Source organism: Prinia subflava, chromosome Z (genome assembly GCF_021018805.1).
Source record: "Prinia subflava isolate CZ2003 ecotype Zambia chromosome Z, Cam_Psub_1.2, whole genome shotgun sequence".
In the NCBI taxonomy this organism is placed as follows: Eukaryota; Metazoa; Chordata; class Aves; order Passeriformes; family Cisticolidae; genus Prinia; species Prinia subflava.
In genome coordinates, this window is record NC_086283.1 from 85,842,406 (window position 1) to 85,960,057 (window position 117,652).

General features: G+C 41.9%; 1 protein-coding gene, 1 long non-coding RNA gene and 1 pseudogene across 4 annotated transcripts; 2 read left to right on the top strand and 1 right to left on the bottom strand.

The window, feature by feature from the left end:
• Positions 1-24,730: 24,730 nt before the first annotated feature.
• On the bottom strand, positions 24,731-38,221 carry LOC134563993 (uncharacterized). Of its 2 annotated transcripts, XR_010083448.1 has the most exons (4): positions 37,968-38,221; positions 36,828-36,887; positions 29,942-30,089; positions 24,731-25,115 (listed from the first exon to the last, which is right to left on the bottom strand). It is a non-coding gene; the product is annotated as an uncharacterized LOC134563993 (long non-coding RNA). The 2 variants fall into 2 exon arrangements; XR_010083447.1 differs by lacking the exon at positions 37,968-38,221 and having other exon boundaries at positions 36,828-36,958.
• Positions 37,203-112,601, top strand: EGFLAM (EGF like, fibronectin type III and laminin G domains). Of its 2 annotated transcripts, none has more exons than XM_063422482.1 (23): positions 37,203-37,545; positions 54,052-54,161; positions 56,099-56,182; positions 57,302-57,328; positions 61,561-61,678; positions 61,909-62,044; positions 68,458-68,624; positions 80,005-80,120; positions 80,368-80,704; positions 83,820-83,920; positions 85,147-85,247; positions 86,332-86,476; positions 88,313-88,502; positions 92,192-92,317; positions 93,070-93,313; positions 97,542-97,653; positions 99,210-99,326; positions 101,520-101,700; positions 106,155-106,233; positions 107,117-107,260; positions 109,785-109,868; positions 110,907-111,010; positions 111,509-112,600. In XM_063422482.1, the coding sequence occupies exons 1-23, from the start codon at positions 37,437-37,439 to the stop codon at positions 111,661-111,663; spliced, it is 3,087 nt and encodes a 1,028-aa protein (XP_063278552.1). In that variant the 5' UTR covers positions 37,203-37,436; the 3' UTR covers positions 111,664-112,600. The 2 variants fall into 2 exon arrangements, with proteins under 2 accessions (XP_063278552.1, XP_063278553.1); XM_063422483.1 differs by having other exon boundaries at positions 37,239-37,545; positions 54,049-54,161; positions 111,509-112,601.
• LOC134563992 (small ribosomal subunit protein eS6-like) lies at positions 75,620-76,330 on the top strand (annotated as a pseudogene).
• Positions 112,602-117,652: the final 5,051 nt, after the last annotated feature.

A 117,652-nucleotide genomic window follows, 5' to 3' on the forward strand; every position in this document is an offset into this window, starting at 1 on the left:
GACCACGTGAAAAGCAGGCATGCTGCTATCTAAATATTCATGGTTAATAGCAGCAGAAATGCATGTGATGCATAGAAACCTGTTAGTAATGTCCTGTATTGCAAGAGTTTCAAAGGCTTTCAGGATTCCTCAGAGCCAGCAAATGTGAAGTGTCTCAAGACTATAAATTATGGCTCTTTTCCTCGATTTATTGTATATGCAGAAGGACAAATTCAGAACTGATCCAACTTTTCTGATTTTTTTGGGATGTGGCCGAGACAAACTTTGCCCTTTTAACTCTTGTTTTTCTTTACAAGCTGTGTTTAAATACTTTGGATCCGTGTAGTTTTTTATTACAAAGAAAACATACTTGCTCTGCGCCTCCTCGTGTCACTATTTTGACATACCACCCCTTCTTTTCTCTCTGGACAGTCTCTGGAGAGCCTGGAAGAGTGTAACAGCTCATTGACTTGCAATGTGATTAATCCTTGGATTAGTCAAAATATGATGCAAACAGATCCTGACCCAGTGCTGAATGCTGTTCTTGCCTGTGCATGCAGTGTTAGGTACCTTACAACTGTCTCGAATTGATCAGGACATCCGGATTTTGTAACCTCATTTTATAACTGTTCCTCTCTCTCAAATTCCATCCTGTGAAGTTCTGAGGATATGTAACAAGAAGCCACCCAGTTACTATTCCTTGCAGCTATCTGCCCGTGTCACCTGCTTCTCTGGCATCATCATGCAAGCATGCACTGTCACACTCCCCGCTGGAATCTCAGCTCGCGAGTTGAGATTCACACCATCACTCAGCCTGACAAGAGTGTTGACTCCTGGAGCCAGAGCTGTGCTTGGGAGCACATAAAAGCACCAGAGTCCCCTACATCTTGGCAGGACTTCAAGGACTATCCCAACGAAGAGATCTTGACAGCATAGTTGTAAACTCCGCAGGCCCCAAGGGCTCAAACACCATGATATTTATGCTGCAGACTGGATTGCCAAGATAGTATCACTGTTATGCAGACATCAGTCCCTGGGTAAGAAGCAGCATTTCTTACACCTGTTAATTGGCATTTGAAAAAATTGAGGCTGACTGGAGTGGGCAGTGAGGCTGAGAAAGACAATGCATGCAAAGGCTGTATCCAGTATTTCTTCTGTTCAGAAAGACTTCAGCTGCATGGGTACCACAAATAATTGCAAAAGCCAGTATTAACTGAAGGAATTGCATACTGAATTATTGACATTCCTGGTATATTTAAAACTGTTGTTTTACAGCCTTTCCAGTCCTTATTACAACCTTAATCTCTGCAAAAATGTAAGAAGTCCAGAGCTGTTAAATCCAAAACATGCGTAGGAAGCATCTAATAGTATGAACAACTACTTAAGATTACATGCAGGCTTTCAAATGAAGGACAATCTTCATACTTTGCTCAGCTCTATAAATACTGTGTCTAAAGTAGGTCCTTCAAAAGTTTCACTAGACTGGTCTGACTGCTGAATTAAGCCCAGGTGTTTTTGTATTAGTAGGTAGTAATTAGAACATTAAAGAGGAGAGAGGAAGCTGGAAACCTTTGGCAGGTAGTGTTTCTGGCACTTCAGGCAGTGCAAGGTAAGTGCAGCAAGTTGAGTGTTGACAGCAGATTTCAGACACTACCTGCTGAAGTAAATGGGGCAATTAACACATTTGAAAACTAGTTTTTAAGTCCGTGTGGGGGGGAAAACCTTGACAAATTCCAAAGATGTAACTACATTACTCAGCTCTAATCCTCAGTAATTTTTCCTGAGAATTGCAAGGATTATATAATAGCATAATGTTTAAAAAGGAATCGAACCATAAAAAGCATAATTATGTGACTCAGACAGATTTCTTCATAAGCAAAACAACAGAACAGAATATTCAAACTTCTCCTAATAACTCTGTACTCTATTTTGTTGGTCTAAAGACAAAGTTTCTGAAAAAACTAATTTTAACTTGGAACAATTCCATTCCTTTCAAAAAATTTATAGTGAAAAGAAGATCCATCTCAGTAATATGAGAATCTCAACCAAGGGAAGTCAAACCCCAAGCCATCTTGAAATTATTCAGCCTCATGTAAAATACCTGGAAAGTGCTCCCATCTGGTAGCAGGAATTCATCAGATTGTTAAGAAAAATCTCTCCTCAATGAATGTAAGAAAAATGAGAACCGTAAAATTTTTACAAGTAGCTGAAAATAGGCATTCTAAAACTTAATTTAGAGCATGGCTTTGTTAAAGATCATCTAGTTGCAACCTAGCTTCTTTCCATGGGTGGGGATGCCGCTCACCAGTTCCAGATTGCTCAAAGCCAAATCCAGCCTGGCCTTGCACACTTCCCAGGGTGGAGCATCCACAGCTTCTCTGTGCCAGTACCTCACTGCCTGCTGAGCATCAGTGTGCTTCTAATATCTAATCCAAATCTCTCCTCTTGTAGTTTGACCATTGCCTCTTGTTGTATCATTATCTGCTGTAAAAAGTCACTCCCCATCTTTTTTATAATCTCCGTTTAAATACAAAGAAACCCCAGTAAGGTCTCTCTGGAACCTCGAGTGCCTCAGGCTGACTATCCTCCAATATCCCTCTCAGTCTATCCTCAAAGCAGAGGAGCTCCAGCCCCTGATCAGCTTTATGGTCTCCTCTAGACCACTCTCCAACAGGTTAATGTCTTTTTCATGCTAGAGACCTGAGAGCTAGATGCAGCTCCCCTCCAGGTGGGGTCCCACAAGCACAGAGTAGAGGGGCAGAATCACATCCCTTGACCTGCTTGTCTCATCTACAAAAATTCTGTAATAATACTCCTGCTCCGATTTTCTCCTAGTCGTTTCTCTATTTCTAATAAGAGTGGAGAAAACAACACTCTATGCCAGCTACTGCTGTTCTTTTTTCACCTCCTCCCTTTCTCTCCCCTCACCTCCCATTCTTTATGTGCCCTTAGACTTGTTGCTCTTTTTGACTATTTTATTTCAGGTAAATTTATTTATTTTAGACTTTTAGACTGTTTATTTCAACCTTTGTACTTTTCTCCTATTGAATCTTTTTGTTCTTTTTGGATTTTTTTAGTTGGTTGTGGGGTTTTTTTTTTTTTTGGGGGGGGGAGGGCCTTGTTGTTGTTGCTTTAATGTATTTCCCACCTCATGTAACCACTGGTCTTCCGAAGGAACGTCTCTAGCACTTGACAGCAGCGCAAACAGATCCTCGCTGTGAGGTGGAAGCGCGCAGGAACGGGACAAGCGCAGGAGCGGGAGGGCGGAGATGGGGCGGGCGGAGGCCGGGCGGGCTCCGGGGTCCCTCTGGCGGCCCCAGCCCGCCCCGCTGGGGCCGCGCAGCCCCGCCGCCGGCATCGACCCGGTCCTCGTCACCCCGCGCTTTGAACCTGTCCCCCTGTCTCTTTTTACTGCTTTGGAGTGGCAACTTTCAGCTGTCAAACTCGTTCTCCTTTTCTTTGCTAAGTCTGGTACTTATCCTGCATTATATAAGTGGTTTGAAAAAATGTTGGCCGTGTCAACTGCCAAAAGCTTGACATCAGAATTTAAAGTGCAAAAACGTTTACATGATGCTAGCCTACTATTTCAGCTGGTGCTATTTTAAACTTACAAATCCCCTTTTATTGACTGAATATTCTTGTCATAGCATACTTGTGTACACTTTTACAGAGAGAGGAAGCACCAAGAGAATCCCTGGCCCGAGCTGCACACTGTGCAAATCAAATTCAGAATACTGCTGTGAATTTTTTCAAATGGCAGTTCATGGCTTTAGAACTCACTGCAAGTTTGTGTTAAAATTTGGATACCCATTAATAAAAACATTGACCTTGTCCTGTATTTTTATTCCTGGAATGCTTTGTCTCATAATGTTAGCATGGGGGTTTCAGCTTTTTCTGACAAGTAGTACCTCTCACCCTAAACCCACTAGCAAGAAGTCTGTTTTCCTTAGTGGTCTTCCAATGAATTGAAAGTTTGAACTCCTGCACTTGCCGTGATTGAAATTATCATATTATGTTGTTTTTTCTGCAAATCATATATTTTGTGAATTTACAAGTTTTGATACTGTAGCACTGCATAAAATGGTTTCAGTTTCTTCCAAAGCATTATAAGGGAGCTCTTATTTTCCTTTCTTGATTAAGCTTTATTAGTGAGAAGAGTCCTCTACAACAGGAATTAGGCAAGGATCTCACCATAGTTATTTGAATTCATCCAGGCTGAACACAAAATACTAGAAGAGATTCCTTTAGCAGTGCTGAAATAGCATAAGAGAGCATATCTGATGCTGACCATGCATATGATATTCCCAGCAACTGACTGACATGCCTCCAAAAGATCAAATTCAGCCTTCCTTGCATGATGCAAGATAAAAATCTGGCCTAGGATTTAACTGTACCTGGTAATTAAGTTTAGAGAACAATAAGGCCTCACCAACCTCTCCAGGCCTACAGTAAGCATGCTGGAATCTTGGTTGCCATTTCTGCAAACTGTTTGCAATTCACGTACCTCTACAAATACAATCCTGATCTCAAATTGCTGCTCATAAACAACATAGCAGAGATTTGATGTATGAGGACATACTCTGAATTCCCTTTTGCTAGCAGTAGCATTGCTAACTTCTAGCATTAAAAACGCCTCTTATTACAAGCAATGCTCAATTAACTACTTGAATATAGCTCTCAGCCAATTTTTTTTCTTTTTTTTGTGACTAGTAGCAAAAAAGGCAGATACAACATGGTTTACTTTCCTCTTCTTTTGCTAGCTGCCTGTAAATGAGTATTTTTCACAACTGGAGTCAGGGCAGCCTCTTTAAACCATCCCAGAATTTCTGCAGCAGTCTATCAAAGCCAGATGTTTTCACCTTCAAAGCATGATAAAAAGGTGATCTTTCAGGCAGTGTTCTTCCTTAATCTAAACACATCAATGTTTATTAATGAACTTTGCTAGTGCAGTGATTGTGAAAAATGAGGCAAACTGTCCTGTTTCATGAAGTATACTTTTAAGAGGAAAGGAAGGTCTTTGCAGGACATAATGCTCAAATAAGAAGAAAGAAATCACACACCTGCATTTACTTGACTTTACAATATAAAAAAAATTAAGGGCTCTGTCTCCAATATTAGCTGTTTCACAAAGACAGGCAAGCATCCCAACACATATGTTACTCTGGAGAACTTGAGAAATTGTTGAGAAGTGAAGTTTGATCTAGTTCTAAAAGAATTGTGTTTGAAGAGAGATTTGAGAGCAGGAGAATTGGGAGAGGAGAACTGGGATGTACAAGACTGAAAGGAGAATTGTCCAAGATCCAAGTGAGGAACAGCTCTAACTCATTTCATCTTGCTCTTCTTTACCTGTGTTTAGCAGGTTAAGTTTATGTTTTATGAGATCACCTTAATTAGGGAAAAACATCATGTCCTGAGCTGGGATTATTCCCAGTTATCATTGGTGTAATGGTAAATTATTTCTAAGAGAAAAAGGGTGGCGATCTTAAAAGAACCAGTGACACCAAATATGCATTCAGACACGAATATCCACCATCCTAGTCTCAGGATGTATAAGCTGGTTGCAACTGAGCCTCTATTCTTGCAGTGTCGTACACTCAGGATGGGTTTGCTCTTGCCTGGGGCAGTCACTGGCCACAGAGACTTGATACAAAAGAATGTGACAAAAAAGGCAGCCCAGGGAAACTCAGTTCAGGCTCCATGGCACCACTGTGAATTTGATTTAGTAGAAACATGAATTGACATGCCATAGTAGAGAAGGGTTGGGTATGACTTTGCAGGAAGAAAGTAGCACCTCATGATGTGTTGTGGTTTTTTTATAAAGCTCTTGGTTTTGTGAGCATGTGCTTATCTTCAGGAAACTTTCAACAATGGGTAAAAAAAGTGTCAATCCCCCCGCCAACCTATAAAAGAAAGATTAAATGTTCCTCATAGATTGATGACTAGCTTCAGGTAGAAATATAGAGTAGGAATTCAAGTCTGTTTTCTCAGTCCTAGGGGATCTTAGGACCTGTGCTATCTGACATAGTCTTAAATGATGTAGGAAAAGGGAGTGAGAAGAAGGAAAATTTTGCATGTGGTAATAAACTACTCATGACAAGAAAGCCAAGAAAGAGCTACGCAGGAGAATGTGCCCTGCAGAAAGATTTAGTGCTATTGGTAGATTAGAGGATACAATACCTAGTGAAATCCAATGCTACCAAACATGCAGAAATGCATTTGAAGAAAAACAAACAAACAAACAAACCAACCCAAACCAGGTACTGTGAGAGCTCCAGCACTAGTTACTATCTCTGAGGGGGGAGATAGAACATATTTCTGTGAAAATGTCTGCCCACTTTGCAGTGACAGTTAAGCACACAATAGTAAGAGTTACTGGGAAAGGAAAAGTAAGTAAAAGGGATATACCACTATGCTCCTACAGAAATTGATGGTATGGGTGTATTCTGATGGCTGTTTTAATCTCAGAACTGCTGTCATTGAGAGAACGAAGTGGAAACAATTTTTAAAAAAGTTCTAAAGAGTGGCAAAGATGAGCCAAGATTAATAGCAGCATCAGCTCAAAGCTCAGCTGAACAGGCAAAGGTTCTGCCACCTACAAAGAAAGGTATGTGAGAGAGAGAAAAAGGAGACATGTCTAAACAGAACAATACAGAGAAGGTATGTGGAAAGACAGTCCAGTCTTTGGGGTTAAATTGTCTTTTGCATTAGGTCTACAGGCAATGGGGTTTCACTGCAGATGGTCTATTTAGATTAGACATAAGGAAGAAAGATTTTTTATAAGGAAGATGATGAGGCACTGTAAGAGAATGTGGTGGACTTCCCACCTCTGGAAACATTCAAGATCAGATTGGATGGGACTCTGACCTGTTGTGGAGGATTGTCCAGCTGTTGTCCCAGCTGATTGCAGGAGGGTTGGACAAGATGACCTTTAAAGGTCCCCTCTAACCCAAACTACTCAATGATTCAGTGATTCTTTTAAATAATGACATAGAACAGAGAGATGTCAAAAGGAATAAGGTAGTGTCAGACTTAATATCAAAATTATGTATTTCATAATAGGTTTTGAAGTGTGGAAAACACCTGCAGAAGTTTGTGAATGACAGATGGTAGTGTGGATTAAAAGATAGGATTTTTTCCTTGAATGGAAAAATTTCTGTTTCACACAAAGAGGAAGCCAGAGTCGTTTCTGTGCCAGAAATGTCTGGAGGCTGGGAAGGCACACTGCTGCCTGTGGGTCTTTAGGGGCTGTTTTGGGAGAGGAATGCTGAATTGGGTAAACCTGTAGGGTGACTCACTACATTGACTTATGGGTACGAGAAATAGCAGTGGGGGCATACGGGTTGTTCAGGATTCTGGTAACAGCGGGAGTTGTCGGCCCATGCCGATATCTGCGCTGCTCTACCTCCACCGCTGTTTTTACCACTTTACACGTGCACGATCACAGCCAGAAGAGGGAATGCCTGTCCCGTGTGCCTGACTGCCGGGGAAGGCAGAAAGCCCTTATGCCCTGGGAAACAGGCTCGGGTGTAGCGGATGCAGAGTAGAGAATGAGTTTTTTCCCAGGCGCTCAAGCGCAAGCATCCATATGTTTCTCACAATTCTGCTTGTTGTTGTGCTTGCAGGGTTATCTTCCTTCTCGAACAGCGTGTCTGAGTAGCTGCACATCCATGGCAGTATCATCTTTTTCCCACTAGATGTCCCACAAACCCAGCGATTGCAGTCATTCTGCTCTACTGGCACTTCTCTCAGCCACAAAAGTTTATCGTCTCTAAAATAAAAGTTTCTACTAAAGATAAATTCTTTATTCATCTGTATGCTGATGCTTGAGAAATACTGGAGAAGAAGCTTAATATTCCAAAACACATCGATTAAACTAGGTTTCAGTGGGAATGTATTTTTAGAAGCTGGACTTCCTTCAAGAATTCAAATCGAGCAAGTTGTGAAAGTCTAATTGGACCACAGGGGATAAGAATGAACAAACCAGTTTAGGACCTTTCTTGGGCTGCTAATTCGCAGCTGCCACACAACAGTTCTTTACAAAGCTGGTCCTAACTTGCTATTAATAGTGTTTGGGTTTTTTTTTTTTTTTTTGGGGGGGGGGGGGGTTACTGCCTTTCTAAATAAGGCTTTTTCTTTCTTTCTTTCTTTCAAAATTTCAACTCTTCTGTCTCTCAACATATATAAGACTCCCACAGATATACAAGTTGCTCCGCTTAGCATATAAAGATCCACTTAATAACTCTTCCACTGAGGATATGGATACTTAGCTGTATCTTTTTTGTTATTTGAACAAAAGCCAAGAGCTGCTGCTCCTGCTTTTAGGGTAAGAACACTGGATTTGTAAGCTAAAAACTAAAGCTCGGTGCAATTATTGTCTCTACAGCTATCACAGCGCTCTGGGATTTCTTTTCTGTCCTATCTAGTCAGCTGAATTTGGGAGACCCTGTTCTAAATGTTACTAAACTACATTTACAGTGAAAAGCTATTTTTTTTTCATTTGGTGGTAGGAATACTACTCAAAAATGTCTTAATAGGCTGGGTTTGCTTTTTTAAAATTTTATTTTATAAATGCAAAGAATTATAAGAACTCGTTTCCTGACATGCTTTTAGTACAGACCAGAGATACAGGCCATACAGTTGCTAGTGCAAGTATTTAGAAAGGTTTCAACGGTTGAAGTGTTTGCCCAGAGTAACACAGCTTCTAGAAAGATACCGAAACTGCAAGGAAGACTGTGAAATCCATTGTGATCCTAGGTGTGTTGTTCTGCTAACTAATTGCTCTCATTACTTAAAATGTGTAGATTTCTCCACATGGAATTTGCCCACGTTTACTCTGGCCCTTGGCCTGATTATGCCTTTCCATATTGGGCTAAAAACCACCAAGAGCCAGTATCGAAGCCTCTGTTTGTTCTAACTGATGAAACACTTTAAGACCCATCAGGGTATCTACATGGTGCCAGTTTAGAAGAGAGGAAGAGAAGAGTCCACAGAAACTAGACTTAGATTACTAGGAGGAAACTTAGTTGACTGTTATATCACTTGCTGTGATGTAACCACAGAAATGGTTCTCCCTTCCAGTACCTGCTCTGTTAGAGACTGAGAAAATAACAGAAAAATTGTTTAAGTGTGTGTGTGTTTTAGTGGGAAAGAAAACTTTGTGGTTCCTCAGCCCTGTCTGGTAGAGCCTTTAGTAAGGCTCAAATAAAGATGGAGGATTGTCTTCTCTAGTTAATGTTTCTTAAAAATCACAGTGTCTTTTTGGGAAGTGGGTGTCTTTGTAAACCCAGATAACCAGATAAACTAAGACAATACAAAATAATGGCCTAGGGCTTTTACAGCTATTTCAGTGTTAAAATAAAATAGATTAACAAAGCTTGTCTTCTTTGTTGGCAAAGAGAGTTTTAGTGCTTCCTATTTTTTCCCCCCTTCTTCTCAAGGCTATCACAAAGTTGTCTTCCCTTTGGAGAATGAAAACATTTTCATATTTTCAGCATGTTCTCAGCAGCTACTGCCAAAATCTGGGGTTCTTTGACTTCATATTTCTACTTATGTCATATCTCAGGGGAGACTTCCTAGCGTGCCTGGGGTGAAAAAGGCACTGGAGGCTCTGGCTGCACAATGCGTACTGAGGGGAAATTTGCTGTGTAGTGATAAGAGAGCAGTTGAGGAAATGGTTTAGATACTGAGCTTCAAGTTAGAAGGGAGCAAAATCTAGGACAGCAGAAAGAAATCTAGTAATATGAAGGAAACTGAGAGCTTGTGAAAGACGTTTGAGACAAGAATGGAAAGAAGATTCTCTTGAAGTTGAGAAGGTTTTGAACAGACCCAAGCTTTTCAAAAGCTAGGTTCAGCAGTATTTTGGGAAGGTGAAACAACAGTGGGAATAGAGGTTCATGGGCTGTTAAGTCTGGCTTTCTGTGGGACACTACCTCACCCAGACCCAGTCTAGCTACAAGTGGAAACATCTTTATTCTTGCTCCATGATTGGTCCTGTCAGAGGATTTACTCATACAATCCTTCTTTGCTGATCACTAATGTTCTTATTTTCAGATTAAATGTGCTCCAACACCATTTGCAAACATTTTTTATGTCATAGACTCTTGGGATATCCTGAGTTGAAAGGAACCCACAAGAGCCATCAAAGTCCAACTCCTGCCCCTTCACAGTCCCAAGAGTCACACAATGTTCCTGAGAGCATTGTCTAAACAATTCTTGGATTCTTGCAGGCTTGATGCTGTGACCAGTTTCCTGGAAAGTCCGTTTCAATGCCCAAGCATTCTCTGGGTGAAGAATCTTTTCTAATATCCGACCTGAACTGCTCCTGACACAGATTCAGGCCATTCCCTTGAGTCCTGTCACAGAGAAGATCAGTGTCTGCCCCTCCTCCTCCCCTCATGAGGAAGTTGTAACTGCAATGAGGTCTCCAGGCTGAACAGATAAAGTGACCTCAACCCCTCCTCAATGGCTTCCCCTCCAGACCTTTTATCTTCCTTGTGGCCCTTCTTTGGACACGTAATTCAATGCCTTCATTACACTGTGGCACCCAAACCTGCCCCCAGCACTGGCGGTGAGGCCGCCCCAGCTCAGAGCAGAGGGGACAATCCCCTCCCTTGCCCGGCTGGCCTTGCTGTCCCTGATGGCCCCAGGACAGGGTTGGCCCTCCTGGCTGCCAGGGCACTGCTGGCTCGTGTCCAACTCAGCACTGACCAGGAGCCCCAGGTCCCTTTCTGTGGCCCTGCTCTGCAGCATCTCCTTCCCCCGTCTGTAATCCAGGGCTGCCCTGGCCCAGGGGCAGAATCCAGCTCTGCCCTGGTTGAGCTCCATGCAGTTGGTGATTGCCCGGCCTTCCGATTTGTCCAGGCCTCTCTGCCCTCAAGGGAGTCAACAGCTCCTCCCAGTTTTGTATCATCTGTGAACTTGCTCAGCATCTGTTCCAGTCCTGTTTCCAAATCATTTATAAAGGTTTTGAAGAGCACAGAGCTGAGGCTGGAGCCCTGTGGAACCCCACCAGTGACAGGTCACCAGCCTGATGTCACCCCAGTCACTGTAACCCTTTGTGCCCCACCCATGAGCCAGTTGCTCCCACGTCACAGGATGTGTTTGTCCAGCTGTGAGCTGGACGTTTTGTCCAGAAGGACACTGGGACACACCGTGTCAAAAGATTTACCAGAATGCAAAAAGATTCTATCAATTGGTTTCCTTTTATCAGCCAGGTGGGTTGCCTTCCCATGAAAGGAAATCAGGTTTGATAAGCTGGACTTTCCCCTCATGAAGCTGTGCTGGCTGTAACTGATGACTGTGTTGGGCTTTAGATGTTTTTTCAGTATCTCCTAGAATAATTTTCTTCACAATTTTACTAGGAACTGAAGTGAGGCTGACAGGCCTGTAGTTTCTAGGGTAATCCTTCTTGCCCTTCTTGAAAACAAGCACAACTTGCTGTCTTTGGAAAACTTCCAGTCAACTAGGACCTCTCTAGATTCCCAAGACTGCTCAAAATCATCAAGACAGGCCTTGTGGTGACATCAGCCAGCTCTTTGAGTATTCTCATATGAATCCCAGCAGGCTCTATAGATTCATAAGGGTCCATCCAGAGCAGCTGATCCCTACTTCATGGTCAGCGGAGAACTGGTCATCCTCTCCTCCAGCTTAGGGCACTGAATGCCCTCAGTCTATCACCTATGTTGAAGACAGAGGCATAGGAAACATTAAGCACCTCTTCCTTGTCTCTGTCTCTGGTCTGTGAAGTGACTATCTTCATCCTGTAACAGGATTATTTCTGCACTGACTTCTCCCACTATGGTATTTGAAACACTTTTTGTTTTCCCCCACATTGCTGTCCAGCTTCTACTACAGCTGAGCTTTGGCTACATGAATTTTCTCTCTGCTGTGGTATATTTTTCCTGCACCACTTCACTTTCACTGGGAATGTACTTTTCCTTTTGCTTTAGCTCCTTATCCTCATTCCTTATCTCAGTGCTGCCCTTTATTTTAAATAACTTTTTACTTTCTGTCCTTTTTTTAGAATATAATCATAGAAAATTGTCTCAGCCATGATTTTTTAGAGTACCTAATCAACTCCAGTGGCATAGAATCTCTCTTTTTTTATATTAAAAAGTGCCTCTTGCTTGCACATCTTATATTTAAATCTGCTAGGTTCATAAATGTGTGAAAATCATTATTGATTATCTGTGAAATCAGATAATGTTTAAAAAGAAATGAGTCTATATTACTGTAATTTTTTTAAAGTACCTGTAAATATACTTGTTCTGTCAGACTGAAAACTGAGTTTGTCCTGAGCCTTTGTAAAGTAGATTTTGAAGCTGAAATATATTAGTTTAAGGACAGTATTTTAAATGCTTCTTTTTATTTTGCTCAGGTCTCTGTCTTGCAAATATTTTCTTTCTTGTTTTTCACTGTAATGAATTGAAGGCTTAAATGTTTGTATTAGCAAATATTTGCCTGATTGAAGTAATATTTCAATTATTCAGCTGCCTCAGGTACTGTGTTTTGTATTTCAGAAGAACATAGCAGTTTCCTTTTTGGCCCCACTAAGTTTATTTTGCAGTTTGAAAACACATTTTCTTCCAAGTACCTTGTGAAATGACACCCAAGTAAAAAGTGCCAGAAAGACATCAAGCTTGCAGAGTTAAAAGAGTTTTTATCTTCATTTGGTGATTTGTTGCCAGTCTTGAAAAAGTCCTTTTGGAGTTTCATTCTTTTGATGTAGAGATCTAGATTTTAAAAAAAAGGAGAGAGATGTATATTATTGCTTTAATATGTACACTCAAACCTGATCCGATACACAGAGAAAGCAAAAGCCTTCCATTAACTTTCATGGGCCTGATTCGATGCCCTTTAAACATTAGCATATCCTTCAGTGTAGCTGATAAATTGTGGCTGATTGTGGCCTTTGAAAAGGAATCATGCTGGGTTTTTTATCACTTCCAACAGGATACCATCAAGGTAATCACTATGTACATCGCTAAGTAAGAGAAACATTTGTTCTGTGGTATAATTATGTTTCTCCCCTTGTCTCCCAGTATCTCTTTCATTACACTCCCCTTTCCTATTTATTATCTCTGTAATCAGATTCTTAAGTATGCATAACTTGTTGGAATATAGTTGGTGTGCAGAAATAAGATTTTATTTCATAAAGAGTTGTTATTAAATATTTGCCATAGTGGTCATTGATTCCATTTTTATTGCACTATGAAATTATAAACCACTTGAACAGTAAACTCATATATCCTTCACAGCAAATAAGGAATGAAGTAATGAGTAACATTTTTTATTTATGTTGTTTCCTGCAAGTTCCATCTAAGCTAATTAGGGGAAGGTTTAATTTTCATTTCATTGTGCAGCTAGTAGTTGTCCATCCATAATCTGTCACAAAATAAGTATTTGTATTGTTGCATTTAAAAACAAAAGGAAAAGTGGGGAACAGTGGTCCTGTTGAATAAGGCCTTTTCACATCAGCTTTTACCTGGAGATCCTACTGTGGTGAGTGACAGCTATGGTGAATTTTATGTTTTATGTCAAGGTGGATAAAAGTAAATTGTATTTAGGCATCTAGGGAAATGGTTGTGGACAGGCTGTTAACTTCGGTATCCAAGTTAACTAGCTTTGGCAGTGAGGGTCAATGTGCCTGCTTTGCAGATGACACACAAGTGCTGGAGCAGCCTCTTGATTATTCCTACCTCAGACATTAGACATATCCACCACATAGGAGCCTTAGGAATTTGAGTTTCTTGCCAACACTCAGATGGTATCTTGATGTTTGTAAAACGAAGTATCATTCTCCAGCACCCTCCCTTTCCCATCCATCTTTCTCTTCCATGGCTCATTTCCTCCATTTTTGCTAGCAAAATGACCCAGGGTTAATCTGAGCTATTTTTGTTTTGTTTTATTTTGTTTCAACGGACAGCATCTTATCCTGCCTTTTTTGAAAAGCAGATTTGAGGGGTTATTATCAAAATAGCTACACAGTCAGTTCTAAAGGAATAAGACAGGAAAAGGCACATGCATAGGATCAGAAAAACCAACTGAACCACAGATGTGGCAGTTCTTCAGGTACTGGAATCTTTCCACTAAGCTACAGGCAAATGCTTGTTTTAACTCAAATGCTTATATTCAAAGTTTCCAGTGCCTGTTTTGCCTTCAGATCGCCTATGTTAAGGATGAGGAACTCTTTGTAACACAAGAAACATTCAGAAGTGGCCTTTGTGATGTCTTAAACCAGACACAGATGGAACAGAAGCACCTTCCAGTCCTAGAAAGACCCCAGAGATCTGGACTCTACTGAGTAGCTCTGACCCTGCCAAGGCTGAGAGGCCTCCAGAAGGTCACTCCTCCGCAGCTCAGTTCTCTTACCAGCTATGTGGGTGTAACCCCTTCCTAGTAAAACACTTCAGGCTCACAGGTGGTAGTCTGAGAGCTGGGGACTGTCAAACTATAATGTATGAGAGTGTGTCCAAAATATCCCAGTGACATTGCAGGTAGGCACTGAACATAAACCAGCTTTATGAAGGCAGTCAAAGACCCTCCCTAACTCACTCGTGAAACTGATATGAGGAAGTTTTCTTCTACTGCCAAATCAGAGCAAGTAGAAAGGTTCTTCTAAGCACAATATCATGAGTATAACAATTCCCTTTCTTTCAACAAACTGACCTTATATCTCTGATGCTGATAGGCAGAGCTAGGCTCTGGGTAGTCTGCTCTTTCTAGAACCCAAAGAACGTTGGTGTTACCACATTGAAGTTTTCTTTCATAATTGCCTTTAATACCCAGAAGAATGATACAGAAGGCCCCTCTCAGTCCTGTGAGCCTGTGCCAGGGGCCCTTTTGAACTCTTTTTTGTCCTACCATGGATGTTTTCCTGAGACACACAGTGGGCTGAAGTACGATTGTCACTGAAACACAGGGGTAGCTCTTAAGTTGTCATCACCACATATTCCAGCTACTTGTATCAGTCACCTTCATGTTTATAAGCCCTCCCTCTTGCTGCAAAGGCTAGGATCTTACTTATTTTCAGTGGAAGCTGCACTACTGAATTGATATTATGCCTCTGGAGCATGAGGCTCTCAATGTGGTATGGTAATATTTACAATATGGGTTGAATCAGGTACTTCTAAAGAAAAGAAGAACATCAGATTAGTTGTTAGTTTATCTTGGGGCAAGAACTCTCAGTGACACCCAGTTTTACTGGTATAGATCCTCCACTTGTGATCATTTGTTGCTAAGCTTAACTCCTTTTCTAAAGGTTCCTTCTTGTTTATCACTGTTTTCTATTTTAAATACCTAACTTCCACTTTGAAATAAGCTCAAAGCTCAGATCTTACTTCACAGCTTCTCTGTCTTTGTGCTTCTTTTGGCCTCTCAATGCCTTTCCCAGCCCATTGCTGTAATCAGCTGCTGTCTTTTTCTCATCTCCCACAGAAGACTGACTGTGACAGGCTCAATTAGCATTGAAGGGCATTAGGGGAGTGCCTCCTCAGCACCTGACATGATTTTTACAGAAAAGGAAATTAAAACTCCCAGTTCTTCTAAATATTCCTGTGTATCTTCTCCTTTGAAGAGGGTGAATTTTGCATCTTGTACATCTTGATTCTATTGCTCACCTGCTCTTAGGCCATTGAAGGTTTGTTGCCCAGGATCCCCTGCTGACACACACATTTTCCTTGAATATTGTAGCAGAAGTTAGGATGGAGCTTTGCTGATTAAGCAGTGGTATTGAGCAACAATAGCACTATACATGACCAGAAGTATTTTTCCAATCAGTAGCTCTTGGCAGCACAAAGCCCCCTCTCATCAGGCGATGCCTATGGATATGTGGAATACAAAGTCAGGCTGTGTGCTGGAGCTGTTTAACAGAACAGCACCGTGCACTTTAGCAGCCACAGGCAACAGTGGAAAGGGGACCAGGGCATGGAAACTCAGACCAAGAACAAAACTTAGCCTTTGGACACGGGGACCAAATCTTGTAACAGCCAAGCTTGTCATGCAAAGGCCTGTTCAGTACAAACAGTCCCCCTGAAAATGTATCACTGCAAGTGTTCTGCCACAGAAAGAATACATGTCTGTCCTATTTATCACATGGGAAGTTGGATACAACACAGCTTCCCATCCTTCTGCAGTAAGGAAGATCTGTGCTCTAGGAGAAAGGGTAATCCAGTAACATCTGTCCAGAGATTTCTGAGAAATCCGCTCTGGAGTAATGGAGGTTATAGGACTGCTCAGAAGTACCTTTCACGAAGAAAAATGATCCATGGGATGTGCAGGGGTGTACTATAATGCCCACATCTAATAACAGCAAGCTTCCCCACAGACCCCACAGAAATCTTTTGCCTCTACATCACTGCTATACAAGTGTAAGAAAGGAGATGGGAGTGTCCTTGTTTTTTTAATCTGAGCATGGGTCTGAGACTGAAGACTTCAGAGTTACCTTCAGAACAAATGCTACTAAATACCTCTTATTATTTGATGGTCACTTTTGACATGAGACTCAGTCATGCTTCACTTTTTTTTCTGCGAAAGCTGGACTAGGTGGCTGGGTGGGAGGTTGGGAGATGTCTTCTGGTTATGGTCTCAGCACATCCAGCTGAGTGTCACAGGGTTTCTTTGAGGTTACATTGCAGTGATGAGAGGATAACCTGCCAATGTGTTCTGTTTCCTCCACAGGGATTAATGAGATGAGCATCCACAGGAGAGTTAAAATGAGATAACAAAAATACTGCAATTCCCTCACCAGTCAGTGACCCTCCTGGCAGACAAGCCTTCTTCACACCATGATCTTAAACCAGTGTTGTGAAATGTGTGCTTAGCATTGCCTGGCTGTAAGCCATCTGCTGTCCCAGTAAATGAGGACTGCTTTAACTGCTCGTGTCACAAATGCCTACCTTTGGCTGAAACACCAGCATCCACAGAGAAATTTGTACAAACTTGGCTGAAAAGTGTCTGTGTGTGGACAAGTCTGAGCAGCAGGACCTCTTTAGAGTCCTGGTACAATGTGGCCATGCAGTATTTTTGCTCATCTATAACAGCTGGGCTCCTCTAGAAAAACCCACATCTCCTGTGTGTCCAAACCCCATCTGTACTCCTGATCTGTGAGAGAAATTTCCATTTCCATATGCAGGGTTTTACAGTCAGATTTTTCTTCATTGCTGATCATTGCAGCACAGAAACAGCTGCACACAGCAACATATTCATGATCCCTTCATCTGTGTACAGAAGGGCAGGAACCCTCTGCTGCAACACAGGGATGCAGCCCCAGAATCATGTCTGGCATCTTTAGGAGAGCAGCAGGTAGAGAAGAGAGAGATTTCCCCTCAAAGTGTTGAAGCTTCTTTTCACATTACCTTCTAGCTTAGTGTATTTCAATTCAGATAAATAGAAATTCAGAGAATATAACATTGCTGCACTGACAAAGACACTGACCAAAATAGGATCAGTCAGGTGTAGCCAGTACAGCTAATGCAAGAAAGTACTTCCATCTTTTATTGCTATCTCGTGCTGTTGTTTGTGTTTGAGACTGTTTGTGTGAGTCTGTATTTTTAGCAGCTTGGATGTAGAATAAAACTAACTTCATTCCCTTGACAAAAAATATTCAGCATCTGACAAAAAATATACTTTCAGCAATTGCATTCCACATCTATTTTCTTTGCCTTTTGAATTATTTATAAAATTGCATCTCCCTGCAGCTTTGTGGTGTTTTACACTCAATGAAAAAGTTCCTCTGTGGATAGGATTCACTCTATTGTCTTTGTCTTACCTGCTATATGAATTGGAGAATCTAACATATAAAATACAATGAAATAACAAAAGAAACGGCAATTGATTATATGAAAAAATTAGATTTTTATTACATGAATACCTCAAAGATAAAAAGAAAAGAGTTCAGTTCTGCAGAGGGAAAACAAAGAAGGAGAGAACAATAATATAAATACTGTGGCAAAACAAAGATCATACTCCTAGGCTTGCTCTTCTGATTAATTCCTAATAAAATACACAGGCTTTTCTGGATTTAATTCCAGACACAACATGAGTGCCTTTTCACTGATGAAGTCACAGTCTGATGGCCTGAATTTAAGAGAATGGTGGAATCTAAATATCCAGCATCAGCTTGTAAATCAGGTTATATGAAGTCAGACGAAGCACACTGGTAACGTAAAATTATAGAGGCAATGAACCTGAGGCTGCACCTTGTCCTTATCAGCTCTGATGACAAACTTCCCACTGGCTTTAATCTAAATCTTTCCTTGTTTGTGAGGTTGGACAAATTATTATTAACTTGAAGCTATGTCACAGAAATGTTAAGAAGGCAAAAAGAAATAATAAGAACACAAATTTTAACACAAAGACTATTCATTATATATTCCATTCCAATTTATGTTCTTGAACTGTAAATTATGCTTGGAGTTCACTCTTTTGCAGATTTCTCTAAAATCAAACATCAAGAGAAGATTTACATTTTCTCTCTAGCAAATTCCTTGTTGCATTAGAGAAAATTAAGTCTGAATTAAACAAATTAGAAACTAAGCACTGACATTTTGAAATAAGCACTTTGGTTAGTTTCAAAATGTTGTTTTGAAAAATGGAAATGTTTTTTCAAAATTTGTATTTTCCCAGGGGTGGATGGGACTCTTTAAATTAGGAAATACAGGAAACTTTTCTCCTCCACTAATTCATCTACTTGACTTTGTAATTTGAGAATGAGGCTGAGGCAGTTCTTTGAAGGAAAACTAAGTGTTTATAAAGAAGAATAAACACCAGTGCATCTCTCCATCTGCACAATATTATTTCATGTCCTATATTTTCTGCATTTTTCAAAACAGGAACAGAAACAGACTATATATCTGTGCTGTGCTTAACCTAAAGATATCTTGATTTTTGCAACAGTGTTGACAAGAACCAAAATGGGTTTGTCCAGTTCACTGTAATATTTGATAAGCCAGTGAATAGAACTTCTCCATATCTGGGGGAGGTAGAACACTCACCCTACTTTTTTTTCCTAAATATTCCTCAGGTGTGGGAAATGGATTTGTAGAGCATTCTCAAAGCCTGACAGAATGCTCACATAGCATGTATCTGTATGCAAACTTTGAGATAAAAAATAACGACTTAGAAATTCCATGGAATAGGACAGATGTTGTTGAGAGAGAAAGGGAACTGGAAAAAAGTTTCAAATGATGGCCTTGCAAATAAGACCTGATATTTTTGAGAAATAGAACTATGAGAGATGCATTGTACTAAGACCCATGGGGAGGAATTTTATATGATTTGCTTTAAGGCACTATCAGCATGGTGTGGCAAAAGCTGATAGGTCGAGAAATGCTTATAATGTATTGTAATTAGGAAATAGTTGGCTTCTGAGTGTGATGGCATGAATTGTAACATCTGTATTATCTCACCGTTCAATGAGACTGAAAATGGAATAAAAGTTTTTGAAACCCCTCCCAGCTGCCCCATCTCTGGGTCAGAAAAGGGTATAATCCTACATCAGGAAAGTACAGGGACCTTCAGCTGCTCTTCGGCATGTTCCAGGCTGCCTCATTTGTAGCAGTGTCACTCATGTGTTTCAGAGCTCTGATATCTAACACGTATGTGCTCTCTCATTTTTAAAGGCCATCACTTCCCTTCACTGAGTTTGATTTTCTGCATATTTTCCTGAGGTGAAAAGAACTTGTACTCCAGACAAACTTGTGCTGGATACAGAGCTGATACTAATCTTGCTAAGCCTAGAAGCTCAGCTCTAATGTCCAATACGATAAGTCGCTCTCATCCTGTTCCAGTTTCATAGCTAAAGATTTGGACTTAACCTTACATGATGGTTTTCATCCGAAGGAGCCACTTGTTTCAGTTGGGTGCAGTAAGGACATGCCTCAGATGATCAAAAGCAGCCAGACAAGGCTGGTGATAACTGTCTGCCAGAGATGTGCCATGTTTAAACTCACTGTCAGAAAGATACCGATATTACCAGTGGGCTGATTTTACATATATATATGTGTGTGTGTATATATATGTATGTATATATGTATGTACATGTATATATGTATGAATATATATATGTATGTATGTATATGTATGTATACAAAATAAAGAAATGACTGGCTAACTCAGTCCTTCACAAACTACACTATTCTGTGTTTCACCTCCTCCTAGTTTTGCCCTAGAAAAAGAGATGAGGTAGCCATCAATTCTGGCTTTTCAGCCTGCTCCATTGTTCTCTCCACCATGCTGTGCCAGGGTCTACACCAGGCTTAGGACACAGCACAGAGGATGAGCACACTTGCCCATCTCTCTGCTCTTTAACTCCCTGTCCCCTAAACTTGAACTTGCTAATAGAATATTACAATCTGTCTCCATATGTTCTACCCAGCTGTGCTTTACAGTCTGCTACAGACAAGAAGTCAGTACTGATTCTCTGGTGCACAGGAGAATCCAGATTTCCCCTGGGATAACATGTCATTTCCTTCAGGAATTAACTTGCAAGCTTTGCATTGTCACAGCATGAAATCAAAAGTCTGGACCTTATTTTTATTTTTTTATTAGTGGCTGATTGACACTGGTAGCCAAGTACAAAATAAGACTGATATTCTAGAATACAGTGAAAAGCAAATGGAATTGTCAGTTGCTGTAGATACCCCAGGCTGTCTTCTCATTTTGTCACAGAATGGGAGTAATTTTTCAGGGCTTTGCTGTCATTTGGCCATGTGATCAAAGCAGAGTCACTGCAGCCACAGCTGGCTGTACGGGTGCCAGACAGAGCATTCCGGCCCCAGAGCCACCTTGGATGAGCTCAGTACAGCCCTAGGGCATCCTGGTTTTCCATCACTCATTCTATTTTTTGGAATTATTTTATATATTATTGGAGGTGCTACACAAACAACCTCCTTGTGAAGATGTAAGGCCTCTTGTTGTTAAGTGCGAAGTTGTACTGCATAAGGGGAATCCCAACATTTGCACAGCCCTTCATTTCACATTCCCCTACTTCAAAGCCATGTGAGGGAGTATGGTTGTGTGTGTTCTGTTATAGCATCCCCTCTCCTCAAATGCAAAAACATATTCCTGGCATAACCCTAGGAATATGTTTGTACATGGATGTCTCCTTTGATGAGGATTTTTTTTCAAGTAGGACTGCATATAGAGATAGGAAAAGGGGTAATGGTTTTAAAATGGAAGAAGATTATTTTAGACTAAATATAAGGAGGGGTTTTTTTATGCTAAGAGGGGTGAAACACGGAAACATGTGGCTCAGAGTAGCTGTGGATGCCCTATCCATGGAAACAATCAAGGTCTGGTTGGGTAGTGCTCTAAGCAACATGGTCTAGCAGAAAATGTCCCTGCTGATGGAGGTTGGACAGATGACCTGTAAAGGTCCCTTCCAACCCAAATCATTCAGCGATTCTGTGTGTTTTTTTCAGGATATGTACTTTCTGGTTCCAATGTAAAACATCATAACACCTATGTCTGGCAAGTAGTCATCACTGTGAGGGGGTATGAGAAAGGACTTGAAAGGTTTATCCTGACTCCCCTGAACTTCTGTCCTCCAAGCGGGACTAGGGGAATAGGTAAGACTGTGAATGTTTAAAAATAATACTATTTGCTTTAAAATCATGTAAAAATACTACGATGAATAAATTTCCTTCCCACTGATTGCCTTTTGTTGTTGGATTTTTTTAGGATTTATGCAGAACACTTCTTTTTTCCTCCAATTTAAACTGCAACAACTAAGTTTTAAAATTAAATCTTTAATTCTCTATATTATCATGTAACTCCCAGAGTTCAAGTTTTATAATGCACAGCTTGTGACCCCAACTGTTTCCTCAAAAATTGAAGGATTCAGAGCTCCTATAGCTTTTCAGTATAACTGCAGTTCTGGGCTGGTTTTTTATCTTCATCTTTGACTTGCTATCTTTAGCACTCTTCCTAGACTTATTTCATGTCTCTGATCTTACATACCCTGCACGCTTACATACTTGGCTCTATTTTTTGCCCCTGGAGTTTGCACTTCACTGGTTCCTCTCCCTAGCACTCACTTTCTCTCTCTAGAAAGAGATATTTCTAGACTTATTTCATGTCTCTATCAAGACACATCCTCTTTTGGAGTGTGCATTTAAAATCTCCCTGTTTGTCATTATGCTAAATCCATTTCAGGCCTGTATCCGTGTGCTTTTATCTTTGCCTTGCAAACAAAGCAGATTTTATCTTCTCTTAGTTTTTTTTTTTTTTCTTTTCTTTTATCTTCTGTATTTGTACAGTTTATCTGTTTACAGTCAAGGCTGTGCTAAACATTCATGCACTCATCTCTGATGAAGCATTTTTTGACTCTGGATGATACAGCCATGTTATGGTGTTGTGAAGGCTAGTACCCTTTTCTTGCATACAAGCATCACAAATATTTTTGTTGTTGTTGTTCATTCCTCCTAGTGATTTATTACCTTGATTATGCATGGATGTAATTTACATACAAAATTTAGGGAACTGAACCATATTAATCTTGATTTGAAGTGGTGGCTCTCACTCTTTCATAGATTAACCCATTACACAGAAGATCCTGTCATTCACCTACTATAAGTTAGGCATTTCACTTCTCCAGCAAGAAATATATCCATTTTACCAAGGAGCAGCTACTGAGCTACACAGACTTCCAAGGGAAGAAATGAAGAGCTGGAGGAGGCCAGGGACATTTTAAAGACCTAATATCCTATTAGCAAGGAAAGGTTTACAAAAGCCTGTGTCTTTAAGTCATTGTTCTCCTTTGTTCATGGAGAAAGAGAGGAACAGCACAGCCACTGCTGGTGTAGAACTCTTTCTCCTCATGACTTTGTTCATTTCAAAGGGGAAAAATTTAGCTGTACTACCCCATCTTTGACCGTCCTTTCTCTGCCCAGTTGCATAGGAGGAACAGCAAGCATCATAAAAGTAGTTTTGCACCTCAGACTGGGCTGCTGCACTGCAGTGTGGAGGTCAGGAAGGACAGCATCAGCTGTACCTAACAGATAGAGCCAGGTATGGAGAACTGTAACCTCCCTTTAATTTATTTACACAGATAGAAGTTCGTTGAAAGTTTCATTCCCTTTGTTTCCAAGAAGTGCTCTGGAAAAGAAATGTCCCAGTTACCTGCAGCTGTCCTTCACTTTTCTAATGATCCACTCATTTTCCCTTTTTCTGCAAGTTTTTTCTTGAACGTATTTCACCAAAGTTTTCCTTTGTAAAATAGTCCTCTGTATCATGTCTAACATCTTCCAAGGCAGATCCTCACTCACAGAACCATAAAATTGCTGAAGTTAGAAAAGATCTTTAAGATCATAAAGTCCAACCTATCACCACCACGTTTGCCATTAACCCTGTCTTCAAGTGCATATTCACATGTGTCTTGAAGACTTCCAAGGATGGTGACTCCACCATCACCCTGAGCAGCTCATTCCAATGCTCAATACTGTTTCAGTGATGGAATTCTTCCTGATGTCTGATCTGAACATCCTTGGGAACAGCTTGAGGCCATTTCTTCTTCTTCTGTTGCTGGTTGCCTGGAAGCAGGGGCTGATCCCCACCAGGCTACAACCTCCTTTCAGGAGGCTGTAGAGAGTGGTAAGGTCTCCCCTGAGCCTCCTTTCCTCCAGACCAAACACACCCAGCTCCCTCAGTTACTTCTCAAAAGACTCATGGTCCAGACCCTTGCCCAGCCCCACTGCCCTTCTCTGGACACTCGCCAGCACCTCAACACCTTTCATTGTACCGAGGGGCCCAGAACTGGACATGGAATGTGATCTGCGGCCTCACCACTGCTGAGTACAGGAGAACAATTACTACTCTGGTCCTGCTGGCCACACTGTTGCTGATGCACACCAGGACTGGTCTTCTTGGCTGCCTGGCACACACTGGCTCACGTTCAGCTGCCACTGACCAGCACTCCCAGGTCCTTTTCCACCCAGCAGCTTTCCAGCCATCCTCACCCCAGCCTATAGCACTGCCTGGGGCCGTGGTTACCTGAGGGCAGCACCTGGTTTACTGAACCTCATACAATTGGCCTTGGGCCATGCACCTAGCCTGCCCACATCCCAACTGACCCACCAAATTTTTGACAAGAGAGCAATCCCTTAGGGCTGGTTTGTGAATTTCCAGTCTAAGCTGAAATGGATGGGAGGAGCACCATCACTCTGTGTGGGGATTAAAGTATAGGATTTATCCTTACCTCTTGCTCCCTCATTTATTTTGGAAAAGCTGATATCACTAGCCTACAGAACTGCACCACACTGTCCTCTGCCCTTTTACTGTCAGCCTCCAACGGTGGCTGGCTTCCACAAGAACAAGAAGCACTCATTTTTCTCTGTTCTACTGCTATACTTTTCCTAACTCATCACCTTGCTGGGGAGAATGAAGGTCTTTTTATTTCCTTCACTCACTAAGTTGGAGCAGTGTCAATTTAGTTCTCAGACAGCAGGTCACACCATCCAATAAACAAACCCCAATGATCCCCTACAGCTTTCAAAGGCCTGCACTTTGACATTTGATTTCTGAGACTCCCATTGCAGCTGAAAATGTCTGTTTACATTTTGTTTCTAAGAGCTCTGTATGACATTCAAACTGTCTTGTGTACATACAACATGGGTGGGGAATTTAATTGTTTATAACACGCGTAGGTGTTACAAGAGTCCCTAGGCCAAACCCGCAGTGCATGGTTGCATTTCCCATTAGTTTTTAAAATCCTTCTTGTTCATATGAAAAAACTAAGCAGTCTTTTTTACCACCTAAACAAATTTTTATTTTTGTTTTTCCAGCATTCACAAACAATGGGTTTGCAAATAGCAAGAGAAGTGGTCACAGCATGTGATTATAACCAGCAGCTGAGCAGGTCTGGATGGTTTGTCACAATCATAATGACACCAACTCTATTGCACTCAAAAGTGTCACCCCAGCAGGATTCAGATGTCTGTGCTGCCACAAGTGCTTCAAAGTCAGGGCCAACAGAACAGTGCAGAACAGTTTGTTATTTTTTGGTGTGGGTTCTAGACTCTGATAGTGAGTGGTGCTGCAGTGCAGTTGAGAGCCACATCCTGAAAGGCAGATGATCTCTGGGGAGATCAGAGACAGAGCACTGCAGACACTGTCTTCCTACTGTGCCTTTTTTGGCTGTGCTGGACAGAAAAAGTAGTAGTATTTAAGAATTAAATTCTGCATAAAGTCAGCATTAGATTACTAGTGAAAGGAAAGGTCACAGTACTGGTTTTCAGCAGTATGCATTAATATAGTATCTATCAAAATGAAGATGAAAACCTTTTAGGCTCTTAATTACATGCCACATGGGCATTACACAATAGATTTGGTTAACTGAGATCTTGACAAACTCACAGGCTACAGAATATGAAAATGTATAGAGTTTATTGGTCAGAGACGTTTAAAGAGTGAGCCACTTTAATAACTGCCATTCTACTGCATGTATAGAAGACAACATTAGATGGACCCACGCAGTGCTCTCTTAACAGAAAATAGCATGGCTTTCCTCTGGGATTGCAACAGGAATAGAAATAAATCAAAGAAAAATTACTCTAGGAAGATATAGAACAGGATTCTTGAGGAAAGACACCTAAATATGACACCAACAAAGCAGCACTCAATACATTTTAAATTGGCTTAATCTGAGAAACTGTGTGATGTCTCACAGATATGATACACCTGATGCAAGCTTCTATTATTCCTGTTAACAGAGTGCATCTGGAAGGCCCTAAAGATCTGAGAAGGTTTTATGGGCATAACTTGTTTATTTCATTTTTTGCTAATATTTTTTCCTGATGGTAGACAAAGGTAGAACAAACATACATATTCTTTCACCATGTAAAATAAAAAGTAAAAATAGTTTGTAATATTAAATATAATGTTAAAATGCTTTTAACTAATAGGAAAACTCAGTCATTGTCTTCCTCCTAGATAAGTGAGAAAAAGAAAGCCTTGATGACTTTGAAGAAATGTTTAGAAAACCCAAGCTACATAAACACTGGAATCTTATGTCATGAGCAGACTGTCCCTTCTCCCCATATTGCAGTAAGGTAATGTGCTAGGGTCAGACCCTTGGTCACTGCCAGAGGCAGTGTTTTTCTGAAGCTTATGGAGAATCCTAGGAGCTGTCCTGCCTTAAATCTACAAAGGATCTGACCTAATATATTACAAAATATAATATGGCTGATGTAAAGGGGACATACATCTATATCCTTATTGGTCATCTTTGTGTTTGGCAGCAGCAAAGTGACCTCAGGAAATGTGATTGCAAAGCAAAGATACAGTTGGCATTTGTTGCTATGGCAGTTTCAGATGAAACAATGAGCTGAGTTACATAGCAAAAAATTACTTGGTATCTCCTCTTAATAAAATCCCTGGACTTCCTGCAACAAATGTCTATGAGATTTGTCTCTTTTGTATAGAAGGTCCTTTAGCAACTAGAATGGAGAAACACAGCCTGGTTCATTCCACTTAATCTATATTATGTATATGCCCTTTATTACTGCTCTGTCTTGAGCCTGATCTGAAAGAGATCCTGAACTGAAAAATGGTACTATAAATCCAGAATAACTCCACAGATATGGGTAGAGATGGACAGATTACTCAGAATGTAAGCTGTTGTATTTTCACTTTCAAATTGTGTAAAAGTATTTACTTCCTTATACAAATAAGGTAGTTTATCTAATATTTGATAGAGTTCATTGCTTAACTAGAATCTAAACATGGCAGAGGCAGCTATCGAATGTAGTTAAAGTAACCATTTTTCTGGCTATTCTTGTTCTGTCTGGAAATTTTATCTGGACAGAATTTAAGAACTTTTGTACATTTTTAGGATCCCTCAGAATCAGGCCTAATGAAGCAGCAGACCTGATGTCACTTGTTAAGTATCCTTATCCCACCTAGTACACATGCTCCTCATACCAGCAGAGCACTAGACCATGCACACAGAGATGCATTTCTGAAAGGAAAACCTGGTCAAAACCACAGTAGTACCACTGAAATTATAATATTGCAGAGTACTGCAATTCAAAACAATTTTTAAAAGATGTGGCATATAGTAAGGAAGTCTCTCAAAAACATGAAGTTCTTAATTCCTATAGATTTTTTTTAAAAAACAACAACAAACAGTATTTTATTTTTCCCTTCAGCTCTTTATTTTCAATATTACAGCTGATTTAGTTCAGCCTTAGGTTTACCATCTTTGTTACATATCTGTGCAAATATTAAGACTGTTTTGGAAACGCTAATAATCTGTAGCACATGCACCTGAAAAAAAAGGGCAGTCTTTAGGGGGCTGGGTCAATGAGCTTCTTTTCTTATGTCTCGTAAGCCAAAGCATAATTTCTTGCTTCTTAACTTTTCTTAGAAAGTAAATTTGATGGGTTCTTACAGTGTCCACATCAGGTTTCTGGTCTCACTAAGACCACATAAGAGTTTTGCTCTTACACAAGAGCAATGTAGCTCAGAGACCTTCATACTGTTTGGAAGCTGGATACAAAGTCCTACATATGTGCATAGATCAGAATACAGAGTGGTGTTTCCCAGCTAGTGCCCTTTCGTGCCTTTAGTGGGAGCAGAGTGGATGCAGCTTCACATATCCCCATGCATAGAGGTATTAAAAATCATGCCTGAACACCTCAACATTCATCTGACAAACGCAAAATCCACTAAAAGGTTTTCAGTTGGCCTTACCAGTTTTGGTTCCAGTCCAGGAAGGCAATTGCATTAATAAGTTTTGCAGAACCATGTGGTCTAAGTTACAAACAAAGTGTCTTCTTTGTATAGTAAAAAAAGGTTAAATCAGATGGAGAACTCATATTTGAATTACAGGCTGAATATACCATTCTGTTCCCTGTCTCTGAGAAAAAATAAATTGGTATGTTCATTGGCAAGGTGACAGCTGGCCAAATTCATGTATAACTTCATGTCCAAAATCACTGCCTCACAGTGACTTTGCCTTTGCACTTGGGATGCCATATAGCTCAGCAGTGAGTTACAGAGAAGCAAATGGCAAGGTGTTCAGCACTGAAACTGGGGCGGTAATTTTAGGAGAACAAGCTCAAGATGGACATTAGGAAAGGAACACAGTATCGTAAACCCCACCCACTCTGCAATATCACAAGACTGTTGAGTGGAAATGCATGTCAAAACTGCCTTGGCATTAGAAAAATTTGCTGGAAAAATCTGGCCTTGAATTTCAAAGTCAAAGGAAATGGAGATGCATGAACAGGCCAGCAAGCAGAACAATTGACCAAGACCTGGGACAGTTTTACATACAATAGCATGAATATCACACGTGAAGTGAGTGTACAGCTGCCCTGCACAGAAGCCATCAGCCACCTGCAGAGTTGTGGTTACATCAATGGAATAGTAACCCCATCTCCTGAAACTGTGTCACAGATCAGCACCATTTTCCTTGTACTGCTTCCCAGCCCACCAAGACACTTGGAGCCTGAAATATGGATCCACAACATAGTCACCATAAACATAAATAAGATGTATGATGACATTTCCTACTCCATAAAATCTGCTGCTCTATGACTACTCTAGAGTTCATTTGGTTGTGTTCTCTTGGGGAAACAAAGAATCTCCCAGATCCCTTATGTTAACAGTCTGGGCAGTTCCTGTGCCAGTGACTGCTGCCAGTAGTAGCCAGAGCTGAACTTGCCCCTCTAGAATTGTGCAGAACCTAGATATTACCCTATGCAGGAAAAGAAAAAGGAAATTGTCTTGATTAAAACATCTTTCAGCCTAAAAATAAATGTCATGATTTTAGGATGAGTACCTCAGTAACCCACTGTTTTCGTATTTGCACAGGCAGGGGATTTTATAATGACAAAAAAGATGTAAGATCATGTCTGGTTAAGCTTGTGAAATAAATAACACATGTCATTTATTTTCTTAGTCAAAAACCAAAAAAGTTAAAAGGTTTCACAGCTTATTCACTTTGTAATCCTATGTTGGTGCTGTTGGTGCCTTTATGGTTTATTGGCTGGACCTTGCTACCAGCTATTTTTACATAAACATTACTACTCCCGCAAGGGCAAACACTTGGAACTGCTTTTAAAGATATCTTCAAAAAATGATGATTTTCAAAAGCTCCTTAGAGGTTTGTCAAGCTGCAAGACAGCTGGAATTGTCTCTATGGTATTTTCTCTGTGTTTCAAGACAGTGAATTTATGTGTGGCAAGTGAAGTTTTCAGTGATCTTTGGAAAGAAACAGAGGAGGAACATCTTAGATCAAAGAAACATCATCTATGATCAAAATTAGTTGCAGACCTCTTATCTTTTGTATTCATGTGAACTGGGAGACCATGTAATACCTACAAGATGGTTTCTTAATGTCAGGTTCAAGAGGTAAACTGGTATATGTTACATCCATGGCAATGTGTTAGAACAGTCAAGACGGTGACAGGGCTCCTACAAGATACATTGCACTCATTCAGCAGTTTTCTCCATGACTTGGAAAGAAAAATTCAACTTCTTAAGGCTTTTGCTTTTGCCTCCAGTGCTTATATTTCCCTATGGAAGGAGAAGAGACTGAATGAAAGCAGATCTTGTAGATCTTCAATGACCTTCCCAAAAATGTCATTCCTTCTGCAAATTCATCTTTTAGTTCTCTTTTTGGCAAGTAAGAAGGGAGGAGTAGATGATACTCCAGAGTGCTGTACAGGCCCTCGACACGCTGGAAAGACGGTCAGGAAAGAAGAGTTTGAAATTCCACAAATGCGGGGTCCTGCACCTGGGGCAGAACAACCCTGGGTGCCAGCACAGGCTGGGCCCAGCCTGCTGGAAAGCAGCTCCGTGGAGGGACCTGGGGGTCCTGCTGGACAACAAACTGTGCATGAGCCAGCAGTGCCCCTGTGGGCAGGAAGGCCAAGGGAGCCCGGGGCACCTTTGGAACAGCACTGCCACAAGGTCAGGGGAGCTGATCCTGCCCCAGCACTCAGCTCGAGTGAGGTCTCACCTGGAGTCTGTGCTCAGTTCTGGTTTCTGGAGCACAACAGGGACATGGAGCTCCTGGAGTGGGTCCAGCAGAGAACTGCAAAGGTGATGGAGGTACTGGAGCATCTCTATCATGAGGAAAGGCTGAGAGAATCACTCCTGTTCAGACTCTAGAAGAGATGAGAGGGGACCCCATCAATGTCTGCAGTGTCTGCAGGGAGGGTCTAGAGGAGGGACCAGGCTCTGCTTGGTGGTGCCAATCAATAGGACAAGAGACAAGGGGCAGAAACTGATGCACAGGAAGTTCCACGTGAACATGAGGAAGAACTTCTTTAATGTGCAGTGACCAACCACTGGGACAGATTCCCCAGAGAGGCTGTGGTGTCTCCCTCTCTGGAGATATCCCATTTGTTAGGAGGCAATCCTGTGCCCTGTGCTCTGGGATGGCCCTGCTTGGGAAGGGGGGTTGGGCCAGATGACCCACACTGAGCCCTTCCAGCCTGACCCATCCTGTGATCCTGTGATTCTGAAATCTTGATCATAAATGTAGGAAAAAACACTCCAGGAAATTATATACTAAACAGGAGTTATACCCCAGTCTGTGAAGTTAACAGATGAGAGGGTGGGGAGATGACACATATTATATTAAATACAAAAACAATGAAAGACAATCTTTGAAGTCACTTTTTTTTGAGAGCAGCAGAAGGACTGAAATCGGAAAACAAACATGAAGATGGTGCACTGAGCTCCTCAAAGCATTGTGGATCACTCATTTTTTTATATCATCATCTTAAACAGAAAAGACAGAAACCCCATATTTTTTCCAACACCTTCCACACTTACAAATAATAAATATTTAATATTTACTGCATGTAAAGTTTATGAGTGTCTAAAGAAATATCAAGATTGTAAAACAACACATTTCTTCCTTCTGTTGCTTTTTATTGCATTTGCCATAGGTCCAAAGAACTGATGGTGAGATAAGAATTTGGTCTGCTAAATCACCAGGAGTAAACCTGGGAATTAGTGACTTATCTGAGATGAAATTGTGAGGGAGATTAATAAAAATATGCTTATATTCTTTGGTGAAAAGGTTTTTTTAGTTTTGGTCTTTGTGCTTCTGCTGTTTCTTTATGAGTTGAATAAAGGACACTACAAAGAGCGTCTGAGTTCAAAACAATGCTTCCCCACCTTACCAAAACAGAGCCAAGGAAGAGGAAAGGAGAAGGAAAACAAGGTTACTGAAACAGGAATCTACAAATCCACAAACAAGCCTGACAGAAAGAATAACTAAATAGCTTTCTCATAAACAATAAGTGTCAGATTTGGCTCTTACAAGCTACCACATGTGGCGGGGCCCCATGTCCAAGGGGCTCCTTTGCTTAAGAATCTTCCAATCTTGTAGATATATTTACTCAGATTGAATGGTCTTTGGAGCTTACTTTGGACATCTGTAGCACACTGACACCCTAATCTATGACCAAAGAGCTGTCAAATTCTTCACTACATGAGTCAGAAAAAGTAATATTTACCAAAAGAAACTATGGGATTACATTTTGGGATTTGAACACTAACAAAGTTGGCCCACAAATGGAACACTTGATGTTTATTCCTTGTAATCCTATTGTTTTAACAGTGTAATGCATACTAGTTCCTAATTATAAATTATTATAAATTATTATAAATTATAAATATAGATTATCTTAACTAAAAATAGACTGCAAAGTGTGACTAATAAAAATGTATGGTGTGTTAGGGAAGAACACTTGATAATATGATAAGTACTAATGTGGCATAAAAAAAGCGAAAATGAGTGAGGGCAAAAGAATGAGACAACAATGAGAAATGGAATGGTTTATACTGGTCAGATGACTTTAAGACTGTGACCACTATTTTTCTTGTCTTTTATTATCTTCCCATTCCCCACTTTTATTCTCAGCATTTACTTCTGGCATGCTTGGAAGTCTGGGCCACAACAAGACCTTTCTATGTTATCTCTTGGTCTCTCTGTGTAGAACTACAGGTCTTGACTGTGGTTTGTAATTCCTGATGGAATACAAGTAACTCGTGAAATGTATTTAATATAACCATCCTGACATGTCATAGGAAGGGAGGCGATAGAGGGACCGAAAAATAGCCCAGAATACAGAAGGAGCCAGGGAGGTTAGGAGAAAGAGCTGACAGCACGTGAATGAAGGCTGTAAAGACTCTTCTCTGTAGCACAGTCATTGCTTGCAGATGCTCATGTGTGCTTTCTGGCAATGCTACAGCCGTCCATACGAGAGACAATGGAGAACAAAAAGAATCTGAGCCCTTGGGGAGGTTGATGGATTTAAAACTGTCAGTTTGGGTAATAAATAGATGTCAAATATTTATTGATGTGACAAGAGAATCTGATGCTGTTTATTTGGTGTTGTTTTTTCAGCATTTAATAGATGTCCATGTGTAATATGCCTCTGACGTATAGTTGTTTCTAAATTAAGATTAGCTTAAAGGGCAGGCAGGGATTGTTTTGGGTTCCTTCCCCTAAATTAATTAAATCAGGGCTTCATAGGCTGTCTTAAGGAAAACACAGAGATAAAAGAGCCTTGAAGTCTCAGTTCAGATCCAGATCTAAAATAAGTAGATGGTGTCAGAAGCTAAGAACCTAATAGGATAAACTCACCCCTTCACTGTTTCAAGGTAGTTTAAATTTACATAAACCTTCATGTGTTTCCTAATAATATCCTAAGGAACAAGCCCTACCAACTCTGCAGGAAAACTAGTTTCCACGACTCTTGCCCCTTGAGTTTGTTGGGAGCCTGAACTTCCTAATCTGTTCAGATGTATATTGGCTGTAGAGTATCAGAAACAGATCTACCCAAGACACTTGATTTAGTTAAGCCAGAAAAAAACAATTTATGCAGAAGAGTTATGGCTTTAAGTGAGATATTATCACATGCATTCTATGCACATCTAAGGCATTTTTTAAATTAGGTAATTATTTATTATAAAGATTAGCAGAAGCAACAAATATATTAATTTATGAAACATCACTAGTTTCTTATTTAATAATAAGATGCATATTACCACTTTTTTTTTTGTTATTGCTATAAAACAAAATGTAGATTGTTAAATTAAAGTTTAAGTGGGTTTAAGTGATATTGCATTTATGAAGTTTAATTCTGAAAGCTAGTAAGTAATATTTCTTCCATTTTCCAAAAATTTATAAACTCACTAAAGTCAATAAAAAGATCTTTTCTTCTATATAATTCTATTTAACACATACACAGATTGGTGTAACTCTTAATCAGTATCTCATAGGAATTAATGCCAGCATGGTAAAACAGATAAAGTGATCTTGACATACTGGAAGGATGTTAATAAGCAAAAGTTTACAGTCTTTCTTTGAGAAGAACCTATGAAAAACTCCAGAAAAAAATCTATAGTGGATGGTGAACAAATTGACACAATGCTACATATTTGGAATTTTGTCTTTTTAAAAATGCTGATTATTAAAAAAAAAAAAAAAAAAAAAAAAAAAAAAAAAAAAAAAAAAAAAAAAATTAAAGCTTTAGCTAGTGAGAAAAGAATCCATTCTTTATATGATTATGAAAATGTCCAGATTCCAAATGTCTTCATCTGTCCCTTATACTCTTGTCATAAAAAGAATTATAAAGGTATAGAATATCCCATTTCAACCTGAGATGCCCCTATTTGTACACTTCTATCTCAAAAGACTTTTTCATTGCTTTTCATTAAATCTTATTCTGGACTAAATATATCCACACGTTGAGCAACTTTGGAAAATGTCATAACTTTACACTCCTCTTTCAAGTGAAGACAAGCTCCAAGGCACAGACGAGGCTCTTTTACCCCCATGAATCACCGTGGAAAAGCCTGATAACCTCACCGGCCAGATTCTCCTGCTACCAGTCTCTCCAACTGTTCACTCAGCTGCCCACAAATAAAGGTTTCCTTGCTTCTACAAAGAGTTTTAGAGTAAACATCCTGTTTTAGGTCCTTCCACAGTGTTTATTGTAAAATCAAGTGTTGAAAATAAGTGTAGGGATCTATTTTTAACTATGAATGAGTAATGGTCTAGATGCCTACTAAACACACTTTGTTTCTTAGAGAACCCTGACATGCTAACTTTAAAATTTACTAAAAAAAATGAAGTCCTGTTACACTGGACCTCCAAAACCTGAAAGAGAGGTTACAGCCATGCTTAAAAATCTGGTGCTTTGCATTTATATCTAATTTTATCTTTTCAAGGAGAAGGGGTGACTCCCTGCTTTCCCAGGACATCATTCCTGGCATCCCTATTGCTGTATGCACATGCATTGCTTCTTAAGGAAGAGAGGTGAGAGGAAAATTCTCTGCATTGTATCCCTTTGCTTCACTGAGTAAGAAACTATGTGGACTGGAGTCTGGTACCTTCCCAGAACTACAGAGCAAGAGCAAAAATGGAATATTTAACCCGAACACAGGGTTAGTATATCCAAATTAATCTGCTGAGTTAGTTAATATCCTCCCAGGTGAAGGAGATAATGAAGAAAAACTGCCTCCACCACCACTAGACTTCTGGGTTTATGGACTTTTGAAAGACTTATCAACAGGTATTTACAGCCACTGGAGAACAAGGCACATGATGGATATTTTACACATCTAGATATTCCCAGGAGGAAAGCAAGAACCTCATCACTGGTATAGAAATGGCTCAGAGGCTGAATCCAATTGCAGACCACAGATTAAAGCCAAATCCAGACAGAACAAGTTTCAAGTGAGGACAAGGAGAAGCAGCTGGATGAACATGCAGACGAGGTATCATTAGTAACTGTGCTTTTCTGGTACAACAGAGTCCTCCATGATAAAGGTAATTTTTTGTCTGTAAGACGATGATGTATCTCACAAGCTTGTCTGAGACAGGCACAAAACTCAGCAAGTCTAACCTCCCAAAACTCAGCACTGTCAAAAGTTCATGCAACTCTTGACTCACCTTGCCATCTCCCAGATCAGTGAACAAGGCATACATTTATCTTTTAAACAAAATTCTAAGCTTTTGTGCTGTGTACTGCACTGAAATGCTTCTCCCTCTGGACAGAGGTTGCATTAACAAATGTGTGCCAAATTGTATTGATTTTAATCAGTACTGGAAAACAACAGGGACTATGCCAATGAGGAGAGTGTAAAAATCTTACCAGTGAGAAACAACATGGGAATCATGTTGTTATTTAGAGGGCATTCACCAGGTTTGTAGTGGATTACCTTTGTTGGTAGGATTTTCAGGAAGAGCACCTCTCCATACATCCAGAACTGAATATCCTGCTCCATCAAAGCAGAAGGCAAGTTGCCAACTTGCATGGCTGCAGAGATAATCTCCCAAAACTGTAATTAAAATTACAAAATCTGTCTGAATCTTATAACTCTCTTAAACTCAGCAGTATCAACTTCGGTGTTCCCATCATTTTGGCCTCAATATGTCCAACTACAACTTAATCACAGAATACTTTGGGTAGATACGCATGTGAGAAGGCAAACTACAGTGGTTATTATGAGTACTGCCAGAAAAGAAAGTCAGAGGAAAGAAATGGGGGAGTGAAAGAAGGGAGGAATGAGATCAAGAGAGAAGAAAAACAGAAATTGCAATGAACTTGATGACAGCACACTGTACAAACCACAATTATTTGGAGGGTACATAAAGGACAGGCTTTGCTTTTCTCCATCCTTGGCTGTGATCTTCTTGCCACTTTTGCCAATGAGTGAGCAGTCCATGGGCCTTTGGGGCAAATATGGAGTCCAGAATTCATTCTCTGCCCTGTGAACTAGTTTCACAGTGCACTACAGTTACTGACCCTGCCAGGAATTCCTGCCAGGAGTCCTGCACTTCTCCCACATGTACTGCAATTCTTCTGTCTCTGCAAAGGCAGGCTGATAAGAGTGTGAGACAGACATACCACTGGCATCCAAATCACGCTTACAAAACTCCTCATCTCTAAATCCTGTAGCCTCAAGCATACTCTCCTGGCAGTGATCACTCTGAAAATTGGATGCTGCCTTTCTAAGTGGACCAGGTTTCTGTCTCCTTCCCTTGTCCCTGAGGTAGGCAAGGTCTGTCCTTTCCATTGTCTCCTGTGAAGGCTTTGATTGCCGTCTCCCACTTCTTCATGAGGTATTTGCAGTGCTTTTACAGGGTAGGGGCTCAACTCCCTTCCTCTGATCTTCTGTCCAAAAGGAATTCATCACCATTTTCTTGTCTCCTCTCATACCCTAAAAAGGTACAGATTTCCTAATTTTCCTGTATCAGCATTGTTCCCACAGACAGACAGCTTTTCTTCTCTTCCAGGATTTTCTCCCTATGTCATAAAATTACAACATGGAACTCATTGAACAGAGTATCAGTTTTACAGGTTCACAAAGAGACTGTATAAACACACATAATTTATGTGGACATCAACCCCACTGAAAATTATCAAAGTAAACAGCAAAATAAACAAATGAAGCTAATTTCCAAACCGAAGTCCACACAAACCCTCAAGATATAACAACTCTGGTGTTTCAGGGTTTATACTGATCTCTAAGTAACCAAGCTTAGGATGAGACTTGGAGCAGAGGGCAGATAATCCTATGTCTGCTAATACGAAGTTTCTGCACTTCTTTTCAGTTTTAAAGATGAGATACTGAACCAAATGGATTTGGTCTTTCATCCCACCAGTGTTTCATTGCTCTGAAGAGATGCTTTGAATTTCTTGTTTATGTCAAGTTTTTTTCGGGATCGCTTCCCCCTGCCCTCCGCCCCCAGCCCTCCCCATCCCCTCTAATCTCCACAGGGGCTTCTATATTAGTCTGAGTGCCTGGATAGGTCTCAGCCTCCATCTGGGGGGGATTAAATTTAATTTATCCTCTTAATTCAACAACAATTTCCTCACCAAATCCTCTTCCTGGCTTCGCCTTCGCCCCAGGAGTAGGCTAGCTCTTTAGCCCCGTACCTTCGGAGAAAAAAAATTTAAGAAACCCGTATCAAATGCCGATGCTTCCCGGGGAGGGCAGTACCGGAGTTGGGGTCCTGCAGGGCGGAACGCGGCCGAGGGCGGGGGGGAGGGCAGGGGTCCCCGCTAAGGAAGGGGTGGCACCCTGCCCCACGGTCCCCAGGCGTGGGTCCTGAGCGCCCTCCCCGCGGGCAGGGCCGGGCTGCCGAGCGACCCCGCCGGCTCGGGGCTCTCCCGGCAGGGGACGCCGCGACCCCTCCAGCGGGGCCGGGTCGGACGCGCCGGGGCGGCGGCGCCCCGCGGGGGAGGTGCCGAGCCGTGCCCCGCGCCGGGCGGCCGTAATCCCATCAAAGGGCCGGACCCAGCCTCCTCCCCGCTTCCCTGCGTCCCTCCCGTCCCTGCCCGGAGCGCGTCCCGGCCCCGCTGTCCGCTCCGCTCCGGCCCCGCTCCGCACCCGGCTCCGCCCGCAGGGGACGCGCGGCGGCGCCGGCGCCCCTCGCACGCGGCCAGCGGCCCCGGCTCCCCGCTCGGCGGGGGAACTCGGAGCACATGGAGGTGCCGGGCGGCTGTCCCCGCCGCTGCCTCGCCTTGGTGCTGCTCCTGGCTTCGTGCATCGCGTGTGCGGCCACGCCGCGCAGGAACATCCCCCGCCGGCAAGGTAGGACGGGCGGCAGCGCCAGACGAGGGCTGCGCGCCCCGCGCCCCGCTGGCACGGACGAAGTTCGCCTGTCTTTAACACCGGGGCCGCCCCGGGTCGGGCACGGGCGGTAGCGGGGCCGGGTGGGCAGCGGGGCAGCGCCTGAGGTCGGGTGGCCGATCCGGGAGCTCCGGGTGCCCGGCGGGGCGTCCGCCGCTCCTCGCTCTTCCCTGCGAGCCCCTGCCGCCCTCTCACGGGGAAGAGGGGATGCTTAGGCAGTGGCAGGGACCCGTGAACTTGCGGAGCCGGGGTATGACCCGTTTTCTCCTACATCTTACACCCGGTGCCGGTGGGCACACTCGATTTACAGTCCAGGACCAGGCTGCAGCTACTGTGGAAGAAATCAGCAAAAAATGTATGCGGTTTTCCCTGGATCCCGTTACCTGCGGTGCGGCGTGAGCAGAGTTAGAAGCCAGGTGAACCTCTAAGCCAGTCAGAAGTGACGTGTCGGGAAGGCTGTTCCGTGGCTGTGACATTTATATGTGTGGCAGCAAATGACCTAAGACATTGAGTAGTAAATGTGAAAGAAAAATTACTAGAGAAGCTATGATTTTGTCCCAAAAATGTAGCTATCGTGTAGCAAGCATGACGTGATGTGCCTCCTGGTCCTGCTCCTGGCTGAGAGCTACACCCGTGTCCTGTGGGAGAGTTCCCACGGCTGTCGGTGGGAGGTTTGCACGCTGATCAAGGAAGTCCTGCACAGTCCTTAGAGGTTGAAAGTTAAAATCCTGAGCCTGTTAAAACCCTTTTACAGTCTGCAGCATATGAAACAGTAAGGTAAAATGTAAACAATGAGATGAGACACAGTGCGTGGTGAAGTTTGACATTCTGTATATTTTATAAATTGCAGTGCTAAGAGAAGATAGCTATGCCCAGGACTGCCTCAAACACTGGGACTATCCTGCAGTCTTTGTGACCAACAGTGACTCTTATCATTGAGTTCACTGAGATCAGTTCAGTTGAAAATACAAAAAGTTTAACTAAGTTCTGCCTCATCTCACACAGTGTTTGTAGCTTCAGATCCTCTTTGTATCTATCCCAGAGTATTGATTTATCCCAGTATCCAGTATCCCAGATTTTTACTGCTGGTTTTTAGAATCACTATTGTGCCTTTTCTTGCTCATATGAGAAGAAAACAAATGCCTGTACAGTTGGAAACTTAATACTTAAATACAGCCTGAGCTTAAAACCCTTACTGGACAGATGGCTAATTTTACTGGTCTGACCTTGTCTCTTAGGGATCTAGTCTCATGATCCTTGGTTGTCATAACAGCCACCATTAAGTACTTGAGGAAATTAGGCAGACAGTCATTGTGAATGAGGTGATTAGTAGCTTGCTTTAAAAATACTGGATATGTGAAGTTGGAGGGACAAATATATAAATATTTTAAAATATTCCCTGACTGTAACTGGGGAACAACTCTGGACTGTTGTGTTTGTTTCTGCTAGTCACAGCAGAATGGCAGACCTGGGCAAAATGTATTTCTGTGCATTAAGTTAAAACAGTTTAAAGCTTGGAAACTTACTGTAGTGTTGTGAAGGAAATGAATTAATATGTTAGTATTGTGTTTACTTTACTTTTGTTAGCACACATTTTATGTTATTTTTTTATAACATGCTTCAGATTCACTGATTCATTCCTTTCTTGCGTCTTTTGCTGTCTAAGAAGTAATGAGTTTTATTGGGCAAATTTTTTTCAAAATCTGTGCAGACATTTGAAAAGCCACTTGTAGCCAGATTTGAAGAAGGAAATCCCTCACACAGTTTGTGTGCAGCAGTATATATATATATGTATATATATATAAATTAAATCCCATCTGCATTTTGTGGGGACTGTTGGAATTGAGGGCTCTTAAGAATCCCATGACTGGGTCCTTACCATGAAATGTTGCCCTCAAAACATTTAGAACAGGTGTAGTTTCAGGTAGCTGGAACATCTCTTCCTTGTTCTGCAACATATCATATGCTGGGTGGTTAAGAGTGGAAAAGAACTACCATTTACTCACACATCCAAAATTACACACTCAGTGTGTAAAGAAGAGATAAGATAGTAAAAAGTTGTTCAGGATTTTTTTTTTCTTTCAATTTGTTCTTTTAATAGTGGTAGAAGTGAGACGTGCAGGAATTTTAACTGAGCTGAAAGCAAGAGGTTTTATCAAGAAAGAAGTCATAAAACCATTTGATCTTCAATAGCAGAAGCTGACTTGGAGGTCCTGTGGATCAAAAGAAAAAAGATAGTAAAATGGATCTCCATTTTTCCCAAGTTTCAGTTCAGGGCTTAGTTTACAAAGATCAGTTTTGTAATCCCAAGAAAGCAGCAAAGTGAGAAATCTGTGAAGTTAAAAATATATCGCAAAATAGCCACAAATGCAACTTCTTAAATTAATCTTCAGTGCTGTCGTAGTCAAATACAAGACATTCTGATAACTGCTAAAATAATTTGAACATTTATTTACAGTTATATAATACATTTTCTGGAGACAAGGAAACGGGATGACAGACTCTTTGGGAAGGGCTTAAACCAAATCCTTAGACACTGTGGGGTGAATAGGAGAGCTGGGAACAGATTAGCCTGGGATTCTCTATATCTTGTACTCCCAGAAGCTGGCACTCACACTGCTGCTTTGACATTGTTTTCCATCTTTTGCCTTCTGCAAAAGTTTTTTGCCATTTGTTTCAAGTTTCAACTGGTCGAAGAAGAGAGAGTTTGAAACTAGCTCCCAGTGTGTTACTCTGCTACTAACATAAACACAGTATTTAATTTTAATGGTTGCCTGATTTTAGAGAATTTTAGGGGAAAGAGCTGGCCAGCCTGTGGATGTTCATGGCATAAAGTTATTGCACTGTATCACAATGATGCTTCTTTAGTAACATAGTGTAAAATTCCAACGCCCTGTAGAATAATAAAACGGGTAAGTTGGTCTGCATGGAGAGTAAAAATAATCATATCTGATGCTTAGGAATGCTTCTCCTTTTATAAATACATTATGCTTGCCAGCTAATATAAATAAAGAATTTGGCTTGTATCTCTTTCCCAGATGTCCATAGCAGCAGACATCACAGGCTTTCTGTATAAATGCTGGAGGAATCAGACCAGTTAAAATCTGAAGACTTTACAAGAGAGCAGCACTCAATGTCAGGGCCAGAGTTTTGAAAAAGTATGGATCCTTGGTCAGCACTACAGTAAATGACTTTTTTCCCAAAGGATTTGGCACAGGGCTGCTTGAATTCTTTAGAAAATCTGACTATAATAACACCTGCTACATAAGGAACACTTTTGAAAGTCTAGCTGTATTCATGTATCAAAACAGGTCAAACTGCCTTGAAATCAGGTCTACAGATATGAAAAATTCAACAGTCTTTGGGAAAGAAGGTGCTTATTTAAATTTTTAAATATTAGTTTTTTGGAACAACAATAGGATGAATTCTTATTCAGTGTCATAATAAATCCCAGTGTAAAGAGTGCAAGGGTAAGGTTGATTTGCTGCTGGATGTGAAGTGTCTGAGAAGAGGAATGACTGTGAAGCTGAATGATTCCTAATGTGAAGGATGTAGAGCTGTCACAGACAGTGCATATCTGTGAGCTAGAACTAATAAAGAAGATGTGCATAATTTATTTGAGGGAAGATTAGTATCATCCTCTTACAGTTTCAAAAATGTCTAAGGTCTTCAACACTAATAAAATCAAGCACTAATTATATATGTATTGTTTGTCACCTTCAGATGTAAGTTGCATCACAGAATTATGTGACATTCTCATTTTGATTGGACTTTCTCTTCTACCTCTGGGGTCCATGGTCTGGTAAATTCTGAAAACTGATCAATTACATCACCACCTCATGCAGATATGAGCATTCCGGTAATACTTTCCAGGGCAGCAATAGAAATGCAGTGAATTAGTCCATTTGAGCATGTTACTCTGTATGTCATTGTTATTCATTTGAAATATGTTTTCTGACTTCAGTTAGTCTCGCATCAAAGTATCTTCTGCCCTTTCCACGATGAAATTGCTATCTTCCTCTGTACAAGGAAACTTTCAGTAAATGTTTTTCATTGGCACCATTTTGCTAATGCCTATGTCTGAAATGACTATTCAGAGTTCCACCAGTGTTCAGAAAGGTAAGATTAGCCAAAACGTTCTATATCAGGTACTGGGGTTCACAGTGATGCTTCAGAGAGGAAGGGATGCTTTGGAGTTAGGGTACTAGAGTGATCCTTGGGAAATCTTTCTGCTTGAGGCTGTCACAGACTGTCTTTGATGGCTTGCCAGTCCTTCACAGGCCAGATTTTAATTTTTAAAAATTTGGATTAGAGTGATTTTAATCTTTTACCCTTTCCAGCCATGCCACTTCAGAGAGTGATAGGACTCCTAGAGGGTGCTCATCACAGCTGTACCCCAATTTTAGTCAGTGCTTCCAGATTTTAATTGAGTGATAGTACGTAGGTGATTTTGGTAGTGTCTTCTGGTGTGCCTTGCAGAAAAAACCCCCTCTTTTTCTCTCGGTGACACTGGACTGGACAGGACACAGCGCTGTGTACTGTCTGCAGCTCATTAGAAGGGAACACATCCAACAATTATACTCACCTTAAATTTATGGCAGGAATTCTGAGTGTCAGTCACCCAAAAGACATCCTGAGGAACAGAATAGTATCTTGTTTTCTTAAACCACAAAAATTCAGTGCATGAGTTCTCTTCAGTACCCCTCATACTTACTGATTATCCGAGAGTGTACTTGGAAGTTTATAACTCCTCAGATCATGCTTATAATGAGACTCAAATGTTTGCATGTTTCTCTTTATGCTGTTTTAATGTGTGTTTATGCTCTTTTTATGCTCTTTTATAAACTGAAAATAAAATTAAATAAAAAAGGTGACTATCATTTCTTCCTGTCCTCAAAACAGGACTGATAGAACTTTTTCACAACTTTTCCATCACAAGGAGATGAAACTCTAAAATGCTTATAAAAAGTTTTTCATATTAAAAATTCATTAAAGGATATTAAAGATACCTGTAATCTAAGCAAACAGCCATGAATAGGTCTTTGCAGAGTTTATTATTTCATTACTGAGTGTACAGTTAGATGCCATATTTATTGGGGAATGTGTGATAGTGGTCTAAGATCACATAACAAAGGACTTCCTAAATCACAGGGACACAGGACATTATGTTAGATGTGTAATCTTGAATAAAATTTCTTATTTGTTTTATGTGCAAATAAATGATCTATCTAAAAAAAACCAAAAAACAACAAAAAACAAACAACAACAACAAAAAACAAACCCAAAACAAACAAACAAAAAAAACCCCCAAACAAACAAAAAAAACCCCACAGACCAAACAAATCCCCAAACCTGTTCTTCATTATTAATTCCAACTGAAATGAAATACTTTTGGGTAAGGCTAGGCAAGATTTGATGTCCTTTTATTTTTTACATTTAGTGAAGATGCTTACACACGGCAACCAAATTAGTTATTTCATATAGCGTGACCATCCAAACCACAGCAAAAGATCAACATTACTTTTTCAGACTTTTCAAAGCCACTGAGCTGAGAACAAGCACACCAGAATTCATCTTTGAAAGTAACTGCTTCAGAAGGGCATAAGCCACTGAAAATTAAAGGCTTAGGGGGAAAGCTTCAGCACAACCAGATACCTAACTCAAACCTAGATGATCATACTCTGTGTGATGACCCATAAAACTCTGCAGGTGAGGGGAGTATAGTGTGGAATACACCAGGGTCATGCCAGTTCTTCCACTGAACCCTGGGCAGCTACACCCAGGAGTAAAGACTATGGTTGAGGAAAGTCCTTCGGGATATTGGCCTCTAATGAAAAAGGAATCCACACAACGTCGATGAAGGGAGCCATTTGTTCAAAAGCGAGAGGACAGCTATGTGGTCATCAGCAAAAGAGAAAAAAAACTTTTCTTCTCCTGGGTTGAATCCCTGTAGGTGGATAGCTAAAATGCATTGGCTTTCTTTTCTTAAAAAGATACATCTCACTCAAGCTTCGCCAAAGTTACCCTGGATAATTTTTTAGAGCTAGGAAATATAAACCGTATTCAGGTGCTAACATCTGAACATGGTTTTCGGAGTGTATGCCCAAGTAATGATAGGGTGTCTTTCCCCTTATATATGGTAACCCTACAGGTCATAAACTCTTTTTATATAACAGTGCAGATAGGAGTGGTGTCAAGAACACTTTTTCTGAAAAGTGGTTCAGACTTTACCCATGTCCTCAGAGATAGTCAGCCCAGTGTTATTTGCACAGAAAGATCTCTGAAGCTGTAAGAATCCCAATACAGAGTATTCTTCACACCACTCTCAATTTTAAAAGTAGTTCAAAATTACTGGCATCTATGAAAATGATGGTATATATCAATACTTGTGTACATTTGAAACTTGTGCAATAGTCTTTCTAAAATGATGGGAAATTAATATCCTGTGAATCTTGATCATGCTTCTTTCAAATACAGAAATCATTCTGATCTTTCTGCTGTGCCAGCAATATTGATACACATATGAAGTTTTAAGTCAAGACTGGCTTTGCGTTGCTGCACTCAAAAATCTTCTGATAAAAAATTCTGAGGCAAAAAATGATACAGTATTTCACTCAAGTTTAATTGCTTTTATGCATGAAAAATTTCAACTAGAATATCATTTTGGAAAAAAGAAGCCAAAAAGCCAAACTGTGAGCAAAAACTGTCAAACTGTAGATGATGGAAAGTATGGTTCTAGGACCAAAATTTTTGTGCTTTAATTTGAGATTACAGAAGCCAGGGTCTGTTCCTTGGAATTGAAATGTTATGTCTCTTTCATATTGTGCTTTCTAGACAATTACAGGAGAAGGTAACATTTCCAAAAATAAGCAAGCATTTTATGAAGATGACTGTTTACAGAGATGCTGGCATTGCAGCTGATACTCCAGCCAGGCATGGAGATTGGTGTCCTGCTGGCATTTTTAGTTCCCGTTCCCATTTCATTATGTTCTTGTTCTCATGTGAACCTTGCACAGGTTGCTAATGTTCCCATCTTTATTGATCACTCACAATGGCAGAGTTGAACTCTGCAGCCAAGAACTGTTTCTCTGTCCATGTGTGTGCCCAAGGGCTCACTCAGCAGGGTGAGATGAGGGCCTTCCAGCCATTTACCCCTGCAGAGCCATAGGGTCATGGGATGGAAGAGGAAACCTGCAGAACAGAAGCAATTCTTCCAGGGACTTCTGGACAAAGAACAAGACAGCACCTAAAATGGGTTTAAAGGGGGAAATAAAAAAGCAAGCTGTTTAGACCATGCCAAGTGAAAGGCATGGTTTGCATGAGGTAGCCCTGGTAGAGGTTTGGGACAAAGGGTTGGACTCTACAGGTTGCAGAAGACAGTGTGCCAGTGGAGCAAGGAATGCTTTCAGAAGATTAGGGAGCATTAAATAGTACCTCTGTGGACATCATTGCTGTTTCATGTGCTATTTTCTCCCCTATGCATTCGTTCTTTGTGCTATTATTCCAAGTCTCATTGTCTCTTGTACCAAAGACAGGTTGTCCTTCCCTGTCGGTCTCTTAGCTCACATCCTGCTCTTGTTACTGGTTCTTTGAATGCACAGGCCATGTCCCACACTAAATCAGTGCATGGATACAGGTTTAAAAACCTCAGTTATTTCAGTCAGTAGAGACAAAGAATTTCCACTGGTTTTATTGATAGTGCTGGTGAATAGAGAGGTTTGCTGATTGCAGAAGGTATTGAAATGATCCCATTTCTTATGGAGGAAGTGAATTGGGGAAGAATTTCCTGCTCCTTGAGAAGATGTCAGACTTTCTTTGTAAGTAAAATACTTGTGGGACTCATACAAATGTATATAAGTGATGGGGGAGTAATGAAGATGGAGCTAGGCTTTTCTCAGTGGTGCGCTATGACACGGCTGGAGGCAATGGACACAAAGGGAAAGCAGGAAATTCCATTTAACATGAACAAGTAGTTTTTTACTGTGAGGGTGACTGAGAATTTAGGCTCAGAGGTTGTGGAGTCTGTCCTTGGAGATATTCAAACCTCTTTATGCAAAGTCTTGGGCAACCTCGTGAAGCTGAGCCTGCTCTGAGCAGGGGTTTGGACTAGGTTATCTACAAATGTGCCTTCCAGCCTCACTCCTGTTTTTGCAGAGTGTCACAAGGCTCTCTTGTTTCAGCTCTCAGGTTTAGCTTCCTTTGAGCTCTCCTCCACCCTATCATGGACTGACAACACAAGCGGGACTGACTGCTCCACATTCTACAGGGAAATGAATGTTTTCTGGCGTTGTGATCAGTATAAAGTGATGGTGGGAGATTATTACACTTTGTGTTGTGTAGCTAGCTCTGTGAAGCCTGTGCCAGAACCTCAGGGATAACCAACACACATGCTGATTTTTGTGATACTTTCTGGGGCAGGACAGATTGTTTGTGTCCATGAATAATGAGCTTCAAAACAATCACTCAGGACTTGGAAGGACTGTGAGAACCCAGATGGTGTTGCGTCCTCCCCTTGCCCATTCGTTTCCTGTCACATGGTCAGCTTTGTCCTCTTTACACGTTAATCTTTTCACATATGTGTAGGTAATGCATGTGTGATTGTCTGATTGTAATTCTTTTCATCTGACCCCTTTCAGGAAGCTCCTCTTTAATTATTTGCGTTAATAATTATTATTTAATTATTTAATTATTTAATTACCTTGGGTTTCAGCAAGAAAGAAGCATGTAGTAGATAAAGTGAACCGATTAAGGCACATCAAGGAGAATGCTTTTCAACTATCATGGACAATTTTGCCATGAATTCCATTGGGATAATAAGATTTGGATAGCAAACACCTGAAAAATAAGTGATATTAATTGATGGGAAAATAAATTTTGAAGTTACTCATTTGGCATTTTTACAATTTCACTGGCCTTTTTGCTTTTTGGAGTGCTGGGGCTTGTGAAGCTCCTCCAGTATTTGTGGTTCCTAGCACCTCAGATGCATAACCCACGAGACAAAAGAGGTTGCAGGAGATGCCAGGGTATGCCACTGATGTGCTGGTTCCTAAGCAGCCCGTCCCGTTGGTTACTAGAGTCTGTTACACAGACAGGGTGACACACTGTTGCTTGATTTCAGCTACCTTCAGCTACCTATTTAACTTAAGTTGAATATCTTAGACAATTTTTTTCAAAGTTATTTGAAAACTGCTGAAGCAGCTGATGAGAGGACAGGGAGCGTGCTGCAGCAGGGAGGGCTAGCTGCAGCCTGCCAGTCACTGGGCACATCCACAGGGACAAGGCAAGCTGGAGCCCAGACAGGAAATCTCAAGCCAGGAAAAACACTGAGCTTTGAATTCAAGAGGCTTGTGGGCTGCAGAAGGGAGAAGTGAGTCTCTGTGCTCTCCCTTCTCCTAGAACAGGAACCTGGCTACCGATTTCCTCTGCCAGGCCAAGGTGCTGCAGAGATATCGGGGACTAAGACAGCCACACCCCAGCGCTGGGGCTTCAATGGGCAAAGCACCTGTCTGGTTTTAGAGGTGGGAGCGTTAGATTTTGACTTAGACTTCCAAAAATACACTGAAAGTTGTGCAAGTGGAGTGTCTTGGTGGGAGTTTTTAGAGGCACCTCTGGAAGTGAAAAATTAGGTTCCATTAGGTGAAATATTTCTCCAAGTTATCCAGGTGCAGGTACAGGGTGTGCACTTGTGTGAATCAAACTGGCCTCTGAGCAGTAATTATTAAGAACATAACCCTGTAAGAGTTGCCTAGAGACTGCCTGATGTGCCTCTTTTGACTATGGCAAGACAGATACAAACTAGACTTTTAGTCAGAGATATGATGTCCTCTGCTTTTTGTAACCTTCAGCACCAGGAATTCTCCAAAAATGAGTCCAGGGCAAAACCATCCAAAGGTAGAAATTTTTATGTATAGCTCTCCGAAAAGTGTTTTTTTAAAAAGTAGCTATTTCTTTTCTTTTTCACTCCTGGAAGTCACTGTTGCCTTGTACAGAGTTCCTCTCCTCTCCTTTTCTTTGCTGCAGCTTGAGCTTTCCTGGGAGCAGAGCCCTGCTCCAGGAAGAGTGTAAGAAGAGAACTTCCCCTTGCTGCCTTTCTGCTCAGTGATCTGCAGGGCCAAGGTACAGCAGGAAAAGCCACAACAAAGTCACCAGTGACATTGTGCCTGTTCGTTCTTAATGGGATTCGCTGTGTTGCACTGTAGCTTAAGTTCTGAGCTTGTCTCCTTCATTCCCCTTCCCTGGGCTATAAAAATCCCAGTGGCTGTCACCTCAGATGTCCCAGGGGGATATAACAGATGCTATTAAGCATCAGCAGAACATCACATGAGTCCAAGCTTGTTATTTATTAAAATGTTGAGAGATTTTTTTCATTGTGGTTGCTTTTAGAGTATTTTTAAAGGACTAATGAAGGTCAGGTTAGTCTCTCCAAAGATTTGTGCACTGTAGTTTGAACTAAAAACCCATGGTGCCTTTCTGGGGTCATGTTACCTGCCATTTCTGCTGCAGGATCTGATGCAGGGGTAGGTGATTAATTCAGAAAAACAACTACCAAGATTTTTGGTGTGTGGATGTTGCTGCTCCGGATGCAGAACCAGGACAGGCTGGCTGAGATTTTCCAGTTTCAAGTCCTTGTCCTTTGTAGTTGTTGTGGCTGCAAAATTCTTGCTCTCTTACGTACTGCTGCTGGGCAGTGGGAGCTGGATAATACTTCAAAGAAATTTAAAGATGGCATATTTTTTTCATTTAGAATTTCCTGACCTTTTCAATTTGTCATGTTGTCTTCCTTCCACTGTGGTGTTCACATAACTTTCAGTCTGTAAATAAGGGAAGCAAAAGACCTTGTCACAGTTTATTGTTTAATAAATAAGAATTTCACCAATATTTCAGTGAGAGAGTGAATGGTCTTGTCTACACTTTCACCTCTTGAAGTGGACAAGCTTTTTCCCCTCAAAAACAGCTATTACAATGATAAAATGCTTTTTTTATAAAATTCTTGGGCTTTTTGTGAATTGGTGAACACAATGTTTCAAACAAAAGAAATTCAGAGGTGAACACTTCTGGAAAGTGTTTTTTTCTGAAAACTTCAATTTAGAATTAGTTTGAATTGTTTTTCTTGAGCTTTCCCCCCCTATTTTCTTATATTGTGACATGTTAGTAGTGACAGCTGGCATTTCATCAGCAAGTTTCATTTGTTTCATGGGGCACAAATGGGAGACATATTAACCTGGAAAATAAGAAGCCCTTCAGTCAGTACCTCCTAGCTTTTATCCACAGAGATTTAGAAGTAAAATGGTGAAATGCTTACCTTCTTTCATTGGTTTGTACTCTCTCATTAAGAGTAGTACAGCAAATATAGTATAAAGATTTTTATTTTCCGAACTACAAACTCATAAAGATGAAATTAACCATCTGTTTTCCCTTAAATGTATTACTGTATTATTGCATGTGGATAGTAACAGTGAATTATTTGCATTTTGTTTCAGGCTCAGAAAGTATGTGTGGCTACCTGCATGTCTTGGTACAGCAACAACATCTAAAAAGAAAAGATTAAATTCAAAATATAATTAAAATTCTAAAAGAAAAATTACTAACACAAATCCTTTCAGATACTCCATTCATCAGTATTTAAGAGTAAAACTGTTTTAAATCACTATTGTTTTAATCTAATTCAAATTTTGAATCTGTTTTGAAATTTGCTCTAAAATAGTAGTAATAATATATACTAGTAGGGATGACTTTATCCAATTCATGCAGAGTGCTTCAAATGTGAAGCCTATGAACATTGGAAATGTACTTGGTTTGAAGCTGAGGTTTTTTCTCATAACTTTTCATCACTGTAGTAAGATTTTGGTGTCAGTCAATGGCAGGAAGGCAGGAAGGCAGGAAGGAGGGAAAGGAAGGAAGGAAGGAAGGAAGGAAGGAAGGAAGGAAGGAAGGAAGGAAGGAAGGAAGGAAGGAAGGAAGGAAGGAAGGAAGGAAGGAAGGAAGGAAGGAAGGAAGGAAGGAAGGAAGGAAGGAAGGCAGGAAGGAGGGAAAGGCAGGAAGGCAGGAAGGCAGGAAGGCAGGAAGGCAGGAAGGCAAGGAAGGCAAGGAAGGAAGGAAGGCAGGAAGGCAGGACGGCAGGAAGGCAGGACGGCAGGAAGGCAGGAAGGCAGGAAGGCAGGAAGGCAGGAAGGCAGGAAGGAAGGCAGGAAGGAAGGAAGGCAGGAAGGAAGGCAGGAAGGAAGGCAGGAAGGAAGGCAGGAAGGAAGGCAGGAAGGAAGGAAGGAAGGAAGGAAGGAAGGAAGGAAAGGAAGGAAGGAAGGAAGGAAGGAAGGAAGGAAGGAAGGAAGGAAGGAAGGAAGGAAGGAAGGAAGGAAGGAAGGAAGGAAGGAAGGAAGGAAGGAAGGAAGGAAGGAAGGAAGGAAGGAAGGAAGGAAGGAAGGAAGGAAGGAAGGAAGGAAGGAAGGAAGGAAAGAAGGAAGGAAGGAAAGGAAGGAAGGAAGGAAGGAAGGAAGGAAGGAAGGAAGGAAGGAAGGAAGGAAGGAAGGAAGGAAGGAAGGAAGGAAGGAAGGAAGGAAGGAAGGAAGGAAGGAAGGAAGGAAGGAAGGAAGGAAGGAAGGAAGGAAGGAAGGAAGGAAGGAAGGAAGGAAGGAAGGAAGGAAGGAAGGAAGGAAGGAAGGAAGGAAGGAAGGAAGGAAGGAAGGAAGGAAGGAAGGAAGGAAGGAAGGAAGGAAGGAAGGAAGGAAGGAAGGAAGGAAGGAAGGAAGGAAGGAAGGAAGGAAGGAAGGAAGGAAGGAAGGAAGGAAGGAAGGAAGGAAGGAAGGAAGGAAGGAAGGAAGGAAGGAAGGAAGGAAGGAAGGAAGGAAGGAAGGAAGGAAGGAAGGAAGGAAGGAAAGGAAGGGAGGGAAGGGAAGGGAAGGGAAGAGCTGTGTCTGCATAAGCAGTTTTTTTGCAGTAGCTGAAGGAAAGGATCTAGCTGAAGTGGCTGCTCCTGAGCCCTGCACAAGGCCAGCATGGTGAGCTCAGGAGCAGAGGCTGGATTCATTGGAAGTGTTTCTGCTGTGTACTCAAGGTAACTGCACAAAATCACAAGGGCAGACATGGAAGTGACATTTCTGTGGTTGGATTCAGTGATGATAATGACCATCCAGAGGCACTGATACATAGAATCATAGAATGGTAGAATATTAAGGGGTTGAAGGGACTTTAAAGATCATCTAATCCCAGTCTCTCCTTGCCATACGAACACCTCCCACTAGGCTGGGTTGCTCAAGGCCTTATCTAACCTGGCCATGAACATTGCCATGGTTGGCAATGTTCCACAGCCTCTGGGCAACCTGTTACAGTGCCTCACCATCCTCACAGCAAAGAATTTAATCTTATTGTTGCAGTAAGGGATAACACCATTGATTTGCCCAGGCTGGGGACCATTCCTAGGAGGCACACATTTAGCCTGTGGCCACCCTGATGGTAGCCCATGGGTGTTTGATATATGGCAGAGGCTGTTTTCTGTAGCACTGAGAGCCACACTGGAAGTGATACCAGTATCGATGGCATAAGCATTTTCACCATTTTTAATATGAGTTGCTTTTGTGAAGCAAAAATTTAAATAATGGTCGTTATTTTGAAATGGCAAAATTTACTCCATCTCAGAGAGAGTGCTTGTCTGTTCTTCAGCTTACTTGGAGAACTTGTTTGGAAACTTCTTTACTGGTTTGGGAGTTTTTGCATATTTGGGGGTTTTTGCACATTTTACAAGTACAGAGCCAAAGACATGTATAAACGGGAAGGAAAGTAGCTGTAACCAGAAAAGTAAACACAACATTGTCAACTCAACATTGTTTATCTATGGCTAAATCCTCATTAAGTTTTTGTGTTTGATATACTTTCACAATGTATAGTCATAATATGTGTGAGAGTGCTCCCCCTTGACTAATGGCTTCTTTGCATGGCACTGGGGTCATTGCTTCCATTATCATAAAAACATTTTGGACAATATCGAGCTTTCTGTGCCTGATGGGCCACAAAGGAGATCGACTGTGTTTGTACAAAACGTGTTTAATTTTATTATTTATATAAATTGGCTACTTGTTCTTTATGATCAGAGAAAATCCCCATGCTTTCTTAGGTATTCACTGGACCCAACTGCAGAGGACACTGGCACGGGGATCATCACTCAGGCAGATCTTCAGAGCCTGAACAAGTAGTGGACATGTCTCACCCCCCTTGTCTGCAGATTCCCAATCCACAGGGTGCAGAGGAGGCTCTGTTGTGGTTTTGCACCATGTGTGGTCCTACCAGATTAACCAAATTTCCTGCTGAGTTTTGAGAAGAGGTATTTCTGACCCCAGTTGTAGGAGAAACTACAAATACCCAACGAGTTTTGCTCTTGAATACCCTTCGTTATTTTTAATAGTCTGAACATGACATTTGGCATAAAGATATAAATGTTTAGACCAGCTTCAATATCTGTTTTTAGTGTGTCTAATACATGATGCTCTGTAAAATCATGCAAAATATATTAAGCTCACATTTATCTCATAATGGCTTGTCAGAAGAGCAGTGACATGTGCTGCAGCAGTTGTGATCAGCTGACAAACTGCTTTGATATGGTTGTTCAAAAGCCATGACATCTCCTGCAGCTCAGTGCCATAAACACTGCTTGTGTCAGATCCTGCCGTCACTTTGCCATGGCTGTGAAAGGAAAGTTCAGACCAGAAATGGACATTTTTTACTTTCTGCCAAGTTGTGTGAAATTCTGACAACCAGAAGTGACTCTGAATCCCCAGGTACACATCACTGAGCTGCCAGGCCGGGAGCGATGACAGCAGAGGACTGTGGGACTGCCATGTGCAGCATGAGATACTCCTCTCTGCCTTGCCCTCTAGCCTCCCCAGGAAATAACTCTGTGCATGGGTCACAGCTGCCACTGGCTTTCGTTTTTCTCTAGGCTCCTGGTCTGGGCATGAGGCAGCAGGTCCCCAGCAGCCTGAATGCCACATGCCTGCCTGTCTCACGGCTTTGTCAGAGAGGGCAGGATGCTGTGGCGTGGTGGGCGCTGGCCATCACCTGAGGCTGCTTGCAAAGACAGTGCTAGGGCTGATGGTGCATACACACAGTTCTCCAGCACGTATCCAGCCATATCCCTGTTGTGTAAGGGGAATTCCCTAACTTCTAAACAGAACTGAACAGGGAAGATAAAAATATAGGCCTCTCTGACTCTTTGCTCTTGTTTTCCCTGGCTTAGTCCAGGGCTTTGTATTTATTCCACAGTGACAATTTATAGGCCAATGTAACTGAGGTTACTCTTTGGCTCTCTGTGTCTCTTTCATCACCTGCAACCTGGAGATAGTGGTGTTTTCTAGGGCTGAGTGAATAATTCATTATGTGGCTCCTTATTAAACAGATGTTGTCTCTCTGTTTGCAGATAGTCTGCAAATGGATTGCATTTTGTTCAAATTTATTTGTTGTTCCAAATTATTCACCAAATACTTTCAGTAAATAATGTTACTGGCCTATAGTTCATTCTGAATATGAATTTGAAGCCTGCCTTACATGACTATTTGTCATTGCTGGTTAAAATTTGTTATTTTGGCAACTATGCCTTCCAACAAACTTGTCTCATAGAGCTTTCCCACAAAGTAACACAAGGATGCTATAAATATGTTGAATGTTTAGGGGGTATTCTTTCTTCCTTATTACTAATGCAGCTGAAATGCTAATCTGCCTCATTGGCTGTTGTGAAGATTGGAAAGCTATTTTCTGAATGTGGAATGCTTCTTAAGTGGACACTGATACCCCAGCCCTGGCTGCTCGTCCCTGTCACTCCTTTAGGTAGCAGGTGGTGTATGGTTCCAGCTACTGCTGAGTGCAGGGCAGAAGGTAAGCACAGGAGGTGGCATGTACTGTGTTCAGAGCCTCTGGACCAAGCAGGAATCCATGGGACTAAGTCCCTGCTAATGAAGAAAATGGGTGAGGGCCCAGGGAACATGGCATCGTTTGGGTCTATTCTACACAGCCTTTCCTTCCCCAGAGATGTCCAGATTGACTTACAGATGTGGTGTGTGGTGGAGACCTTCCCAGTAGTCTGAATTTGTGCCGCAGACTGTACAAGCAGTATGAATGTGTGAATGTCCCTGTCTTTGGGTCCTGGGCAGTACCCAGCATTTCAGGAATACATTTAAAAGCCTACGAGTTGCTCGATGGAATTGCTTGAAGCACTGGGTGTTCCTAAGCTAAGCAACTGCTTGCCCAGTGAGAAGAGGAGATGTCCTCCTTTGCTGCCCCTCTCCTGGTATTCCACTGCTACCTTGGAAGTCAGAAATGGAGAGGGAAAAGGGGCACCCAAGACAAATCTGAGTAGTGGTCTGTGTTTGACTGGAATGAGGGCAGCACAGGCCTATTCTTCAAAGACATACCTGCCAGGCTGCTACAGGAGAGGGGTTTTGTCCTCTGGCTCCTTATACAGTCCCATTTTGTTTTTAGCAGATAGGCTGGGGCCTCCTGTGGATATTCTGCTGGACTCCCTGAACTGCACAGCGTTCCGCGTGCAATGGAAGATGCCGAAGCAGCACGCGAGCACCATCACGGGGTACACGGTAAGTGCTGCTGCCTGCCTCAGGCTGCACACACGGGCACCAGGGGACAGCCCCTCCTCCTAACACACAGTGCCACTGCCCACAAAGAGGCCAGGGAACTGAGTGTGAGTGGATTGAGCTGTAACCTTAAAAAACAAGCAGTTCATGTTTTAGAAACAAGCTATGATGGGAATTTGGGTTGGATGCCAAGGGCCTGCAGTGGATATAGATTGCTCTTCTGTTGTGGTTTTCTGCAAGGCTCTCAGTGCTCTCTGCAGCTGATAAAACAGTGAAGTAGAGCAGAGCAGGTACATTTTACACTGAGCAAATGAGGGTCATGCAGATCCTTTGACTTGTACTTTATCCTGAGGATTACTTTAGCAGGAATATGTTTTCAAACTAAGCTTCTAAAACTTCCCAGACTGGCAGCAGGTACAAGGGAAGGAGTGTTTCATGGAGTCTCTTCCTGGATAGGTACCGTACTGCATAGAATCGCTGGGAACCCACCTACAGCAATAAATATCAAGAGGGCTTTGGTTTTATTCCCCCCTACATCAGAAGTCAGTTTCTGCTGAAGAAGCTGAGTGATTTTTCTGTTGTACTCAGCGATTTTATAGGGAAGTCTCTGACCACCATCAAGTGTCTGCCATGTTATCTTCTGCCTACAGGGCAAGGCTAAGCTGGTTATTGTATTTTAGTGTACAAGACGAAAAACAATGAGGACTAACATGCCATTCATTCATTCATTGTTGTTAGGTATTGCTTTAACAGGTATTCCATGGCAAGGAAATTCTGTCCCAAAATGAAAGTTAGTCAGTGGGAAATTAGCACCAAAGATGTGAGATGTTGACTAGAATGTGTTGCTTTCCCCTTCAACAACAACAACAACAAAATGAATAACAGTTTTTCTCATTAGCATTTTCTATGGACAGATTTGAAATCTGCAGGAATACAATACCCCAATTTCAGTTCTATATAAAAAAGTGGGAAGCAGAATACTCCTGAGTTAATTAATAACTTATGATTAATGTACACTAAAAGAATGAGAAAAATCCCTGCACTAGGTATTTCTGGTACACATGCTCCTTTATACCGCAGTCTTGTAAATTACACCAGTGCAGCCCAGTTGCAGAGTTCATTTTATGAAAGTTATGAAAGTGCTATGGGCTAGACTGTAGCAGGCTAAAACTACAAGAGGCACTTGCTGTGTCCAGGACCTGCCTCAAGGGGGTTCTGTGTGTAGCTGGGTCCACCCTTCTCTGCAAAAACAGATGTGCAGGGAATAAGTGGCTTAAGTCATAAACAGTTTTCACTCTTCATGCATGGAGATCAAGCATCTGAGCTCCACTTCTTTTTTTAAGCCTTGAGCTGGTGTGTGGCATGATAATAAAAGCAATGACGAGCAGCATCAATAGTGCTGTACCCAAAACGTCTCCACTGTAGTATGGTGACTTTCTAGCATCTCTGGGTCTCTGTGCACAGGAAAGCAGATTGTCTGTCTCATCAGTCTCCAGTACATGGCAACAGAGAAACATTTTATGATAGAGCAATTTTTATAATGTCATAATCACATAATGCCAACATCTTCTTTACATGAAGTGAGGTGTCCATGTTGTGCAGACTTATCCCACAACTCTTCAGCTGTCCATGTTAACAACAGACAAAGGATGCACAACTAAAATTGCCAGCTCAGGCCTGTGCCACAAACACTACCACTGTGTTTCACATCAGGTAAATGTATACACTGTGTGATGGTGTCCTTTGGTCACACTGCCCTCTTCTAGCAAATGTGTAAGGAATATTAAAAAACTTCAGCTTTTCCTGCATTTGAAAAGGTAGGGGATCATGGGTTAAAATTCTGTCTTAAGTGTGAGAATGATGCACTGGTGCACTCATTCTTAAGTTGTTCTGAACACTGAGTTATTGCTTTAACTGGTTTGCTTTATCTTCTTCCCAAGGTCTTTTACTCAGAAGTTGAAGGTGACAAAGCAGTTAAACAGCTCTCACACGATGTTCCCCTGAGTCTGGATATGATTAGTATGGTGAGTATTTCTTTTCATCAACAATCAGAGCACTGGAGCAGAACATGCAAGTGGAAACTTGCAACTGTCTCCTTGTTGTAGTTCTGTGAAATATTGTGAGGATCCAAGCTCCAAATCTGCTCTAGTTATTGAGCAAAAGGAAATCACAATGTTATGGTGTTTTGCATCATGCACTTTTTCTCCTTCTTGTCTGACCATTTTATCATGTAGAACTATTGGGATTTGCTCTCAGCTTCCTAGTACTGACCTTTGACATCTACAGAAATAGAACTCTTAAATACATGCATTTTCACACATGGAAGGGGTGAAATTGCACAAGTCTGTGCACGGTTGGAGAGAGCAGCACTTCGCTGTAAGAGTATTGCAGTGTCTGACAGAGCTGTGAGGTTTAATATTCAGGGTGGTTTTGCTTCTGTGTGAGACTGCGCCTCCTGAAATACAGCCACTTGAGTTGCAGTTCTGCAAGTTCGTAGTCTAGAAGACTCCCCCAGCTGCTGGTGTTTATTTTGTTCTTGAAAGGACTACTTTTTCTCATTGGTCTCCATTTTTTAAAAAGTTATGTTTTTTCTTTTGTATCTCCATTGCATTTTTGCTTTGGGGATTTTTTTCATTCGTCCCTCCTCTTTCCTCCTTCATTTTTTCTGCCCCACTTCCTCACTAGAAGCATGAATGAGGAGGATGCTCAGATTTTCTGCAGATTTCCATCACTCTGGTTGTCAGTTCTGACTTCTGCAGGATTCTGGGATCACAGTGAATAAAACAATATTGCTGCCATGATATATCATTTCTTTATTCATGCATTATTTTCTCCCTTCTTATCTTTATCTCTGTATTTCTCTCTCGCTTTTTTTGTTTCTTAAAAACTATTCTTGCTAGTAGTGCCAAGAAAGATAAAACAGCACAGTTGTTTTTTTTTTTAAATCTTAATCCTAACTGTAGAGCTTCTTAATACTGGGGGAAGAGTGTCTGTATCCCAGTACTCATGCAGATGATAAACAGCCATACAGACTGCTATATGCTGCAGCATTGGTCTTGTTTGAATTCCCTGAACCATTATTTATGTGGTTTTGCCATCACTTTTTATTATGTTCTTAACAAGTCTTATTTGCTTTTTCCCAGGGTCAACCTGAAGGACAAGCAATTTTTGTAAGTATTGCTTCACATGAAACTTGGTCACAGATGTGATTTAAAATAAAATTGAATGCTTCTGACTTAGTCTCTCCAGAGACTCACACATAAAAGTTGATCTCAAATGTTGATTCTGTATAGCACATATACATGATCTTTTGTGGTCAAAATGTAGCAGATAGTAGCCTCAAAAAGCTCAAAATCAACAGGTGGACAAGGTGGACACGTGTAGGCAAAGTAGTTCCCTTTTTAGCAATGGATAAATCTCTTTCTCAGTCATCTGAGGTATTTATAGATATCTCGATTTGATGGAGTAAATTTGTGCAAAAAATTATGTATATCCAGACAGTGAAGATTTAGAGATCGTGGGGACAGTCAAGTAGTCAGACAGACAGTAGAAGGGAAGAGCAAAGTCTGGCAGTTGGAGAGGAGATGAAGAGGAGAAAACCTTAGGCAGTCCAGAGAGAGCCAAGAAAGAGGAGGAGCACAGGAAGAGGCCAGCTTGCAAAGCCCAGGAGGAAGGAGTGGGAGACTAGCTACTAGTATAAAACAAGTTTGAAAGAAATACCGACTTTCTTAATGGCTTTGCAGCTGGTGAATTAATCAGATTGATTATTTCCAGTTCTGCACTCACTCCAGTCTGCTTCCTGTGAGCAGTAAACAGGTTGGGTGTATTGTGAGCTGGAAACAAGCAAGAGGTGCTCAGGTTTGGATGGGAGAAGGACGGCAATTTCAGTGATTAACTGACATCCCTAGCACCAACAGTCTTATGCAAACTTTTGTTTTCTGTGAGCTATTTTAGGAATAGAGAAATCTCACACAGTTGGTGGAGCTCACAGAGCTTTTGTGGTCTGAAGTAAGGGAAGTTTGGTTGGACTACAGAAGGCTGAGTCCTCAGGATGCACTTGAACCAGGACTATCTGGTTCAGTCCTAGCTGAGCTGAGTCTGGATTATGGCATTGCAGAGCTGAGGTTCCTCACTGGGCATTTTTTCTGCTTGATAAAAATAACACTTCTGAGGGGTACTTGTGGAGAAGTATGAATGGCTGGGATTAATCAGCTTCCAGCTGTCATTAATCCTCCAGGAAGTGGTGTTCTCGATGAAATGCTTTCTGTTGTATTCATACAGAACTCAACAGAAATCTGCAATAGTTTTGTGGTTAAGTCTGCATGGTTACTGTTTCCATCACTGAGCCACCTCTGCTGGTGCTGGGTATGACCCTGCTGCTTTCTTGGATGCTTCTCTGGGCCACGTGGGACTGCTGTAGCAGGAGCTGATTTGCACTGCCTGTTTCTGTGCATGCATATGTTCCTGTGTCTGTGTGTTAGCAAAGTGGATAATGTATTGCTGTGTATTATACTGCTGTAAAGTAGAGAATATGTAAGTGACAGCAGCCAGGAGAAGTGCAGATGCAGTACCATTTACTTTAGTTGATCTAACCGGGCTTAATATTCAGGAACTCTAGCACACCTAGCTAAAAAACAAGAAAAATCAATAAAAATTAGTAGATTTTAAAGGCAGGAGGTTTTAGGTGGGGCACAGAGCCCTGAGAGCAGCACTGCTCCCTGTCAAATCACTAAACATACCAGCACAAAATGGGATGTGACCAGCTGAGACCAGTAGTTCAGGGAAGGAATTGTCGTCAGGGGAGAGAGAGTCATTAAAACCAGCTCAGTTCCTGCAGCTGTGCTCTAATCCAGGGTTTGATGGTTTTTTTGGATTAAAACAAAACAGAAAACAGACATTCTTCTGGAAAACAATTTGTAATACTGGTTTCTGAAGCAGCTTAGTTTGCCTCACAAACAGTTTCAACACACTTGTAGGGAAGGCAAGCTATGTGGCAGGACAGGGAGGGATAGATGGGATTGTCTAAGTGAAATTGGCTCCCCTACCACAAAAAAGGCATCACATTGCCTCACCCCATTCAGCAATGTGAGATTTTAATGAGAATACCAAATGTCATTTTTCAGGATTTTAGCAATAGAGTTGTACAAGACAAGAAAGTGAGGTTGGTGGCTATTGAAGCATCATCAGCAATTGTATGTTGAGTTTGGGGCATCAGACTTTGAAATACAAAGCTAATCGGGGGGGGGGAGGGGGTGGGGCTACAAAAATGATGGGGATAACTCCTCTGCATACTACCTAAATTTATTATCTGTGAGGCCACTCTGTCTCTTCCAAGAGGGACAAAACTTGGGTTTAAGACCTGTCTTCTAAACACAAGCAAGAAAAGAAATGAAGTATGTACTCCCAGGCTGCTGGACAGTGGGGCACAAGGAAATATGTTTCTTTTCCAGGATCTGATTTGAAAGTGTTCCTGGTGTGAGGTGGGTATTCCCTGACATTGCCAGAGGTCAGGGTAGCCTGGTGGTGTCCTGAGTTTTTTTTTTATTCACTGATGTCCTGATCCTTGAAGATTTGATCTTGATTGGCCAGGCACTCAATGAGATTCCCCGTGTTCTAAAGAGGGAATTGTTCTAAACGACAATAAATAAGTTTATTGTCTACTTGAGTCTGGAGATAATAATATGAGGCACATACATGAATATCCAACTCTCTCCAAGGGCCAAGTTCCTGAATAGTGTGAAAATGATAAGACAGATAATGAAGGATTTTTCCTCATAAGAGTGGGTGTAATAAAAAGGAACACTGGCAGGAAAAATGCACATAGTTTAAGGGCAGACACAGTATGTATGGCGTGGAGGATAGAAAGTCAGGAGCAGGGGCATCAGTTCTGTCACCAGGAGGAGGTACAAGGTTTTCAGAACTGGCTTCTCAGATCACATTGTAAGAGACCTCAGTCCCTTCACCTGTGAGACTGAAAGACCCACATTAATCTTTCGGAGTGAGTGTTCTTGCTGCCTCTCTCTGGGCAGTTACTATTCCAGCATTGTTATCATCTCAGATTCATCTCAGACTTGTCCAGATCATTCGAGCAGATCAAGGGTGAATGATGGAAAAACAAGATAGTGGTCAAGTGCTCCATGTTAATAGGAAATCAGTGTTGGAGCTCCAAAACCATGTCCAGAGAAATGACAGATGTCAGGGTGTTGCTGGACAATGTTGTAGTAATAATATAAGTTTCCCAAAGAGTAGACAGTAAATGTATTTTTCCAAAAGACCATCAAAAGGAAATTTAGCAGTTTATAAAATGTTAGAATTGTTTACTATTTCAATGCAACTGGAAGCATAGATTTAAAGTCTGTTCCAACATGAAGAAAAAGGAGAACTTCGCATTTGCAAATGCACTGTGACTAATATGTTTAATATCAGAAAATGAAAGCCAGAAGAACAATAGCTGTAAAACAGGTTTTTTACAAGTGCTTATTTTTCACACCAGAGCATTCTGTGGTATAGAACCTGATATTTCTGTTTCCTTGTATATGCTGTCAAAATTCATAAATCTAGGATTAACACTGACATCCAGATAGGCTGTAGGTAAACAATACTCAATTTCTTTACTCATGTACACATTCTCCATTAAAGATCAGATCTAAATGTCTGAGGCTGATCATGCTATGTGAACCAGCCAGTGAGGAAACGCAATGTTTTGGTGATATTTTCTGGAAGATTTGAACAGGCTCCCCTGAAGAGTATTTGTCAGCCCAAGCTCTTCACATGGAGCTGAGCATTGCCTCCTTTACAGTAGTTGTCTGTAGGTTAATCTTTCTGTGTTTATGGCAGAAGGACAAATAAGGGAAATGCTCGCTTCAGGTCAAGGCTGTCAGTTAAGCTCATAAAACTGTGAGAGATGGTAGGATAGTGCTCTGCTCTGTGAGAAATTAAAGATCATCAGTTCACACTGCATCAAATTGCTTCACTCTCAGGAGGTTTTATGGCCTGTGAATTTAAAAGAGAAATAAAAACAAACAAGAAGTAAAAAAGGGGAAAACACATCAGACTGATACCAAATGCTAGCAGTTGGCTCAAGGGAGGGAATAGTATGTGACTTTGACTTCACCAGTGAAAAAGCTGGATATCAAATGCAAATGATCTGCAACCTTATGAGTTATGCTGAGAAATGGGTCTGGGTCAACCTTGTGGATTCCCCTGGGGCGAGGCTGCAGCTTGAGAAGAAACATGATTCTATTTGTGTTTGTAGTTTCTGAGCTGAGCTGGGCTGGGGACAGTCTTCCTAGGAGAGCAGAGGGAAAACACCATGCAAGATCCCTCAGTCCTAGCTCACTGCAGCATCCCCAGTTACTCAGAATTGCTGTCACAACGTGCTTGTCTGCTCTTGACTTGGCAGGATGTTGTTATTGGCGACTTGAAGCCGGGCGCTCCTCACCGCGTTAGCGTTGGCGCGTACAGCTGGGCGGGGAAGGGACGACCCAGCATGCCCAGGGAGGTGACAACTTTGTCCCAAGGTAACTGCCTCCAGGGCTCTGCTGCAAAACCAGCAGGGCAGATGTCTGTAGCACTCACACATAACCTCTGCCACATGCACAGTATTTCATTGGCACTTTTCCACAAATTTTAGAGGGGCAATAGGGTGAGGGGAGAAGCCTGTGCCTTTGATTCCCGAGTGTGCGGATGTTGGGCTATTGTGTGTAACAACCTAGCTGCTTCTCTAATGCTGTTCCTTTGCACTTCTTAGATAAGTGCATGCCTCCTGCGCCACCCTACCAGCCCCAGATCGTGGTGGTTTCTGATTCAGAAGTGGCAGTGTCCTGGAAGCCCGGAGTGAGTGAAGGAAGTTCTCCCATCCAATACTACACAGTGGAGTTTATCAGGCAAGTTTGCTTGCTAGTGGAGTCTGAATTTCAGTGTTTGTGCACTATAGTGTTTTGGGGTTTTTAACCTAAATTACACTACTCAAATGCTTACAGATATGATTTAGTTACTTACTGTGTATGTTATGCTTAGTTTTCCTCTCAGTGTGTGTTGAAGTACCATCGAAATTTAAAGACAAAACCAGAAAGGATCCAATTTGTTATAAAATCACCAGTAAGTTGTACTTTCTGGTCGGATTTGATCTGTTCCCTCTAATAGCGGCCTGGGTGAAGTTTAAAGTTTTAAATTCTCCTGTCATCAAATGCTGTCAAACCATGCTGAGAAAAGAGTGTTTGGCAGAATGGTTTCCGTGGGCTGCTATGGAAAATACTCTGAGGACTGAAAATTCAGTATGTTGGACAGTTTTACCTGGCAAAAGTTATAGATCATAGGAATATCAATATTGGAAGGGACCTTCAAGATCATGCAGCCCAGTCATCAACTCAACACTACCACTGTAGCCTCTTAAACACTAAGTCACATCACCCAGTGCCAGACACAGACACCTCTTGGAAACAAAGTAATTTGGGTCTTGAGCTTGCAGGATTTAGACTTGCTTTGTTATGCTAATGCTAATCAAGTTTACGTGAAATGTTCATCTCTCTGTTTAGATTTGGGGGGGAAAGTGGGGTGTTCGTGGGGTGCTTTTTTGGTTCTTTTATGTTGAACTCTTAAAATTTGCAGCAGTAGAACTGAACTGTCAGAAGTTGCCAGCCAAATTGCTTTTATAAGCTGCATAAAAAGGGTCAGGAGGAGGTGATTGTATCTGCAAGCATAAACAAGTATTTGTACTTGACTGTTTATATGCTTGTGTGAGCTAATATCTGCATATAAACCTATTTATTTTTATTTGCCTCAGTGTTTACCCTTAGAGTGTTTATCCTTAGCACGAATGTAGAATTCACCCTTTTAATCCTTTGAGTGAATACTTGATGACAAGTTTTAGTTGAGGTTCCTGGAAGAGAGAATTTATTCCTTAACTACTCTGATCTGTAAAAGGTCAAAAAAAATTGTTCTTCAGGAAAACATAGACATTTTTTAAAAAAAATTGTTATTTGAACAAACAGGAAGAACTTGGTTTTCAAAGTATGGGTACGATCTAGAAGATACTGATATACCAAAAAAAAAACAACAAAAAAAAACCCAGACTGAAAACCTACTTGTCAACTGATGCACTTTGTATTTTGGCTGAAATTCCCCATATTTAGTTGGAAGCTATCCAATGTTCAGTTCACTGCGAGGCAGGACATGAGGGCTGAAGATACTTATCTCCTTTGTGAAATGTGTGCTGTAGACCATCAATGAAATTTCTTTAATATCCACTTTTGAACACAATTTTTGTCTCAGCTTTTTGCTCTCTCTCTCCGTCTTTTCTCTCTCATTTGCTCAGTTGATGGGGAAGGGATTTTGTTGAGTTCTGATTGACTGCACTTCTATCAGCTCTGTGCTTTTACTGGAAAGTGGAACCTGGATGCTTATGTACACTTCTTCATAGCACCAGGAGCCTGCTAATGGGAGAAGTGGGCACAGTCATCTCCATCTGACACACCAAAAGTTCACCCTTGAGTGTTTTTGTTCAGCCAGGGAGTGGAAAGCTGCTGTTTAGGTCAAAAGATGCCAGTGGTTGAAATTTGGTGTTTTGTTGGCTTTAGACTTTGGGAAAGAATTTGCTAACAGCAAAATGTTTTGATTACACTGTTTACTTTGAGGTTTAAAACTAAGTTGAAAGTGCCTTTGTTAATTTTGGGATTATGTCTCTTCGACTTGGAAGCTTGGTTGTATATTTGGAGTAAGTTCAATGAGCCATAAGCCCTAATGGCAGTTAGAGGTAAACATTTAACTCTAAGCTTCATTGTCTTTTGCTGCATATAGTTTTAATTACTATAAAATGTATTATCATGAGTTAAAGCCAGTAAATTAAACCAGTGTAAAACTAAAACAAATCAGTTCAAGCAAATTAGAACTGAGTCCTCTTGTGTCAAAGAAATACACCATTATCCCATGATTTTGCAGAATTATTAACTTTATAATGCAAGTCTGTAATTTTGCTTAGGTACAGCACAAATTTCTAAAAACTATGACATTGTTTAAGTAAATTTCCATTTCCTTAGAATTAACTTAATGACTGTAACCCTAGGAAAAACATGTTGGGACAAAACTCTGCTCTCAGTTGCTCAGCTGTGATACTGGGGAAATTCAGTACATATGTAAAAATTCAGTATGTTAATTGTTTTGAGATACCAGAATATAATCAGAACCAGAGCAAGCCTGCAGCCTGTCTCTACTCAGGGTCTAAATTTGGTGCTTTATTTAAGCACTTGCCTAAGGGGTTTCCCTTGGGACTTGCTGGTTTACTACAGGCAATGGAGAGCTGCAGGCGGCTTCAGATACAAGAGGAGCTGAGCTAATTCAGGCTCTACTCTGACTAAAAGAGGATGCTAAGGAGACCACAATCCCACTTTTCTAAATGCTGAAAGGAAACTGTAAGGCTCACTCTTCTCTGGATAGTTCATAGGGAATGTGCAATAGAATGTGTTAGACCCAACATGTATAGTGCCTGTGCAACTTTGTAGGCTCAGTGTAAATATTCTGTTGGTTAATGGTGAGAAGTATTTAATGAAAAATTACATTTTTATGAAAGCCTCTAAAGCAAGACCCTGGACTTAAGCATATGAGATTGTGTGATTTTCCTAAAGAGGCTATACAAAATTAATTCTTAAAAATGCCTTGGATATTTTCACTCAAGTACTCCAAATACTCAATTTTTTAATCTGTTGAATGCCTACATAATCTTCTAAACTTTGTGACTAACTTATCCAAATTTTTATAGCCACATAGCAGCTACAAAACCACAAGTGTTTCAGCAGCACATGCCCCAAAACAATCATCTCATTGTTATGTAGATGAAATTAAAATATTTTAATATTAATCTTGGCATGCAAAGGAAATTTTTCAGTATCTTGGTAGTGACATGAAACTTCTGCTGCAATGAACTAGGCAAGTTCTGCTGATAAAATTGGGAGATTTATTAGTATTGGAATGTTAGGGTGGTGCAGATTCAGCATAGTGTTGTGCACAGATTTGGTTAGTTTGAAGCCTTCCTGCTCCCTCCCAGAAAAATCTATCCCTGAATCCATTCCCTACTGAACTGTCTGTCTCTGGCACTGCACTGAACCAGACAGTCGTTTGCTTTTGTTTGCAAAGAATCTGAAAAAACAGATCTGACCGGGGATACACCTCCCAATGTCTAGGAAAAATACTTTTATTACTGTTTCCCTGATTATTGCAGGAAACAGGCATATCTGACTTGATACTTACCTCACTGCTTTTGAGATTAACTCCTCGAAAAGGTAACTGATGAAGAAAAAAAGAGTGAAAGATACTAGGGAGGAAGTGCTTAACATTAGATAGCGGCAGAAGAATAACAAGAGAATTAGTTACCAAAATTGTCCACTTTTCCTTTCCTCACAGTTGACCTGGCATATTGTTTGATTTATTTTGTAGACAGTGTCACAATGCTGTGAAATAATAATAGTTACTAAAAATAATGTTATAGTGCAGTATATTCTACAAGATATTTTTCCTTGGCAAATGGATGATGGATTGTACTTGTCATCATACTTATTATTTGCTGGAATCTGTTTTAAAAACCATAAGAGATATAATTTTCCCCTTGAGATGACTACAAATATGGCATGGAAGAACAATCAGAAACCTTAGAAAAATTGCATTGCCAATGTGTGCCTCACACTTAAATAATTTCCAGGTGATTTTAAAAGGAAATTCAAGTGACTATAAAATTGGTGTTCTCTGCATCAGAAAGAATTCCCTTCTTGAACTGAAGCAGTCTCCTGGTTACAACATAAAGCAATAATCCAAACTTCTTGGGTACATTTGGCATGGAATTCTGCCCTTGTTTTGTACCCATCCAGTCCTATTGCCTTTAGCCATATATTTATTATCTTAAAATCACTATGACTTGCATTAGATTCTTTCTGCATAGCATTTCTGTGTTGGAGATGCACAGCTGCAGCTTCAAGAGCAGGCAGTGCCCATGGAAGTTGTCTGATTTCCCCATTCACAGACAGAGTGTTTGGAGCTGCCCTGCAAGCTGTTGTCCAGAGGCAGAGAGATCTGTGTTGGGGAATGGAATGCTGCAGGAAGATGGGAAAAGAGGTATCAAAATGAGCCCTTCCAGTGTAAAAGTTGGCAAACACAATATGACATAAACAAAAGGACCATGGAGACAGTTTTCAGCAAAATGTTCTCATCTCAGGGAACAGGGGAGCTGGCTTTCCCTGGATGTAGTTACCAGCTGAATTTGTGTTCCTTTCCCCATCTGTTTGCCATGTTTTCATCTCATACTGTTTTGTTCACACAGGGAGCATTCTGGAGAAGTAGCAAAGGTCAAGTGATAAATCGTCCTCTTTCCCTCTCCTTCAGCTGCAGAGCCTTACATGTTTGCAGGCATTTCCTTTATTATAAACTTCTGCAGAAGGAAATGTTGGGAGAGACAGTCTACGTATTTGAAGCCCAGCCTGCTGTTTGTGTTATCTCCTAAATCTTTTTAGGGAGCAGTGCCTCCTTTGGGTCCCTTCATCAAAGGCATGTTGTTCCACTTGGGTGGACACATGAGCAAGGTCTGTTGCAAAAAGACAGCTCTTGAGCTAGCAGGAATTCCTTGGATGGGAATTAGAACCAAAAAAAGGATGTGTACAGGAAAATTGAAAACACTACTAAGAGAGTCTTTGGAAGGAAGCAGTGTTAACAGCTTTCATTTGGAAAACACTATATATTTTCATTTTGGCCCAGGCATCAAAAGCCCAGAGGAGGAAACAATGGAAGAGTAGCCAAAATAAATGCTCTCCTGTCTACCAGGAAATGGTGGTGAAGGGTGACTTAAGATGGTCCGTTTAGCTATCATTACATCTTGTATGTTTGTCTGATTTTGTTTTTATTTTTAGCAAGACAATGAAATACTTGTCTCCTGTGTGCCACTGTGCACTTGAGACAGGCAGCTGGGAACTGCTGCCTTGCCACTGCATTTGCCATGCTGGCACAAAGCCATGGAACCTCAGTGATCAATAAATCTTGTATTGACCACGAAAAGAAAACATACATTAACTTTGGCATTTCCTTCCAGCTGAAAATAAACAAATAAAAAATGCCTGCCTTGTGCTATAATTTTTAATTCGAAGACTGTTGGAGACATTTGCAGCTAGTCCTATGTAAACACTGGTAGATTCAGGGTGCACTTGGAGGTTATTTCCTGTAATAAATATTGCAAGAACACTGGAATAATTTTCTCTGAAAGACATTTCTGTCCTTATTTTACTTTCATAAACTTTAATATTTTGGGTGGCCTAGAGTGAATGTTTACATTACTGTGTTGTTTGTATTTGTTTAGCTTCCTACTCTGTTCTCTCTTTGATAAGAAGAGACCACTTTTAGAGAGTGTGGAAATGGTGTGAAAACATCAGAATACTCTTTCAGAGTACTTGAAGTCACCCACCCCTTTACAATGTGCCTGTGTGCATGAACTTAAAACACTTGATAACAAACTGCCACGTGAATGGTTATACTGGTTTCATTTGGAATATGGCACTTAGAGAAGCACTTACTGGCAGATGGCTTCCAGTATCAATCAATTAGCCAGGCATCCTCCAAAGGCAGCTAATAGGAATGTTGTTACAAAATCCAGGTACATAGGCCATGTTCTCTGCATTATTATTCTGTGGGTTTTGAGGGTCGTCTCTGTGTAGTTTTTGGTGGTTTTGTTTGGACTTTTTTTGTTTGGTTTTTTTTTTTTTTTTTTGTCTGTTTGTTTTTCTGAAGACGTTGGGTCCGTATGTTCCTATGTGAGTGGATTAACCTGATTACCTGGGAGATCAGATGTTGGATTCTTATCTTGCTAATGCTTGTATGTTTGAAGAGACTTACTGGCGTTAGAACACAAGCTCTTAGAAATAAATCAAGCTCTTTCCCTCTATTGCAAACTATTGCTTTATACAGCCACATAGGGAGTCAGGAACTGTAGGTAATAGACCCCCCACCTGAAAACTATGAATCCAAAATCCACAAACCAGATAAACTTAACGGAATTTTTCAGTCATTCTTCTAAATAACTTCCTGGGCTTTATAAGAAAAATCTGAGTAATTAGGTTTGTATGGTTGTACAGTTTTGACATCACAGGCTTAACAACTTGGTAGTGGTGGGTTGCACAGTCTGATCCTTTAAGAGTGAGGGGTTTCAGTGATGATTTAGTAGACTTCTGTCTCATTTATTAGTGCATTCCCTAGAAAAGTATAAATGCAGCTAATTTACACAGTCAGCTTTAATTATTTAAGATCTGGTCTTTGTTTGTTCCTCAAGGCCAGACCTTGACAGCAACTGGACGGTAATAAGAGAGCAGATCCAGATGGAGTCCATGGTTCTCAAAGGACTTCTCCCAAACACGAAGTATCAGTTCGCCGTGCGAGCAGCAAACTCCTTCGGATCCAGCCCTGCCAGTGCACCGAGCGATGTCATTCGCACATTCAGTGAGTACAACCACTTCTTGTTATTAAAGCTAAACTGAAATGAAGTGTCTCTGTAAATAAGGTGGGTCTGGGCTAGCTGTGGAGGCCTGCTGGTGGAAGGAGTTGCTCTCCAAGTAGTCACCCCCATTCTGACACCTCTCAGCCCTGTCTGAAGGGCTTGCAGCAAGCACCCTGTGAAAGTCAAGCCATGAGCAAAGATTTGAAAAGACCCAGGCCGCATCACTCTCATGCCATTTCTTTGCTCTGGGAGTCATTGGCAGGTATTTTTGGATCACTACTTTCTGAATTTTTTGCTGGCTTCATGCAGAACTGATAAGTGAATACTATGGGGAGAAATGAGAGAGATGAGTCTATTGTTCATTTTTTTCTGTTCTTTGAAGCTGAAGCTTATATATTACATCTATAATTTAAGCAACCCAGAAAGACCAAATCTAATTTGTACAGTTTTCTGAGGAGTAAGACTCTTAACTCTTAAGCACAGTCATGAAGGTAATTATATAAGGAAGTAAGCACCCCTTTTTGATCAGAAGCTGCATAGCAAAAATATTAGGTGAGCACGACGACATACCAACTTGTTAATTATTATATTTACATTTGTTTAGCAACGTAGACCATGCACACTGCAATATGTGTTGGTCCAGTTACTGCTGGGCTTTCTCAGGATGCAATCCTCTGCTAGTACTGGTGTCTCTGTGGGTTGACTTTAAGGGGCTGTTGCTCCTTATCACACCCAAATTCATAGCTTGTATGTGAGAATGCCAACCAAACCAACACAGAGCATATTTGGAATCACACAAATCACATCCTCTAACAGCAAAAAACCCAATGTCCCAAAGAGAAACAGTGGAGGAAACAGAGCCAAAGCCAGCAAGGTATGGGGGCTATCTGAGCTAGATTATTAACATTCCAAACTTTTTCTACAAAAATGTGTAACAGTATTCTTAAGCTTAAGTGCCCCCCTTTTATTTTCTTTTCTCATTTTCTCAATTGGAAACCATCTCTAATTAATTAGTGAAAATGACCAGCAAATATTTAGGTAGGACTGTGAGCTCTGCAGGATTTTGCTTGCTGCAAAAACATAACATGCTTAGTGATCCACCAATTGAACCTTATAAAGACTTGTTTCTAAACTGCCTCTCTGTTGTGGAATCCCTTTTTTCACTGACTCTTGTATGGAAGTTTCCATTCTTTTTGTCCCTCTGTCATGATTTCAATCACTTGAACAGTTTGCATGTAGTGTGCTATGGCTGTTGAGCTCTTAAGTTTAGCTTCTGAAGTGAATGTTTGTGAAAACCTCGTGTACTCTGGAGTTCCTTGGCCCGTGGATCCTCCAGGGACAGCTCTGCTGCCTCAAGCACACGTGTGCTCCTCGATATCTTGTTTATCTTTGGATGTTAGCAGCTGCATCCTTTGGTCAGAAAAGATAAAGTGTTTAGCTCTACTAATAAGGGTGGAATTCGTGCTGTGCTTATTACTGCAGTACTCCAGGGAAGGCACTTTGCCTTGGAAACTGCTTGTTCTGCAGAGGCCTGCCAAGAAGTCTCTAAAACATGGGTGTCTGTCATTAGAACTTGGAATCAAATTCACATCTGGTGTGTATAAACACTGATTTCTAGAGAGGTTCATAAGATACGTGAGCATGGTTCTCTATGCCAGCATCAGATCTGAAAATTCAGTATATTATGCATTTTGCACTGCTCTTTGAATGGGCTTAAAAAGTGTGTGCTGGCCCAGGATAGGCTCTTGGGTGCTGCAGTGGCTGAGAGGCTGGTTTCTCTGCTCCAAGGTCCTGGCAGTGCTTGGCAGAGATCCTCACGACCAGGCAGCGCTCCTGCAGGCCAGGGCCATGATGTGCTGTCACAGGTCTGTGATGTGCTCCAGATCTGCTCCAGACCACTTGTACTTGGGGCTACTTTGGCACTCTGGACCCTTTGGCAAATGCAAATATTGTTCTTTTACCAGTGTACTCTTTGAAAATAGGCTTAAAAACTACACATATAGCCACTAGGCAAGAAAAGCTGCATTTTCTTGTGGATACCTGTTGTCACAACAACTAGATTTGTGCAGGGTGAGGAGTGTTGCTTGAAAGCGTCAGGAATGTATGCCTTTAGAAATAAATTATTTGGCTTTCTGAAGGGAGGAGTGTAGCTGAGATGATAGTTTAGCTGATAGCAGCTCTCACTTGTCTTTACTTGTGATGTCTGTGTAGGAGACTGACTTGATGTTAACCAGACACACAAGTACACACTGTGCATTAGTAGAAAAGCTAAACTTATGTTGGGAGAAAATTGTTCTTCATTAAAGCTGTGCATAGCCTGAACATTTATTTTTCCCCAAAACATCAAAAACCTTTGAAGAATGATTTAAACTGCAGGCAAGTTTCAGAAAAAAAAAAAAAGAAACAGAAAAAAAAAAAAAAAACCAACCAACCCAAACTACACACTGTGTTCAAAGGCATACAATTAAAACTCACTCCTAACTCTCATTATGTATCTGAAGGTACCCTCCTGCTTCTAGCAGTTAGAAAAACCAGATTTTTGGTCCAGTTAATCACTCACTTAAGTTGCTCAGGTGTAAGTGTTCATCAGATTTGAGGTTCTTAAAGTTTTGTGGTTTTTAACAGTCACTGCAAGAGGGCACGTGCCATTCACAGACACCTGATAGTCCCAGGGGCTCTCTCAGGTACAGTGATGCATCTCAGGTGGCAGCAGTTGCTTGACTGTCTCAAAGTGCCAGCAGATACCTCTTAGTCACCTCGTGTTTTTGAAAAGGTGTCAGACAATTGGAGTCTCTGAAACTGAAGCACCTTTATTCTTGGGAGGGCACATCATAAGAATTACTGCCTTAATTGTTACTGTGCTTCTTCCTCCCACCTAAGCAGTGAAACATGCTACACGCCACAGATTTTTGATGCTATTTTCTGCCTGCCTGTGTATTCTTCAGAAATTCCTGAAATATCTTAGAGAGCTGGTAGAAGTTCATACAACGTCTGACTCCTGTGCATTACATGTAGCTCACACAGTGAGCTGGCACTAAGGTCCTTACTGTGTTTGGATTTCAAAAATTTGTAAGTTTACGCTTGTATATGTTGGATTTTTTTATGCATGTCTTGATATAAGTAGTGCTTTTCTGATGTTTATTTTAATTGATGAACAAATTCCCAACATTACCTCAAAAGCAGAGGTCCTTCAGGGTCTATGATGTCTTGCACAGATTCTCTTGCAGCTCTTGTAGGCAGGCTTAGGCAGAGATGAGTCCATGCTACTTGGGGTTGTTTCCTGTTGTGGTTTGTCTCATTCTCACAGGTAATTCACTCATTTTGTTTTTAAAATGGGGGTGGATTTGCAGTACTCTTGACTGCATTGTTTCAGGTCAGTATAGGAAAACGTCGTCTTTGTTTGCTCCACTAAAGGTATGCTGGCAGTATCACCTAATGTGACAGACCTCCCAAGGTCCTTGAAAATAGAACATGTGGCCTTGATTACAAGCATTTACCCCCTTACCTAGTAAAAATGCATGCTTCTTTAATTGCTCCATTTTCAGGGAGGAAAGAGAGGGCAAGTTTTCCCAAGGGTTCTCATTTATTTGTGATTTGATTTTATTACATTTTTTCTAGAGAGAAATGATGCAATAAATCAATTTTTTGTTACCTTTCTTAATTATAGTTGCACACTGTGGGTATTTCACCTACATAGTTGTTGAAATTTTGTTTTATAGAATCTTTCAAAATGTCATGGACAATTCACTTGAAAATAAGAGATTGCACATACTCAGTTTAGAAACAACAAAATAAATTGTCCCAAAGAATAACAAACAAAAAAATGTCATCACCTGCATTGCTTAAATACCTTTCATCTCCTCGGGAAGCAGATGGAGTTTGCACTGTGCCTGCAAGGTCACCAGCCTTGGGCTTTGCCAGACCATCAGAGGAAGTGTCTTCTGTTAAAAATACCCTCCTGCTTGTCTCCACAGCAAATGTGACAGAAGTGACTGCTTAAGCAGGGCACATCCCTTCCTCTGGTCCTGGCTGTCACTGTCAGGATCACACAGAGCAGGGCATTGCCACAGGTGCTTATATATTCTGCATGGAGCTTGAATGTGTCAGATGAGCCTCAGGCACAAAAAAAGGGCAGTCTCTGGGGCCCAAACCTTGATTTAAATGGCGGTGATGTGTCCTGGAGATAGCAAATGGAGAAGGTTTTCCACAGAACTCTTCCCCACATATCCCCAGAGACTTTACAAAAGTAGTCGTAGGGACAGTGACAAAAAGCAAAAGCCAGGCAAAGTGGCATGCAGCATCGCACTGTGAGTCACTGAAAAACATAAAACACATTTTAAAATGCTCCTGATGTATTTTGGGTTAAGACCTGTTGGGTTCTGGATGAAGCGAGTTGGTCTTGTAACACTTCCATTCAATCTGTCTGTGTTACAGTGCCCCCTGTTCTACGTCCTACACTCTCTCATGTCTCTTCATCGGTATGATGATGGTGACCTAACTAGCAAAACAAACCTTTTGTGGCTTTATAATTATTTTGAGAAAGATTTCTTTAATATAACTTAATCCCTAATTATTTGGAAAGAGACTGTCTACAGTTCATGACCCCTGCAAGTTCTTCAATTATTTGTAAAACAGGATTATAGGACCTAGTAGAATGTCTTAATCAGACATCATCTCCTTGTACACTGGAACACTGATTTAATTAAATATAGCCTACTTATAATCTCTGCAGTCATTGTTTTGGTATTTGCAGAGTACCAATTTGCTTAATTGTCCCTGATTTACGACCCATTATGAGATGAGCTCTCCACAAAAGAAACACAGTGCACTTAACAATGGGCTAATGTGTGGGTTTCTCTGCAGAAAGTCCTGTGAATTTCTGTGCATCCTGTTTTGTAGTTATATTGCTTCATGTCACATGTGGCTGTGGTGTTATGTCCAGTGAGGAAGGGCCAAATGTAGGGAAGAACAAGGCAGCTGGGAAGCCAGTGGTCTGGTACCTCATCAGTCCTCTGTGTACTCACCTGTGTAAGTTCAGACATGCTCAGGAATGAGTGCATCCAGCAGCTGCATTGCTCCCAAGTGCATTGCATGTTACCAAAACTGCTCACAGATCAGCAGGTACAGCAATGTAACATGTGCTGGCTGAAATGCAGATAGCTAGAGTCAGCAAGGGGAAAAATTGGAGAGTGTGAGACCTGTGGGTATTAGGACACCTTCTGAAGTCACACTTATTCTGGTGACGCCAAACTTACTAGTGAATCTCTTTGAGGAAGGGCCTCAAAGCAGTCTTTCTACCAGACACAGTAAGCCATACCTTCTTGGTTCTCTCCAGGCTCTAAAGGTTGTACCAGTTCAATAATGTGAAAGGAACCATTGCCTGGTTTAAAATAGTGGGTGCGTTTTGTCTTCTGTGGAAGAGCATGGAGCATTTTGATTTGCTGGATGAAATAGGCACACCTGCTGTTTGGGGAATTGCCAATCTCTCCTAAGCTACCACGTCTCATTGCGTGCTGGTGGTTGTTAATGTATTTTAGTGATAACCATGCAGATCAGGAGAGTTAGATTTCTGTGAAACTGGCATGGCAGTAAAATCATATCCAAACATGCAAGCGTGTTTATCTGAATATGAAAACGAGCCCTTACATTTTCCTGTCTGTGAATATATAGATACCTCATTTTCTGCATTGCTTCACTCCTGCCATCCTTATTGAAATTACATCCCATTAGGCCAATAGAAAGTTTGATTGAAAAGAGAAAAAAATATGACAGCATTTTGACCGTAATAGATGTTTATTTTGTAGCTTCTGACTTTTAAGTTTGAAAATGGAGTTTGTGTATCACAGCTTGTTTGGGTACAAATCAGATTGTTTCCCCTGACACATCATGAGTTTTCCTTTCTTTATTCCCAAATTTTCTTTATGGCTTCCTCTGCTCTTAGGAAAATTTCACTTTTATACATTAAAAGAACAAAATTAGCTCTGAAATACTTTCAGACACATAATTTAAGGCAATAAGTAGTAGTTTTGGAAATGATACAACTTCTAAAATTTTTAACTAACTTTAGTCAGGGGTTTTGTTCATCTTCACCATCTTCACTTAGGGTAAGGGAATGGAAATTTCTTTTTTTAAGAGACTGTTCCCTGGGCAAGACCTGATGAGCTTAACATCTCAGAGTACTGGGAGCTGGCAGATGATGCACAAACAATAAATGACCATTAACAAACATCAATGCCTGATCATCCTCCCTGATGTACATCCCAAAAAGCTCAGTGAAAATGCATGGAAATTTAGTTTCCCCGTATTTTCAATGAAACTTTGTGAACAGTGTTCGAGTGTTCCCAGGTGGCCAAGAAGCAATGGTATCCTGGCCTGGATCAGCATTGGTGTGGCCAGCAGGGCCAGGGCAGGGATTGTCCCCTGTGCTGGCACTGGTGAGTGCTGTGTCCAGTTCTGGGCCCCTCTGTTTAGGAAGGAGTTGAGATTCTTGAATGTGTCTAGAGGAGAGCAACAAGGCCTGAAACACAAACCCTATGAAGAATGGCTGAGCGGGCTGCAGTTGTTTAGCCTGGAAAAAGAGAGGCCCAGGGGAGACCTTATCACTTTCTACAACTGCCTGAAAAGAGGTTTTAGTGAGCAGCAGGTCAGTCTCTTCTCCTAGGTGACCACTGGCAGAACAAGAGGACACAATCTTAAGCTGCACCAGGGGAAGTTTAGGCTAAACATTAGGAAGAAGTTCTTCACTTAAGGAGTGACTGAGCACTGGAATCATCTGCCCAGGGAGGAGATGGAATTACCATCCCTGGACATGTTTAAATTAAGACTGGATGTGGCACACTGCCATGGTTTAGTTGATAAGGTGGTATTAGGTCATAGGTTGCACTTGATGATCTCAAAGGTCTTGTCCAACCTGGTTGATTCTGTGATGCTGTGATTCAATGAGATGAATTGCTGCAAATGCTGGGAGCTGAGCTAGAACTGCCCTTTCCAGCAGTGTCGAGGTGTGAGCGCGATGAAGCTGAACATCTAATTCCCGGCCACCGGCTGCCAGAAGCTCATTGAAGTGGACAGTGTGTGCAAGATAAGAACATTTTATGAGAAATGAATGTCCATCTTCCTGGCTGATTCCCTTGGCGAGGAGTGGGAGGGGTATGTTGTCCAGATCACTGGTGGCAATGATAAAGGTGTCCTGCCTCACGGATGTGTCTGCGTGTTGGTCAGCAAGGGCCATTCCTGCTATTGCCCCAGAGGACCTGGAGAGACATGCAGTGGCATTGTTGGTGCAAACTTGAGTGTCCTGAACTCTGTCATAGTGAAAAAGGGTGAAAAGTGCATTCCAGGGCTGACTGACACAACCCTGTCATCTTGGTCCCAAGAGGACCAGCAGAATCCACAAGCTGTTCAACCTGCCTAAGAAGGGATGGCATTCTCCAGTATGTTGTGAGGAAGCCACTGAACAAGGGGGGCAAGAACCCATTACCAAGGCTCCTAAGATCCAGTGACTAGGCACTCCTGCAGCATAAGCACAGGCATATTGCTCTGAGGAAGCAGTGCACTCAAAAGAACAAGGAGGAAGAAGCAGAAAACAGCGCTCTTGGCCAGGAGAATGAAGGAAGCCATTGAGGAATGCCAGGAGTAGACTGTGAACTGGAGCTGGCTTTCTTTGTGGAGAGCTTCTACATCTAAGTCTGAATCAAGGCACAAGTAAGGACACTGTATGTGATACTAAAAAGACGTTGTATATGGTATTACCAATAAATCCCTTTTGTGGTGAACTTCTAAAAAAATCCCAGTACTAAAACCAAAATAAAATCATCACAACACAGAACAAAAATGAACAATTTACACAAAATCCACTCCTTGATCCTTCACCACAATTATAACAAAAATTCCCCATGATCATTCTTCTCTATGACACTTAAGATTCTCAGCACTATTTTTGCTTGTTACTTCTCCCAATTAGTATCCTTATCTCTAAATCCTCATGACTGCCCTCATTCTCCAGTAAAAATACTGGGTTTACCTGGGCCAGATGCCAGGCCCCCACCCAAGTCATTCTCTCTTTCCTCTGCACAGCTGGAAAGAGGAGAGAAAATTTAATGAAGAGTTGAGATAAGGACTAGGAGAGATCACTCACCAAACATCATCATGGGCAAAACAGGCTCAGCTTAGAGATCTGAAGTGAATTTTCTATGAACAAAATCAGAGCAGGATAATGAGAAGTCAAATAAACCCTGAAGAACACCTTCCCCCACCCGTCCCTCCCTGCCAGCTCTACCTCCTACCCCAGCAGTGCAAGGAGACAGGGAATGGGGGCTGGGTCAGTTCATCACCCGGGGCTTCTCTCCCTGCTGAGGGAGAGGAGTCGTTCCCCTGCTGCAGCACAGAGTCCCTCCCACGGGAGAGCTCTCCATGAGCCTCTCCGAGGTGAGCCCGTCCATGGGCAGCAGCACCCTGCCCATTGCTGCAGTGGGACTCCATCCATGGGCAGCAGCACCCTGCCCATTGCTGCAGTGGGACTCCATCCATGGGCAGCAGCACCCTGCCCATTGCTGCAGTGGGACTCCATCCATGGGCAGCAGCACCCTGCCCATTGCTGCAGTGGGACTCCATCCATGGGCAGCAGCACCCTGCCCATTGCTGCAGTGGGACTCCATCCATGGGCAGCAGCACCCCTCACGCTGCTGCAGAGTGCTGCAGTCACTCTTCCATGGGGACAGTCCTCCAGGGACAGGCTGCTCCAGGCTGGGAGCGGGGCCCTCTTCCCACAGGTGTCCCCCAGGTGTCCCCCAGGCTCACAGGCTCCTCTCAGGCACCCACCTGCTCTGGTGTGGGGTCATCCAGGGGCTGCAGGTTGGAGCTTTGCATCCCTGTGGACCTCCCTGTGCTGCAGGGACACGGCTGCCTCACCATGGGCTGCACCAGGGGCTGCAGGGGAATCTCTGCTCTGGCACCTGGAGCCCGTCCTGCCCTTCCTCCTTCACTGACCTTGGTGTCTGTGTATTGTTCTCCTCACATGTTCCCGCTTCCTGCTGTTCTCTGGCTGTAATTAAAAATGCTCCACAACCTTTGTTTTAATTTCTTCTTAAATACATTATCACACGGGTGTTACCACCATTTCTTGGCAAGTGGCATGTCCATCTTTGGAGCCATCAGGGACTAGCTCTGTTAGATATGGTAGAAGCTTCTGGCAGCTTCTCACAGAAGCAAACCCTGCAAATTCACCCTGCTACCAAAACCAGGCAATGCAAAACCAATCCAAATGCAAATCATATTTGTAATGCATATATTTGTGGTTTTACATACTGAAACTGTTTCGTAGAAATGCATGTCTTAGAGAATCACTATTACCAAAGAAGGGGATTCTGATACAGTGATGGGTGGAATATGCAGCTTGACTAGATGATCATTGTAGATTCCTTCCAACTGAATCATTTTCTACTCTACTCTGCTCTACTATACTCTACTGTACTCTGCTCAGCTCTGCTGTGCTGTGCTCTGCGCTACTCCTCCTCAGTCTCCCTAGCTTCCTACCTGGAGTAAAATTATTCCCGATGATGATTAGCCTGAATGATGATAAATGTGAATACTTGGACTGAGAGGTTTCGTTTACATTTTGATAGTACCTGTTGTTTTCAGCATGGTGAACCCAGTGATTGCAGGACTGGGACCAGTCCATAAATGTGCAGTCTGGTTCTCTAACAGTAATTCTTTGCCTGTGCATTCACAGTCAGTAGCAGAAATAATCTGGATGTAGTTTGTCCTGTTTGCCTCATCTTGTTACCAGTCATAGAGCAGAATTCTCTGCTTAGCTCATTTGGTAGAACTCAGGGCTGAATATTTTGTTTAATATACAGATAAAATTTATTATTTACAGATGACTAGGTATGCATGTTAGAGTGGAAACATACACTTTCTGCCCCAGTCCAAGGTGTTTTTTGGTTGCAAGTGTGTATTCCCCATTACCTCTACTCACTTGCTTCTAATTTTTCTGTATGCTGATGTAATGTGAAAAGCCCATTGATAAATAACCCCTGCAGAGCATATGGAGTGTGGCCACTTAGTCACTCAGGGCACGCATCCATCTCTCGTGCACATACATCAGATTTCATAACTGCCTGCCAGGACTTCTGGGTTGCAATCCCAGCAAAGGAGGAGGGAGTACAAAAAGATTTAGATAAGTACACTGAGCTCAGTACAGAGACTGTAAACTGAAGGTTGCTTATGCTGTTTTTAAATGATGGCAGAATATTGTATGGAAAAGGCAGATAGATGAGTCTGTTGTTTTAATGGTTTAAACACGGTTTAAAGATAGCGTGTCCTCAGCCTTGCTGAAATGACAGGTAACTGAATTGATTTGGTTGGTTTTACTATATTTCTTCATGACCTGGTGAATATTAATAGCTAAAAGGCACAAACCATTGTTTAGGCAGAATTTGCTGTGTAAAATCCAGAAAAGTACAGATACTTTCTGTGAATCAGGAATGAGGGTCCCCTTACTGTTTAAACCATCTGTTCCCAGCCCAGTGTCCTCCAAAGCACAGTTCAGCACTCTGGGAAGTGGCAGAAGTAGACTATGTACACGAAAAACACATGGTCATAGAATCATGGAATATTCTGAATTGAAAGGGACCAGCAAGGATCATTGAGTCCAACTGCTGGCCCTGCACAGAACAGCCCCAGTAATCCCATCATGTGCCTGAGAGAATTGTCCAAGTGCTTCTTGAACTCTGCCAGGCTTGGTGCTGTGACCACTGCCCTGGGGAGTCTGCTACAGTGCCCAGCCACCCTCTGGGTGAAGATGATTGTGCATGTTTCTTGCTTCAGGGTGCTAAAAAAGTCTAGGAATACACATAGGACACTAATTTCAGAAGTTTTGGAGACAGTGATTACTGAAGGAAGTAGATTAGGTCCTAAATAGAGTGTATCTTACCTGTGTACATCTCTTTTGCTGTTCCTGTTTATCTCTTTTGCTGTTCCAGGAGGGCAGATACATGACTATTTCCGAAAGGGAAAAGTTTGACTTAAAAACAATTCAGTCATTAAAATGGTGTCCATGCCAAAAAAACCTGAAACTTTTGTCCTGGAAAAATGATGAATACAAGCCAGTTTGCAGGGGAAGAACTGAGCTTTGCCTGCTTTATTTGTTTAATCACCTAGTAAATGACTAAATGAAGGTCTTCCCTTTGTTTTAAGTTGTGTGTATATCTCATGGACAGCATCTGCTATCTCCAGACTGACACTTGTGTTCTCTGTACAGGATGAACATAAGCATCACTTCAGATTTAAACATTGTGAATCAGAGAGGTGGTGAGATCTGAATTGCTGTGTGCAAATAGAAAAAAAATATATGAACTGAATATGGCATTTATGTCTCTTCAGGTTCTGAGGAGTTAGGAAGCGGAAGCTATGGGCATCGGTACATCACAGACACGGTGACTGGTGATGGTGATGGATTTGATATTGATGATTCAGACTATGACATTTATATAGAAGAGGTAAATGTCAAGATTTCTCTTTGCCACTTCTGTTTTCTTTGTAGTAGCGATATTTTAAAGTGTCTGGTGGTTCCAGTCAGGAAGTTTAATATCTGATATTAAGTGCTTAGATACAGTGATATGGCCACTTCTTTTTCTTCACTGAGGATGAGTTCTTTGCCTCAGATTTGTATGTTGAAAGGTACTAATTTAACTTCCCCACAGCATTTTAGCTTTACTGAATTGGTGTTTCTTTACTTCCTTTCAGCTCAGACCACTTCCTGCTATTAAAGGAGGCAACAGAAAATTTCTGGTCGAAACTAAGGTCACACCAGGGTCTAGTTCCAGGCTGCTGTCACGGGTCCTCACAACCACATCTGAGCCCACTACTTCCACTGGTACCATCACACAGCCTTCCACCACGGCGAGGGCGGCCACGGCGTGGGCAGGGCGGCAGGGCGGCGCATCCTCCGCGGCGCGCCTGCTGGACCTGTCCTGCGACGAGGCCGTGTGCGCCGCCGACAGCTTCTGCATCAACGACTACGACCGCGGCGGCTCGCGCTGCCACTGCAACCTGGGCAGGGCGGGGGAGGCCTGTGAGCAGGGTGCGTTTGGGTGTGCTGCTGGCTGCTCCTTGTCTGGGAACCCAATGTTATAAATGCCAATCAGATATTCCAATTTGAAATAATAATTTGGTTTATTAATAACAAATCAAATCACAGAATTTCGATAACCCACCAACAGCGGAGAAACTTGACAGAGTTTTCCCGGGAAATGTCAAGGGTGAACCGTGAGATACAGAACCTGGCAGTCTGCTGTCTCCCCCAACGGTTCACAAATTCGCCCGGTTTGGGGCTTGGTTTTTATACACTTTATTCCGCCCTCGGCAATATTTCCCCATATTTCCCATTGTTTCCCCACCAGCTATACAAATTCGGGAGTTTCCCCGACCAAGCAGAAAAGAGTCCTTTTCTTAGGTCAAATGTTAATGTCCAATTTCTATAGGTCCTTATAGTTGATGAGTGGTCGAGATATGAAGATGTGGCTTGATGGTCCGTGAAGCTGGCACCCAAGGTGTGAGTTGCTGGTGCCAGCCCCTCCCGGTGCTTGGGGCAGCTGCGAGCTTTCCCAGAAAACTCCTTTGTTCTTTTCTGAATGGAGGTGCCGGCTGTTTCAGGGCTGTCAGTTTCACCGTCTGCTGCAGAATCTCTTAAAACATAAACTTTTACCTGATATCACTTTATACAATTTTATAAATTTCTAATTTATCATAAGAACATGAATTAATCATTCCACATTTATAACACCCAACAATGTGCACTTGGGAATAGCCAGCTGGGCTTTGTGCATCCCTACCAGCAGCACACCATGGTTCAGGCATCACCACCTTTGCTTTTTGTTCCTCAGTGAGGTGGGAAAAAGTTATTCCTTAGTAAAGCTGAATGCTGAACCTGTGTAAAGATGCACAGGGGAGGTTAATCCTCCTTCTCCCACCTCAGAGTCAGGGGATGATGGAGCAGGTATGTTATTAATCACCCAGGTGTGGCAGGATCCAGTCATGGCACCCTCAGCTGGAAGCTGAAGATATTCAGCCCCTCCTTGAAGCTTGCCTTTTGGCAGCAGCTGAAGCCCTAAACCACCCCAATTTTCTGTGTGGTCCAGATGATGCTGGTCCCACAGCAGGGATGTGAGAGCACTACCATTGTAAAAATACCTCCAGAGGAGACTTTCCCCATGGTCTGCAAGTCTGCAGTGAAGCACTCATGTCAGGCAAACTGAGGCAAGGGAAGAACAAGATTTCATCTCCAGTTCAAAAATCATGTCTTGAAGGCAGAGTCATTGTGAGGAAGTGTGTTTGACTCAATCAGGACTTGACACCCATCCTATTGCCTCTTCTCAGGACAGCTGAGCCATGGCAAGAACTTGCTGGGCTTGAAGGAGGCTGTCCTGCTTCTTCTTCCCTTGCTACCTTCGTGTTCTTTCCCTCTAGAGACCTAAACTCACCCATTCACTCAGCAGATCACCTGGTGACACAGTCCAGCTCCCTCACCAGGCCATAAGCAGGTCACTTTTTTCCCCCTGAAGTAATTTTTCTTCTGGTTTGGTGACTGAGGGATCAGATGAAAGCCAGGGCTCATGAAAAGAAAATTTCCTGTTGATTGTGGTGGTGCCGTGCCTCCAGCTAAGAAAGAGCTGATCTGTCCATCTCTCTGCATGCTGATCTGATCTGCCAAGACCTCTCCATCCATAGGGACCCATGTTTCTTCTGCAGGGTCATGTTAGGCCTTCATGTTGCACAGTGTCATGCATCAGGGATACAGACACTGAGGGTGCTTTATCTTCTTCAAACTGGAGCGCCAGAACGAAGAGAGCTCCTTCTGAAAACAATCTGTTGTGACTCAGCGACATGGAACAGCTGCAGATAGGATTTTAGGCCTTGATCAAGTATGAAGGGTTGAGAATTTATTTGAACTGACAAGGCCATATACAGCTTGTAAAGTGGTCTGTTAACATGAGTCCAAACCCTCCATTTTTCACAGGGGAGTGAGTTATTCCAGAGTAAGCATCATGTGCCAACACTCCTTTGTAACGAGTTTGTCTTCAGCAGCCAATATTGTTAAATAATATGTTAATCTGAATGGAAACAGACATTCTTCACGTTCAACAGCTGCATGGCACTCTGGTCCAGTCGGTTCTGCTTGTGATCAGGACACGTGATAATTGTTCTCTGAGTTTGCATTCAGGTTTATAGCACCAGTCTCCCTCACCTCAGCCTAACTTGCAAGCAAAAATGCTGAGAGAATTCTACCCAGATTCAAAAACTGAGTGAGAAAAACACTCTCAGTATTTAAATAGAAAAGAGGAATAGGGCTCCTTATCCTTCCTTCCTCATTAGACTTAAATCCACTGTAAGTATAAAAACTCAGGCCTGAAACTATGTCTATCCTCAATGCTTCTTAGGAAAAAAAGCTGCAAAGATAATTTTACAGCTGGCAGTGGCTAGCAGTAAGACAGTTCTGATTTTCATTTTCTCTCAGGGTCAGGGTCTAACACAAGACAGCAAAGGGTGAGGATGGATAATGCCGTTTGACAAGAGCAATAAAAAGAGCCACTGTTGCAGCCAGGGATGGAAAGATGCCTGCAGGGACTCTCTTCTCCCCATCACTCCTTCTAGCTTCTGCTCTGAGCTGACTCGAGAGAAGTGCTGGAAGCTGCTGGGCTGTTATGAGACATCCAGTGATTCTCCAGATGCTGGCTGCAGCAGCTGCAGAGCAGCAGTGACTAATGCTGCCTACAATCTGGATGTATTTCCCATGTGTGTTTTTGTAATCCTGCAGAACACAAAATTACTTTGTCCTCTCTTTCTTAAATGAATTCTTAAAAGAAGATAAAATTGATGGGTTCTGTCTTCTATAACAAGGATGAGAACCTGAAGAAATTTCCTTTAAACTCTCAGATTAAACTATTGAGCATTATTTGGCCCTCAGTATCTTGTTTCTTTCCAAGTTCACCAGGTCCTTGGGAATAAAGGAATTAGGTGTAAAAAGTGGTGGGAGGGAAAGGCAATAGGCTAACTGAATGATGGCTTCTGACTAATGGTTGTCTCTGGAGGAACTCTGCCTTCCATGGCCACCTGATGTTATCTGGTACTAAACGTGTATATTGATTTTTATACGGAAGAAAACTGCTAAATAACATGTTTCCCTCTTCGCTTTTCAGATATTAGTATCCAGTATCCTCAGTTCTCTGGCTACTCATATATCACCTTTGAACCACTGAAGAAGTCCTACCAGACATTTCAAATTACCCTTGAATTCAGGGTAAGTTTAAGCAATTCTCACATTGGCATTTTAAATTTTATTTACTTACTCTGATGTGGTAAATAATGCAACAGCAACTTAGCTTCAGTATAGCTTCAGTGTAATTGTGGTAAACCTGTGCATAACCTTCATCTGCAAGATCTGGCTCAACCCTCAGTGAATATAAATGAAGTTTGTAAGCAGCTGAAGGGTTTTCATCTGTTATTGGTAGGCACTACATGAGAGAATCCTTGGGACTAGGAACTGTGGACTAGCAGCAATGTACATTGACAAGGTCATAGACACCTGGATGAGCTACAGGCTGAAGAACACACAGAATTTTTGTGAATTAGAGTTTGAATGTGCTATGGAGTATTTTTGTGGACAAAAGATCATGATCCTATCATACTGAGCAAAACACTGCCCTATATGTAGCATTCCTTTCCTACCCTGCAGGATTTCTGTGGACATTATTTTCCCCCTCTGAAGTTTGGGACATAGGCTACTAATACATTCAGGATATCATACTACTTAAGATGCAGGTCTAAAGTGGAGAGAAATCCCATGCTGGCTTGTGTTAGTGCTGTCTGTTCATTATGGACAGAACATGTAGGGCTGCCTCTAGGGAGGGTGGCCAAGCTCTTGCATAAAGCAGACTCACCAGCCTCACAGTCTTGGAAGGGGACTCGTACTACAGCAGCAGCAATCAGTTGCCTCAGTGGTGGTCTTACACTCCTCTGGCAATTTGTCATTTTAAAATGCAGGATGGCTGCAAAAAGCCACTGTGTCAGCTGCCAGGAGCATATGGAGAAATGCTACCAGCACAGGTTGTTTGGCTTCAGGAGTGTCAGTCTTATGGAACATGTGAATCTGGATGTATGTATTCATGCACAGTGAGTCTGATGTGTCTACTCTTACCAGGCTTGCTAGGACATTCTTGCTAGACTTTTTACTCAGGAGTCTCATATGGGATATATCTGACAGTCTTTAATACCTCCAGGCTTTTTTTCAGGTCTGATCATATCACACTTTAAGAGATGGTCTTAAATTGTTTAACCATTAAGGCAGTGATTTTCTAGGTTTTTCAAATGCAGGATTCAAAACTGATCAAACCATTTCTGATTCTTCAAGTTAAAAACTCATTCTGAAAAATGATAACTCTTCTCTGGGGAAAAGTCCCCCACTGCTGCTCGCTTTTATCTGTAATTGTGAGGCTTTGATTTTTCATGTTGACGTAATGATTGCAGGCTGAATCTGAAGATGGTTTGCTGCTGTACTGTGGAGAAAATGAACATGGTCGTGGTGATTTTATATCACTGGCAATTATCCGACGTAGCCTCCAGTTCAGGTAAAACCTCCATCCTAAATCTGATGTAAAGGGAAGGGGCTATTCCTGCCTCCTGGGTCTACTGTATGTGTTGAGTATCTCCAGTGTCTTTGACTTCTCCCCCATACAGTGCACCGAATGGACAGTATAATTTCATTTAAGAGTTTTCCAATGCCTTTTTCTCTCATCCTTCTTTAGTGTGTGAACTTGTGCCCTGCTGAGCTCTTTTATTCAGGTCTCAGTGTAAAGGTAAAATGAACAGTGTTCTTTAAGGCATTTGTCTGAGGTTCTTGGCTATGTTACCAGAAATGCCAGTGAGCCACTGTATTTGCTAAGCTGATGGTATATTGATGGTATATGGAATCAGTGTTTTTGCTTCACAGAAAAGGGCTTGCAGATAAAGTAGCAAAACAAAGGATGTAATGCCAGCAAGGGGCCAGGAACTTCATCTTATATACCTTGTTTAGATGATATCTTGATTAGGTCTTTTTAAAAGAAGATGAAGAGTGTTCCATGCAGTCTGATAGATATGAAGCAAGTGAAAGAGTATTTCCAGGATCTCCTTACTTGGGAGAGTGAGTCCTTTGAAAGTGGGAAATAACAAAGTGGGTGATGTGCCTTAGTTGTGTTTCTGTTCATTTGCTCTACACGACAGTCAGGGAGAATGGGAAATTTGGTGCACATTCAGCTATCCTGGAGGTCTTTCTGTCAATCAGTGCTGAATCTCAAATAGAATAGAGGAGTTACAACTGTAGCACTGCCTTTCACCAGGGAGCTAGAAGAATTCCCAGGAGAAATTACTGTGATAGCAGGAGCTCAGATTGTAATGCCCTCCACCCTGAAACAGTTTCAGCTGCTGGCAAGCTTAGAAATGCACTTGGTATGGACAGAGAATGCAAAATCTTCTCCATGTTATAAAGACAGAAAATGAAGTTTGAAACTTGGAACAGATCTTATGTAGACTTGCTGGTTTTCCTGTGCTATTATGCAGTGTGGAACAGAGAGGTGCCCAAGTGCAAAAAGAATATTTGGAATTAAAAAACAACTTTTGCTTATTTGGTTAATATAAGATTATTACCTTGTCCTCTCTGTCTCATGCTCCCAGGTTCAACTGTGGCACTGGAGTTGGAGTCATAACAAGTGAAAACAAAATCAAGCTGGGGAACTGGCACAGTGTCACATTGTTCAGGGATGGAGTGAATGGCTGGCTCAGAATGGACAACAATGCTCCAGTAACAGGAAAATCTCAGGTTGGTAATCCTTCCCCTGTGGCTCAGTCTTCGGGTCTCTTAAGATTATAATGATGCTTCTTTTCTTGCCACCAGAAGCCTGATCAGATTTAAAAGCTGCAGTTTTATTTATTGGTGTTTGGATATTTAGTGAACTAGGATCAGAGTACAGATTACTCTTCCAAATACGTAATCTAGAAGTCACAGAGATAAATATCTCAGGGCTGGATCCCATCACAGTTTCCCTGTTGTGCTCCATGTTTGCTCTGCCACCCTTTCACTACCCTATGCCAGTCTCAAATACAGGGTATTAGAAGTTCACTAAATTGTACAGCTGCCGTCCCTGATTACTTTCTTTTTCAAGCCTCAGAGAGCTGCTCTGTTTCCTCAGACATAAAAATTAGATGCATATGTGTATACAAATATATGTGTAATATGCATATACCCACACGCAATTTGTGTACAGAGGTGTAATTACATGCATATTCTAGACAAAGATTTAAGCACAGTAATGGGGTTAGACATTCTGCCCTGACTTAGAACCAACAAGTTCATATGAGGCTGACAAGATAAAATGCAAAACAGGAAGATACTTTGATTTGCTCATCTGTTGCTGGACAGAAAACAAAATTAAGGCACTGGAAGAAAAGGCAATTTAGAATTGTTTCAGATGTCTTTCCTTTGATAGTTACTATTAACATGCCATCCCTAGCCCTGAAAGAAAGCAGCTTTGGATGTCTTATTACTTTCCACTTTCAAGTGCAGGCACTGAAGGGAAAAAATTGCAGTGCATTGAGTTCTCATTAGCTAGAAATGACAGAGGAAAGAATTTCAATGTGTCATGTGTTGCTGTTACCAATGCTATGAGGCCATGCAGAGGGCAGATGTGAATCAGGGGAGATATGTACAGTTTCTGCAGTGTACTGTGCAAGTGAACACCTGCAGACTCAATAACCTCAGCTTATTTGGCCTGGCAAAATACAAGCTGTGGATGATAAAATTTATTGTTATAAATGCCATGGGGGCAGGGCAGGGGTGGAAAATCCTGAAAGATTTTAGGCTAGAGGTCAGTGCTGTCAAAAGCACAGGTTAGTAAAAACTGGCCCTAAATAACTACAGATGTTGAATATGTTCTTCTTAAGATCTTTGGGGTTTTAGAAGAACTACTGAGTAGGAGGCAAAAGTTATATTTTGACCAATTTTACTTTTGACTCAGTTGTCCGCAGTAGCATGGAGCTGGGGTCAGTGGTCCAAAAAGGTTCTGTTATTTTTGATGTTTTTTTTCTTTCTTGTGCATTGTAGCAATTTTAGTAAACTTGTATATGTAGGTTTCTATAAATTTGTTAAAGAGATGGGCAGTACATTTAGCAATGGCAAAGTGAGCAGAATCCTGCTGATATTGTGATTTTATTGGCTTTTGCCTTTTTTTTTAACCTCTTTTTTGTAATTTCATTATTAATCAATACTGAACACTTGCTGGGTTCTGTTCAAAAGACAATATCTCGTTGGTCTGTCCCTCAGGGCTTAGAAAATGAACAGTTTTTGGCAAAAGGAAAGGAATAAATTGCAGCAAAAGACAGACCACACTTTCTCCTCGAAACAGTGATTTTTAGTCTTTTTTATTGAGCTTTTGGTAGTTCATGTTATCGTGGTGGGATGCAGGTCAAAAAGGTTGATGTCAAATGGTGGGCTGATTTGGGGAATGGCTAACGGGAAGGAATTACCAGTGAACAACCTACATGTTCCCTGACACCGTTCTTCGTGGAGGAAAAAAATTGATTGTAAACCACTGTGGCTTAATGAGTTTTCCTGTGTGATGTCTGTTACATGGCATGCTGTGCTCTGCTCTCCCCTCAGGGCCAGTACAGCAAAATCACGTTCCAGACTCCCTTCTACGTGGGCGGTGCTCCCAGCGTGTACTGGCTGGTCAGGGCCACCGGCACCAACCGCGGCTTCCAGGGCTGCGTGCAGTCGCTGAGCATCAACGGGAAGACAATCGACATGAGGCCCTGGCCGCTAGGGAAAGCGCTCAGTGGCGCTGACGTGGGTGAGTGCAGCGGTGTGGGCCTTTCATCAGTGACTAACCCAGGGCTGCTTTTTATCCTGTTGGAACAAACTGAGCAACGGTCCAGGTGTGGGAGATGGAAGGCGCGGTCTCTATTTTTGGCCTGGTTTTGCTCAGTTCCCTTGCACGTTGCCCTTGCTGGGTCTGGAGTGGGACAGTTTGTCACACGGCGCAAGCAAGCCCTTTGTGGACACGCTTACTGTGCACAATAAATACTAAACCCATTTTCATGAGCAAACAGTAAGATCTGTGTTGCAGATATCATTACAACTGTGCCAGTACTTCTGCCAGTATCTCTCAGGGCACCTCTTCATGCCCCTGGCTGACACAGAAATCAATAGTGCTTATGCTGAGCTTGCATTTGAAACAATATGGACCCAACAAATTGTGTTTTGCCTAAAGACATCATTGCATTTGTCCAAAGTAACACATGGAACTCTCAGGCCCACAGCAGTCCTGTGGATGTTACAGAAGGCTTTCTGTCTTACACCCAACCACTGATGAAGCATATAGGCTTTCCTATATATTGTCCTTTGTTTTGCTATCTAGAGGCATGGTGTGATTTAAAAATAGCTTGGAATAAATACTTCCAGCAGTTTTATGAAGTGTTATTATAACATTACTTTCCCTTCCCTTTTCCCTTTCCTTCACAGAGTAAAAGATGGAGAAGTAGGGATGCTAATTAACTAGTCCTGTCTTATTTATTAATCTATTTCATCCATTTAATGGGCACTTGAAAAAGAGCAGGGCATCAAAATTCTTGCTTTAATCCCAGTCTTAACAGTATAAGAGTAAGACTAACCCAAGACAGAAGACAAGTGTTAACAGCAAGAAATAGATTCCATACCACTGAACTCCTTCTGCCATGCTTCAGCTACAAAGTCATCATTCTTCTCTTCTGTAGCTGTGCATTTGACATCCAAAGAAGGAAATGATTTATGAGAAACTTCATAAGAGTTGCTCTGTATTCTCTAGATAACATGACCAAACTTCAGTGTAATATAGGGGTAGAACAGACTGGCCCAAGAAACAGTTGCTGAAAAGAGTAAGATTTTGGAAACAGAGTAGAATTTCACAATAGAGTGCGAAACTATGGAATTTAGACAGATGAAAGCCCTGCTAAACTTCTGTAGCCTTAATCTCCATTACCTTTTGGGATACTTCATTCCCATACATGAATGCTCCACATACTACAAAAGAAATGCTCTGCTCTGCCATGTGTGACTCAAAGATGACTAATAAAGCCTTACTGCCCTTGTGAAACTGCACGTTTATATGAAACTGTACTGTAAAAGAGGAGATTTTACTCTACTGTAAAAGAGGAGATTTGCAAACAACAGATCATGTAAGTATGACTTAAAATGAAAAAATTACAGGTAAACTCTGCTAGGGTTTAGGAATGACTTTTGCCAGTCAGTCACCTGTAGGTTTTTTTCTGTTGGCACAGTATATAAATCAGGAGTGCTGTGCTACATGGATCCCAGGACTGAGGGTGGGGAGGAGCTTCTCTGTGCTCTCTCTTCTGGCTACAGCAGAGGTCCCACTGGACTGTGAGCTGAGGGACCAGCAGAGAATGCATTGCTCAGGGTTGGGAGTGGGCATGGTAGGACCCAGGAACTCCTGCTGCAGCTTCTCTCCTTCTTCATCTGCCATTGCAGCCAAACAAATGCAGCCACCACACTTGTGGTTTGCCTCTTCAGCATAGTCAGCTCACCTGTGCTGGCCCAAAGGCTGTGAAAAGTCACTGGGAGAGCAACCTGTCCTTAAATACCAAGACTCCTCTGGTTCAAGCTGTTTCTCAAACCATGACTGGTCCTATTGCTGTTGTCTTCCTTGTTCTTTTCTGTTTCTCAAAGACTTTGTTTAACTTTGATCTGCTTGAACATACTGCCAACATTGATTAACACTGGAACAGATGCAGAAAACATGACCATGTCTTGGTTTTCTGTTTGTGTCTTCACACTTGGTGCATAGAGATCCTTGTTTACACACTTCTTGGCTCTGTTTCCTTGCCTATAAAATAGAGCTAGTGCTATTCTGTCAGTGTCACAATAATTGGTGAGTATAGGAGATATCCTATACAAGATACCTGTCCTACCTTGGTTCACTTGTGGCCACTGCAGACCAGAAGGGGAAAAGATAGCTCAATGAGCACTCCAGCACCCCTGATCCTGTGGCTGGGCATGGGGCAGATGTTGCTGTCCCCTTCCGTGGAGAAGGAGCAGTTTTTCCCCTCCGGGGGACTTGAATGTTTTGTCTGTGCTCCTCAGGTTAGCCCTGAAGTCCTGTGTCACGGCTGCTGTACTCTGACCTTCCCTCCATACAATGAAAAGTAGTCCTGGTAGGAGATTTGTAGATGTGCAATATGAGAGAGGTCTGGTCTATCAGGGGGTTGTACCAGATGACCTGTGAGTTGTTACCTCTTCTGCCCTGAGTTAGTTGGAAAAGGTTGTTTTCCACTGTGGAGGGCAGAGTGATTGGGATGGAACAGCACATCAGCCATTTATATCTGAAAATTTTTTTGTGTTTTTTTTTCTGGCTTTGGGATGGGAATTCAAACTGTAGAGCTAGTGCTCCACAAACACCAGTGCCTTACTGAAGATGTAGAGATCTGCTCTCAAAACTGTCCTTGCAATCAGAGTGCTGTGTTTAAACAAAATAAAAAGGCCATATCCCCTTCTTGCAATAGTTTTTCAAGACTTCTCTTAATCACCTTAAATTGCAAAAGTGTTCCCCAAAGTTAGTTGTCAGAGCTGCCTCATGAAACCTTTGTCATCTCAGAGGTGATACTTCAATCACAGTCCCTCAAAATAAATCTGTAATTCTTAGTTTGCTATAAAACACTAAGCCCCTCCAAATGGTGTAAGTGGTGTGCTTGCCATTGTACACCGCAAAAGTCTTACTTGATCTTTCTTAATGTATACAATCAGTTTGTCACTATTGACAAGGAGAGAGTTATTTGATCAGAAACTAAAGAGGAAAATAAATTCAACAAGAACTTCAATCAGATGTACATTTGACAGTTGCATAGTCTGACTTTATCAATATCAGTTTTAAGACGCAAAAGTGAATTTATTTGTTCTACAACAATTTCAGCTAAAATCCAGCAAGAAGAAGCAACCTCATTGTTATTTAAGTTAATGTGGTGGCATAGTAGAGATGCTTCTTAAAAAGCCCATATGTTGATGATATGGATCCCTTTTTGTGTGGACAAGAGGGTTGACAAGCTCATTTTGGCTAATAAGATTAGGTGATGATGCTTAACACCTCCCATGCTCAGCATGGCATGAATTTACAGTAAGCAAAGAAGCACTTATGTTAATTTAATTTAAACAAGGCATGGTGCTTGTAAACAATTTAGAGAAATTTGTATCTTAGGAGAAAATAGGAAGAAGAGCAGACAATAAGTAATCCAAGGAATGATTGAAAGTTAGATCTATCATGGCTGCTTGTAAGGGCTACTTCCTACTATTTATAAGGTCTCTTGCTGGCCTGACATTAAAAAAAAATACTAACAATCAAGTTCCCTAGTCTAATTGCGCACCATTTGACAAATTGGGAAAGAATCGAGGCAGAAGAACAAATTGGGTTGGTTAGTAGCTGCAATCAACAGCCAAATAAATCTTTGACAAACTTCTCCAATAAATTGATGTTCTGACTCCTTTGTTTAGGTGAGTGTAGCAGTGGCATCTGTGATGAGGCAGCCTGCATCAACAGTGGCACCTGTACTGCAAGCAAAGCAGATTCTTATATTTGCCTTTGTCCTCTTGGTTTTAAAGGTCATCACTGCGAGGAAGGTGAGTTGATGCTGGGATGCCTCTCTTTCTTTGTGTGTGCTATTTGTGTTCAATGTGTTTTCCACTTAGAGACACCAGAGGAGGTCTCATACTGTTACACTGACAGAGGGGTATGCTTGTTACTTCATCTTTTTAAAGTCACATACTGAAAGCCTTCTCTTACTGCTTTGGAGCTACATCCAGCTCCTGCATAACCTGTGATTAGCTCTCAAACCTCTTTGTTTATTTAAACTAACTGTACTTAAGCATCTTGAAATTCCTGTTCAGAAGTTAAAATAATGTACCACTCCACAGCTGCACTTTAATTCTGAAAATTTCTAAAATATCCACCTTTCTCCTAAAACCAGTGTCAGTTGTGTATTTTGAAGTGTAAAGGACATAATGTCAATTTCCTGCTAGCATCAGAGATACAAGTAGTAAAATACATATAACATTATTTTCTATGCTGTAGAACTTTTCATGCCACCACCCATTGTGTGCATGCTTACTACTTTGAAAGGCACTATTATGAATCAACAAAGAAAAGGTACAAAATGCTTCACAGTACAAATACATTTCTGGAAAAGGAAGGGATTGAGTAGCATCAGGTAAGATTAAATCATATTTTTTGATTTAGATGAAAAAAAAATCAGGTTGTTTTGCTAAGCATTAGCTTGAATAACACAAGGAACAGACAACAGACACTGGTTGGTAAGAGTCAATCCTTTATGTTTGACCCTCAAGTGACCTGCTTGTGATTTCTGGATTTCCAGCACTCACCTTGGCCATACCTCAGTTCAACGAATCCTTAAGGTCATTTGCTAGCACACCCTGGCCCTTGGAACCGCAGAATTACCTTTCCTTCATGGAGTTTCAGCTGACATTTCGTCCAGATTTAGAGACTGGTGTCCTTTTGTACAGCTATGACACAGACAGCAAGGACTTCCTCTCCATTAACATGGTGGCTGGCTACGTGGAGTTCAGGTTCGACTGTGGCTCAGGAACAGCTGTGATCAGGTACGTGGTGTTGCCTGTGTTTCCTTCCCAGCAGTGCCACGGTGCTGACCCAGGACAGGAGTGGACTGGAAGGAGTCACAGCCTATGAGGAGTTGTACAAGCTCCTTGGTCTCTAGTGCCTGCTTCTAAGGAGGCACAGAAGCACTATAATTGTGGTCAAGAGGACAGGGTTTTCTTCCTACATCGGTTTGTGTTTCAAAGCTTTGTGCTTTGTCTTACTGCAGATGTTACACTTGTGTCTGTATGGTATTGCAGTCATTCCCTTCTTGCCCCCATGGCACTTCACCATAGCTAGTTAGGGGAACTATAAATATTTTATGCGTATACTTTCTACTACAGGATTTCACAATATTGACACTTATCTGTGCATCCTCCTTTCTGGTTTCCAGTTCCAAGCAGGTGTGACAGGCTGGAGGTGGCACAAGAAGATACACCTCCAGGTCCCTCCACTTCCTCATAGTGCTGTTTTTTGAGGGACCTGATGCTAGTATCCAATCTATACAACGTAAGCTGTCTAAAACATAAATATGTGGTTTAACCTAGTCACCAGGGTTCACAGCCTTCTGCAAGCAATTAATTGCATCCTAAAATTAATGTCTAGGAGAGTAGAAGCAATGAAATGCCTCAAAAACACTGCTCTCTCTCCCTGTGTAATTGAATGCCAAGTAACTGGCAGCTGTTCCTGGGCTTTCTGAAAGACACTGGGCCAAACAGAGGCACTCAGTACCTTGGGTATGGCCCAGGAGGATGCCAGTTTGACCAGGCTGACCTGATATTCAGAAATTACGTATATAAAGCTTATGCAAAATGTGTGCACTGTCTGCAAGTCTTGCATACCAATGATTCCTGTGGATGGGCATCAGGAATTTTGCGTGTGCTGTAATTAGGGAAATTGTACTGATTTTAAACTGAATGAGGACTCAAGCAAACAACCTCATTCAGTTTTGCAGACAAAATGAGATATGAAATTTCAAGGGAGCAAATGCAAAATAATGCACAAGACTAACAATGCACAGCTGTGGAAAAACTGCTAGTTTTGTCAGAGAGAGAAAGATCCTGGAGTCATCATGGATAGTTCTGTGGAAGCAACAGCAAACTGTTTAGAGACAAATATAGAAACCTAAGTACAATGCAGAGAATTATTAGGAATGGAGTAAGGAAGGATGTCTCTGCTCCAGCCCACAATGCACCCTCTCTTGAAAACTTACTGCTGTTCTGGTCACATCATTTCAAAAGAAAACAGCAAAATTAAAAAGGAAGAGTAGTTTTGACATCCAGGAGAGGGAATGAAATATCTTCCACAAAGCTTTTCCACAGCAGAATCTTTCAGCCTAGAAAAGAAGGAGTTTGGTGCAAGTATGATAGAGGATTTAATTAATGAATGGCATGGAGATCAATGAGTATTCCGTACATTTTTCTTTGGGTTTGGTTTTTTTTCAGAGGAATACATAAATAAGTTGTGGAAACTAATTGTCACAGCGAGTTACAGATGCCAAAACTATAAATAGGTTAAAAAAACTACACAAATTTGAAGAAAGCTCCATTGAGGGAGATCAAACACAATTGTACGGATGCAGCCTCCGACTCAGGAAATTGCTAAATGACAAGTTGCCGGAAGCTGGGAGGATATATCAAGGGAAGAATCACTTCATACTTGCCCTTTTCTATTCTCTTGCTGAAAAGTGGCAGAAACAGCTAATTTTGGAGACCTTTTCCCCAACTCAGAATAGCCCTTCTTACAACAGCCTTCAGTCTTTACTGATTGCAGCCTTCTAATTCCTGTAACTGGCGACCATAAAATACTAAAGTAGAATTTATTTCTTTTCTTCCTAGAATATTGTAGCACTTCAGAACACCTTGTACTAAAGTTTAACTGATATGTAGGGTTACAAAATATAGCAAGAGCCACAAGCATATGCCTGGGAGTAGAAACTGCCCCTTTCCATTGGAAAGCAGAAAAGGAAGCTGGAGGCCAGCCACTGCCTGAGCTATATGAACTGGAGGAAAAGAGTGTGGTGACATAGCTGAGTATTGGGTGAGACTCAGGAGACCATCAGGCTTCGTTGAAAGTTGTCAGGCTGTCCTGTTAACTCTTTTTTTCTAGATGAAATGTGTAATCCACACCCTGTCATCAGCTCTGTCAGTGATTATTGAGACAAATAGATTCCCTGTTTTTCATGCATGCCTGGTCAATGTCCACCTAAAAGTCTGTCTCAATCATACTACTTCATGCCTTTAACAGTGGTATATCTCAGGTCATCCTGATACCTATGCCATAGGATCACCAGGCTGTTAGATATTATAATGTAATCAGAACGCAGCCATAATAACTTTATAATTAGGATGAGGCAAGCTTATTTGTGTATGTCAGCAGCAGCAGTAGGAGAGCTGATGCTGGTGAAGGTTGTGATTTCCTGATGTATCCCAGGATGGAAGCAGTGCTCTGGGGCTCCACAGGGAGAAGGGATGCTGAGTGGGTGGCCAGATGCAGAACCTGAGCACTGAAATATCTCAGAGCAGAAGTTGTTGGGATTTTCCAGGGATTTCCCTTGGCCAAGCAGTCACAGGATTGAGACCTTCATGATCTGGTATATTTTTAAAGCTTTGGTTTACATGGGAAAAAGTAACCCCACAGCACATGAAGGGCCAGGAGTGTTTAAATGCCAGAAGAAAGTGTTACCAAACTCCTGATGGTTTCAGAAAGCCTGTGATTCCAAGAAATAGCTTGCAGCTCTCAAGTGATGACACTGCAAGGTTTAATCATCCCTGATTGTAATTACATCTGGCAAAGCAGGAGGGTTAGCATGATGATGACCTAAGTAGCAGATGAGATAATGTTTGTATTGCCACTTACTATGTAGCCAAACCTATCTGGTTCCTTTATAGGTATAGATTGATTTCTTCAAGGTGATTAGATCTACTTAGCTATTGATTTACTCAAGATAGTTAAGCCCTAAATGGTGCTACATAAAAAGGAGGACAAGTTACTGGCATTGCTTGATGGTATTTTCAATGGAGGTTTTCTGAACCAAGTGTCATTCAGAAGTGTCGAGTAATGCTGCCAGCATCACCAAAATAGATAAAAAATAAGCTTTAAGAAAATTTGAAGGATCAAAAAACAAAAAAAAAAAGACAGAAAGGTTTTTAAATTGATGTTAATCGTTAAGGAAAAAAAAATTATTTTAGTATTTTCAAAATTATGTAAGTTTTTTAATCAACATTTGAATCACTGTTGACTCACTATTTCAAATTACATTTTTTTCCCTTTTTTTTTCATTTCAGAATGTAGAGGGGGGTTTATTTTTAAATGTAAGTATTCTGAAAATACAAAACATTATTTCATTCCCAGAAATTCTATATTTTTTCACTGAAGCTAGAAAGTCTGAGGGGTCCTAGATAACACAGTTCTGATTTTTTTCCAGCTTGGCTGGTAAATAAAACACAAGTTTTCAGTCCTCCTGGAGGAAAGGCTGCAACATCTCATTTAGACATAAAATGCTTTAAACAGTGTAGTAAAATGACATTTGAAAGCAAGATACAAAGATCTACAGAACTTGTGAAGGGGAATGTGGTTTTGCCCTTCATACAGGCTGCTATTCATACTGTTAATGTGCCAGTAAAGATTGTAAGAACTGTTTAAAAATGCTTCCTTTGAGATTGGTGAATACTTTGCACAACTGGGGATTATTGTTCCTAGCCAAGACCTCATCACATCAGTAGGATCATTTTTTAATTGCTTCCCTTTTATGTACAGCATCCGGGCTGTATGTGTGTGTGTGTAGAAGTCAATGTAACAGGATGCATAAATAGAGCTGATAAGACAACACAAAGTAGTTCTGTTTTGAAAGAGGATGAAGAATGTGGGGCTAGACCAACCATTAAGTGGGAAACTTTTAGTGAAATGAGGATGTACAGCTGAGACAAAAAAATTTCTTTTCACGTGTTATAGATGACTGAGCAGAAAAATTAACACAGAGGTAGCTAAAGTGTGTGCTGGTGATAGTGTTTAATTTATAAAGAAAACCAGAGAGCTTGTTATTTGCTCAAGAAATATGGTCTTTGCTGATGGGGCTCAGAGGATTATTACTTCCTTAAAAGGGAAAATCACAGTGGCTGATATTTATTTTTTATTTAGAAAAGCATCCCAGAGTATCTGACTTTTTGGCATTACAGAGTACCAGAAAGGTGCAGTGTTACATGCTTGTAAATTTTCTTGCCCTTAAAACAGGAGTGAGGAACCTGTCAGTCTGGGTCAGTGGCATGAATTGCGAGTGTCTCGCACGGCGAAGAATGGTATCCTACAGGTGGACAAACAGAAGCCAGTGGAAGGGATGGCAGAGGTGAGTTTATGTCAGACTTCTCTTGAATGCAGCTGTTGGACTGTAAAATTGCATGGTAGACTGCACAGCCTGCTCTCAAAGCTCTTACTTGCTTAAAACAGTATACACATTAGGGCAACATTTTCTTAAGCCCAGAGCTGGGAATCTGTGCATAAGGTCTTCCCTCTGAGGACAAGGATACCTGTAAAGGTAGGGATCCCACTGGAATCTAACTGTACCTGTTCCTGACATAGTCTCACATTTTTGTGTCTGGCTCATTTATCTTCCTGAGGTGAAAACCTCACTTTTGTTGGTACTTGTCGTGGCTAAGTGTGTTTAGAAACATGTACACTATGAGAGGTGTCATTTGGAGAAGCATTGTGCTGAGAAGTATGTGCCCAGTCTCTTTTTTATCTCTTTCTGAATATTGTCCCAGAAATGTAGGACTGAAGAGAATGTTTGTTTGTCTTCTTGCAAAAGTAATTTACAGGCCAGAGTAAGGGTTAGAACGATCAGACAGTTGATGACTTGCTTTTTGTTCTTCACTCATCAAGTGATCATAGTGAGTCAAATTTATAATAAAGTGAAATTGTACTTGTACCAAGCAGGGTATTCACTCCAAGCACTCAAATGCATGCCCAGAGGTATGTTTTCTGTCTTGATAAAAGCTGAGGCTAGATCTGCTTAGAAAATGTCTTTTATCTAGCGGAAAATGCAGAGAGAAAACCAGACTCCAGATCCCATAGCAGAAAAATCCCATAGCAGGCTTTTTGGCAAACTGGGAAACTTTTATCAAAGCTTTGACTTTTGATCAAAAATTTTAAAAAACTGAAATTGCAGTTGTCTATCAGGAAACAAATTGAGTGAGAAACATTTGACTGGAGCTGTCAAGACTTCTTTATGTAGATGGGTTAAGGTGAACACTCCCTTTTTTTTCTCTTAAGTGCTGCAGTGCAGTACTCAAGGAGGAGGGTGGCTGGGAGCTGCCAGCCATGAAAGCACAGAAGTTTCTGCAGGGCTGGAATGACAGAGTTATTCTGCCTTTAGTTGTGAAATGTCTTTCAGTTTACTCCAGGACCCTGAATATTCCCATCAGGTATCCGGAGAAGCTGTGCCTGGTAATTGATGCAAACTCAATGTTTCTTTCATTTAGACACATAACTTACAGTAGGTTATCTCTTAGATATTGGAAATACTGAATGAGTCTCTGTTGCATGAATTTTGCTCTGGTTTTAGCTTTATGAACCTAATTCTGGTTATAAATTTACATCTGTGTACATCAAGTCTTTGTAAATAAAGCTAGATGTGCAGTCAGAAAACATGATAAATCAATTTTCTGTCTTTCTTCCTTCAGTATTGCCATTTTGAAATACTTGAGATTTTTCTGCTACTTCTGACTGGGATAATGTAAGTTAGTCAAGAGTGTCCTACAATGGCTTTCTTGATTAAACAAAGAAGAGGCATTGAAATAAGCTATAAAATCTAATGCAAGACTATCACAACTCATGCAGGATTATTTGAAGATTGAAGCATCGTTCCAGCTACTCTAATAAAACGTTATTCTATGTTTCTTGCAGGGGGCTTTTACACAGATTAAATGCAGCTCTGAAATATTTATTGGTGGAGTCCCTAATTATGATGATGTGAAGAAGAACTCTGGGATCCTCAGACCCTTCAGTGGGAGCATCCAGAAGGTGTGTGCCCAGCGAAGCACACTGCGGGGCATTTATTTCCATCACGCCCTGTGCATGTTTTCTGTGCAAACCTGCCCTTGATCCACTGGCAATTGTTCAAAATAATCAAGGATTTCACCTCAGGAGCCCACCATCAAGTGGTTATATGATTATTTCACAGTGAAAAGTCACAGTGCATTCTTACACTACAATGGAGATGCTCACTGCACTGCCTTCCCCTCTTACAATTTTCTGTGGGGCACGTGAACGGAGGAGATGTTTTCCATGGTTGGCAGACACTAGGGGTGATGTTCTCGTGTGGTCAGCTGAGAGCGAGAGCAGTTCATATCAGGCCTAGTAAATAATGAAAGTGCAAACTGAGCTAACATTTTTTCTTTCTAAACTAAACTTAAAATGACTTGGATAAAGTTGGAAGGTTGGTCCTGAATCCTCACAGTTTTAGAGGATTGAATCATTGCATCAGATTGATGCAAAGGAATAACAAATAATGCCAAATTTTAATAATAGTTTTTAATTTAAAATTTTATAAACTCTATGGTTAACAATTGCTCCAGCACAGAAAAGTAATTGTAGTTCAGTGTAAATAGTTTCATCACGCAGTCTGACATTTTTTAGTGTCTTTGTCAGCTGTCCAGCAGAAAACATGAAGTTCAGGAAGACTGTGGGAGTGAGGAATAGTGATGGGAATAGGTCAAACACATGAACATCATTGGGAAGGTAGACTTGACTGAACAGAATGCATTTTGGGATGCAAGATAGAGAGCCTAGGACAAATTAACACAGGTTACAATTACAAGGTCAAGGGTTTTACGCTAGAGTAAAGGCACTGATGAGGACTGGGAAATAAGAGCCCTTATCTCTATGATGTACTTAATAAAGTGGATTTGTATTCTCAGTGGCATGAATGGGATGTCAGGGAAAAGTACTGCCTGCCTTTTGGGCACTGGGAATGTTTAGTTCCCTGCTTTATACATAATAGGATTTTGGACAACTGTACAGAAATAGAGCTGCAAACACCACCAAATACTGGAAAATAGGCAGTGTACAGAAAGACCTAAGAACACAATATCTTTAGTTAGTCAGATAAGGCTGAGAAGTGACTTTATAGTTGTCTTCTGCTTCCTAGATGATGAGATTTCTTTCAATACATGGGGCTGGAATTATGCAGAAAAAGACATGATGAGAAACAAGGGCTTGAAACTGAATGTAAGTTTAAAACCAGAAACAAAAGACACGTTTTTATGAGAGGAGACTTGTTAACCTCTGGAACAATGTAGTCAAAATTTAGAAAGAAGCTGAAAATATAATGGAGTCTTCCCTGCTCCATTGCATGACAGGACTGAATTTTTTTTCTGCTGTCAGAGTTGAGTAGTGTGTGATGCAACTTCTTCTCCATCCCCTACAGTGCATTGTCCCAGTTATGCAGGAGCCAGAGCAACTATTGTCATTTCTGGCCTTAAAATCCATTGTTTGCTAAGATGTACTTATTTTGATGTAGCTGAGATTAGATGATGTGCCTCCATGCAATCTCTCTTGCTGAGTTGTCAGCTGAGATTATAAAAATGTTGGTTTATTTTGGAGAACATATGCTGCTGACATATTGGAAAAATCCCAGCATTTAGCAGTTCTCTTCCATTTATATACAAACAGTTTTGTGGGGTCTTTATTTATGTTTTTCATTCGTTGTAACTCTAGCTTCTTTCAGGCAAGATGAGAAACTAGAAAGCAATAGAAAATGTGAAAAATAAGCTGTTCTGCTTAGTATTTCTGTTGTCAACACTCATCTCCTGGGGTTTTTCTGATCTCAGAGATGCTTTTCCTCAGCAGCGTTCATCTAATTTTACCATCCCAGCTCATGGTCCAGCTACAAAGCGTTGGACCTGTGTCCAGGCACAGGCCTGGTAAATTCCACAAAGCTTCACCCCAAGAGGGGTTGCCTAAGGCTATTTCACAAGACACAAAAGAGATTAATCTCAAGTAGATTGGGGAGCAAAAGTAGGAGCTGGACCTCTGCAACTGGAAAACACACAAGAATAGGATTTGGGCCAAGTTTTTAGTTACATGTCTCTGAAGTCTTTCAGAGGAACCTTCTAACTAGCTGTAGGAGACTCTGAATTTAGAAGCTTTTACAATGTGTTTTCACACCTTTTTTTTTTTTTTTTTTTTTTTTTTTTTTTTTTTTTTTTTACGTAGATTGTCTTGAATGACCGGACAATTGATGTGAAACAGGATTTCAGCTTTGGAATCAACCTAGCAAATGCTGCTCACCCCTGTGTGACCTCTCCATGTGCAAATGGTGGCACCTGTGTTCCCAAGAAGGACAGCTATGAATGCGACTGTCCCCTGGGCTTCGATGGACAACATTGCCAAAAAGGTAACAATGGCTGGATATCAACCCAGGGATCTGGAGCTGATCACAAAAATAAGGAAGATTTAGCACCTACAACTGCTGCTGTACACATGCCTTTAAATAGAAGCCCCGGAGGCCAAAGCTCCCCTTTCATCTGTGCACTTTTCATGTATCTAGGAAAGAATATGTTTTGTTATTTAGGAATGTGGTAACTGTTATCCCAGCACAGGGCTAGGATCCATAGATAGCAACCTGGTGTCTGGTTGCTTGTGGTGAATAACACTGAACACTGACACTTCATACAGGTCGCTAATTGTGCAGTGCTGTGCAAAGGGGGAATTCCTGCCAGGGTCCTCCAGCCAGCAGTTATGTTACAGCCTGAAGCACGAGCATGGATAACCCTTGTAATTTTATCCTCCGTACAGCTGACAGCAAATGCTGTTCTCACACACAGAAAGGTCTGCTCCTGTTTGAGACACTGACTGCTCTGATGGAGATTTCACCATCTGCAGATATCCTGCCTTGGTGGGGCAAAGGAGACCACCAAGGAGGAAGACCCATCCACATGCACATTACTCTCTTTTCTTCAGAGCCACTGTAATAGTTCAAACCTTAGATTCAGAAAAGGAATAAGATTGCAAGAAAAGTGTTTAAAAAGTGTGCTTGGGGTTATTCCACTAGATGGAGTTATTTCACTTCTATCAAGCTTGAGCTTAACCCCGAGGGAAATTTTTGTAATGTAACCGTAAACTCGGTTCAAAAGAGCTGGCTGACATTATTGTCTTCACCCACTGCTTCATTTCTCACAGTCATAAATTTCAAAGTTAAATGTAGTGGTTTTGGTTAAATTGTGACGAATAGATTGCCCTTTTCTGCAAAACAGACAATATCTTAGAACAAAAGCATTATATTAAAATGCAGTGCAAGAAACCCCTTTGCTTACGTTGTTGTGGTCTACCTAAGGGCTGAAACATCATTTACCCTGGCTTCTTTGGAGGGAGGCAGGAGAACTGAAATTTTGGCTTTCTAGTTATGTGCAGGGTGATAAATTCCTGTCTTCAAGATGGTATCGCTAGCTGTACCAACACATCTCCAGGGGCAGTCAGTCAAGGGAACGTTTTGCAGCCTGGGTGTGTGACTGCCTGCCCTTTTGGTGTGCAGTGCTGGGGACGCAGCTCCTCACCTCTGCTCAGCTCCTGGCCTGTGCTGAGCCCAGGGAGCAGGGCCTGAGCTCGTGGTACCAGCACACTTGGCTGACGTGTCCTCCCCACTGCCACCTCAGTGTGTGTCCAGGCTTTTAGAGACATTTTGAAGCACATTCTGCCTATGACTTGGCCAGATCCTGGGTGCTGCTTCCAATGTGAATCCAGTCTTTGTTTTAGGAGTGTCCAAAAGCACAAGCCATCTGGCTTCTGTTCCTGCTACCTGTGGCTCCTGTTCAGGTACAGCTGAACCTCCCTGCCCTTGTGCAGCCTCAGCTGCCACCAAAAATTGAAGGGTTTTCTGATAGATGTGCAGAGAGCATGGAGGTTTCTCCTAAACCTCAGTCGATGACAGCCTTTTTGTGAACCACCTGAAACAGATTCCTCAAAATAATCCTTGCCTGTTGGGTTGTAGACAAGGTTAAGGCGAGATGCACGTCTGTGTCCACTTCTGTTTCACAACATGGTTTTTGTTAGTGCACTCAGAAGGTATGTGAGGTGAAGGAGCTGTCTCCATCCTTCTGGGTGGTGGGCTGCTGTAAAAAACCCTAAAAAGCAAAGTGCTTGTGAGGGACTGCACCTGAACCTTTAAAATTACACACACCACTTAAAAACTCAAGTAATGCTAGTATGACGTATATGAGATATTGATTCATATTGTAATGGATCATTAGCTGAAGATTCAATAGAGATTTTGCTGGCAATGCTAGGTTTTATATCATCTGTCCAAGCTTGGGAAGTGCTAAAGGTATTTTTATACTTTAACTGTTAAGATGGAGTAGAACAGCAAACTCTTGTTTTCTCTTGGCTAGAGCCGATCCCTGGGTAAAACCTGGTAAGTCACTGGGATTTGACAAACAGGACTAGCAGAAGGATTTGCTGCTGGTCTCACCTGTCTGTCCCTTTGTGTGTTTTGAGCAGACAAATATAGATACTTGGAGCAAACCAATAATGAAAACAGTGCTACTTTCACAGGTGATTGTAGTCACTTGTGCAAATGGTAGGTGGGAGATTATACTTTTGCAGAAAAGTGGGCATGAAATTGGACTAAAGGAGGTTTTTATGCTTTAGAATAATAAACCCAGGATGTTCTTGTTTTGTTTTATGCTGACTCACTGCAGAGTGTGGAAGTTACTGCCTAAACAGTAAGTACTGCAAATTATGTGAAAACTGCTCTGTCATTGTGTGTTTGTCTGGATACTGGGTTTCCATTAAGCCTGGCAAGTTTCTGTCATTAAGCCAAAATATTTTCTAAGGTTATATAGTACTTCCTTAAACATCATGCTGTTGATGTTTCAAACTGCATCCAAAGCATTTGCCAAGCTCAGCACAGTGGCTGTGGAGCTGGTCCCTGTATTTGCAGAGCCAGAGGAGCCAGGCAGCTGGCTGAACATTTTGTGATGTGACTTCAGGCTGCCCTGCAGTCCAGAGCTCACTCCTGCTTGTCATGAGAGCTTTGGTGCTTGTTGGCTGAATCGTGATGAGCAAAGAATGGAGGTGTTTAGTCCTAGATCTCCTTACCAGCCCTGCTCCCTTCCAGCTGCAAAGATCCTGGCTGCATCAAGGGTTACTGCTAAAAACTTGCTTGTTTTTCTGCACTCAGATTCAGTAAAAGTAATGAAGAGCAAGCAGAGGTAAATGCCCGTTATGCTCTCTAGAGGAAATCAGAGTAGTCTGGTGCAGGCAAGGGCTGCTACATGACATGGGCACCTTCCCCTGCTGAAGGCAAGAGCAGTGGGGCTCTAGTACAGGATGTGAAAGGGGAGCAAGGGCTCTTTTCATGCTCTACTGCCATCAGAGGCTGTCCAGTGCAGGAAGTGTCAGACTTGGTGAGGACTGTTTGGCCAGTGTAACACAACTTCTGCAATCTTCCATCTACATTGGCAGGCTGCAGACTGGACACGGCCTGTGGTGGTTTCTTTAGACATATTAGGCAGCTTTCCTGATTTCACTAAGGATGAAAACAGTCATTTGTCACTATCTAAAATTCTCAGTCTTGGCACCTAGAGCTAAATTTCATATTGCTGTTGCTGACTGCCAGACTACACCAATTGTTGCATATCTGTGTCACAGTGAGCGCTAAAAGCCCAGCCAGACCCAGTGTTGCATAAAGAAAGCAAGCATCTTTGCCCTGGAAAACTTGAAATTTATATAGATGGGATTAGCTGTGGGTTGAAGGGATTATTCCTCAGTAACAAAATAGGATGAAGGCACCTATTTTAAGTAATTTATACAACTGGCTCATATTAATGAGAGCAGTCAATTATGAGAGATCAGCAACAAACTGTAGGATGTTCACTCAAGGAAAAAAATCTGTTTGAGGCCAGTACTCATAGCCTGGCGAAGGGCTCTGTATCAGGGATGTTCCATGATTTACATCACACAGCTGAATTATTTTGCCAAAGTCTTCCCCATGGGTAGCAGTGCACCAGCTCCAGTTCTGGCTGCAAGGTTTGCCACTGTCCCAGCCATACACCACAGGGGTACCTGGGGCTGTCCCTAGAGAAATGCTGTATGGGGGGCACAGAAAACAACCCCCAATCCGCTGCAGTGTTGGATGCACCAAGGGGCTCCACAGCCTCTGCCATGCAGCTTTTAGCAGAGTCCCAGTTGTTTTCAATAGACTAAGGTGATCTGGGACTCTGTACTCTGTAACTCCTCCCTGGAGTCAAACTGCCCCCCACACTGCACCCCAGGGCGAGCTCTGGGCATGCAGCAGCCACTCTGTGCAATCACATATGCTGCAAGAGAAAACAGGGAGCTGATGAGTTGTCTGTGCTGCCTTCAGCCTCCCTTTGCAGGGTGAGAGGTCCCTAATGTGCTCAGTATGTGGTGCTCTGTTAGCAGCTGGGGAGCAGTTTCTAAGCCTATAAACAAAGGTGGTTAATGCGTAAGCTTTGGCAAGAGGGAGTGCTGAACCACATGGAGAGTCAAGGAATGTGGAAACAGGGGTAAAGAGAAAATTTGCAATGTTTTCCCAATACTTCATAATTTTCTGCACTAACATTTGTGGTGGAGCAATATGTTAGGCTCCTGACATGGAGGCTGTAAGTAGAGGGACTGTCAGCCATTTAAACTCCCTTAACCACTGCCCCTACATTTAGTTACAATCTGGCCAGTGCCTTTGTGCAAATCAGTGTGTGTTCAGTTCTGTGCCACTGGCAGGTACCTGCCACTGCAGGAGTAAATCAATCAAAGAGTCTTGTCTCTTTTTGTCCTTCCATTTCCAAGTCAGCTATCTGACACTTGTCTTCATTTTTTGTATTTACTTCTCAGCCATTACAGAAGCAATTGAAATCCCTCAATTTATTGGTCGTAGTTACCTCACATATGATAATCCAGATATCCTGAAAAGGTAATGTATCTCCTGTGAACATAAGTATTCTGTTTCTTAAATGTTATAAATGTTAGGAGCCTTATGTGGGAGAGTGTAGTATATTTACATGTTTTAAGCTGTGTTTTTAATATTTCTAACTCTATTTCTGCCATATTTTTAAATTTCAGGGGAAAATAGATTTTGTCCTTGTGTCTTAGTTTGTTATATTTGAGCATCTTGCAGCCTGTCAAGAAATAGCACATGTATGTCTGGTGGGGAGAGGGACTGGTTCTTCCCTGAGGCCATAGAACAGACATACAGAGCCTGTGTCTCAAAAGAGACTAAGGACCTTAACTCCTTTTTAACTCCTGCTTTAGCCTAACATTTAGATCCTCAAAGTTACTTTCTTGACTGCTCTGTACCCTAGAACATCCCCACATCCCAGCAAATTCCTCCACCTACCTTTATTTCAGCCACTAAGTAGAGAAGGGACAACCCCCAGTGTCCTCACCTGCCATTTGGTACCTCTCACCTACTGGGACTTTCTGATTTCCCTTTCTTATGCTTTTTCCATTGGCTTCTGAGGGCATCACATCTACTGGGCGTTCTCAAAATCTGCGTTTGGGATGGATTTCACACTGGGCTAGAGGAGAAAAAGGATTTTCTCTTATTTGTGTGGAATAAGCTAGCAGTTATTGTGTTTGGGATTCTGGAGAGATGAGTTGAATTCCCCTACTCTGAAATGATGGAAATGGGGGTATGAACCAGAATCCTTCACAGATCAGCATGTAAATGTGTTGCAAAACACTAACCCACCAGACCAGCAGAGAAGAAATGCTGCATCATCTTTTATGTTTTTTTTTGAAAGAAGACTAGCACAATTTAGTGTTTTACTATTATTTTCTTCTTGTACATTAAACAGGGTATCAGGAACAAGAACAAATGTGTTCATGAGGTTTAAAACCACAATGAAAGAAGGCCTTTTGCTGTGGAGGGGAAACAGTCCCATGCGGCCTAACAGTGATTTCATCTCTCTAGGCCTTCAGGAGGGAGCATTAATATTCAGGTAAACTTTCTCTCCCTTGCTTCTGTAGCACACAGGGCTCAAAGGAGTTGCTACAACACATACAGTGCTCTTGTTCCTTGGCACAGTGTGGGACAGTCTCATCCTCAAAGTTTTGTTCAATAATGGGTCCCATTTGCTGTCTGGGAAAGGGTGTAAGTTGAAGAAGTAATGTGCTGCAAGATTTGCATCACTCCTCCTTCCCAATTTTTCAAACATTAGGGCTTTATTGTGACTTTCTGAAGGAGTTCTTATGAGGGGATGGATACTGTTGGTACGCCCCACACATATCTCTTGAGGGTATCTCAGTTAGGCAGAGCAGGGTAGGGCTGGCAGGGTTCGAGGACAAACTTTGGAGATGCCAGTGCTCACTGTGGGCTCACTCTTTGCCAGACAGTGCACACAGCAGCAGGGCTTCCACCACCCCAAACCCCCAAATGTCCAGCCCTGTGACACACACACGATTGTCACCACACCTTGTTTCTTCCACCATCCACAAAATCACTTAATTACGCAGTAATACTGCGTCAAAATGGTGAAATTGGGGACTATTGGGAAATGCTGGGGTGTTGCTGCAGAATATCTTTTTGCTTTGCAGACACTCAGGCAGACCCTGTGCAAGTTTTATGTGGTGCTTTTTTGGGACTCCTGTGTTTTGAAAGCCTTGTGTTTCCGAATGGTGCCCCTTTAGGGTGTGTAAGGCAAACACTGAAACAGCAAACTGCAGATGCCATCACTATGGTGGATTGCCGTGAGACACTATCGATCATGTGGCAGAGAGGTTATTATATAACCTTATTTTTTTACTTAACTGGCTACCGTGTTATGTCATGGTTCTTTCTACCATGAGTGTATAGATAAGTTGCATGTTTCTATTTAAATTAATTTATTTTAAGCTTTTTTTTTAAATGTGGTTTGTCAGTGGCTAACTTGGCAAAACCTCTTGGTTTCCTAATTGGTTTGTAAACAAGGAACTGACTCTGCAGAAGTGGTACATTTTTAAAATGTGTTTAGAGGGACTAGAGGGACTCCAAGATGTGTGGCAGTAAGTGACCACTCTATTCTGTTTCTGAAGCACAGTGCAATTTTTATTAGGTTGTTGCTCTTCCCCAGAGATGAAGATAGTCAAAGGCTTTAGACCAAACCAGCTGAATTTTACTGAAATACTTATACCTTCCACATTCATTTAGGAAGGTGAAAAATTAAGCTACCAAAATAAAACCCTCATAAGCAATCTCTGCTTACTGAAGGGAAACATCAAAGAAGAAGATAACAGGACCAATGTAGGAAAAAAATAATTCTGAAAGTTTGATCCTCATGCTAGATTTTCAGCTTTTGAGAGGTGAGGTCAGGAGACTCTCGGGGCTGTGAATTGATTAGAAGAATTTTCCTGCAGCCCAAGTTTAGATGTCTGTGTTCTGATCCAATTTAAAGTCCAAAACACACTTTTACTTTTCCATTTTCTATGGCCTTATTCCCTGTACAGTGTACCTGTTGCTATAAATTCTTTCTGTTGCTCCCTGCTTGTGGCGAAGGTTATTTCAGGTTGTAGGGGGATTCTTTAGGGATATGAATCTCATTTCTATTATCAAAGGTCTGACATTTTGATGCAATCCTGAACACCCACATCCTCTTGTTTTTTTTTTTTCACCTGGACTGGTATCTGCATCCTGGGTAAAAGGGGATGCTTGCCTGAGATTCACTTAAACACCTGGAGAGGAAACAAATTTAGGGTGACCAGTTTGCTCTGGGCAGCTTACAGCTTTTCTTGAAGAATTCATCCTGGCCATGAGTTCATTCCATATTCAGTCTTTTTGAAGAGATAGTGATGTTGGCCTTAATCCCTCCTGCTTCATACAGGCTGAAGTCCAGCAGCAGCTAGTTCATCCTGAGCACTCAATAGCTTGCTGTGCTGTAGCAGCTACTTCTCTTTTGTTAAGGTTGGCCCAAGCTTCAGGGACACAGAAATTAAGATGTCTGAAGTATAAACATGACAGGGACATTATATCGCCTGAGTAATTTTAATAGAAGGAAACACAAAGAAATAAGTAAAGTGGCAGCTGAAGCATCTGCATTTATTAGACTTCATTTTTTCTAACATCACAGGTCTCAACCTTCCCTATATTTCAGATGATTTGTAGATCTGTTATAGGTCACATGCTTATTTGCTCTTGTAAAAGTGTCTTCATTAACCATGTTTGCAGCTTACACTGCTGTCTCCCATTAGACCAAAGGTCTGTAGATCACTGACCTTCATAATCCCCTGCTTTGGGGAAGAAAGGCCATGCAGAGGTTCTTTCTGCTCCCATGGGAAGGTGGTAATGGTACCCACACTGACTCAGGGAGTTTTGCTGCTTGTCCACGAGACTGACTTTGCAAAATAAGAGCACTGCTGCTGGGACTCCAAGGGACTCCACTCTCCCCCAAATCCGAGCCAGAAGGGAGCAAGGATTCCTGAGCAACTTGGCAGGCAACTGATCCTCTCAAGGAAGGCAGGAAATAACATTTCAATTTTTTTTAATTGTAGCTACAATTTGGGCAGTGGCATTGCTTCCATCACAGTGAACGGCTCTTTCAGCGACGGCCGGTGGCACAGAGTCAAGGCTGTGCGGTAAGTGGGCAGGCTTCGTCCGGGGGCACTTGGGAGGCACTTGGGAGCCCCCCTGCTGTTAAAGATCCTGGCTGGTGTGTCTGGGTGCTGGAGGGGTGTGAATCACTCCACACTCACAAGTCGCTTAGGCGTGGAGCTGTTAGCAGCTTGGCTGTTCCAGGATGATGTACACAAAGGTTGCTGTGCTTGAGGTGACAGTGCCAACTCGGCACAGCTCAAGGCAGGCTGCCAAAGTCATGCAGGGCTATTCTGGGGCTCTGAAAGACATTCTATTAAACCCGTACCATTTTGGTTAAGAGTATTTTTCTTTAATGTCTGCATTTTAAAATTCCCTGGTGAGCATTTTGCGGGCTGGCACAAGCACTGGAGCACAGACAGTGTAAACCTAGTTTTTCTATTTGGAGGAGGTGTAGACATCTTGCAGTGTATATATAACTCATATTTATAACTCATTACCTCATGGGAGGCAACTGTGTCCAGCAGGGAAAGCATACATTCCTCTCTTTGTGAAAGGTTGATTCCTTGGAAATCACAGTCTGACATTTAGCACAACTTGTTATCAAATTCAGTGAAAATAGGAATCAAGTAGCTTTTCTGTCAATACTCTTATTGATCATGTGGAAAATGGATCTAGTGAGAAAAAAACCCCAGCTGCTTAGAAGTAAATTTTACCATAGCTTGCCCATTTTTTCCCTGCTGTTAACTTTTAACATTACATTTGATTTTTAACAACAGATCAGAATGTGTCCATCCCCCTCTTTTCCCAGCCTATCCAATTTGATTATTTTCCAGTACTTTCTGCTGTCCAAATGTGTCCTGCACAGTTTGCAAGTCTTCGACATAAAAAAAATCCTATAAAAAAATCCTAAAACCTGAAAAGTCTGGATTGCCGTGGTACACTGTGTCTGTGGGGTTCCCAGTTCCAAGCCTTCACTGTGAACCCTGCTAAGCTCTGAGTTGCAAGTGGAAGATGCCACTGCTCCTCCTCCCATCTGACTGTAGGCTGGATGAATGAGAGTGGTTTGCTTTTTGTTTCAGAGATGGACAGTCTGGCAAAGTAACCGTGGACGATTATGGTGCCAGGACTGGTAAATCCCCTGGGAAGATGAGGCAGTTAAATATCAATGGAGATCTCTATGTAGGTGAGTGCTAATTATTCACATTCAGGACACAGCTGCAAGGTCAGCTGCAAGGTAGGGCTTTCCAGCTGTGTCCAGTTCTAGGTGGAGGTGTCACACAGCAGCCTCCAGTCTGCTACAGCCTGTTTTTTGTGAGGAGGTCACTCTGAGTGACATGGGGGATGGGTATAGGGGATGAGCACTATGGGATGCCCTAAAGTAGTCCTGGCAGGTACACAGAGAAACAGCAAGAGGCAGCTGGAAGCACAGGCATAAGCTTATTCAGCTCTTACTGATGCTACAATTTCTGTAATAAATAATTGGCATCCTAGTTCAGCACCTCCTGCTTATCCCCTCTGTACTTTCAAGTGCTTAAAATTGTTATTTGAAACAACACAGAGCAAGCTATAAATCGAAATTCCCTTCTGAGGTGCACTAGGAGTGGCATTGCTGGGAGTGCAGCCTGCCAGGCAGGAGCAGACACCCGTGCTGGTGCAGTTTCTGACGCAGCCCTTCCTGCAGGTGGCATGAAGGAAATTGCCCTGCACACGAACCGGCAGTACCTGCGGGGGCTGGTGGGCTGCATCTCCCACCTCACACTCTCAACTGACTACCACATCTCGCTGGTGGAGGATGCTGCCAACGGCAAGAACATCAACACGTGTGGGACCAAGTGACAAGAGAGGAGTCCCGGTGCTGAGGACCCGTCATGTGCTTGTGTGTGCGGCTGAGCGGGAGCTGGCTGACACAGTCCTCTACAGTCGGACCGTGTTTGCCGTCTGGGGAGGTGACAGAGCCAAAGGGAAACCCAAAAACAAACAAAAAAAGAACATTTTTCCCTCTCCTTCCCTCTCCTTTCCTGCCCAAATGAAACCAAGAGTTTTGTGTATGATCCGTGCCCTCTACCCCCTAAGTGTTTAGTGAACGCTAAAGGTTGTTCGTCAGTGCAAATGGCAAAGTGTGATGTCAAGAGTAGCTCAGTGACTGTGTTTTGTGGTCCCTAGGTTATCTTTTGTAGTATCAGAGAAAGCAATCTTGAAACACCTGCAGTCGTCCTACCCAGCAGGGATACAGTGACTGTGCTGTTCAACAAATACACCATCGGGCAGCATATTTCTGCATTCACGTGTAGGTCCTGGAACAAGCAGTTCTCCTTACCATTCTCTGATTTAGCTAAGTTATGTTTCATCCTGTGTAACAGGATTACAGTTACAATGACTTGTTTAAAAATACTGTTGTCTGTTGAGGAGGAAAGTTCTTACGAGTCTACTTTTTTATTACAAGCAACAAAAACAATGAACCAATTTTGTAGAAGTAATTTTATACTTGTCTATTTTTTATAGTAGCAGCAGACCTGCTTACATGGCATCACTTCTAACATCTACATGTATTATACAATTAGCTCTTTGCACACTTTCCTAAAAATAGAAAAGTGACCTGTGGCTTTATGTCTGTCTTATACAGTTTTAATGGGGATATTTGTGAGTTATGACCAGTTTTACATTTGACTCTTTTTGTTCTGTAAATTTTGACAGTTTAAAATTGTACATTATGAAGCTTTCCTGTCTTAAACAGATTAAAAGATTAGGAAAAAAAAAGAGCAAATACTCGCTACTGTTGTATTACAAATCTTTTTTTTTTTTTTTTTTTTTTTTTTTTTTTTTTTTTTTTTTTTTTTTTTTTTTTTTTTTATGAGGAAAAATTAGAAAAGGGATTGCAAGAGAGATTGGTAGGTCACAGTCTTCTTAAAATGTTGTATTTTCTAGGCACTGGACCAGCACTTATGCAACCTTGATTGCCAAAGTATAGTTTAAGCAGGCAGAGTGCTGTTGAGACACGGAAAGAGTGGTCCAGAATTTCATAACTTGGAGATTTTTCTCCCCTAATTCTTTGTTAGTAGTGGATGAGTGAGCCTTTAAGAGGATGGGGGAGGAAGAGAGACCAACCGTGCAGCAGGGCACCCCACAACCTGCCACCTCTGCCTGTGGTGGGGGAAGCACAGATTTCTTCAGGGGTACAGGCTCATCTGAATGCCTGTGAGCTGCATAGACCTGATGTGGTGAAAGCAATGGAGGTGAGGAAGATTCTGCTGCAGTTTTACTGTGCTCAGAGTGCTCCTGGCATCCTGAGAGCTCACACACATTCCCTAGATTCATCCCACCTACAGCAGATCTAGATGATGGCGCAGGCAAATACCTGCCAAGGACACCTGCATCCTGCACACATCCCATCCTGCATGCTAAAGGGACAGCCCGATCTCTTACGTGAAAGATGTTGTGGTCCTTCTAGATAAGGGAGTGGTGGTCAAAACCAAATGCAGGCACCTACTAGAAACAGAAAGGAAAAAAAAAAACGTGGTGGTGCCATCATGTGATGTGCACCTGCCCCCAGTTCAAACGATACTTCTGAAAAAAAGTCTGTGGAAGACACGGGCAGCTTGCAGAGGAGCTGGAGACACTCATGGTTCTCCTCCAAGGAGAAGCCAAGTTTTGTTTGGCTCGGGGAGCCCCATGGGGAAGGAGAAACCCTCTGTGTCTGGGAAAAAGCAGGATAAAGTATACCAGATCAAGATGTGCCTTTGAAACGAAAGTAAATGGAACTGGATGCTTTGGGATGTGAAAAGAAAATGTGTAGAGTTTGAAAAAGCGTGAAAACTAAAATCTCTGGAGGCTGAAGATTTTTGTCTGCTCCCTGTGGGAGTGGCCTGACACAGCCGTGCCTGGGTCGCATCGGAGCCGCTGGCTGCCTGGGAGGGAGAATTCACATCTTGTGAGCTTGAGGCATTTTCCAGATGGTAGTGACCTGTCCTGACCTGACACACAGTAGGGAGATTTGACTGGCTGTACCCCTTAATCCTCTGGACATGCTGTGCTGGTGCTGAGGGGACTCTACCATGACCCACCAACAGCATCGGCTTCTGCTCTGTCTTATGTGCCTCGCCTTTCCCATCCTTTCGTTTCTGTCACAGGGCTTGCAGACCAGTTCCAAGACAAACATCTGGTGGGAGAGGTCTCTATTTTAAGATAATTTACTGCAGAATACCGGGCGGTATGGTACAAGGCGGTACTCCTCCAAAATAAAAGCGGCTCCTTTGAAACGCCGGGTGGGGAGGGCGGTGGGTAGGAAATACCTCTATTGTTGTTGTGGAAAAAGAGGAGCAGCAAACGGCAGCTCTCCAAATGCCCGATTCCAACTCTGTTTATCACCGTGCGGGAACTGGGGGCTGGCGACATCGCTGTGCAGCGGTGCGGGCTGAGCAGGGGCAGCACAGCTGCGCCCTGCCGCCGGGCGGGGCTGCAGGCGGGAGCAGCAAAGATGCTGAGCCCTTTAAATCATTTTTTAAAAAGATCCCTTCTGCATCCTGTTAAAGATAATCTGGGAAACTACCCTCATCTATATCTCCACTCTTCCTGGTAAAGCTTGGGGATGGGTTTCTATCGTGGTTTCCACTTCAGCTGCTGTGCAGGAGACAGGTACCAGAAAATCAGGAACATCTGACCACACGTGGAGGCTCTGCTCCTCCCCACTGATGATGGGTCAGGGAAGGAGAAAGGAAAGGTAGACAGTGCATGGCGGAGTGATTAGTCATGTTCCCAGGAACTGGCCTGCGTGTGCTGCTCGCTGTCTCCAGGAATGTTTATTAGTCACATTACTCATTGCTTGGGCTGACTCAGAGGCAAGGCATGACCCCAGTGCTGAACACACTAACACGGTTGGCAGACCCGTGTCCCTTTTGCTGCAGTTACTTGTGCAAGCCAGCAGTGAAGGCAGCAGCCACAAGGGCTTGTACCTCTCTTTGCAATTTAATCTTCATCCTTAAATGGCAGTTCTTATTTTTCTTATTTGTTTTCCACATATTCCCAAAATATGTAACATTCCACTTAGGAGGGCTAAACACCTGCCTTGATGCCAGCTTTGGTGGGCTGAGTCAGGCTTTGTGCTGAGCACTGGCTGCTGGCCAGAGCTGCTTCCTGCTGCCCCTCACTCTGCCCAGGCAAAGTGTGTCTTGCTGCTCTCCACTACTCTTCCATCTCCATGGGAACCAGCTACTGGGAATCAGCAGTTAGACTTGATCTGCTTCATCCTAAAGGAAAATAAGGAAAAAAAATGAAGAAAGCAAGTAAAGGGGTTCTAGAGCCAGATGAGACTTAGCAATGCTCCCTGTGGTAGGCAAATCCTTGCTGTACCGTTCTGTCATGGGTCAGCTAGGAGTCCATTTCCATCCCAATCCTCCCAGCCTGGCCCCAGGGAGCAAAAGACTGAAGAGAAGGAGGAGGAAAGGGCTGCCAGGGTTGGGAAGCTGCCCATTCCCTGTTGGAGTATTATGCTGCAATAGCTGCCTGGTAAAAGTTACTGTTTTGTCAGCCAGGCTTTCCTTTTGAGAAAAAGTTTTCATTCTGTTTGCACAGCAAAGTAAACTGCATGGGAAATGTATCATTACAGCTCTGCATGTTCAGATCCCTCCACAACATTTGCCCCCTTGAGGGGGCAAATCTCCTCACTTTAAAGGACTAGATAAGGTTCAGTCATGGTTTACTGGAGGAGAGCAACACCCACATCCCTATCAGACAGATTTGTATTTTGTTACAATTTTATTTCCTAGGTGGTGTGTTGGAGGAGGGGGGATTCCCTTCCCCAATTCTCTCCCACTCCATTTTTTCACTGATTTGAGTCACTTGGGCACTGTGGGGCAAGGAATGTTGTGCTGTTGATTCTGCACTTTTCTGCACTTAAGCATTTCATTCATGAACAACATCCAGGTGCTGGCACCTATGGTTGCTGCAGCTCTGCAAGGTCCAGGCTTTCTATCCCTGTGGGCAGGACTCACTCATCTGTGAGTGCCCTCTTGTCAAACCCCTTGTGATGGAAACTGCCTGGCAGTGCTGTGACCGACTGCCCTGATTTCTTTTGAATATCCATTCACTGTCACAGCATTTTGCTTTGTTCATTGTGCACTAAGACAAAGATGACATTGTTCCTCTTCCCCTACTCTTTCTTTTTAAATCTTCCCTCAGTTCTTTCTTTCTAGGAAAACAACCGTGCCAGTTCTTTCAACGACATCCCCACAGGCCATGTTTTCCAGCACTTTTTGTTACTGAGATGTATGGAGAAACATGGAAGAAATGGATCTGTAGAGCACAGACACCCCATGTTCTGTCTCACAAAACAGCAGCTTTCCAACCTAATTTTTTGCTTTGCAGACTCCTAAATAGTTTCTATTGGCAGTAGTGGCAACCTACATCATCACTTTTTGTGGACATGGTGGAATTTTCCTAAATTTTTCTGTCTTTTGAAAATATGGGAGGACCATTATCTATTGTTTTCTTTGCCATTTCACTAGTTTCCATTTTTGTCGTCTCTATAGTTTTTAGTTTTGGTGTCAGCAAAGCAGAGTTCAAAAATGGAACCACAAATTTATCATCATGTTTAGGTAGCTTTCATTTGAACTGGTTGTTCTTACCAAAACACAGATTTGTTTCAATAGCCAACAAATGTTTCCTACAGATTTTAAGCTTTAATTATGTGTTGAAAGAAACCTTCTGCCTTTGCAAATCCCGGGGAGTGGTTTACTTTAAAGCTACAGCCAGTGCCATATTGGGAGCAACTGGCAGCACAGGGAGAGTCAAACAGAAGGTAAGAGTGTGTGCTGGAACAGGGTAGAACAGGGCCAGAGAACATGGATGATTTGACTCCCTCTCTTCACCCTAATGGTGATGGTGACATATGGGACAGTTCATGGTCCCCAGAAAACCCTTCTGCCTTCATGGGCCTCTGGTGCACTCGTTGTGTGAGTATCTCTGTGATGGTTGTATCCCTACTCATTCCAACTGCCCAGGAGCTGTGTTAAATATCCAGCCCAACTGGATCAGCCTGGTTTTGCCAAGAATTGAGTGAGCTGTATCTGAACACTTGCAATATCTTTGAAGATATTGCAAAGCCATCATCCTGTTAGTTCTTTTAGGCCCGAGACACAGATGATGGAAGGAGATCTGTCTGGAAATTCTTCTCTTGTGTCTCTGCTCTGACCAGAGCAGTAGCAAGGCTGGAGAGGGCAGCTGTACATTTCACTTTATGAACAATTAAGCCTTCCCTCATTTCCACAGCTCTGTTTCAGTCTTTTCAGAGCAGTACTCCTCAGTCCACTAAAAGACCTTAATACCACATCTCTCCTGTGCTCAGAGGAGCTCCTGCACCTTGCCTTGCTGTCGCATCAATCTGCACCAATCTGCTATTGTGAGGTAAGCAATTGATTCTGACTTTCAAGGATGTCTCCAAAGAGATGGAGAGAGCACAGTGCCACCATGCCATGATGGTTTCATGTGCCATGCTGTGATGTAGCAGTTGTCATTACTCACATTGCTTAGTTCAGGTGTCATTCCCAAGTAAAGGTGCTGTGGGTTAGATGAGCCACAAAATTCTTTGGCTGTCACTAAGACACCAAATGACAAGACATAAATGGCCTCAAACATAAGGCCATGTTACAACTACCATGCTAGCAGCTCATCTCTGTTCCACTAAAACATGTTGAGGAAGTGCCCTATGCCACCCAAACCAACCCCACAGAGTCCCTTTATCCTGATGTCCCCCAGCAGTCTGCTGTGGCTGATGTCTGCAGCCCTCAGCCCAGACGTGCAGGGGGATCCCACATCAAACCCCAGCTGTGCC

What these genes read in the sequence shown, in the direction of transcription:
- EGFLAM (XM_063422483.1), top strand. Translation starts at nt 37,437, where the DNA reads ATGGAGGTGCCGGGCGGCTGTCCCCGCCGCTGCCTCGCCTTGGTGCTG. An exon ending in GTCTGGATATGATTAGTATG is followed by an intron (nt 56,183 to 57,301) that starts GTGAGTATTTCT and finishes GCTTTTTCCCAG; the next exon opens with GGTCAACCTGAAGGACAAGC. An exon ending in ATGACATTTATATAGAAGAG is followed by an intron (nt 80,121 to 80,367) that starts GTAAATGTCAAG and finishes ACTTCCTTTCAG; the next exon opens with CTCAGACCACTTCCTGCTAT.